We start from the raw sequence: 109783 nt of genomic DNA, 5'->3' as shown, positions 1-109783 counted from the left end.
GCGGGAAGAAGCCAGGGACAGTGCTCAGGCCCTGAGTCCAAGGCCCAGGACTGGCCAAAAAAAAAAAAAAAAAATTTAAAAACAAAATTAGAGCTAGGAACTGGAAGCTCATGTTTAAATCACTGGCTAGTGAGAAGGCTGAGCTCTGAGGATTGTGGTTCAAAGCCAGCCTAGAAAGAATGGTTTGAGAGAGTCTCAGCAAACAAAGCTAGAAGTAGAAGTGTGGTTCAGGTGGTATAATGGCATGAGCAAAAATGCTACAAAAACCTGAGCAAGAGTGCAAGGCTCTAAGTTAAAATGTTAAAAGTCCTGGTACAAATACAAACTAAAATGAAAAAAAAAAAGATAATTAAGTATTTTAAAACTTTTTGTCAGTGCTTGTTCAATGCCTATGAAGAGGGAGCTAGAGACAGTGAAATTATTTAAAGGTCAGTTTAGGATATACAATGACATAATTCAACACATTTGTCATGTCACAGGCATGAATTTAAAATTTTTTAAACTTTAAATTCTTGCTGCTTTTTCAGAAACAATATATTCATCTACAGTACTTTTGAGGCAGATCCATCTGACTTAGATAAAAATATGAGTAGTAGAATACTTTAAAGAAATGCAATTTTGTTTTATTCAATTGTTTTTTCAAGAAAGGTCCTAGTTAGGCTGGGAATATGGCCTAGTGGCAAGAGTGCTTGCCTCGCATACATGAAGCTCTGGGTTCGATTCCCAAGCACCATATATATATATATATATATATATATATATATATATATATATATATATATAATATAGCCAGAAGTGGTGCTGTGGCTCAAGTGGTTGAATGCTAGCCTTGAGCAAAAAGAAGCCAGGAACAGTGCTCAGGCCCTGAGTCCAAGGCCCAGGACTGGCAAGAAAAAAAAAAAAAAAAAAAGGTCCTAGTTAATTGTTAATGATTAGGCAAAAATTATTTAAACTAATATACTAAATTGTTGATGATTAAGATAATTCTTCCAGGGCTGGGAATATGGCCTAGTGGCAAGAGTGCTTGCCTCCTACACATGAAGCTCTCTGTTCCATTCCCCAGCACCACTTATATGGAAAACGGCCAGAAGGGGCGCTGTGGCTCAGGTGGCAGAGTGCTAGCCTAGAGCAAAAAGAAGCCAGGGACAGTGCTCACCTGAGTCCAAGGCCCGGGACTGGCCAAAAAAAACATAATAATAATAATTCTTCCAGACCTAGGATATGGTTCAGAGGTAGACTGTTTGCTTAGACTGTAGAGCTCTGGATCTGAGCCCCAGCATCACATAAACAAACAAGTACTTCTTCCAAAAGCGCTAAAAAACACACACAAAAAAACAACTGCATTTTTTTTCTTGCCAGTCATGGGGCTTGAACTCAGAGCCTGGGGACTGTCCTTGAGCCTTTCTTTTTCCTTTTTTTTTGTTCAAGGTTAGCGCTCGACCATTTGAGCCACAACAGCACTTCCGGCTTTTTTTTTGTATAGGTGATAGGGAGGAATCAAACCCAGGGCTTCATGCATGTTAGGCAAGTACTTTCCCACTAGGCCATGCTCCCAGCCAAAACTGCAAAATTTTTAAGCATATGTGTTTAGTGATTAATGAAGTTTATATTATGTAATTTGTTTTTGTAGTCCTGGGGCTTGAACTCAGGGCCTGGGTACTGTCCCTGATCATTTTTGTTCAAGGCTAGCACTGTACTACTTGAGAAACACATCTACTTCCAGCTTTTTGGAAGTTAATTGGAGATAAGAGTGAGATCCTCAGATCTGAGACTCCTGAGTAGCTAGGATTACAGGTGAGCTATCAATGCCCCCCCTCCTTTGTATTGCTTAGTTTTAAAACACTTATTAAGAGCTGGAGGCATTGCTTGGTGGTAGAAAGTGTTAGACCCTGAGTTCAAACCCCAGTATTGCCTAAAGTAAGTAAGTAACTAAGTAAATACTACCATTAAAAATAAAGCTGATGTGGGCTGGGGATATGGCCTAGTGGCAAGAGTGCTTGCCTCCTATACGTGAGGCCCTGGGTTCAATTCCCCAGCACCACATATACAGATAAATGGCCAGAGGGGGCGCTGTGGCTCAAGTGGCAGAATACTAGCTAATACTAGCTTTGAGCAAAAAGAAGCCAGGGACAGTGCTCAGGCCCTGAGTCCAAGGCCCAGGACTGGCAAAAAAAAAGAAAAAAGAAAAAAATAAAAAAGAAAGAAGGATATGTGGTAATAGTAGAAACTTGAAATGATAGATTTATTAAACATTTTTAGTCCATCATGTTACAAAAGGCTATAGGAGACTCAAAATGACAGAGTATAAAAAAAAAAAAAACAATGACAAACACAACAGGTTATCTCAGGAAGACCAGTTCTTATACAGTTATACCTACAGTAAATTTATAACTTAATTTCCAAGCTTTTCTCAGAAATGTGTAGTTATAAAGTGAAGAGGCAAGTTATATCTTCTAGTTAACATACTAAATACACAATGTTTGTGACACATTTATTTCTTCAGAATACAGAAGGTCAAATTAAGGGGATATTTCATCTTCTTGACTTGTAAAATGTAGAGATCCTCTAGATTTCTGGATAGGAGCAATAGCTAGCGATCCCACAGTGATTTTGACTATTTCTTGCCATTAGAATATATCCTTGATCACCAAAGTTGATGCCCCAACTTAGAAAAAGAAATAACACAAAATTAAAAACAAATACAATGAAATCATATACACTTTTTTTTTCCAGTCTTGGGCCTTGAATTCCAAGCCTGAGCACTGTCCTTCGCTTCTTTTTGCTTAAGGCTAGCACTCTGCCACTTGAGCCACAGCACCACTTCTGGCCGTTTTTTATGTATGTGGTGCTGAGAAATCAAACCCAGGGCTTCATGTATATGAGGCAAGCACTCTTGCCACTAGGCCATATTCCCAGCCCCTCATATCCACTTTTTTTTTTTTTGCCAGTCCTGGGCCTTGGACTCAGGGCCTGAGCACTGTCCCTGGCTTCTTCCCCCTCAAGGCTAGCACTCTGCCACTTGAGCCACAGCGCCGCTTCTGGCCGTTTTCTGTATATGTGGTGCTGGGGAATCGAACCTAGGGCCTCGTGTATCCGAGGCAGGCACTCTTGCCACTAGGCTATATCCCCAGCCCTCATATCCACTTTTTATCTTTGTTTTTCTCTTAGAGTGATTTCATATGAAACATCATAATGTTGAATAGACTTAAGTTCATCCAGTCAATGTCCCCTGCTTTGTAAATATGCCTTTTGTATGAATCAGTATTTATATGGCTCCATTTCTAAGTGTTTTTGCATAATAGGATCATGTATAATGATTTTGTAACAAACTTAAATTCCTCCAGGAACTTTTTTTGCTTTATTTTTGGCTGTCTGAATTTTTTTTATAATTCTGAGATTTTGTAATTATAATTATACAAACAATTATTTTATAAGGCAGAATTCATTAAGTGCTAAAACTATAATACAAGTAGAAGCATGAAACTGAGATACCTACTGTGTTTGGAATGCAGTAAAAATTAGTTGAAAGGAAAACTGGGTGTCTTTAATGAAGAATGAGAAAAGATTGAGCCAGGCACATGGTAGTGCATGCATATAATCTCAGCACTCGGGAGGCATAGGCAAGAGGATTATTATTAGTCTGAACTGAGGTCTTGATGTTGAAGTCAGCAAAAGGAATCTACTACAAAAGTTTGCAAAGGAAAATTGTATATTTGCATGTAGTGGAGAAACTTAAGTGACTGATTCTTTGCTAGAACTCAAGCCACGTAATTTAATGAAGCTATGTCTTAAATATTCTATGTATCAATCTCCAGTGGACATTTTTCAAGTCTTATTTTCATGTAACACTGTTATCTATCTACTTTCACCTCACTTCTTTCTTGGCTTTGAAACACTACTAGGTCCTTATTTTCTTGTCTTTTTTCGTAACTTCTCAACTTATTTCTTAGGCTCATATTTTAGCTTCCTTTCACTTACTTGCTACCTCCCTACTTAAAACCCTTTAATGGTTTTCCAGTAATCTTACACTAAAATGCAAACTCCATTGTCACCTCTTATCAATGGGTGTGTTGTTTTGTTTTCTATTGAATGTGAAGAGAAAGTATGTGTATGTTGTGAGGGATAATCAGTGGATGGGGAATTTAAGTCTAAAATTATATAACATTTTAAATAATTATATGCATGGAAAAAAATTATGCTGGGCACAGGTGGCTCATGCCTGTAATTCTAGCTACTCAAGAGGCTGAGATCTGAGGATCGCAGTTTGAAGCCAATCCATGCAGAAAAGTTCCCATAAGATCTTATCTCCAATTAGTCACTCAAAAACCAGAAGTGGCACTGTGGCTGAAATGGTAGAGCACTAGCCTTGAGCACAAAGAGTCTCAGGGACAGGACCTCAGGTCCTGAGTTCAAGCCCCACAACTGAAAAAAAAATTATGATATAGCATTTTCCAACCGTGCATCATGTAGGTATTCTGAAAGTTTCAGCTTTTGGAGCATTTCAGATACTCAGATTAAGGATGTTCACATATATTAAACAAGAGATAGAGGGAATGAAAAAGTCACATGGGCCAGCACAGTCTCTTTATCTGCTTACACAAAGGAGTCTGGGGGAAGAAAAGGAATATAAACTGGAGAAAGGGATTTGGATTTCTTTGAGCTGCTAAGTTGGAAGTTGACAGCAAAATCTGTTGCATAGGAAGGAGGTAATTTTTAGAGATTATAAATAAAAAATCATCTACATAATGGCAATGATTAGAACTGAAGGAAAAGTTCTGAGTTTGTTTTAGTGTGTAAACCAATGTAAGGGACAAGTGTAAGAAAATCTAAGAGGATTAAGATAATATAATGAAATGAGTCACGATAATGCTGTCATAGAGGTGCAGTGGAGGGCTGTGAATATGGCCTAGTGGTAAAGTGCTCGCCTCGTATACATGAAGCCCTGGGTTCAATTCCTCAGTACCACATATATAGAAAAAGCCGGAAGTGGCACTGTGGCTCAAGTGGTAGAGTGCTAGCCTTGAGCAAAGAAGCCAGGGACAGTGCTCAGGCCCTGAGTTCAAGCCCCAGGACTGCCAAAAAAAACCCAAAACAAAACAAAAATAAGAAGTGCAGTACAACAATTATAAAGCAGAGACATCTTTTATTTCTGTGCCATTGTATGTTTCCAACCTTGAAAACCCTAGGATTACAGACGTGTGCCACCGGCATTGGGAACTAATATCTTAGGAAAAGAGGAAATTAGACGCACAGTCATGCACACTGGGGAACCCCATGCAGGCAGCAATGGGTATGATGCTTCTACAGGCCAAAAATCCTAAGGTTGTCAACAAACCTTCAGAAGCTAGCAGAGAGGTGTTGAACATTTTTTAAATTAAAACTATTTAATTGACATTATTGTAGGTAGAGACTTTATAGAGACTTGAAAGCCATAAGCATGGCTTATAGCTAACGTTGTTGGAACGGACTATAAAAAGCATAGAATAAAAAGATAATGAGCAGAAGATGGGTGGGAGGGAGATACCAACATTTAGGAGCTAAGAAAAAGAATACTCGTTCATAAGAGGAAGTGAAAAGAAAGAAGTATTGAAGACGACAAATGATGACAACAAAGAGATGAAGGCCAGATAGTACGTGAACAAATGGAGGCCCTGAGCAATTTAAAATGTTACTTGGTAAGAAACTATAGAGGTTTACTATTGTTAATAATATCATCATAATCACAAGATCATATTTGTTGATGCTCCCTTAAGTACTTGATTTAATTAAATAGACAATAATTTACAAATATATTACCTGTTTTTAACAAGCCAATAGTCTTTCCCATTAAGATTACCATAGCCAACCACGAGCACACCATGATTGACGTTCTGAGTACACTCTGGGTCATCGTAGACACCTGAGAACAAAATTTAGTTGTGGGAAAAGAATGAATGCTATCTGATAATAAAAGATACTTGAAGATTCCGTTACATTTTCTTAGACTATTTTGGACATATAACAAAGTTAATGAAAATGTTAGTAACATACTTTTATCTATCAACTATTTTAGAGCTTATAATTCTTGGACATCATGCTATATCTGTCATTTTCTTGCCAAGTTTGGCATCAGTTTAGTCATTCCCTCAGATGTTCTCACAATTGTGCATTGCATAATGTTTTTGTCTTTTCAAACACATTTATTTGAAAACGTTAAAATTCCTTTCATAGAGTCTTTTGAACTATATACTACATTATCATTAGCTAGCTATAACCATCTTCTTTTTGTTATTGTTTGTTTTTATTGAGGTAAGCTCCTGAATGCTGGAATTGCCGGCATACATCACTATACTCATCTATAATAATCTTTCCAGTTGCTGGAGATTGAATCTAGGGCCTCAAATATGCTAGGCAAATGTTTCACAATTGAGCAATCTTGGAGTACTTATTGTCATCTTGGTTTTGTTTTGTTTTTTGCCACTCCTGGGCCTTGGACTTGTGGCCTGAGCACTGCCCTGGCTTCTTTTTGCTCAAGGCTAGCACTCTACCACTTGAGCCACAGTGCCACTTCTGGCTTTTTCTATATATGTGGTGCTGAGGAATCAAACCCAGTGCTTCATGCAAGCACTCTACCACTAAGCCACATTCCCAGCCCCATTATAGTCATCTTAATACATTAGTCATCTTACTACAGAAAACTTTTTACTCCTGTATAACTATAATTTAGTACCCATTGGTCAAGTTTTCCCTATCCCTCCTCTCCTCCTATTTTACTTCCTTAATGATGATTCTATTTTTTTATTTTTGTGCTGGTGCTAGGATTTGAACTCAGGGCCTGAGCACTGCCCCTGAGCTTTTTGTACTCAAGGCTAGTGCTCTACACAGCACTGCTTCCCACTTTTCTGGCAGCTAATTAAAGTCTCACAGACTTTCCTTCCCTCCCAGTCTGACTTTGAACCACAATCCTCAGATCTCAGTCTTCTGAGGAGCTAATATTATAGGTGTGAGCTACCAGACCAGCTATTCTGCTTTTAACTTACTGGTATTAACTGTTTACTTATTTATTTTATTGTGATATTGGGGACTGAACTCAGAGCCTCAAGCTTGCTAGGCAAAATGCTTTACCATGTGAGCCACATCCTCAGTCTGAAATAATTTTTAAAGTAATCTGATATGAGTAAGATCAGGTAGTACTTATCTTTCTGTGACTGGCTTATTTTACTTAGTATAATGATTCTGGGTTCTATCCACAATGTTACAAATGACAGGATTTTATTCTTTCATGGCTGAATAATATCCCATAGTCTCTGTATACTACATTTTCTTTATTCAATCATCAGTTTGTGGACATTTAGGTTGTTTCCATTTCTTGGCTACTGTAAATAATGTGCTGCAGTAAACATGGCAATACAGCTGTTTCACATACTGATTTTCCTCTGGATCTATCTATACACAGTAGTGGAATTGCTGTATCACAGTAGTAGTTCTTATTTTAATTTGAGGAAGAACTACCCTGTCACTTTTTTTTTTTTTTGCCAGTTCTGGGCCTTTAACTCAGGGCCTGAGCACTGTCCCTGGCTTCTTTTTGCTCAAGGCTAGCACTCTGCCACTTGAGCCACAGCGCCACTTCTGGCCATTTTCTATATATGTGGTGCTGGGGAATTGAACCTAGGGCTTCATGTATACAAGGCAAGCACTCTTGCCACTAGGCCATATTCCCAGCCCTCCCTACCACTTTTTATTATGGCTGTACTAATTTATACTCTCACCAACAGCTTAACCACATCCAGATTGTATGACTTTAGGTAAACTAACTTCTCTACTGAGATTTTTCATTTTCAAAATAGGGTTATTGTGGTGGTAAGTGAGATCTGACACATTAAGAAATTAGCATATTATCTGGCATGTAAGGTTAATAAACTTTAATAAGTATTACTTTCCTAATTAGAAGTGGCTATAAAATGTTAATATAAAATGGAAAATTCTGGTTAAGCTATCTGCTAGGTTAGCATATAACAAGAGAATAATAATCTGTTTTTACCACTTCTATAGAGGAAGAATGAAGGATGACTCGCATCTATGGCAACAGACACAGGTCCTTTATTGGCCACAGCTTCTTTCAGGGCATCTTCACTTCCAAAGGGAAGCTCTGTGTACTTTGAACATGTGGCAGCTCTATTTTTTGCATCATAATGGCATTTTTCGTCCTTTAAAAAAGTATAAACCAGATAAAGAAGCATACTTAAATTTCCTTTATAAACTACCAATATGCTAAGCCTATATTTCAAATATGCTTTCTTTCTGCACTTTATTAATTTTTGTTGGTTGTCAGGTTTGAAGTCAGAGCCTGGGTGCTATCCCTGAGCCTTTTTGTGCAAGGTTAGCACTCTACTACTTTGAGCTGCACTCCATTCCTGGGTTTCTGGTGGTTAATTGGAAATAAGAATCTCACTGACTTTCCTTTCCCGAGCTGGATTTGAACTGCGATCCTTATATTTTAGCCTCCTAAGTAGCTAGGCTTACAGGTGTGAGCCACTTGCACCTGGTTCATTATGCACTTTAGGTGAGAAATGGCACATAAAGACTTTAGCATAGTATCTGGCGTGTAATGTTAATAAACTTTAGTATTACTTAATTTTTTTTTGTATAACTGTAGTAAGGGCTTGAACTCAGGGCCTTTTGCTCTTGATTAGCTTTCTTGTTCATGGCTGGCACTCTACTATTTGAGCCATATTTCTGGTCCAGCATTTTGCTGTTTAACTGGAGATTGGATTTATCTGCCAAGCAAAAACAAATCCTACCTACTTAACCTCCTGAATAGGTAGGATTATAAATGTGAGCCAGCAGGCGCCTGGCAACCTCCTGAGTAGCCAGAATTATAGGCGTGAGTGACTTGTGCCACCTGATGATCTGAAAATCAGGCCAACTATGGAGACTGTACAATAACAATAACAAAAATATTAGCGAGATTATACAGAGAGAATTTTAAAGATGGTTTGGCTAAAGTATTTGTTTAATTATGAACATTCCTTCCTTATGTAAAAACATTTCACCACTGGCTATCCCCACACTCTGAGATTGAACCCAGGTCCTACACTATGCCAGGCAATCCCTGAGTCACCCTATCAGCCCTTTTGTCTTGTTTTTTTTTTTTTTTCTTTTAGTCAATTATGGGCTTGAACCCAGGGCCTGGGTGTTGTCCTGAGCCTCCTTGTGCTCAAGGCTAGCACTCTACCACTTGAGCCACAGTACCACTTCCAGTATTTGAGTGGTTAGTTGGAGATAAGATTCTCACAAGGACTTATCTGTATGTGCTGGCTTCAAACTGCGATCCTCAGATATCAGCCTAGGATTATAGGCGTGAGCCACTGGCACCCAGTCTTATACTTTATTTTGAGACAGGGTCTTCCATTACCTATGGCTGGCCTCAAATTCCTGAGGTGCTGGGAGTATAGCAACTGATATATTATATATACCACTGCCACTGATAAATTAAGAAGGCTATTGCATAAGAAAGAAAACTCAGGAATTTAAGAACTATTTATGTGAGTTCTCTCTCATACACCTCACACTGCTTCTCAAGCAATTGAGCAGGTGGTGATTCTGGTACAAAGAGTCAATGATTTGAACGAGGTCATGGGACAGCACACAAAGTTTGCCTGTGACACACCATGGCTTTGTAGGGATAGGACGCTTCTGAATCAATGCCATTGTTATCAATGATGTATTGGAAGGCCGCTGTCATGAAGCCACCTCCGCAGCCTTTATTCTGGTATTTTTCAGTTGAGCAATCCACCAGGTTCTGTGCACTGAGAGATACCAGCTTTCCTGTCTTCAGCTTTAGCTGTGCTTCTAGTGCTCCCACAGCACTGAAAGCCCAGCAAGCACCACACGAGCCCTAAAACACACAAAAGGTCACAAAGGAAATCACAGAAAATTGGTAAGGATGGCTTTCATCATACAAACAGGGCAACTTCTAGCTGTCATATCTGTCAGTAATTCTCAGGAAGCATTCTCCACTACAATTTTCCTCTCTTTTAGACAGTGGGAACAAAGACTAAATATTTTATTGTTCTCTAGGCAAGATTCAACCATGATGGATCTTTATAAATATCTGAGCTCAGAGAATAGTGAGCATAGTCAAATATATTACTAGTACTCACAGAACATGTGCCAAGTTCTACCTATCTTCATTATAGGAGAGATAAATGTCTACAGTAACATGATTTTGAGAGGCAATAGGTTGATTCCTTCCCTTAAAGTATCCTTAGATCAAACCTAGGAAGATCAGGTGTAACCAACGGATAAGATGAACACTAAGTCTCACAGAACGATGTACATAGTTAACAATTTTTGTGTACAGTGGAGTTCTCAGAACCACTGGTGTTCTAAGCACTGAGGGAATAATAAAGCGTAGTATGTGATCCTTATACCCAAAGGACCTTACAACTTAGTTGGGAAAACAATAACAAAAACAATTAGAAAGTAGGGCTGGGAATATGGCCTAGTGGCAGGAGTGCTTGCTTCGTATACATGAAGCTCTAGGTTCGATTCCCAAGCACCACATATGTAGAAAATGGCCAGAAGTGGCGCTTTGGCTCAAGTGGCAGAGTACTAGCTTTGAGCAAAAAGAAGCCAGGGACAGTGCTCAGGCCATGAGTCCAAGGCCCAGAACTGGCAAAAAAAAAAAAAAAAAAAAAAAACAATTAGAAAGTAACAAAAGACACCGAAATTCCTTTCCAAATATGTAGGTATACACAGGGAAGAGAGGCCTGCCTAGGATGCAGAGGCATGGAGTAGCAATACTCACCTGGTATTTCACTTCAGTAACACACCCTTTTTCTCTCCAGTCCACAGAATCAGGCAATTTCTGATTAGAGTTTGACTTATAAGTGACATTTCTTGGCCACTGGCTGGGAACTCTCAGGGAACTCATCAAAGATGCCACCTCTTCATTGGTCTATAGAACAAATACGCATCACTTTTCACATGTCTTTTTTTTTAAGTTGGTGATATTTTTAAGCGCAGCACTTAATAAAATTGTAAATATAAGAGGCTGGGAATGTGGCTTAGTGGTAGAGTGCTTGCCTCACACACAATGAAGCCCTGGGTTCAATTCCCCAGCACCACATAAATAGGAAAAGCCATAAGTGGCGCTGTGGCTCAAGTGGCAGAGTGCTAGCCTTGAGCAAAAAGAAGCCAGGGACAGTGCTCAGGCCCTGAGTCCAAGCCCCAGAACTGGAAAAAAATTAGAAATATAAATGAAGCAGTGTAAACTAAAAATTTTATAAATTCCTCATGTCTTTTTTTTTGGTGCTAGTTCTGGGGCTTGAACTTAGGGCCTGCATGCTATCCCTGCATTGTTGTTGGTTTTTTTTTTCTTTTTTTGCCAGTTTTGGAGCTTGAACTCAGGGCCTGAGCACTGTCCCTGGCTGCTTTTTGCTCAAGGTTGGCACTCTACCACATGAGCCACAGCGCCACTTCTGTATATGTGGTACTGCGGAATCAAACCCAGGGCTTCATTGTGTGTGAGGCAAGCATTCTACCACTAGGCTATATTCCCAGTCTTGTCCCTGAGTTTTTTGCTTATGACTAGCACTCTACCACTTGAGCCACAGCTCCATTTCTGGCATTTGGGGGGTGGTTAGATGGTGATCAGTGCCTCATAGTCTTTCAAGCCTAGGCAGGCTTTGAACTACAGTCCCGAGATTTCAGCCTCTTCAGCAGCTACCATTAGAGGCATGAGCCACCAGCACCCAGCTGCATGTTCTTTTTTTTTTTTTTTTGGCCAGTCCTGGGCCTTGGACTCAGGGCCTGAGCACCGTCCCTGGCTTCTTTTTTGCTCAAGGCTAGCACTCTGCCACCTGAGCCACAGCGCCCCTTCTGGCCGTTTTCCATATATGTGGTACTGGGGAATCGAACTGAGAGCTTCATGTGTAGGAGGCAAGCACTCTTGCCACTAGGCCATATTCCCAGCCCCGCATGTTTTTTTTTTTTTTTTTTTTTGGCCAGTACTGGGCCTTGGACTCAGGGCCTGAGCACTGTCCCTGGCTTCCTTTTGCTCAAGGCTAGCACTCTGCCACTTGAGCCACAGCGCCACTTCTGGCCATTTTCTGTATATGTGGTGCTGGGGAATTGAACCCAGGGCCTCATGTATACGAGGCAAGCTCTCTTGCCACTAGGCCATATCCCCAGCCCCTCGCATGTTCTTTTTAATATCCTAGTGTTTGCAAATATATTTTAAAACTAAGAAAAACTAATGTCTCTTGTGACCAACATAAGTATTAGTCTTACTAATAGACTAAAGAGAAATAGATAAGTAGATTGAGACTAAAGACTCTTTAGTCTTATACTTTGCATTAACATTCCAGTTTCCTAAGCAGAAGGGAAGACTAAAAGAAACAGTAAAACCAGGGGCTGGGGATATGGCCTAGAGGCAAGAGTGCTTGCCTCATATACATGAGGCCCTGGGTTCAATTGCCCAGCACCACATATACGGAAAATGGCCAGAAGGGGTGCTGTGGCTCAAGTGGCAGAGTGCTAGCCTTGAGCAAAAAGAAGCCAGGGACAGTGCTCAGGCCCTGAGTCCAAGCCCCAGGACTGGCCAAAAAGAAAGAAACAGTAAAACCAGAAGTTATAGGGAGTTAGATTTGTAGTTTAAAGCAAGGTAGCATTTTATAATCTATGATTTTTCCCCCCAGAATGTAGAGATGTTAACAGTACTGTGTATGTTTATTGTTATTATAAAGGTGATATACGGAGGGGTTACCATTTCATAAGTCAGGTAATAAGTACAATTTTTTTGCACAAGATCACCCCCTTCGTTCACTTTCCCTCAAGTATTTATTTATTTATTGGCACGATTAGGGTTTGAGTTCAGGGCAGGTGCTAGGCACATCCCAAGCCCATTTTGCTTTAGTTACTTTTTAGTAGGATTTCATGTTCTTGTTGGGGCCAGCCTGGACTGAGGTCCTCCTATTTATGCATCTTGAACAGCCGGGATGACAGGCATGAACCATCATACCCAGCTTATTGGTTGAATTGTAGTCTCTTTACCTTTTCTTCCTTTTTTTATTCCCCAGATTAGCCTCTATCTCCCAAGTAACTAAGATTATGAATGTGAGCCACCACCTTTGGCTGGAAGGTACTATGATTCTTAATTTTGGCTACAATGGTAATGTTTTGTAGAATAGAACAAAATCTAAAACTAATGAGAAAGCTGGAGATGTAGTTCAATTGTAGACCACTTGTTTACTATGCACAAAGACCTAGGGTTGATCTCCAGTATCACAAACAAGCAAAAGATAAAAGAAAAACACCCAAATAGCATATTACTTATATTACATTTTTCACATGTTGTGGGTGGCATGGCTCAAAGGGTAGAGTGCTTGCTTCTTAAGCATGAGATCCTAGGTTCAATCAATACACAAAAACAAAAAACCTGCAGCTCTACATGTTGCCACTAAGAAAGCAGGCAGATGACACTAAATAGATACTTTAGAAATATAAATCTGTTGCTGGATGCCAGTGGCTTACCTTTAATCATTGCTACTCAGGAGGCTGTGATCTGAGGATCATGGTTCAAAGCCAGCCCGGGCAGGAAAGTCCATGAGATTCTTACCCAATTAACCACCAGAAAACTTAAAGTGGTGCTGTGGCTCAATGGTAGAGTACTAGCCTTGAGCTGAAGGGCTCAGGGACAGCGCCTAGGACCAGAATTCAAGCCCCACAACCAACAACAACCACACACACACACACACACACACACACACACACGTTGACTTACAATAAAAGATTGGTAGTCTTCAGAAAGTGCTTTAGAATTCATTACAAAGTAAAAGTAATCTGCGAGTTTAAAATTTCTTCTAGGCTGGGAATATGGCCTAGTGGTAAAGTGCTCACCTCGTATACAGGAAGCCCTGGGTTCGATTCCTCAGCACCACATATATAGAAAAAGCCGGAAGAGGCACTGTGGCTCAAGAGATAGAGTGCTAGCCTTAAGCAAAAAGAAGCCAGGGACAAGTGCTCAGGCCCTGAGTCCACACCCTAGGACTGGCAACAAAAACAAAACAAATAAACAAAATAAAATTTCTTCTAAATAAGGGATTTGTTAAGGAAAATAGCAAAAGCAAGACAAAGTAGATTTCTGTACCAATTTTTATGTCCTTGAAAATACTGTTTTCTAATTTTGTAGGCTTAGGGCTATACTTGTCTTCCTTTTTTCTTTTCTTTTAATGGTTTTTATCTGGAGATTAAACCTAGGGCTTCACATATGACAGGCAACAGATTTACTATTGAGATATACCCCCTGCTCTGGCTATTTAGTCTCCTTCGTTTTGTTATCTTTTTTCTTCAGGTTGCTTTTGGGGAGACAGAAATGACAGGAAAATAGGATTATTTGTAGTTTACCTACCATGTCTCCTAGATGGTTCATGCCTAGATCATATGAATGCATCCCCATTGAATGTTCCAGATTGTGAAGCATCACAAATCTTAGGTTCTTTTCCCAGATGAGACGCCGTACTACTTCTTCATTCTAAAATATAAAGAAAAAGAACAAAATTTTACTGCATCCTTGGCAAGTTAAATGTTCAATAATACAAATAACATGAATCTATCCAATATATGTTTATATATTACAGAATTCCTAATTTACCTCATAATTTAATGTTCATTAGTGGGGATGTTTTTCCTTTATGGACATTTTTTTTCTGTTTGTTTTTGTTTTGTTTTGTTTTGGGTGCTGGTCCTGGGGCTTACTCAGAGCCTGAGCACCGTTCCTAAGCCTTAGGACTAGCATGGATGCAAACACATACCCTCCTCTGGGCTCAGTCCTTTGTATCACCAGAAAAACCAAAAAAGATAAGCCTAAAGACATAGCTCAGTGGTGGAGCTCTGGCCTAGTATGTCCATGGGCCAAGTGATAATAGTAGTAGTAACCTTGAGCAAAAAAGCTCAAGGACAGCACCCAGGCCATGAGCTCAAGGCCCAGGACAGGTGGGCACACACACTTGCATGCACATATGTGCACATATATATATATATATATATATATATATATATACACACAAAATTAAGAAAGAGGAATTGAGATTTGGGGAGCAGAAAAGGAAGAATTGTGGTTTGAGGCCAGCTAGAACAAAGTCACCAGGAGCCTATCTCCAAAACAAACTAGGTGAGGGGCATGGCTTAAATGGAAGACCACTTACCTAGCAAGTTCAAAGCTTTGAGTTCAAGTTGGGTTCCTGTGGTTCATATCTATAATCCTAGCTATTCAGGAGGCTGAGATCTGAGGATCATAGTTTGAAGCCAGCCCAGGCAGGAAAGTACATGAGACTTTTATTTCCAATTAAACACCAAAAAGCCAGAAGTGGAGTTGTGACCTAAGTAGTAGAGCTCTAGCCTTGAGCACAAAAGCCTAGGTGCTAAGTTAAAGCCCTAGGACTAGCAAGAATGCACACACACACTTTCCTCTAGGTTCAGTCCTTAGTATCACCACAAAAACAAAAACAAAAAAAGGTAAGACTAAAGTCATAGCTCAGTGGTAGAGCTCTGGCCTAGTATGTCCATGGCCCTGGGCTTGATGCCCTTCCTAGATCACTTCTAGATATATATCTGAAAGAAATGAAATCAGGACATCAAAATTATATCTACACCCCCTGGTTCACTGACAGTAGCTAAGGTATGGAGTCAACCTAGGAGTTCATCATACTTGAATGGATACAGGAAAGGTGGTATAAATAGACAGCTTTTATTTTTTTTTTACTATTATCATTGTTGCTATTATTTATATATGTGCTCTTTTTTCTTTTTTTCCTTTTTTTTTTTTTTTTTTTTTTTTTTTGGCCAGTCCTGGGGCTTGGACTCAGGGCCTGAGCACTGTCCCTGGCTTCTTCTTGCTCAAGGCTAGCACTCTGCCACTTGAGCCACAGCGCCACTTCTGGCCATTTTCTGTATATGTGGTGCTGGGGAATCGAACCCAGGGCCTCATGTATATGAGGCATGCACTCTTGCCACTAGGCCATATCCCCAGCCCCTCTTTTTTCTTTTTTTGAGATAGTTTTACTTTGAACCCAGGTTGGCCTTGAACTTGATTTTCCTGTGTCAGCCTCTAGATTGCTGTTTGTTTGTTTTTGCCAGTACTGGGGCTTGGACTCAGGGCCTGAGCACTGTCCCTGGCTTCTTTTTGCTCAAGGCTAGCACTCTACCACTTGAGCCATGGCACCACTCCTGGCCTTTTCTGTTTATGTGGTGCTGAGGAATCAAGCCCAGGGCTTCATGCATGCAAGGCAAGCACTCTACCACGAAGCCACATTCCCAGCCCAACACAGCTTTTAAAAAGGAGGAAATTGGGGCTAGGAATGTGGGTTAGTGGTGGAGTGCTTGCCTAGCATGCATGAAGCCCTGGGCTCAAATCCTTGGTACCACATAAACAAAAATATAAATAAAATTTAAAAATAAAAAGGAAATTGTTATTGTGATGACAACATGGATGAATAATTAGGCACAGAAAAACAAATACTACATGATCTCACTGACACATAAACTCACTCACTGGGGGTATAGCTCATTGGTAGACTGCTTAACTAGTACATTCAAGGCCTAAATTTCATCTGTAACACCAGAAATAAAACAAATAAAGGATAGTAAGGGGCCTGGGAAGGTGGCTTCGTGGTAGAGTGCTTGCCTAGCATGCATGAAGCCCTGGGTTCAATTCCTCAGCACCACATACAGAGAAAAAGCTGGAAGTGGGGCAGAGTGCTAAGCTTGAGCAAAAAGAAGCCAGGGACAATGCCCAGGCACTGAGTTCAAGCCCCAGGACTGGCAAAAGAAAGAAAAGAAGGAAGGGAGGGAGGGAAGGAAGGAAAAGAAAGAAAGGAAAGGGAGGAAGGAAGGAAGGTAGGTACAACTCATAAGTAGAAATTTAGTGAAGTAGTAGATACCAGAGGCTGGGGGAAGTGTGGACAGTGAAAGGTGAGACCATAGTCAGAGGACATGTTTCAGTTAAACAAGAATATGTTGTTAATTTATCACACAATGTGATAATTATAATCAATGATAAAACATTTTCTATTTGAAAATTGCCAAAAGAGCATATTTTAAACATTCTTGCCACAAAGGATAAGAGTGTCCGATGAAATTTTAATTCACTTAATTTAATCATTCTGCAACAAATATCATAACATCACATTATATCCCATGAAGGAGGTGCCAGTGGCTCATGTCTGTAATCCTGGCTACCGAGGAGGATTGATGTTTGAATTCAGCCTGGGCAGAAAAGTCTGAAGACTGTCTCCAAACAACCAACAAGAACCTGCTCTGGAAGTGTGGTCCAAGTGGTAGAGTGCCAGCCATGAGCAAGAAAGATAAATGAGAGAATGAGGCTCTAAGTTCAAGCCCTGGTATCATCATAAGAATAAACAAATGAAAATGAATAACTAAATAAATGAGAATGTAAGGTTTCTGTGACCTTTAAGTTTATGTAACCATTAAGTTATTTTATACAATATAATGTCAAAGAAACATTATAATTTATGTCACATAGTATAGGATGTAGATATTTCAAGCAGTAAGGTTAAAAACAGTCAACAAATATGCTTTGAAACAAAAAGTAGACAACAGTAAGTGCGAGTCAAGAATTAACATCTAGCAGTACTTCTACATGACAGGAACTAGAAAAAGGACTTTTTGTTGCTCCAATAGTCTCCTTGGGGTCTAAAACTAATTTTCCCATAGGCTAGGACTTTCACTCCACTATCTGTTTTGCTTTTACCTCTCTGTTAATTCTCTACTTCAATGTCACATTATTTGTGGGGCTTTCTTCACCAACTTATCCTATCAGATGGATTTCTCATTGCTACCACCTATGTCTTGCTTACTGTACTGTACTTATCATCATCTCACATGCTAATATTTTATTTATATTTTTGTTTATTTACTCCCTGTTTCTACCAGTGTGAAACAAATTCCATAGTAACAACAACCTTGTTTTGCTTCCTGTTATACAGTACCAACAACAACATCTGACAAGAAATAAGTGCGTAACATCTGTAAGAATGACTTTGGAAAGGAGAAAGCAGGGTACTTGTATAAAAGCATATTACTCTAGTGGCAATTGTAGCTACCTTTTCCTTGTACTGTTTGCCATAGGTTTTCTTCCAGAGATGCCAATGATGGTCCAGGGTGGGATCTTCATGGACATGGGCCCCTGCGAAGGACCACACCAGGGACACCCAAACCAGCCATTTCATTCTGTTATATGGAAGGTAATATAGGAAGTACAGCTGTTAGCTGCATATGTGGTGACTCTGTATTTCCAAAACAGTATAGCAGTGCAAAGTCCATTAAAGGAACACTTGCCTGTAAGTCAGAATTACATAGATAACTTCCGAGAATATATAGACACAAGAAATAAGTACGGAATTATGTCTGAAACATCACTTCCAATACTCAGGATTTAAAAAGTACTTTTTCATAGATTTCCGATTATACCTAAGGGGTTAAAAATAGGGACTTTCTAAGATTTGCCTACAAATCTAATCAAGGTAAATTTTATTTTCTCCTTTCTAAAAAAAAAAAGTATCCTTAAGAAGAGGACTGAAAAATCAGTTTGGTTTTTGAATTTTTGAATCTATGAGTATCAAACCCCAAGTGCATATACATATTGAAACATCTCATAGCATCTACTAATATGTATAGTTTGTGTGACATAATAAATAAATTTAATTTTAAAAATAATGGGCTGGGACTTAGTGGTTGAGTGCTTGCTTAGCATGCCTGAAGCCCTGGGTTTGATTCCTCAGTACCACATACACAAAAAAAGATGGAAGTGGCACTGTGGCTTAAATGGTTGAGTGCTAGCCTTAGCAAAAGAAGCTCAAGGACAGTGCCCAGGCCTGAGTTCAAGCCCCAGGACTCGCAAAAAAAAAAAAAAGCTAGGCACAGTGTATGTACCTATAGTCCCCACTGTTAGGAGGCTGAGATAGGAAGACTACCTTAGCCCAAGGTTCAATCCCTAGCACCACAAACAGAAATACGCAAATAAAAATAGGGATGAGTCTTAGTGGTAAAGCACTTGCCTAACATGCATGAGACACTAGGTCTGATACCCAGGACTTCACCAAAAAATAATTTTAGAAATAAAACTGTACAACTCATGGGGGGGAGAAGGAAATGGGGAGGGAAGAGGTGGAGGAAAAATGAGGGAGGAGGTAACAAGTTAAGAAATGTACTCACTGCTTTACATATGAAACTGTAACCCCTCTGTACTTCACTTTGACAATAAGTAAAATAAATACCAATAACTTTTTTAGAGATAGTTAAAAGACAGCTTCTATTAGTTAATCTCAGATCCTTAGGTTATTTTCCTTTTTCCTACAAATCAAATATCTGCTTTTAAAGGAAGTAATTATTCTCTAAAACACCATTTCTATATTTAATTCAAAGAGACTAGCAGAAACTCAGTGACTAACTGCCTAAAACTAGATTCTACTTTGTATTTCTTTTAAACTCAAAAACAGATAGGAATTTAACCATGTAAACTTCTAGAGTATACAGCAAAGAAGACTAGATTTAGTTTCCAGTACAGATTTTCAAGGAGACATTACTTTTTAAAAATAGTTTCTTTTTAATCAGAAAAATGAGGCAAATTGAACATGATTTTTTGTTTACTTCCTGAAATCAAATATTTAAAACAAACAATGCCAGAAATTTAAAAACAATGTCAGGAGAACAAACAAACAAACGTATAGTACATACTTGATAGAAAGAGCAGGAGATTCTGTAGTAAAAATCCGTAAATTGGCGTGCTCACTCCCAAGATTTCAAAGGTGGGAGAGAAGCATTAGTTGACTTGCTTTAAAAAGAAATCAAAACCTGTCACATGAGGTATCCACAATGAGGAAGTGAACTTTCATTTCAGTTTCATTTAAAGTTTTACAAGATCTGCTACCATTGGCTGTCTTCTTCTTGTCTTGAGCACAAAGTGAGTATAGTAAATCATCAAGATGAGCCCCCAGAACAAGCTCATGCTTGTGATTCCAGCTAATACTGTAGCCTGGGCAAAGGTAGCAAGATTTTGTCTCAAAAAAAAAAACAAACAAAAGCAAACAGGCTGGATGTACTGTGCTTAAGTGGTAAAGCACAGCTCAGGGTCCTGGGTTCAATCCCAAATTTGGGAGGGGGTAGGACTATAGGGGAGAGAAACAGCCCTCAATTGAGGAGATCAAGAGAATATCAGTAGAAGGTTATAAATTAATCCCACAGCCCACATATTTTGATACTTGTTTTTAAGACTACCAATTTTGAGATGGAAATAATTGTGGTCATGAGGAGATTAGGATTAATAGTTTCTTAAATCCTAACCTCATGATTGTCCAGGAAATTCTGTCTTATTCTTTCTTTTTTTAAAGCCAGTCCTGGGGCTTGAACTCAGGGCATGGGCACTGTCCTTGAGATAATTTTGCTCAAGGGTGGCACTCTACCACTTGGCTTTTTTGGCAGTTTAGTGGAGAGAAGAATCTCACAGAGGGACTGGGAATATGGCTTAGTGGTAGAATGTTTGCCTAGCATGCATAGGTTCTATTCCTCAGTACCACATACACAGAAAAAGTCAGAGGTGATACTGTGGCTCAAGTGGTAGAGTGCTAGTCTTGAGCAAAAGTTACTCAGGGACAGTACCCAGGCCCTGAGTTCAATCCCCAGGAATAGCAAACAAACAAAATCTCACAGAAGCTGGTACTTGTGGCTCATGCCTGTAATCCTAGCTACTCAGGAGGCTGAGATCTGAGAATCATAGTTCAAAGCCACCCTGGGAGAAAAGTCCCAGTGAGACTCGTATCTCCAATTAACCACTCAAAAACTGGAAGTGGAGCTGTGGAGCAAAGTGGTAGAACACTAACCTCGAGCAAAAGAACTCAGAGACAGTACCCAGGCCCTGAGTTCAAGACCCACAACTGACCAAAAATAAACAAATGAACAAGTAAATAAGTCTCACAGACTTTGCTGCCTAGGCTGGCTTTGAACCTTCATCCTCAGATTTTAGTCTCCCAAGTGGATAAAATTACAGGTGTGAGCCACTGTCAGCTTGTCATATTCCTTTTAAAAAATTTCATTGTCAAGGTGATGTACAAAGGGGTTACAGATACATATGTAACTTGTCATACTTGTTACCCACTACCTCATTTTTCTCCCACCTTCCCTCCCCCAAACTTTCCTATTTTATTCCTTTTAATACAACTCATCCATGGTCTGTTTTTGTCATAATTTTCACTTAGCTCTTTTTAATCAATTCAAAATATCTCAACATACACACTACTATATTATGCAAAAATAATATATTCATATTTCTATTACTGCTACTGTAGTTACCTGAATGTACAGGAACAAGATGTGCTATCATTTAAGAATTAGCATTTTCTTTATAACTAATGAGACTGGGCATCTGTCACATGTTTTTGGCCACTTGAATTTTCTTTAAATTGCCTTTTCATCCCTTTTGCTCATTTTTCTCTTGCATTTGTTGCTTTTTCTTAGTGATTTCTGGAGTTTTTTCATTTGTTGTGTTTTTGTTCATTTAAAATAATATATTTTTACTGCTCATCTCCCCGCTCCCATGGAAGGTGGGGGGAATACCATTGAATTGCCTTTTGTGAGAAAAAGAACAAGGGTCATTGTATTAACTTTACATTACAATCATGAAATACTTTATACAGCATATTACAAAATAGAGATTTATGATGGCACATAATTCCGGAGGTTCCATTCAGTGGCTTCCTTAGTTTGGGCCTCAAGTGAGGGGACATTATAGTGATTATGTGTTGGTTCGAAGTACTCAGAGCCAGGAAAAGGGGGATGGAAGAAATGCTCTATGCCATTTGTGTTAGCTTCGTTGTTGGTTTTTTTGTCACTATGATTCTGATTTTATGGCCTAGAACAAATAAAACTTAAGTATCTGTGTTTCAGTTTCCCTATGCATAAGTAGTCAAGACATAATACTGACTTCTAGGTTGCTAAACAGTGGAAGATGGTGGCAATAGAATGTAATCATAATCTTCTTCCAGGGGACTGGGAATATGGCCTAGTGGCAAGAGTGCTTGCCTCCTACACATGAAGCTCTTGGTTCAATTCCCCAGCACCACATATATGGAAAACGGCCAGAAAGGGCGCTGTGGCTCAGGTGGCAGAGTGCTAGCCTTGAGCAGGAAGAAGCCAGGGACAGTGCTCAGGCCCTGAGTCCAAGGCCCAGGACTGGCAAAAAAATAAAAAATAAAAAAAATAATCTTCCAGGAGGTGATAAGAGTTTATAGTTCCAATGTTATTCCTAGCTCTCTTCACAGAGTATAATTCTAATGAAATAGTTAGTGTTAAGATATATCTTTATGAGAAAGTGCTACTATGTGAGGTATTTATTTGAAATATGAACACTCATGGTTTGTATTTATCAACATGCCATTTAGCATCATTTTGTCTTTGTGAATGAGGAATCTAAACACTATCATCTAAACAAAAGCAACAAATATTGTCTTGAAGGAAACAAAATTCCATTTAAGAATTTTTGTCATTTGTGTATACTTCTTTTTGTCAGTACTGGATTTGCTAGGAAAGTGTTCCATTGGTGAGCCATGTCTCAAGTCCCTTTTTAAAAAAAAATTATTTATTTATTGTGAAAGTAATGCACAGAGGGGTTATAGTTACATACGTAAGGCATTATCAAACTTGCTACCTCCCCCTTCGTTTCTCTCCTACCTTCCCCCCCTCCCCGGTTCAATCCTCACCCTCCCTGAGATGTACAGTTGGTTTACAGCATATTGTCTTGTAAGTATTGTTGTTGCATTGGTTCACCTTTTACCCTTTGTCTCCATTTTGGTGTTCCCCTTCCCTAGTTTTGACAAACGTACATACAATACCCAGTGTACCAAAGTCAGTTATAGTGACATCAGGGGTAAAGCCATGGGGAAGAAAGACAAAAGAAAAAGGCATAATTTCATATGGTATGTTGAAAATAACAACAAAGATAAACCACTTATTTCCAAATCTTGTAGTTCATTTCACTTAGCATCATTTTATATCCTTTTTAACTAGTTATTTTGTCAAAAATAGGGTCTAGCTTCCTGCAGAGGTCTGTTCTTCCATCTATTTTAGGCTTCCTGTCATAGCTTGAGATGGACTCTCATGAAGTTCTCTGCCTGGGCTGGCCTGAAACCATGATCCTTCAAATCTCAGTCTCCCATGTAGCTGGGATGACAGGCACGAGCCACTGTGTCAGCTATTGATTGAGAAGGCATCTCATAGGTATGCCTTGGCTGCCCTCAAACCATAGTCCTCCTGACCTGTTCTCCCAATTGCCAGGCTTACAGGCATGGGCCACTGGTGCCTGGGTATTTATGTACTTTCTAAGCACAGTACGCATTCTAAGCAAAGCCTTAAGAGGAGGGGTTAATAACAGGTGGAATGGAAAGGAATTTTTGTGTCTCCTTGACTTATTTCCCACACTAACAGGATTATCCTCTTCTCTAATTATTTTTTAACTCTCTGTTGTTTGTTGAGACAAGGTCTTGATATACAGCCCAGGAACCAAATTCAGGATCCTCCTGCTTTAGCTTCCTGAGTGCTAGAATTATAACTGTGTGTGACTCCAATTATTCTAGTGTGTTGCTAGATAACACAAAGAATACAATTTGTAGGCTTAATAGGTTTGGTTTCAATTATACCAGTTCAAACAGCTCCTGAGACTTCCCCACCCCCTACAGTTTGGGATCTGAATATTATTTCCATGAATACAACAGAAGTAGCAAACTCTGATAAAGAAGACATTCTGGGGCTGGGAATATGGCCTAGTGGCAAGAGTGCTTGCCTCCTACACATGAAGCTCTTGGTTCGATTCCCCAGCACCACATATATGGAAAACGGCCAGAAGGGGCTCAGGTGGCAGAGTGCTAACCTTGAGTGGGAAGAAGCCAGGGACAGTGCTCAGGCCCTGAGTCCAAGGCCCAGGACTGGCCAAAAAAAAAAAAAAAAAGAAGAAGAAGACATTCTGGCCAGGCACTATTCTAAACATTCTATGCATAATAGCATTTAATTACCACAAAGTTCTGTGAGATAGTTATTTCTCCTATTTTTATAAAGTTCAAATTCACAGTACTCAGCTAGTAAATGCTAACAGTCTCACAAAAGTCCATGCTCCTAACCACTATAATTATGTCATCTCTTGATAAAAACAGAGTTCATTTTTTATCATATAAATCTTCAATTCAATAGTAAAGAGAGAAAAATAAATGATCCCTGAGCATGCTGATAAAGCAGAGGCTAATATAGAGGAAATTTTGTGCTGGTACTGGGGCTTGAACTCAGGCCCTGGCTGACAACAGTCCCTTCATTTTTCCACTGAAGGTTGGCTCTCTACTTTGAGCCACAGCTCCACTTCTGGCTTTTTGTGTGTGTGCTGGTACTAGGGTTTGAACTCCGGACCTGAGTGCTGACCCTGAGCCTTTGTGCTCAAGACTAGTGCTCTACTACTTGAGCTGCAGCTCCACTGTATTGGAGATAAGAGTCTCTTGGACTTTCCTGCCCACGCTGGCTTTGAACTATGGTCCTCAGCTCTCAACCTCTTGAATAGCTAGGATTCTAGGCATAAGCCCCTAGCTCTTGGCTCACTTCTGGCTTTTGGTGGCTAAGTGAAGAGTCCCATGGGCTTTCCTGCCTGGGCTGGCTTTGAACTGTGATTCTCATATCTCAGCCTCCTTAGTAGCTAGGACTATAGGCATAAGCCACTGGTGCCAGCTCAGATTGTGTGTGTGTGTGTGTGTGTGTGTGTGTGTGTGTTGGTCCTAGTTGAACTCAAGGTCTAGGCATTGTTCCTAAGCCTTTTTTTCTCAAGACTAGTATTCTACCACTTGAACTACAACTCCACCTCTGTGGGTTTTTGTTTTTATTTATTTGGCTTCTGGAGATAGAGTCTCATGGAGCTTTCGCCAGGCATCCTCATGAGAGTGACCTCGTCTTTAAACCCTACGTGGCAATCCCTGACGCACCGTCGTGATGCCTAGGGAAGACAGGGTGACCTGGAAGCCCAATTACTTCCTTAAGATCATCCAACTTTTGGATGATTATCCAAAATGCTTCATTGTTGGAGCAGACAATGTGGGGTCCAAGCAGATGCAGCAGATCCAGATGTCGCTCCGAGGGAAGGCTGTGGTGCTGATGGGCAAGAACACCATGATGCGCAAGGCCATCCGAGGGCACCTGGAAAACAACCCAGCTCTGGAGAAACTGCTGCCTCATATCCGGGGGAATGTGGGCTTTGTGTTCATCAAGGAGGACCTTACTGAGATCAGGGACTTGCTGCTGGCCAATAAGGTACCAGCTGCTGCCCGTGCTGGTGCCATTGCCCCATGTGAAGTCACTGTGCCAGCTCCGAACACTGGTCTGAGGCCTAAGAAGACTTACTTCTTCCAGGCTCTAGGCATCACTACTAAGATCTCCAGGGGCACCATTGAAATTCTGAGTGATGTGCAGCTGATAAAGACTGGAGATAATGTGGGAGCCAGTGAAGCCACACTGCTGAACATGCTCAACATTCCCCCCTTCTCCTTTGGGCTGATCATCCAGCAGGTGTTTGACAATGGCAGCATCTACAACCCGGAAGTGCTTGACATCACTGAGGATGCTCTGCATTCCCGCTTCCCAGTGTCTGCCTGCAGATCAGTTACCCAACTGTTGCCTCTGTGCCTCATTCTATCATCAATGGGTACAAGTGGGTCTTGGCTTTGTCTGTGGAGACTGACTACACTTTCCCACTTGCTGAAAAGGTCAAGGCCTTCTTGGCTGATCCATCTGCCTTTGTGGTTCCAGCTGCTCCTGCTGCTGCCGCTGCCGCTGCCCCAGCCAAGGCTGAAGCCAAGGAAGAGTCGGAGGAATCAGATGAAGATATGGGATTTGGTCTTTTTGCCTAATTTCCTAGAAGCAATCAACTTGTTTATTGGCAGAACAAGAAAATAAAGGCTTACTACTTTGTGGGGAAAAAAAAAAGTCTCATGGAGTTTTCTGCCCAGGCTGGGTTTGAATGGCTGAGGTATACGCCACCAGAAACTAGCTCAGATTTTTTTTTTCATTTTTCTTTTTAGTCTCACCTTCTTCTGTGTTCATCTATACTGTTCTCATGGGCCTCCTTCCTTGTCTAATCATTCTTGCCTTCTTTCTTTTTGGTCAGATTTTCTAAACTGTATTGTTTTTGTCTTTTCTTTTTTGGTAATGGGGATTGAACCCAGGACATTGCACTTGCTAGGCAAGTGCTTTGCCACTGAGCTACATCCCAGCCCTTATTCTTGCCTTCTTTTTTTTTTTTTTTTTTTTTTTGGCCAGTCCTGGGGCTTGGACTCAGGGCCTGAGCACTGTCCCTAGCTTCTTGTTCAAGGCTAGCACTCTGCCACTTGAGCCACAGCGCCACTTCTGGCCATTTTCTGTATATGTGGTGCTGGGGAATCGAACCCAGGGCCTCATGTATGCGAGGCAAGCACTCTTGCCACTAGGCCATATCCCCAGCCCCAATTCTTGCCTTCTTTCAAGAATGATTTTTCTCTTTTCCTTGACCTCTTTAACCTGCAAGATTCACTTCAAGAAATGCCCCATTGCAATCTTCTCTGACTTCCCTACTCATTTTTCCTCCATCTATACTTTCATGAGCCCTTAAAAGTTGTACCAAAATTTTGACTTTATTCTTTATCTGTATTATCTAAGACAGTTTTACCTTAACAGTTAACTTGAAAATATAGGATCTTAGCCAGACGTGGTGATACATGCCTGGAATCTAAGAACTCAGGTGGCAGAGATAGGAGGATTGAAAATGTGTGGCTAGCCTGGACTATATAGTAAGACCCTGTCTGAAAGGGAAGGAACAATACAAAGGCCTTTGTATTGTTCTACAGTTTAACACACGTTTAGGCAACAACTAATAAATATTTGTTGGGTTAATTTTTCTTTATTTAGTGACCTTTGGCATGGCTTCTGAAGATAGTCTCTGTGTAATATTAAATCTGTAATCAAATATTATATTTGAATATATTAGGGGAACATGACATTAGATAACTTACTCTGTGCTCATTTAATGTATTTTATAAGCTTAAAAAACATCCTGGCTGTGTGTAGTGATACATGCTTACAATTCCAGCACTAAGGAGGCTGAGGCAGGAGGATTGTGAGTTAAAAGTCTGCCTGAGTTACAGTGAGTCCCTGTCTGGAAAAAAGAAATCATTCTGTAACATTTTAAAGCTATAGATTGGACTTCTGTGCAGTAGGTTTCCCCTGGGAGGTAAGTTGTTATTCCAAATTTATTTAACTCAAATGATTAAAATAAAAACCAAGACAAGTGTCCAACAGCATAATACTAAATCTTCTCTGAAACATTGGCAACTTTCCATCATAGATGAAGGGGCATTTCCTGACTGATGTGAGAAAGGGGAAATGAAAGCAGAACAAGGAAACTTTCTGCCTGCATGTAGTAACATTGTGCTTTTTCTGTGTTTTGAAGTCACCCTCTCTTTAGCTTCAGATGTGCCAAAAATCAGCTGCTTTAAGTTTTTCTGAGGAAGTATCTTAATCTTTTTGTTTGTCTGTTTGGTTTTGCCAGGCGTGGGGCTGGATCTCAGGGCCTGAGCGCTCTTCCCTTGCTTCATTTGCTCAAGGTTAGCACCCTACCACTGGAGCCACAGCGCCACTTCTGGCTTTTTCTGTTTATGTGGTACTGAGGAATGGAAGCCAGGGCTTCCTGCATGCTAGGCAAGCACTCTACCACTAGGCCACATTTCCAGCCCCCTTACTTAATCTTAAAACCCTGACTTCCGTAGTGATACAGATGCTAGTCTTATTTCCTATTTATACAAGTATGCTAGTTGAAATAGCCATTACTTTAATAATAAAATAACTCATTTGTTATTCTTCTCCCAAGACAAACAGAAAGGTGAAATAGAATTAAGAGAATGGGAAGATTTAGGAAGGATAATTTAAACATAAAGCTAGTTGAAGGAGAAAAGAGCACCCTCAATAAACTTTGAAATTATGTAGTTAACACTTTTCTCTTAAGCTGAAAACATACCCTATTTTTTTATTTTTTATTTTTGCCAGTCCTGGGGCGTGGGCTCAGGTTCCTTGGCTTCTTTTTGCTCAAGGCTAGCACTCTAACACTTAAGCCATAGCACTACTTCTGGCCTTTTCTATATATGTGGCTGAGGAATCGAACCCAGGGCTTCATGGATACGAGGCAAGCACACACCCTATTTGTATGCTCTCTATGTAGGTGATTGGCTTGGTGCATTACTTGCTGGCAATATTGGGTCCCAGTAGACTTCATTATGGTGAGTACTAGTCTCTGTCACCTAACAATATGTGATGAAAGTAGGAGGCTAATTTTACCAAGAAATCAAAATAAAACACAACTAGGAAGTACTTGGAAAACTACAGGTAAGACCTTTGCGCCAAGTGACTGACAGTGTTTATGACACACTTGATATGTTACAATCAACTGTAAGGAAAGTCACAAGAAATTTGTTGCTAATAATAGAGTAGACAAAACTGCAAATGATATATTTAAAATTAATTAGGTTATCCCTGCAATAATAGTATGTTCATATATGTCCATTCTAATAGGCTTTCTAGGAAAGAAAAGTATGATAATTAAGAGGCTAGCATTATTTTGCAAGTATTTCAGAGAAATGCACCACAAATATAAACATGTCCTCTTTATAGTCATCAAAAAATAGGTGAGCTAAAATATGTCTGAAGTGTACTGTTGGGATTTTTTTGTGTGTTTTATCTTCCATTTCACCTTAAGGTAGTAAGACCCTGATTTTAACGTGGACATATACATACACTGGGTTTAAAATGAGTCAACCTCAGCCAGGATCAAGTGGCTCACCTGTAATCCCAGCAGATAGGAAGGCAGGGGAGGCAGAGGAAGCATAGATAAGGAAGACACAGTTTGAAGCAGCACAGAGGAAAGCTTAGCCAGGCATGGTGTAATGTGCCTATAATTCCAGCTCCAGGGAAAGCTTAGGAGGCTCATGGTCCAATGCCACACCCAGGAGAAAAGCAAACCCTTGTCTCTCTGTTTAGAACTGGTACAGAAAAAAAGAAATAACCAACCTTAGGGTTAGAGGCATGGCTCAGTTGGTATTATGCTAGCCAATGAGTGAAAGCCACCATAGATACTGAGTTTGAGTCCCAGGCTCAGAAAAATGGGGTGGGGGGGGGAATAAAACTGATACAGAATTCTTCTGCTGTTGTGGTGGGTAGAGCCCACACAAACTTTGTGGTGTCCCAGCCTTCTAGCTCTGCAGCTGGCATAGACCACTAGGGCTGACTACTTGCCAGCAGACAGTGCCTAATGGTGTTACAGTTCAGCAGTAGGTATCTTGCTTAAAGGCCACTGATCTTTATGTGTATTCTCTGTGTATACTCCCAGGTGACTGAATCTAAGAGTTTTTATACCCTATGCTGTTCTCTGATTGGTTGTCCCTGTTATAATTAGGTATGTTCGAAGGTAACTTTTGTTGGTTGGGTCCTGCAACATTCTGATTGTTAGTTCCTAATTGGTTCCCTTCTGCAAATCCTTTCCCCAGATTCATGGGAAGGTTGTCCAAACTAGAAGGGGCTAGAGATGGGTAGACATGGTGTTTCCATCTAGTTTCAACTGTTAGGCCAAGATGCTCTCCAGGGGTCCTGGTTCCTAACTAATCTACTCTCTCAGCCCCTTTCTACCATCCAAACTAGAAACTCTGCACCCATTAAACAGTAGCCTCCAAATTCTACCACTTTACCAACCACTGGTATCCTCTATTCTGCTACTTATCCTGTGAATTTAACTATATTAATTGCCTCCTGTTAAGTGGAAATACAATATTTTGTTCTGATTTGTTTCCCTTACCATGTTTTCAAGGAGGGCTGGGAATATGGCCTAGTGGCAAGAGCGCTGGCCTCGTATACATGAAGCCCTGGGTTCGATTCCCCAGCACCACATATATATAGAAAATGGCCAGAAGTGGCGCTGTGGCCCAAGTGGCAGAATGCTAGCCTTGAGCAAAAAGAAGCCAGGGACACTGCTCAGGCCCTGAGTCCAAGGCCCCAGGACTGGCAAAAAACAAAACAAACAAACAAATAACTCACCATGTTTTCAAGGTTTATCCATGCAATAGGATCTACCACAATCCCATTTCTTTTTGTGGATGAATAATAGTCCCTTGGATAGAATATAATATTTGTTTATTAGTTCATCTGTTGATAGGCCCTTGGGTTGTTTTTATCTTTTGGTTATTATGAACAATGTGGGCTGGGAATATGCTTGGTGGTAGAGTATTTGCTTTACATGCATGAAGCCCTGGGCTTGATTCCTCAGCACCACATAAACAGAAAAGACCAGAAGTGGCGCTGTGGCTCAAGAGGGAGAGTGTTAACCTTGAGCCAAAAAATAAATAAATAAAAGAATAATGTTGCGAAAAGCATTCAATTGAATATTTTCTCTTGAATTTGTATATCTAGTAGAATTGCTGGATCATATGAAAGTTCTATGTGTAACTTCCCATAGCTGCCATAGCACACTACATTCCCAATGACAGTGTTCAAGAGTTTCTAGTCTATTTTTTTTTGTTTTTGCAAGTACTAGAGTTTGTATTGAGGGCCTTTAGTTTTCTAGGCAGGTGCTCTACCACTTTAGCCACAACCCCAACCATTTTTTTTAAGTAGTGGGCACTGAACTCAGGGCCTGGGTGCTGTCTCTTAGCTTTTATCATTTGAGCCTCACCACTTCTGGCTTTTTTGATGGTTAATTGGAGGTAAGTGTCTCATGGACTTTCTTGCACAGGCTGGCTTCATACCAACCTCCATTCTCAAATCTCACCTGCTGAGTATAGCTAGGATTATAGGTGTGAGCCACTAGAGCATGGCTGCTTTCAGTTTGTTTGTTTTTTCTTGCCAGTCCTGGGTCTTGAACTCAGGGCCTGAGCACTCTCCCTGGCTTCTTTTTGCTCAAAGCTAGCACTTGGCCAACTTGAGCCACAGCGCCACTTGTGGCCTTTTTTCTATATATGTGGTGCTGAGGAATCAAACCTAGGACTTCACGTATACGAGGCAAACACTCTTGCCACTAGGCCATATTCCCAGCCCCTGCTTTCGTTATTTTATAATTGGGTCTCACATTTATACTCAGTCTGACATGGAATTTGATTCTCCCATTTATTTTCTCATATAGCTAGGATGGGAGATAGGCACCACCACACTCAGCTTTTTCATTTGTTGAAATGAGGTCTCATGAATTTTTTGCTGGAGTAGCCTCCCAAATAGCTTGCAAATAGGAATACAGCTGTGAGTCATTGTGTCCAGCTTCTTTAAAAAAAATCTTAATGAGTATAAAATGCCAACCCATTGTGGCTTTAGTTATATTTCTCTAATGGCTAGTGATAATGTCTGAAGAGTGAGACATACATCTTTTTGTATATTTATTGACATATATATTAATTTTATTTTTTTTGCCAGTTCTGGGCTTGAACTCAGGGCCTGGGTGCTGTCCCTGAGCCTCTTTGTGTTCAAGGCTAGCACTCTATGACCTGAGCCACAGCTCCACTTCCAGTGTTTTATTGGAGATAAGAGTCTCATGGTCCTTCCTGTCCAGGCTGGCTTGAAGCCAGCTGTGATGCTCAGATCTCAGCCTTCTGAGCAGCTAGGACCATGGGCCTGAGCCACCCATGCCCAGCAGGGACCATTTTTCACTCATCTTTTTGTCTTTAGCACCTAACATAGTACCCAATACACAATGAATGTATACTGAATGCTATTTATTAAAGACAAGAGATAAATACTTTATTTAAAACTTCAAAGAAGAAAAAGAAAATACATTTCTATATAATATAAACTTGTACCAAAAATTTAGAATAGATTTGTGAACTGGAGTGAAAAAACACCGAAATATCTACCTTGAGGATCTAGAAGAAGGGGACTTGGAAGTTGAGAAGTCAGGTCACTTCAGTCTTCTGGGGATAGTTAAAGCTAAATAAACCCAGTGAATGAGAATCTGGCCTAGTTGAAGATGTGAAGCATCTATCCACATAGCAACAGTCTCAGAACAACAAAGTCAAGTAGACTGTGGTCATATACCTTAGTAGCCTAAAAGGATATAACTTAGGAAAATTCCTGCTGTGGCCACAAAGAAAAAGAGTGGAGAGAATAGAAGGTAGTACCGGTGTCACTTGAAGCACCAATAACTAGAGAAATTAAACAATCTCAGTATCATCACATCTACCTAAAGAATAATACAATTCCCTTTCAAAGTATATCTATAGATTGCACCATCATAGAAGGAATTGAAGAGCCGGATGGGGTTGGCTGGATGCCGTCACATCTTGGGGAAGCTGGCCAAGTTTGCAATGCCACAGGCGTTGTTCTTATTCCGAGCCATGAGAATGTAGCCCTTGTTTCCCCAGTTTTCTCCCCAGCTGAAAGATCAACCAATAAAAATACTTAGTACCCTTGGTTTTAAGTAGTCTTTGAGACATTTACTGTATTGTGCTAAGGACCAATTGCATACAAAAATGAGTAAGAAAGTTTTATCTTTAAAGAGTTAAAGTCAAGAAGTGGACAGACAGCGTAATGCCCCAGGTCCCAAAGGTAGAAGAACCTGCTGCTGACCCGGAGGAAGAGTACTTGAGTGAGAGGTGGTATTTGAGGCTGAACCCAAAGTGTAATGGTGTAAAATCAATCATAGAGACAGGAAAGTAAGATGTGTTAGGATCATGTGGCTGAAAAATAGTGCCTAACAGGGTAAAGCAGCAGATAATATCTGGAAAGGTAGATTGAGATCAGACTGAATTACCATTACTGCAGGTCCAGAGTTTTTAGCTTTACTGAAAGTGAGGCTAAAGTCCGTGATCTTGGTTTGGGAGTAAGCCTTGTTGGCAAGAGGGATGATTCTACGAGAGTGGATGAGATTACTGAGGAAATGAGTTGGTTCTTAATGCTACTTTGGTCTTCTTTGTGTTAACTTCTGTCAAAGTCTATCTTAATGGGCACACATTTGCTTACTTGTTTTTGTATATCACTAAGCATCTTGCCGAGGGGGCAGCTGACTAACACATACTTTGCATGCTATTATCTGGCCATCATATGTCAGAATCTCTAAACTGAAAAGCTTGAGAGAATTCCCTATGATTTGGAAGAAAGAAAGGAAACTGGGAAACTGGAAGAGATGTTGAGTGTTATAAGGGTAAGTGAATAACAAAGGCAGTGTTGTTGTAATTACCTGTTTTTAATTATCCAGTGCTTGTTTCCCTTCTGGATCCCATATCCTACTGCTAACATTGCATGATTCACATTATCACTATTGCAGTTTTCATCGTAATATACACCTAGGAAACCAAGTATTAAGATGTGGTTTTAGGGGCTGGGGAGATAGCCTAGTGGCAAGAGTGCCTGCCTCGGATACACGAGGCCCTAGGTTCGATTCCCCAGCACCACATATACAGAAAAACGGCCAGAAGCGGCGCTGTGGCTCAAGTGGCGGAGTGCTAGCCTTGAGCGGGAAGAAGCCAGGGACAGTGCTCAGGCCCTGAGTCCAAGGCCCAGGACTGGCCAAAAAAAAAAAAAAAAAAGATGTGGTTTTAGCTGGGCTGTAGTGGCTCACTCCTGTTATCCTAGCTAAACAAGAAGCTGAGATCTGGGCTGGGAATATGGTCTAGTGGCAAGAGTGCTTGCCTCCTACACATGAAGCTCTTGGTTCAATTCCCCAGCACCACATATATAGAAAACGGCCAGAAGGGGCGCTGTGGCTCAGGTGGCAGAGTGCTAGCCTTGAGCAGGAAGAAGCCAGGGACAGTGCTCAGGCCCTGAGTCCAAGCCCAGGACTGGCAAAAAAAAAAAAAAAAAAAAGAAGAAGAAGCTGAGATCTGAGGATCACAGTTGGAATCCAGACCAGACAGGAAAGTCCCTGAGATTCTTATCTCCAGTTAAACACACACACACACACACACACACACACACACACACACACACACACACACACAAAGTTGGAAGAGGGGCTGGGAATGTGGCTTAGCGGTAGAGTGCTTGCCTCCCATGCATGAAGCCCTGAGTTCCATTCCTCAGCACCACATAAACAGAAAAAGCCCAAGTGGCACTGTGGCTCAAGTAGTAGAGGCTAGCCTTAAGCAAAAGAAGTTCAAGGACAGTGCCCATGCCCTGAGTTCAAGCCCCAGGACTGCGGGCGGAGGCAGGGAGGGGAGGAGGGGTGAACTAAGTACTGAAAATGCTCAGGGCCTTTTGAGAAACTCTAACACTTGCAACTTTTTTTTCTTAAAGAGAGATCTCTGGAAATAGTTCCATACCTTTGCTGTAAAACTGGAAAGAGGTCAAGCTTGCATCAATGGCTATAGAGACCGGTCCCACTCGAGCCACTGCTCTCTTTAGGGCTTTCTCATTCCCTATGGGAATCTCTCTGAATCCTCTACATTTAGCTGCTTTGCCTGTTGGGTTGTACATACAACTTTCATCCTGAAAACAACAAGGTTGCAATAAGATTGGGACAAAGCTATAATAGGCAATAAGTTGAACAAGAAATTCAACTTGTATTTTGAGTAAATGTTAGTGAATTGACATTTTAACCTAATTAGTCTCTACAGGGTCTGTTCCTCCTATCATTTTATTTTATTTAAATTTTTTGTTATTATAAAGGTGACAGGGTATTACAGTTATACAAGTCAGGTAAAGAATACATTTCTTTTTGGACAATGTCACCCCTTTCCTTCTATTATTTTATTTTTTGCCAATCCTGGGGCTTGAATTTAGGGCCTGGGCACTGTCCCTGAGCCTCTTTGTGCTCAAGGCTAGCACTCTACCACTTGAGCCACAGCACCACTTCTGGCTTTTTCTGAGTAGTTTACTGGAGATAAGAGTGCCAGGAAGCCAGATACCCATGACTCACACCTGTAATCCTAGCTACTCAGGAAGCTGAGATCTGAGGATCACAGTTCAAATCCAGCCCTGGAAGGAAACTCCCTGAGACTCTTATCTTCAAGTAACCACTAGAAAAACTGGAAGTGGAGCTGTGGCTTAAAGTGATAGAGTGCTAGCCTTGAGTGAAAAAGTTCAGGGATAGTGCCCAAGCCCGGAGTACAAGCCCCACAACCAACAAAAGATAAAAGAGAGAGAGAGCACGTCTCATGGACTTTTCTACCCCTGCTGGCTTCAAACTGTGATCCTTGGATCTCAGCCTCCTGAGTAGCTAAGATTACAGGCATGAGCCACTAGCACCCAGCTATCCGTCTATCATTGTAGAAAAAAACAAAATACTACATGAAAAGAAAACTCTTACCTTCAACCACACATGCAAAAATCAACTCCAGATGATTAAAAGACACAGAAGAGCCAGGCACCAGGAGGCTAAGATCTGAGGATTGAGGTTTGAAGCCAGCCACAGCAAAAAAGTCCATGAGACTTTTATCTCCAACAAACTACTCAGGAAAAGCCAGAAGTGGCTTTTTCTACCAATGTGGCTCCAGTGGTAGAGTATTAGCCTTGCACCCAAAGAGGCTCAGGGACATAGCCCAGGCCTTCACAACTGACCAAAACAAAAAGATGAAACTTTAAAAAGACTAAGTTGGTGACTGTGGTATACACCTATAATCCCAGCACTCAGGAAGCCTAGCCAGAAAGGCTGAGTGGAAGGCCAACTTGGGCTACAAGGCCCTTGATCTGATCTTCAGTGTTAATATCAGGTCTTGACAGAGGGTGCAGGGGATAGGGCAAGCAAACAAGATTTTTCTGTCTTTTTTTTTTTTTTTTTTTGTCTGCCATGGGGCTTGGGCATTGCCTTTGAGGTTTTTTGCTCAACACTCTACCACTTTGAGCTACAGAACCACTTTTGGTTTCCTGGTGGTTAATTGGAGGTAAGAGTCTCATGGACTTTCCTGCCCAGTCTAGCTTCCAACCTAGATCCTCAGATATCAGCCTTCTGAGTAGCTAGGATTACAGGCGTGAGCCACCGGTGCCAGGCAGAAAACAAGATTTCTCACAAGAAATGTACACACTGCCCTACTATGTAACTGTACACTTTTTGTACAACACCTTGTCAAAAATTTTTTGTTTAATTAATAAATAAATTAAAAAAAAGATTTCTGACATTACTGCCAGTAAAACTACCATAATGAGAGAGGAGGAGCCAGCACAGGGCTATGAAACTCTTAGGAGTAAGCATACCTGTCCCACATATGGATAAGCATCTTCAGAGTCAATGCCCCGGTTATTCTGCACATATTGGAAGGCATTGGTCATATAACCACCTCCACAGCCATCATTCTCAGATACACAGTCCACCAGGTTCTGTGGACTCAGATTTAAGAGTTTGCCAGTTTTCTTCTTGAGCTGTCCCTCCAGGGCACCCACAGAACTAAAAGCCCAGCAGGAACCACACTGACCCTGAAAAGCATACAGAGAAACTATCAGTGATTTCTGTTCACACAGGCTGTATCAGCCTGCTGAAGTTCTACACATTTTGTAAATTCCAGAACAAATGTTACCTTTATCATAGTCTTCCTTCCTTTAACATTTGTTACATTGTTATGTTGCTGTTGTTGCTACTGGTAAATGTTCTTATCATTAGATGTGGTAAAACAGAGTAGATTGCAGCTTGGGAGGTAGTACTCCTGGCCTTTCACCGACTAGCAATATGAGCTTGGCTAAATTACTAAATCTCTCTGTTTCAGTTTCCTTACCAGTAAAATGTGGGGCAATACTATATTAATGAGATTTTAATAAAGAATAATACATTTTGCATCTGGAGTTTAAGGTTTCTTACATATAATAGTCCCTCAAAAAGCGAGTTATTATTGCTCTACATTTTCCTTTCTTTCCTAGTCTTTGTGTGGGTGCCAGTCCTTAAGTTTGAACTCAGGGCCTGGGCTATTTTGCTCAAGGCTAGTACTCTTAAGCACTTAAGCCACAGCTCCTCTTGTGGTTAACTGGAGATGAGAATCTCATGGAAGTACAATGAATCCATGTCTTGATGTATTTCTCAAATTTTCTGTATGACCATTTGCTTTAGAGATGACAAATGCTACTGAACTACAAGAAAGTGTATAGTTCTATGTAATTGTATTTTAACATTAGTAACATTAATAAATTAGTTTTCAGAAAAAAAAATCTCATGGATTTCCCTTCCCAGGCTGGCTTTGAACTATAATTCTTATATCTCAGACCCCTAAGTATCTAGGATTACAGGTATGAGCCACCAGCACCTGACTTCTGGTTTATTGGTAAGATTGAGAATTGTGGGGGTTTTTGTTGTTGTTTTGGGTGGGTTTTTTTCTTCTTCAGTACTGGGGATTGAACTTGGAGCCTGTGCTTTCTAGGCTCATGCGATATCACTTAAGCCATATCCCCAGTTTAAGACTATTTCTTGAAGAGCTGTTTTAGCTATTTTGAATCTCTACTTCCTAGCACTATATACCTGGTCAGTTCTAGGCAAGAGAGAGGGATGTTAAATGAATTGTTCACCTCACAGACACAAATCTGTGCTGTTAAGTTTATGGGAAAACTAGCTTTCTTTTGCTAGTAAGAAGGTAAGATCTTAGGAAAGGATACTCTCAGACCTTGCAATTTGCTTTAGAATTTATTTTACATGAAGTATTTGTATAAACGTACAGAAATATATATATGAAGATACTTATTGCAACATTATTTGTAATAACCCAGAGAACCTGAGTTTGGTAATGAGCTCAGCATGGTGATACATGCTTTTGCTCTCAATGACACAATACAGCATAGATAAGGACAACCAAGACCAAGACCTTGCAGCAAAAAAAAAAAAAAAAAAAAAAGTAAATTAAATAATAGGATAGGCCATATTCTCTTAGCATAGGTATTGTGCCATAATTACTTGCTCTTTCTTTCTGGTGATCACTTATCTCAAGAACAAAAGAGCAGAAGAGGGGATTGGTCATGCCAAATTGCCTACCTACATCCCCAAAGAAAATAAAGTACCTGTTTCTGTTTTTTTTTTTTTTTTGGCCAGTCCTGGGGCTTGGATTCAGGGCCTGAGCACTGTCCCTTAGCTTCTTTTGCTTAAGGCTAGAATTCTATCTCTTGAGCCACAGTGCCACTTCCAGCTTTTCCTGTTTATGTGGTACTGAGGAATCAAACCCAGGGCTTTGTGCATGCTAGGCAAGCACTCTACTGCAAAGCCACATTCCCAGCCCCAAGTACCTGGTTTTTGACTGGAGTAACATATCCCTTCTTTCGATAGTCGAGAGAATCTGGGGTTCTGCCTTCCCACTCGGGGATATAGAGGGTGTCATTACTATGGGAACGTGAGGCAGGTACTTTGAGTCCGGTCATCTTCTGAACTACTTCTTCACTGGTCTGAGACAAAGAAGGAAACTAGGCATTAGCAGGAAACTAAGACAAACAGGAGATAGGTGGGCTAGAAACTGAGGTTCAACTTACCATGTCCCCCAAGTGATTCATAGCCAATTCATATGTATGGACACCAAGAGAGGCCTCAAGATTATGGATGGAAATATACTTCAGATTCTTTTCCCAAATTAAACGCCGAGAGAGTTCATCTTCCTACACAGAACATATTCAGTATATGCATTGACAGAGAAGTTACATGGGTAATAGGTATTTTATTTTTTAGGAGAAAAGATGTAACTTATAATCATAAAAATCATGTGCTCTAGTTGAGCAACTAACCACATTTACTAAGAGCACATAAAGTTATGTAAAAATTAGTGCAGGGCTGGGAATATGGCCTAGTGGTAAAGTCCTTGCCTCACATACATGAAGCCCTGGGTTCAATTCCTCAGCACCACATATATGGAAAAAGCCAGAAGTGGCACTATGGCTCAAGTGGCAGAGTGCTAGCCTTGAGCAAAAAGAAGCCAGGGACAGTGCTCAGGCCCTGAGTTCAAGTCCCAGGACTGGCAAAATAATAATAATGCAAACACTGGAGAAATCTATAGAATAATTTATAGATTAATAGTATTAATTTGAGAAATCTTCCCAAAGAAAAAGTCGCACCTCTCTTCTCTTTTCCTCCCCCACCCTCTCCCTGGTGTGCTCTCTCCCCTCCCAGCATATTCTCTCTCTCCTTCTCCCTCTCCCTTTCTTTCTCTTCCCTTCCTCTCTTATCTTCTCTCCTCCCCCTCCCTCCCTCTTTCTTGTGGGCCCAGTGCCTTGTATATGCTAGGCAAGCACTCTACAATTATGTAGAGCTTTACATCTCTTTCTATATAGCACAGAAGGATGGTGATTGAGGCACAAAAATGAAAAGCATATGTTAAGAGTTAGGGAACAGAGACAGGTTTGCTCGGTTGTAGATTTTACTGTATTGTGAAGAACAAAGCCTATATGCTAAGACTTGAGCTCTGAGGTCCCAGCCTTCCTGCCATGCTCCCTTCCAGGCCCCCAGGCACCTTGCCATTGTATTGCTTCATGTAGGTCTTCTTCCATAATTCCCATTGGGTATCCAGTATTTCTTCAGGGTACAGAGCAAAGCTCACCATGGGTAGCAGCAGAACCTTGAGCCCCCACATCCTGAAGGAATAATTAGGGAACACTTCCATTTGAAAGGGATTCACAGCTTGGCTTGGAATGAGGAAATAGCTGCAGCTGTATTTCCAGACAGGTAGCTCTTAATCTTTTTTAAGACTCTTTTAGGGAGCTAGTAAAGGTATAGTCTCTTTTACCAGAAAAATGCATGTGCATGCAATAATCCTAGGGAATTCATGAACACAAAGTTAAGAACTCCTTAACTGTGAGGCTGAAGAATACTTGGCTCTATAAAGAAGGTAAGAATTAAGGGTCGTTTGCATATGACAAAACAATGATAGAGGCTGGGTTTGGAAAAAGGTGTGCTCCTACGTCTGGTTTCAAGTATTTTGGCATAAGGTTGTTTAACCAACTGTCACATGCACATATTTGTTGGCAAGCAGAAATGGGATGGAAAGGGCTAAGTGGGATTGGCTCAGCACCTATCTTCTGCAGTGTACCTTCCAAGTTTGGAGATGGACAAAACAAGCACAAGCTGGGAATGGGGGCTGGAGAAAACACAAAGAATTCTAGCTACATTTTGCTTCCTGATCATTTCTACACGGCATTTTTTTTCTTCCTTGCCTAAATCCTAAATTATTTTTTCAGATCTTGCTGAAAAAGGGTAAGGCTGAAGTTGATCGTATCCTCTTTAACTATTTTTCAATCTCCTTATGCATTTATTCCCCCTTTCTCATGCCTCCTCCTTCCTTAGGCAGGAAACTGCCCTAATCTTAACCAGATGCTGAGGAGAAGCAGTTTTTTTCCCCCTCAATAATAAACAACTTTTGTAGCTGCCTCACAGGACAAACGCCTCAGAAGTAAGGTTAGAAGAATGTAGAATGAAAAGGCAATATTCTATAAGCTTTTCAGAAGTTTGCTCCAGTGTCACTAATTTTTTACATTGGCTTGCTTAAATATAAATCCTTCTGTTTAAAAGCAAGTCATATGACTTACTCAATGCTAGATTTAGAATCTATCTTTATGTCTAACGGGAGTATTCAGGGCTTTGAGATGTTTCAGAGCACAAATACTGAGCTACCGCCTACCAGTGGTAGTTGTTTTCCTTCTCTTCCTCCTCCTGTTTCTCCTCTCTCTTCCTCATACTCAATTATTCCTCATTGTTAACCCTTGTGGCCTAAGAAACTTAATAGAGATCATTTTTGAGAAATGGGTAATTATTTTCATTTACTAAAACTGCATAGGCATATGCACAACCATACAAGGAATCATAACAATTTCCAGACATTTTTTTTATTTGGCCAGGAAATTAACTAAGAAGGCCGTTTTTTCCATAAAGCTTATTTTGATCTCCAACTTACTAGACTCTTAATCCTCTTAAAAGAATGAAAAGGAATTTGAGGCTAGAAAGATCTAGAAGTTAAAAATGTTACCTGCTGCTGGGAATCTTGTCTGAGCTCCTCGGGTCAGAAAGTGTGTCTAATGTGGGCGGAGGACTTAGGGGTGCTGGATTTATTCCATCAAGATTGCGGAAGTCAGCTCCAGCAGTTGGCTGGAAAATTTGGATAAGGCAGGCGGGGACAGAAATGTTGAGAAAAGGGGGGTTAGATGGGGGAGATGGCATCAGATTTACAGTGTTTCTGTGTGTGTGCAGTTGTGTGCTGAGGTGGAGAATTGCTAGTTTCACATGACCGTCTTTGGAGACAGACAAAAACTTTAGTATACCTATTTTAGTCCGGGATTACTTTTGTTGGTGAGGAAATGGAAGGATATAGCCTAAGTCATCCTATCCTTCTTTAAAATCGTTTATTATATTAAGGGACTGAATCTTTTCCCATTGTGACTCACTTCCCTAACACTGAAACCTCAGTTTTCAAGTTTATGTTTGACCTTCTGAGTTGATGGAATAAACACAAAAATCCAAAAATGAGTAACCTAAGGGACTCTGGGGTTTGAACTCAGGGCCTTGTTTTTAAGGCAGGGTCTTTTAAAGAATTTGTTTTTGCTATTTTCCCTAAAAGAGGTCTCAGGTTTATACTAAGGCCACACAGGACCTTGATCATCCTATTTACACTTCCTGTGTAGCTAGTTGGGCAGACACAAGCCACTGGTGCCCAGCTTTGTACTGAGATGGAGACTCTGGAACCTTTTCTCCCAGGCTGGACTTGAACCACAATCTTATAATCACCTCCAGCTGAGTAGCTAGAATTACAGGCTTAGACTTCTGTGCCTGGACTTGTTGGCTAAAGGTTATCACTTTCCAGCAGTGGAATTGCTTTCCTATTCCCACTTCCCTGTGGTAATGAGGCTTAAGCCTCAGGGTTCTGTGCTTACTAGGAAGGCATTTGTAGTTCTTGGGTTTTGTTGTTGCCAGTCCTGAGCTTGGACTCAGGGTCTGAGCACTGTCCCTGGCTTTTTTGCTCAAGGCTAGCAGCACTCTACCTCTTGATCTTCATGTATACAAGGCGAGCACTTTACCACTAGGCCATATTCCCAGCCACTGTAGTTCTTGTTTTAATTGTATTTAGAATAGTTTCACTATTTCTGCCCAGTAGCCTTGACCGTGGTCCTAAATAGGACCTCCCAGTTGGGTGCTACCATGCTTGCTTATTGGTTGAGATGGGGTTATACTTTTTGCTCAGGTTAGTCTCAAACCTCAAGCCTTCCAATCACTTCCTCCAAGGAGTTGGGATTACAGACATAAGCCATAGATAGTACCCAGCCTCCAACATGGTTTTGTAGAGGAGGGTCTGTCCAGATGAAATTGGTTCTAAAAATAACTCCAATGTCACTCCTGGTTATTTACAACATCATATGAATCAACTGAGGGATTCACATATAACTTTATTGACAAAATTCTCAGATGGTGGGATGTCTGATGAGCATGTCTCAATTATTAAAATTCCCAATCTAGGTCCAGTCACGAGCTTCTTCAAATGCTTCCCCAAAATGTAGACATGTGATAGATCACAAGGTTCTAGTGCAGTCATGAAATCATCCCTGGCCCCAAACTCTATTTTCTTCGATAAAGAGATGTGAGGAATAGAAAGGATAAAACATGAGATCCCGTTTCTCGCTGGATTCTATACATAGACCCTGAGTAACAAAGGCCTTTGACTTTAAATGTACTTATGAACCACACAGGCCTAGAGAAGAAATCCAGGTCCAGATCTGAAAGTTTGTATTTCCTAATTCCTAATGCTCTTCAATCCAGAGAACATATATCCAGATGTGCTGCTCTACTGGTTTTAAGTACTAACACTACCATGTCCCATGGGCTTTGGCAACCCCCACCCCTTACAATGTAGCCAGATGTGTCTGCTGTCTTCTCAGAATGTGTCAGGATCAGGAGGGCAAGTGAGGAGGAAGGGTGTTGAGTCATCAGGGCACTGTGACTTCTGATTGTTGACATGAAAGGCTGTTTTATAATTGTGTGTTTTAAAGCTCAAAGTAGGGATTCTTCTCAGTTGTTCTTGTGGTGCTGGAGATAGATCTCAGGAACTTGTGCATGTTAAGCAAGTGTTCCCTCACTGAATTACATTTCAAGCCTGAGCTATGTATCCTTTTAGTGGTGGGTATCTGTATTTTATATGCTGGAAAGGAATAAAGCCGCAGCAATCAAGATCACACAACACAAGGAATTTTACAAAAGGAAAGAATGCTTTGTTTTAAAATCTTTGCTACATGTCATTATTTTTGCCACTGTATGGCTTAGCACAGATGCCAGCAATACAGAAAGGGCCACCAGGAAAAAAAATCAATCAAAAATAAAACCCTGAAGGAAAACAGAAGCAAACCCCCAGAGTATCTTCTCTCTGCCCTCCCCTTCCCCCAAACCCTATAATAACTGTACAATATTATAGTCCCAATCACATTTAAAAACAAGTTGATTATTAAAAAACAGGGTTTTCCATTGGAAACTCAACTTTTTGGTTTCGTAAATTGTGATATAAATATATATATATGTATACTGTATGTGTGCACATAGAATAGAAAAATAAATCATCTCCTTTTCCACTCTACTACCTGGCACCAGACTGGAGACAAAAGAGGGGTGGGGGAACCCAGTAAATGGACATTCCCTCAGCCTGTGCTCCTCAGTCCACTGTGAATACACTTAATATATTTTTTCCTTAATAATACAGTTTTGTATTTAAGATACTGGCAGGAATATTTTTTAAAAGGCTGATGACCATGACTTACCTGAGGAAGGTAAAGGGTGAGAGTAGAAACCTGGATCCACATTTATATGGCTACAATTATCAAGTGACCCTGTTGGAATGGGAGTCCAGGTCCTACCTAACACATGGAATTATATTGCTCCAAACAAAACCCAATCTTTAAATTGGAAAGGGAGCTAAGAAGAAAGAATTAGAGGCCCAGCGTGTTTCTTGCTAGATGGGTATTTTGAGGATGGGATGAAAAAGGCTACTTTGCAAAAGGACTGTCTATTTGGTTTATACTCCAACAGTGAGCATTTCCACTGGGACTGTTAATCCAAGAAGTTGAGTTTCCATGCAGAAATATCCTCTACAGAACACACATCATGTGATTCTGACAGAAAATGCAGCATTATCCTTATGGCCAAGTCTGAGACTTTGTAAAGTGTTTATCTGACCAGCCCATTTCAGTAATGTTACAGATCTTCCAAATAAGGCGAGAGCACCAAAAGCAGCAGTAATCCAGCTTGATCACTGAATATGTTAGAGATCAACCTCATCAATAGAAAACTTTATATATTTGCCTATAGCTGCATATGGCTGGGCATATATGTAAGTGCAGCAAAGACTTAAATACTTTGGCTGCAATACTAAATGGAAAATACTTGGAAGATTTAACAAGTTAGGACTCACTGAAGAGCATACAGAAAGACAAAGATAAAATCTGGGACAAATTTTGCATAAACTCCCTAATAGGGAGAAAGAAATACAGGACCATGCATGTACTCACACATGAGCGTACACACGCGCACACGCACACACACACACACTCACACATAAATTCTTGTTCTCTTTCTTACATGTTTCTTTCTGGGGGAATTGCTCACAGGTAGCAGAAAGAGCCTATATTCATTTCCTAAAGCCCCATGTATAAACACCATGTTTCATGGTTCTCAATTATGAGGATATTCCTCCTCTGTTCCACTCTATTCAGAATTTCTTCCCAAAAATAAGCCACAGTATCCAAGGCAAATAGTGGATGTCAGGTTCTTCTAACTGCCCCTTGACCCTAGCACAAACCAATTTTGTGCAACTTCTGGTCAGGAGACATAAAGAAAGGCATTCTAACTTCACCTATCCTCAACTTTTCCAAGGCTTCTATCTAGAAGCCTTAGGGATTGATTTAATTCCTTCTATAAATGTTACCTCAGAAAGGGAAGAAGAGGCAAGGGATAGGGGTACCATATTAGGGGGTGAGGAAAGGGAAGGGAGAGGAACTTTTATTTTGTTTACAAAAGATTTGTTTTTAAAAACTGTGATTTTTCTCCCCTATCCCTTATCCTCACCCCAATAGTTCTATTCTGAAAAGGAGGGAAACATAGTTAGGTCAGGAAATTCTTGATTGTTGTAGCTGTTGCTCTGGTCTCCCAACATGGACAACATCTCCTAATGAGAGAAAAAGATGACACTGTTAAATTTACTGAGTTCCCTCCCAACATTTCTCTACAATACAATCCATCCCTCAACCCAAAAAGTCTTCCTTGCACTGAGTTCTCTCAGCCTTCCTTACTTCCAGAACAGTGATTCCTTTACATCATAGCCATTTTTTTTCCTAGCCATTTTTTTCTAATCATATTTATTTTTTGCTAAATTTTTTTGTCAACTTTTTTTTTCTTGGTAGTACTGGAAACTGAACTCAGAGACTCGGATTTGTGAAGCAGGCATGCTACTACTTTGAGTTACATCTCCAGCCCTAAGTTTCCTCTTTTCAAAGGGAGAGAAATCTGCTTGCTACATTACACTTTCCATTTAACCCCTTCTAGATATGAGATTAAATATCTTATTTTTTATCTACTGAAACCCATCTTGCTTTCTGTGCTTTATACTAGCTCTTCTTTTGGCTTAAGACGACTCCATTCAATTTTGCAAGTCCCCTCAGAACTTTTTTAAATAGACCATTATAGCCTTAATCAGTGTATTTCATATACTTTTAAAATTTTCCCTATTTTAAATCCAAAGCTTCGTGAATGAGCTAAAATAATTTATCTGGCATCTTCACATGCTTCACTTTACAAATTTTGTCTAGTCTGGTTAAAAGATGTGTATCAAACCATTCATGATCTTTTCATTACTGACATTTATCTTTACATATCTACTGTCTTCTACACACTTCCAATCCACACTTTCACAGAGGTATGGTTCCTTCTATCTCTCTCCTCTCCTAACTTCTGACATTCTGAAGTCTTTAATGTCTTACCTGGAAGACCTCAGGCTGGCTAGACTGTTGTGCTGATGGCTGCTGAACATGTTGCTCACTAGAATTTGAGCGATGATGAGGCTGCTGACCCTGCCACTGTGGCCAGACACCCACACCCTCTGCTGTTCGTGTCTGGAATTGTCCTGCAGTCTGTCCAGTCTCAGGAGCTAGAAATATAAGAATAAATACCTTCAGCCTAGTAATACCAATGAAGATGAGAAACTAGCACACAGCTACATACATGTCAATAATTTTACCTAGGATACCTTCTGTCCTTTTCTCTGTTAACCAGTGCTCTTCTATTTCAAAGCAAAGTCCCAAGTTAACTTTTCTTTTTCTTTTTCCAAGTTAACTTTCCTAGTTTTCCCCAAAGAGTTATTTGGTCATTTAGATTAAATATGTGTACCATTAAATGGTAGGCATTTTGTAAGTTGTATAGTGAAATCATTGTAAATATTACAATATTATGTTACAATATTCTTTTTTTTTCTTTTTCTTTTTTGCCAGTCCTGGGCCTTGGACTCAGGGCCTGAGTACTGTCCCTGGCTCCTTTTTGCTCAAGGCTAGCACTTTGCCACTTGAGCCAGAGCGCCACTTCTGGCTGTTTTCTGTATATGTGGTGCTGGGGAACTGAACCCGGGGCTTCATGTATATGAGGCAAGCTCTCTTGCCACTAGGCCATATCCCCAGCCCACAATATTCTTTTTCTTGTATGTGCTAAAGCATTTTTCCTGAATGAAGGTTTTTAATGCTAAATATATTGCCACCTTGTACTTCCTCATAATTAGGTCAATGTACTCGGATACAAACCATTTTAATTACCAAATTATTTCTTCAGTAGCATCATTTTCCTATTACCCTGCTTCTGTACTTACCAAAATTGGATCCACGAGTGGTGAGAGTAGGGTAGGCAGCAGTTCCAGGTGCTGCAGCAGGAGCACCCGGGAGAGACATGGAATTGAAGGAAGATGGAGTCTGAAAGTTGCCCACACCAAATTGGGAAGAACGAGTCTTAGTTGTACCCTGTGTAGCCACCTGCTAAAGGGGACAGGGACCAACAAATAGCATTACTGTACAAACCATTTGTATTATATACTCTACTATATATTGTATACCATTTCTATAATTATTCTATTATATATTATTTCTATCAATCATTATTCTTTTAAATCGAAGCTAATCACATTCCCAACTATACACTTCTAATTAATTCCCAGTGTGTTAACACTTTTTTAGGTAGGTGAGAAAAAAGTACAAAAAAAAGTTGTGATAAGTGAAAGAATTTGATTAATGTAATTATAAAAGTAGAAGTATTGCTGGATGCTGATGGCTCACATCTATAATCTGTTCAAAGCCAGCCCAAGCAGGAAAATCTGTGAGACTCTTATCTCTAATTAATCACAAAAAGTGGGAAGGGGAGATGTGGGTAAAGCACTAGTGGTAGAGTGCTAGCCTTGAGTAAATGAAGTGCAGGAACAGCACCCAGGCTTGAGTTCAAACCTGAGTATTGGCCCCCAAAATAAACACATATTAATAACAATAGCATATCAGAGAGAAAATAATCAAAGCAAGGAATGGATGTGGGGTTTAAGTGGTAGAACACCTGCCTAGTTAAGTGCAAATCCTTCAATTCCAACTCCAGTACTGCCTAAATAAATTTTAACCAGAGCAAAAAGGACCAGAAGTGTAGTTCAAGTAGTAGAATGCCTACCTAACAAGTATGAGCCCTGACTTCAAACCCCAATACACAAACTACATATATTTGATATACATACACATCAGCACACACATACATAATATGTAGTATACATATAAACACACAATATAAATATATAGCAACGTACATCTAACGTATTTACTTTGCATTATATACTAGTTTTTCTCCCTAGTCTTACATTATATAGTCCTTAACAAAGAGAAAGTTTCTTAAAATTTACTCAAAAACAAATGTGAAAATCAAACCTACTCAAATTGTTTTGTGTGAGAAATTCTGAATTAAGGTGAATATGTAACAGACATGGAGTTTGGTTTATTTGTGGTGTTTTGTGTGTGTGTGCAAGTACTGACTGGGGCTTGAACTCAGGCCTGAGCATTGTCCCTGAGCCACTTTGCTCAAGGCCAGTGCTCTACCACTTGAACCACAGCTCTATTTCTAGCTTTTTATGGTTAACTGGAGATGAAAAGTCTCACATACTTTTCCTGCCTGACTCGGTTTTGAATTATGGTTCTCAAATCTCAGCCTCCTGAATAGCTAGGATTACAGGTATGAGCCACCGGCGCCACACTATTTGTAGTGCTTTAATTATCTAATTGCTCTCAACAAGGATGAAAAGTAGAAGGGAAAGGACAAAGGTTAAGGAGAGGATATGATAGAAAATAATAAATTTACATGTGGGGGAGGGCTGAGAGAAGCTCAAACAAGCAAAAAAATAGATGATCAGAGAGACTGGAAGCTTTACCTGGGCAGAGAAGCCTGGGCGGGTACTAGGGGTCCAAGCTGGGGCTGCTCCCTGGGTGGGATTGGAGTGGCGAGAAATCTGGTCCAACATCTGTCCTGCAGAAGATGATGGCTGGACAATGGTTACAGGAGGGGCCAGACTACTACTCCTAGGAGTGAACAAATAGGTAAAAGATCAAAAACGGTATCACTGAAGCTAGGAATCAATGGTAATATAATGCTATCTCCTTGACTTCCATGGAGTGAAGTAAACTGGGTAACAGTTGGGGGGAAAAAAAAAGACCGATAGCTACACACTGGCTAGGACACAGATGGAACCTAGAACATAGCAATAGGGCAGGTGCAAAGAAACAGAAGGAAGAAAACAGAAGCTTCTTTGCCTTAACTGAGGCCCTACAAACTACTATTTTGTATAAATAACCAGAGAAAGGGAAGAATAAAACTTGGATTCAGCAACTGAATCCTTCAGGGCCCTATAAAGCAGCACACACATACCAGGCTCACCTGAAATTCTCTGCCGACCGGGGGTTAGGAGGGAATGAGCTTCCCTGGGAGAATAGCTGTTGGGTGGCAGGGACAGTGCTGGAAGAGATGCCTTTACTCTGATCTGTGGACCAAAAGGAGTTGGGGGAGGGCTAGTCAAGGGGCTGTAGTATATAGATGAGTAAATTCCTACTTATTAATTATTATAATTAAGTGGAAATATGCTGGAAGATTACTGATCAGGCAGTGGTAGGCCCATCAACAGATGATCTAAATGAGAACTTGAAGGGAAACCAAGGAGGAAACCTACCTGTATTGATATTGGAATAGATTTCTGAAAATCTTGGATCTCTATCCTGGGTAAACAGACCATCTGACTTTTCAAGGGGCTTGCTGTGTTCTGGCCCCGTAGCTGTCACAGCTTGGACAGAAACCTATAGAATCAAATGATGAAAATAATCTTTAAAGCTTTAATTCAGAGCTGGGAATATGGCCTACTGGTAGAGTGCTTGCCTTTTATACATGAGGCCCTGGGTTCGATTCCTCAGCACCATATATATAGAAAAAGCCAGAAGTGGCGCTGTGGCTCAAGTGGTAGAGTGCTAGCCTTGAGCAAAAAGAAGCTCAGGGACAGTGCTCAGACCCTGAGTTCAAGGCCCAAAACTGGCAAAAAAAGAAAAAAGACTTAATACAACCATTCACCAATCCAGATGTTCACATAAAATACATAGGAGATTGTGTGTATATATATATATATATATATATAAATTTTTTTGTGGGGGATGTTGGGAGGGTAGTACTAGGGCCTTGCACCTGCCAAGCAGATGCTCTATCACTTGAACCACACCCCCAGCCCTTTTGTGCTTTTTCAGTTGGGGCCATATGTTTTTGCCTGCAGTCAAGTCTGTGGCTTCCTGTCTCACTCTATCACTTATAGCTGGGATGATACACACCACCAAGCCTGGCCTGGGTTGGCCTGCAACCATAATCTTCCTGAACAGTTAGGATTACAGGCATGAGCCACCATGCCCAGCCTAGGGGACAGTTTTTAAGGAAATGCTTAATAGTCTTCTTCACAGAATAAGATACATATTCACCTGGGAATGATTGTAACTGGCCAGTCCATCTCTTCCTGATACTATGTCCAGTTCTGTTTGCTGTTGCTGCTGCCTGTATGTTAAAGATCAGTGAGAGGTGGGAAACAAAGATTTTAACAAATCAGAAGGAAAGGGCTTAAAACAAAATAAACCACCTAGCTGGGGATATGGCCTAGTGGCAAGAGTGCTCGCCTCATATACATGAAGCCCTGGGTTCAATTCCCCAGCACCACATATACAGAAAATGGCCAGAAGTGGCGCTGTGGCTCAAGTGGCAGAGTGCTAGCCTTGAGCAAAAAGAAGCCAGGGACAGTGCTCAGACCCTGAGACCAAGCCCCAGGACTGGCAAAAAAAAACAACAAAAAAACAAATAAACCGCCTAACATAAAGATCATAGGAGTACAAATCACCCCCGCCTAGTGATTCCTCAATAGATAATTACTTCACAATTTCTTACCTGGGTGCCAGCTGCCCCGAGCCCATCTCTAGGGGTAAATTAGCTGTGGGACCTAGCTGTGGCCTCTGGATTGTGTTGGACAGTGCAGGCCGTGGCTCCTGGCTAGAGTTTCTATGAAAATAAAGTAAATAAAAACAGGTAGGGAGATGACTCTATACAGAAAGTGCCACAGATTTAAGATTTATCTGTAGGTGGAACAATCATTAGTAGTCCATACAATGGAGTATATTAAAATACTGATCCAGGCTACAATATGGATGATCCTTAAAAATTGTACTCAAGGGCTGGGGATATGGCCTAGTGGCAAGAGTGCCTGCCTCGTATACAGGAGGCCCTGGGTTCGATTCCCCAGCACCACATATACAGAAAACGGCCAGAAGTGGCGCTGTGGCTTAAGTGGCAGAGTGCTAGCCTTGAGCAAAAAGAAGCCAGGGACAGTGCTCAGGCCCTGAGTCCAAGCCCCAGGACTGGCAAAAAAAAAAAAATACTCAGGCTGGAATATGGCCTAGTGGTAAAGTGCGCACCTCAAATACATGAAGCCCTGGGTTTGATTCCTCAGCACCACATATATAGAAAAAGCCAGAAGTGGCACTGTGCCTCAAGTGGCAGAGTGCTAGCCTTGAGCAAAAAGAAGCCAGGGATAGTGCTCAAGCCCTGAATTCAAGTCCTAGGGCTTGGTCTAGGACTTGGCCAAAAAAAAAAAAAAATTATACCCAGTAAAGGAGGGTAGTCACAAAGAAACCACATATTCTGCAATTCCATTTATATGCAATTACTGAAATAGGCAAATAGATAGACAGTACATTTTAAAATGGATGACTTGTATGATATGTGAAAGGTATCTCAATAAAACTTGTTTTGGGGGGAGGGGAGGTCAGACATGGAGCTTTAACTCTGGGCCTGGGCACTGAGTGCCTCAGCGTTCAAGGCTAGTGCTCTATCACCTGAGCCACAGCACCACTTCTGGGTTTCTGCCCAGGCTGGCTTTGATCCTCAGATCTTAGCCTCCTAAATAGCTAGGATTGCAGGCCTGAGCCACCAGAGCCTGGTTTCAATAAAACTTTTCAGAGCCCAGCACCAGGGCTCACTCCTGTAATCCTAGCTATTCAGGAAGCTGAGATCTAAGGATCACAGTTTGAAGCCAGCCCAGGCTGCAAAGTTGCTGTGAGACTCTTCAATTAACCCCCAGAAAATCTGAAGTAGAGCTGTGGCTCAAAGTGGTAGAGCATGGGGCTGGGAATGAGGCTTAGCAATAGAGTGCTTGCCTAGCATTCATTAAAAGCCTTGGGGTTCAAAATTCCTTAGCACCACATACACAGAAAAAGCCAGAAGTGGCACTGTTGTTCAAGTGGTAGAGTGCTAGCCTTGAGCAAAAAGAAGCCAGGGACAATGCTCAGGCTCTGAGCTGAAGCTGGCAAAAAAAAAAAAAAAAAAAGTGGTAGGATGCTAGCCTTGAGCAAAAAAGCTCAAGGACAGTTTCCTGGACATGCATTCAAATCCCATGACCAACAAAAACTAACCAGCTCTAAAGCAAACAGTGGTTCATACACCAAATCCAGATCACTGTGTGCTTGCTTTTCTGTACATAATGGATTATTGGAACATAGCCATGATTTTTTTCTATGACTATTTTCATGCTAAAAGAGCAGAGTTATTACAATAAAGACCAAAGGGCCCACAAAACCTAAAATAGTTTTTTCAACCCTGTTCTAGCTGAAAATCCTACCAGAAAAGAGCAATAAATAGTATATACAACAAAAAATCTTTTCTAGAAAGGTTTACCATATAAAACTGAAATAAAATTCCTTTCATCTCAAGAGCAAGTTTCTGAACTATTAAAACAGTTGATCAACTACATCATATCCTATAATAAGAGTCAGAGGGCTGGGAATATGGCCTAGTGGTAGAGTGCTTGCCTCATATACATGAAGCCCTGGGTTTGATTCCTCAGCACCACATATATAGAAAAATGGCCAGAAGTGGCGCTGTGGCTCAAGTGGCAGAGTGCTAGCCTTGAGCAAAAAGAAGCCAAGGACAGTGCTCAGGCCCCAAGTTCAAGCCTCAGGGCTGGCCAAAAAAAAAAAAAAAAAAAAAAAAGTCAGAAAGAAAGAGAGAGAGAGATTCCAACAGTAGAAAAGGATGAAAAGATACCTACTTTACATTGGTATTTGTACAGATGATATACTCAATCTCATCTGAGTAAGGGTTCTGGAAAGTAAAGGAACTAGTTCTCATCCAGAGCCATTCTCGACTCTTAGACCGAAACCGGAACATGACAGATAACACCTGTCCTTTTAACTTTACCACCTGAAAAAGTTAACATAAAATAATTAAGAAAATTAAAATTCTAAACTCCCTTTTCTATAAGAGGAGTCTTTCTCAATGTTAAAACAACAAAGGGGAGCAGAAAACAAAGTGTAAATAAGGAGGAAGATTGTCACACGCCCCCCTCCCCCCAGAGTCCCAAGCTATCTGACATAAAAGTGAAAGGAAAATAGCAATTATTTCCAGGACAGAAGACCTGTCCCACTTTCCTTGAGAATTCCATCAAAAATGTTGCTGTGTAACTTTACAATTCTACACCAGAAAGCTAAGTTCAATGGCATGATTTTAGTTTATGTATAGATACTAGTGAGATTTAAGGACACTAATCAACTTGTGTATAAAGTATGAGCTGTTATCTAAAGGAGGTACTTTCAAAAGGTAGGGCTTGAAAAATTACAATTAAAGGCCACAATTAACTTTCACCTATCTATAAAATAAATCTGAAATATATTTTCCTACAACAATCTATAGATCAATGAAGCTGACAATTATTTTAAATACTTTAAAAACAATTCCTTGTGGAGCTGGGAATGTGACTCAGTGGTAGAGTGCTTGCTTTGCATGCATGAAGCCCTGGGCTCTAGTCCTCAGTACCATATAAACAGAAAAAGCCAGAAGCAGTGCTGTGGCTCAAGTGGTAGAGTGCAAGCATTGAGTGAAGGAAGCTCAATGACAGTGCCCAGGCCCTAAGTTCAAGCACCAGGACTGGCAAAAAAAAAAAAAAGCAATTGCTTGGATATACCTGGTTGGCTAGTTACATACAGTAACTAGCCAAAACTAATAAGCAAATATACCCTGGATATTACCTAATAGTTCCAAAGAATATATATATATATATATTTTTTTTTTGCCAGTCTTGGGGTTTAAGGCCAGCACTCTACCACTTGAGCCGCAGCACCTCTTCTGGCCTTTTCTCTATATGTGATGCTGAGAAATTGAACCCAGGGCTTCATGTATACGAGGTAAGCACTCTTGCCACTAGGTCATATTCCCAGCCCCCCCAAAAATATTCTTACTCCTTAAAAATACAGGCTAGCAAAATAAAGTAGTAATATAGGCTAAATACAAAGAAAATAGAACTGTCACAATGCTCAACTAATCAGTGAGCAAAAAGCATTTATAAACTGAATGTAACAAAGAGGTAAAAATATATATTCAGATAATCCAGAAATAAAAAGGTTAAAGGTATACCTGCTGGAAGCTGTCTCTCAGAAGCTGCTGGTCTTCTGGATGACAGAATTCTACAATATTCTTTCCTAGGAGTTCCTAGAATAAAGAAGATGAAGGTAAACATTTTTGTCGTCATCTAACCTTCCAAGTCCATTAGCTGGGGGTTTGGGTTTGATTTCTTCTGTCTTTATACTGAGATTACAAATATAAGTATGAAGGGAAACAAAACAAAACAAACTAAAGCAATTGTCTATTTAACAGCTGGCTTCTTGCATGTTTTTTTCAGAATCTTATATATTTAACTTTAACAGTATTAACTACAGGACTTAGGTATAATTCATAATCCACTCATTCAAAGGATGCAAGTTATATCCTACTAAGTTTATAAAGTAGTGCATATATTACAATTTAGTTTCAGAATATGTGCATTGCACCAAAAAGTTTCTTGGGCAACTGGCAGTAAACCTGTTCCCATCTCTCAACTCTACTACTGACCTTCTCTCTTCCTTTTTAATTTTTGCTTTTTCTAGAAATTTAATACAAATAGAATCATATAATTTGTATTCTTTAGTTCTGTAATATGTTACTTGTAATATTTAAGTTCTATGTTGTTGTATGTAACAATATTTTATTCCTTTTTATTGTTCAGATGATTCTAACATTTTGTGTGTTTATTCATAAAATATTAATGTACACTTACATCACTTCTACTTTTAGCTATTATTAATAATTCAGTTAAGGACATTCGTGTACAAATCTTTGTGAACATTTATTTACATGTCACTTAGACGTTTATGGGTGGAACTGCCAGGTTGCAGGATAAGTATATATTTCACATTTTAGGAAATTAAAACAACTACACCATTTTTCATGTCCACTAAAAAATGAGGGTTCCGGGTTCTCTACAGTCTTGATAACGCTTTCTGATATAGCTATTCAAGCTGGTATATAATAACATCTTATTTTGAGTTTCGTAATGACTAATGGTGTTGAACTCTTGCCAGCTCCGCTTTTTCAGTAAAATGTTAAAGTAAGATACAAGGTTTTTTTTTTTGTTTGTTTGTGTCTTGTTTTTGCCTGGGTGGGGCATATGGTTATCTAATTGTTCTATCACTCTGTTAAAAAGAAAAAAACTCGGGGCTGGGGATATGGCCTAGTGGCAAGAGTGCTTGCCTCGTATACATGAGGCCCGGGGTTCGATTCCTCAGCACCACATATACAGAAAATGGCCAGAAGTGGTGCTGTGGCTCAAGTGGCAGAGTGCTAGCCTTGAGCAAAAAAGAAGCCAGGGACAGTGCTCAGGCCCTGAGTTCACGGCCTAGGACTGGCCAAAAAAAGAAAAAAGAAAAAAACTCATTTCAGGCTGGATTGTGGTTTAGTGATAGAGTGCTTGACTAGCATGCATGAAGCTCTGGGTTCAATTCCTTTGTACCACATAAACAGAAAAAGCCATAAGTGGCACTGTGGCTCAAGTGGCAGAGTGCTAGCCTTGAGCAAAAGAAGCTCAGGGACAGTGCCCAGGTCCTGAGTTCAAGCCACAGGACTGGCAAAAAAAGAAAAGAAAAAACAACAACAACAAAAAAAACATTTGCTGAAAATTAGTTGACCATAATTATAATAATAGACTCAATTTTGTTCTATTGATCTATACATCTCTCCTTATACCAACACCACATTAATAGCTTAATAACAGCTTTATAGTAAGTACTGAACCTCCAACTTTTCATTTTCACTGATCATTTCACACAGTCATAACACAAAGTACCTACTGGCATTTACACTTTTACAAGTTCACATGTATCAACTTAAACATAGTTAACTGTTCTGCTGAATGACTAAATTACAATAGCATGCTGAACTTGTCTTTTTTGGGTTATTATTAGTTACATAAGGTGTATAAAGATAGTCTTATGAGTATAATCAACTAAAAGAAGCATTTTTAATCTATAACCTGTATTAATATCAGAACAAAAAATATACTTGTATTTATTTGTATGTTTTAAAAAATGTATCTATATGTGTGCTCTCACCTGCTTTTACATACCATATTTTTCTAGATGATAGCCCTGGTTAGAAGTTGAGAATAAACTGAGACTCTATTAGGATAGGATCACCTCTTTTTTCTGCGCTAGGACTACTGTGTTATAGCTATCTCTGGAATTACACAATTGTGTAACTTCAACACTGGCAAGGGAAAACAGAAGCCTAGGTATTCAAGATGTTAATAGCTCAAGCTTCTCACCTGTGGCTGGTAGCCAACAGTAGCTACACAACGATGATCCACAAAAGTGAATATTCCTTCAATGTTGTGTCGGGAGATGAATTCTGTTGGTTGACAAACACTACTCATGTCTGTACAGTTAGGAGAACTAGTTACCTAAAAGTGAAGAGATAAAAATGAGGCAAAATTATACTATTCTTTGCAGATTTATTTCTGGTCTTTTCATTGATATGTACCCTTCCCTCTCTCATACACTTCAACTTTTGCTAAATCTGAGAGTAGTGATGTTTGCACTGTTATAGGTCTCCTTATTTTTGGAGAGTAAAAGAAAATAAACACTAACTGGAGGTGTATTTCAAGTGGTACAATGCTTGCCTAGTAAATGCAAGACCCTGAGTTCAAATCTCAGTACAAGGAAGGTAAGGATGATGAAAGGAAGAAAGGGAGAGAGGAAGGAGGGAGGGAGAGAGGGGAGAATGGACAAATGAAAGGAGAATGGAGGGAGGAAGGAAGAGGGAGAGAGAAGATGAGAAAGAGGAGAAAGAGGGAGAAAAGGAATATAATCTCTAAAGAAGATTTACTCTAATTTATAAGGGATAAAATATGGAAAATTCACACTTGCCTGCAATCTGCCAATGGCCACTAGGCAAAACTTGCTCCCCTGGCCAGCCTCTGGGTCATCATCTGGGAGGGAAACACCTTCAGAAAAGTGAAAAGAAAAGGACTTATAGAGATCTTAAACTCCAGTGCCAGGTTAGTTGAGTAAGCAATAGAATAATAAATGAGAATCCCACTATTATGGACTATGTAAAAAAAATTCTATGTAAACAATTATATAGAATTTACCACATAGAAATGTTTGTGTTTGTGTGTACACTGATAAATATATATATATATATTTTTTTTTTTTTACCAATTTTATTTGTAATAAACTAGAGACTACAAGTCTCATCCAAAGAATCTAAAACACTATTCAGGCCAAACCAAACATATATGGAAGGTAGCCATTCTCTGACCATTTCATAGACTGAGAATAGTAATTTCTGAAGTAAACAACAACAACAAAAAATAAAAGTATACCAAAGCCAGGCGCCAGTGACTCATGTCTATAACCCTAGTCACTCTGGAGGCTGAAATTTGAGAGCCAAGCTTCAGAGCCAGGCTGAGCAGACAAAACAACCAGACTCTTAGTTCTAATTAGCCAGCAATAAAAGCTGAAGTGGAAACATGGCTCAAGTGATAAAGTGCCAGTCGTTTAAGAAAGCCAAGCAAGAGCTCAAGGCCCAGAGTTCAAGCCCAGTACTATTAACCAAAAGAAAAAAGAATGGAAGGAGCAACCTTTAGTTACTTATATCCTTTGGAAAAGAGAGAAACCAGCCAGGCACGGATGGCGCCTGCCTGTAATCCTAGCTACTCAGGAGACTGAGATCTGAGGGTCATAGTTCAAAGCCAGCCTGCGCAGGAAAAGTCCACAAGACTCTTATCTCCAATTAACCACCAGAAAACCGGAAGTAGTGCTGTGGTTCAAGTGGTAGAGCTCTAGACTTGAGCTGAAGTGCTTAGGGACAGCCCCAAGGCCTAGAGTTCAAGCCTTACTACTGACCAAAAAAAAAAGAGCGAGAGAAACCAATGTTTTATATGGAAAGAAGAATGCATTTTTCCTATAATTATTTGCATAGTTATCTTTTATCCAGAAAAATAGTATTTCACTGATAGCTACACAGAAGTAAAAAAAAAAAAATCACACATACCTTAAATGTATGATTTATATATTTTTTAAAGTTCAAATGTCATTACTTGTACTACTTAAAATTAAATTTTTCTTAGTCACTACTAGTTAATGAGAGCAGATACATGTTAGGCACTGAACTAGATACGTCCCTTATATTAAATCTAATCATCACAACAACATTATATAGGATGTATTATATCCAAATTAAAGGATAAGAATTTACCTTTGCATGTTTCACTAATAATTAATAAGGTAGAGTGCTTGCCTAGCACGCATGAAGCCCTGGGTTCGATTCCTCAGCACCACATACACAGAAAAAGCCAGAAGTGGCACTATGGCTCAAGTGGTAGAGTGCTAGCCTTGAGCACAAAGAATCTAGGGACAGTGCTCAGGCCCTGAGTTCAATCCCCAGGACTGGCAAAATAAATAAATAAATAAATTAATTAATTAATTAAAATAAATAATAAGGCCAGTAATCAACTCAGGTTTTTCCAAAACAAAGATTAATCTCTTCCCAAAATATATCTAGCACTGTCTCTCTTTTCTCTTAGTTTCTATCACCCTAAAGCCCCAAATCCCTAAACAGAAAGAAAGCAATATAGTTGTTAAGCTTTGGAAACTTGCCAAATCAATTTTAAAAGATGATCCTTAGATTTAGTGGCCCATGCCTATAGTCCTAGCTACTTGGGAGGCTCATATTGGGACGATCAAAGTTTGAAGCCAGAACAGGCATATATACAAGGACACTCCCACCCGACCCCCCTTTTCAACAATAGCTAGGTAGAATGGTATACACTTGTCATCCCAGCTACAGAGAAATCTGAGATTGGAGGACTGGCCTTTGAAGCCAACTCGAACATATTCTCAAGACTTCTTCTCAACCAAAAGCTGGGTGTGGTGGCAACCTAGTTATGATGAAAAGTGAAAAATAGAAGGATCAAGGTCTGGTAATCCAAGTAAATAGGATTGAAATCTTGCAGAATGGTAAAATAGAAGGATCCAAGACTTATGGATCTGTCTGTGCAGGCGGCCTCTGAACCTCAATCTTCAGATCTCAGCCCCCTGAGTAGCTAAGATTATAGGCAAAAGAGCCACTGGCACCTAGCTCTGTATCACATTTTTTTTTTTTGTTTGACTTCAACTTTAAAAGTGCTCAAGCTTGATTTAATGCCTTTGGAAAGAAATCTCCTTTTAAAGTTGTTACTATCAGTGCAGGGCACCAGTGGCTCACCTGTAATCTGAGCTACCCAGGAGGCTGAGATCTGAGTGTTCCAGTTCAAAGCCAGACTAGACATAAAAAAATTCCAGAGACTTATTTCCAAATAATCAGGAAAAAAAAATGGCAGAGGTGAAGGTGTGATCCAACTGGTAAAGCATTGGGGAAAAAAAGCTAAGCAAAAGTATAAGGGCCTGAGTACACCCCAGGAGTGGCACACACACACAAAAAAATTGTTATAATTAAACCATTTCCCCTTTGTCTCTCAATGTCTTATATTTCAGAGCTTTCTCAAATAATTTGAATTCAATGCCAATGTTTCTTTGCAACAACTGCTTAGAACACTGGTATTAAGTATACATTTTTATGATTTTAAACATTTAAAAGTTATATTCTTGACTTATTAGCATAGTGTCTGACTAGCAAGCACAGTCCTTGAGTTCAAACTCTAAGAGTAACCAGTCTTGAACAAAAAAGCTAAGGGACAGTGCCCAGGCCCTGAGTACAAGCTCCAAGACTGGCATAATCAATCAATCAATCAAAAAAGCTAGCAAACAACTACATTCTATGACATAGTCAATACAAGTCCTTTTTTTTGGAGAGGGGGATGTCAGTCCTGGACCTGAACTCAGGGCCTGGAACCTATTCTTGAGCTTTTTATGTTCAAAGCTAGCATTTTACTACTTGAGCCACAGCTACACTTCCAGCTTTTTGCTGGTTAGTTGGAGATAAGAGTCTCAGGAGCTTTCTTGCCTGAGCTGGCTTTGAACTGTTGTCCTCAAATCTTAGCCTTCTGAGTAAATAGGATTACAGGTGTGAGACACTGGCACCCAGCAATACTAAATCACTTTTAAATCTGAGTAATCCATCCCCTCAACTGAAATATGAACTCAAGAACAGACAGGAAAAAGCCTGATTTATCTATCCAACTTTCTTATTAAGGATATTTCATATACCAAGTATATAATAAACATTCTGTTAATTAAACTTGACAACTTTCTTGGACTCTCTTAGTAATTAAGTACATGAGTGGAGAAATTCAAATTTCCTACCTGCTGGAGGCCAGGCCTTAATGTAACCTGTGCAGTGGACCACCACAAAGTGAGGCTCTCCATCCTTCACAGAGCCAAGTCCATTCCTACAAACGTTACAGAAAACAGTAGGAACATTCTATAATATAAATCTTAAAAGGTAATATTGTCTTAGTACCTTTAGACTTTCACTGTTTAGAAAACAGGATAGTCAATGGTTGAACCTTTCCCACTCAGAAGTGACCATTATATTTTAGACACGGTCAAAATAAAACAAAAACATACTGAAGTGCAGGGCACCAGTAGTTCACACCTATAACCATCATTACTTAGAAGGCTGAGATTGAAATATTGAGGTTCAGAGCTATCCCAGGCAGATATATATATCCCAAGATTCTTATCTCCAATTAACCAGCAAAAATCCAGAAGTGGAGGTTTGGCTCAAGTGGTAGAGCACCAGGAGTGAGCAAGAAAGCCAAGCAAGAGCTCAAGGCCCTAAGTTTACCCAAAGAACAAACAAAAATTAAAAGCATACTTCAAGAGGGAAATAGGCAAAAAGTGTATAGCTTCCTTAAATATAATTAGGAAAACAAAGTTCCAGAAAATACTGCCAGAAAAAAAAAGTTAACTGTAAGCTGGGTGCTAGTGGCAATGTTTTGTACCTTACCTGCATCTGTTCCTCACAAAGCTCAGTCTGTTCATGGTGACTGGGTCCACAGTGCTATTGCCACATCTGTTTGAACAGAGATTAAAACTAGTAAGGCTGGCTGGGTGCCAGTGGCTCATGCCTGTAATCCTACTTACTCAGGAGGCTGAAATCTGAGGTCACGATTCAAAGCTAGCCCAAGCAGACAAGTCCATGAGATTCTCCAGTAAACTACTCAGAAAAAGCCAGAAGTGGTGCTGTGGCTCAAGTGGAAGAACATTAGCCTTGGCTCAGGGACAGCACCCAGGTGAGAATTTCAAGCAAAAACAACAACAAAAACCTAGCATAAGGTTGTTTGATGAATGAACCTTTCATAGCACAATAGCAGAACTTGGATACAATTAGACAGAAAACTGCTCATAAATAAAGAATGATAAAAGTCAGATTTAGTGTTTCTAAAACTTATAACTGCCTAGAATTTGAAGTTGAAAATCTTATACATGCTCTTCAAATTCAAAGATTCTCTATACCACAAGTTGGTAAACAGTAAAGGACCAGATATTTGCAGCTTGATGGGCCAGTTTTTGCAACTAGTCAGCCCTGACACTGTACCACAGACAATATGTAAGCAAAAAAGCATAACTATGTTCCAATAAAATTTTATTTAGGAGGCTGAGACTGCAGCCTAGTGGTAGAGTGGTAGAGTGCTTCAATTCCTCAGTACCACATAAGCAGAAAAAGCTGGAAGTGGCACTGTGGCTCAAGTGGCAAAGTACTAGCCTTGAGCACAGACAGGCTCAGGGACAGTGCCCGGGCCCTGAGTTCAAGCCCCAGGACTGGCCAAAAAAAAACAAAAAACAAAGCAAAACAAAAAAAACCAACTTTATTTACAAATAAAGAGCTACAGTCTGCTGATATTTTTCTGCTTTACCTTTGCTACATTTCATTACTAGTTATCTACTAGTTATCTTTCTCCTTCTTTAGCCATGTCCACATCTTAGGACATACCTCTAAATCCTACTTTCCCTCTTTTTCCTTTTTTTTTTTTTTTTTGGCCAATCCTGGGGCTTGGACTCAGGGCCTGAGCACTGTCCCTGGCTTCTTTTTGCTCAAGGCTACTAGCACTCTGCCACTTGAGCCACAGCGCCACTTCTGGCCGTTTTCTGTATATGTGGTGCTGGGGAATTGAACCCAGGGCCTCATGTATACGAGGCAAGCACTCTTGCCACTAGGCCATATCCCAAGCCCCCTCTTTTTCCTTTAAAATACAAAGACACCTATATCAATTTTAATATGGGACATGCTCTTTTCTAAGTATTTTTATAAACTGATTTTTAGCAACTTTTTGAGGTCAGTAATTAGTATTACCTCCCAATGTTAGATGATAAAACCAAAGCCCAAAGAAGTCTTATAATCTGTCCAAGGTTTCAGAAAACAAGTGTCAAAGCTAGAATTTAAATCCATGGAATGCTGTGGATTAAAACAAAACTCAGCCAGGTGTTGTGATATAACCTGTAGTCTAAAACTATTCAGGAGGCTGAAGTGAGAAGATCACTTGATTCCAGGAGTTCAAGACCAACCTGAATGACATGAAACCCTCTCACAAAACCAAAAAATCAGCAGTTAGAATTCACAAAAACCGGGCTGGGGATATAGCCTAGTGGCAAGAGTGCCTGCCTCGGATACACGAGGCCCTAGGTTCGATGCCCCAGCACCACATATACAGAAAACGGCCAGAAGCGGCGCTGTGGCTCAAGTGGCAGAGTGCTAGCCTTGAGCGGGAAGAAGCCAGGGACAGCGCTCAGGCCCTGAGTCCAAGGCCCAGGACTGGCCAAAAAAAAAAAAAAAGAATTCACAAAAACCACTAAGACATACAATATTCAATTTTATATCTTTAATAGTCTAACATCATTTCTACTATGGAACTTGTCAGAACAATGTTTCTATTATACAACTCATTTTGTAACATTAAGAAATGCCTTCTCTTAAACATAGCCTCTTCAACTACTACTGGTGCTGGGAAAACTGGGTAGCCACATGTAGAATACTCAAAGTGGACCCTAGCCTATCACCATGCACCAAGATCAACTCAAAATGGATTAAGGACCTCAACATCAGACCCGAAACCCTGAAACTACTGAAGGACAGAGTAGGAAAGACACTAGAACTTATAGGCACAGGTAGTAACTTTCTGAACAGAGTTCCAGGGGCACAACAGATAGGGGAGAGACTCGACAAATGGGACTACTACAAAATAAAAAGTTTCTGCACAGCTAAAGACATAGCCACTAAACTAGAAAGACAGCCAACCATATGGGAAAGGATATTCACCAGCACAGCAACAGACAAAGGCCTAATATCCGTCATCTACAGAGAACTCAAGAAACTAACCCCCTCCAAACCCAGTAGTAAACCAATTATTAAATATGCAAAGGAGCTAAAAAGAGACTTCACAGAAGAAATAAAAATGGCAAAGAAACATATGAGGAAATGTTCAACATCCTTGGCGGTAAAGGAAATGCAAATAAAAACAACCCTGAGATACCACTTTACTCCAGTTAGAATGGCCTATACTCTGAACTCAGGCAACAACAAATGCTGGAGGGGATGTGGAGAAAGTGGAACCCTTCTCCACTGTTGGTGGGAGTGTAAACTAGTACAACCACTCTGGAGAACAGTATGGAGGTTCCTCAAAAACACTGAGCATAGGGGCTGGGAATATGGTCTAGTGGCAAAGTGCTCATCTCGTATACATGAAGCCCTGGGTTCGATTCCTCAGCACCACATATATAGAGAAAAAAAAAGCCGCAAGTGGCACTGTGGCTCAAGTGGCAGAGTGCTGGCCTTGAGCAAAAAGAAGCCAGGGACAGTGCTCAGGCCCTGAGTTCAAGCCCCAGGACTGGTAACAACAACAACAAAAAAAAAAACTTAGCAAAGACATACCCTATGACCCAGCCACACCACTTCTAAGTATCTATCCTGAACAATAGGATCCAGGATACCATAAGGACACCTGCACAGCCATGTTTACCGCTGCACCATTCACAATAGCCAAACTATGGAAACAACCCAGATGCCCCACTACAGATGAATGGATCCAAAAAATGTGGAACATGTACACAATAGAATACTACATAGCAATTAGAAATGATAAAATAATGGCATTCGCAGAGAAATGGTCAGATCTTGAACAAATGTTGAGTGAGACAATCCTAGAGCACAAAGAACAAAGCTGCATGATCTCCCTGATATGTGGTTGTTGGGGGGGGACAACAGTAGAGATCATGTCTGTAAAACAACAAACTTCTTTTCAAATGGTATTTCCACATGTTTTGGTCAGCGACTTTACATTATGTCTCTAAAACCAATCAATTATTGAATAAGCATAAAAAGGTCTAAAATAGACCTATCAGAGGTTCACAAGAGCTCAACAGCTCTTATGACTATATAAGATGAGGCTAAGCAAAATTAATTCCAAGAGATGTAAACAGGAGGATTTTATCATTGTCGTTAGGTTTTATGTACTAGGTGAATTTCCTGTGGCATACCCCATGTGGTTACTGTATATGATTTTGGTACACTGGATATTGTATATATGCTTATCTGAATTAGGGATGGGAAAGAAAATTGAGGGAGTGTGTGACAAATATAAGAAATGTACTCACCACCTTATTATGTAACTGTACCCCCTCTGTACAACACCTTGTCAATAAAATTTAATTTAAAAAAGAATATTTGTGAGCTGCAGGTCTTTTGTAACAACTGGCTACCTGCAGACTGCTAATGCTCTAATAAAGACTCCAAGAATTGATCCTTCAAAAGAAATATTATCAAGTAGTTGTACAAAGAGGTTATTTCTAATTGCACTTGCCTTGAATTGTTAGTGGTTTAAGTTCTGCATTAAAGATGTGTGTGTGTGTGCGTATGCTCAAGGATTATACATTTTTTCTTAAAGTTATAAATGATCTAATCTATAGTTTTAAAGATCTTGAGAAAGAAGACATAAAAGTATTTTCCCCTTCTCAAAAAAAAAAAATGTCGGGCTGGGGATATGGCCTAGTGGCAAGAGTGCCTGCCTCATATACATGAGGCCCTGGGTTCGATTCCCCAGCACCACATATACAGAAAATGGCCAGAAGTGGCACTGTGGCTCAAGTGGCAGAGTGCTAGCCTTGAGCAAAAAAAAGAAGCCAGGGACAGTGCTCAGGCCCTGAGTCCAAGCCCCAGGACTGGCCAAAAATAAATAAATAAATAAAATAAAAATAAAATGTCTTTGCTTAAACCAAATGTGGTGACGCTCAAATGTAATTCCAGAATACAGGAGGCTGAGGCAATGCTGGGCACTGGTGGCTTATACCTATAATCCAAGCTACACAGGAGGCTGAGTTCTAAGGGTTGCAGTTTAAAGCTAGCTAGGGCAGGCAGAAAGTCCATGAGAATCTTATCATCAATTAACTATCAAAAGGAGCCCGAAGTAGAGGTATGTGTCAAGTGGTACAGAGCTAGCCTTGAGTGAAAAAGCTAAGGAAGAACACCAACGTCCTGAGTTCAAGTCCTGGTATATGTACATGGGTGCACACATGTGCACACACACACAAAGCTAAGAAAGAAAGATTCCAAGTTTGAGGCCAGCCTGGGCTACATAGTGAATTTGAGGCCAGCCTGAGCATCACCTAAACTCTATCCAAAAAAACAAAAACAGCAATCAACCCATTAAAAAACCCTAAATTAATGTCCAATTCTCCCTTTCTCCTTCCCATCTTCTTCTTTCCTTCCCTCCCCTCCCCCAATCCATACTCCAATCCTCTCACTTACCTCATTCGACAAATAAACGATCTTCTTGAGCCCATACACATCCTCATGGAAGACTGTTGACCTTCCTTTTTCACTGTTCCAGTCTTCAGATCCAGGATACGCCCTAAAGAATGGGAAAAGGGCTGGGAATAGGGCCTAGTAGCAAGAGTGCTTGCCTCGTATACATGAAGCCCTGGGTTCAATTCCCCAGTACCACATATACAGAAAACAGCCAGAAGTGGTGCTGTGGCTCAAGTTGACAGAGTGCTAGCCTTGAGCAAAAAGAAGCCAGGGACAGTGCTCAGGCCCTGAGTCCAAGCCCCAAGACTGGCAAAAAAAAAAAAAGGAAAAAATAGAAGACAAAGAAGGATGGGAAAAACAATCTGGAGTGCATTCTAATGAATAGGGAACAAGGGGAGAAACAATGGAGGAAAAGATAAGTGAGCATCCTATCAATGCCCTCCAACTTCCTTGCATACAGAATAAGCCAAGTGGGTGATGGTTTTTTTGAAGCCTAAATTATTTCAATTCTCATCTATGAATCTCACTGTAAATTCAAAGGCGACACTGAAAATAACCTCTTTTGTTTTTTTGGTTTTTTTTGCCAGTTTTGGGCCTTGGACTCAGGGCCTGAGCACTGTCCCTGACGTCTTTTTGCTCAAGGCTAGCACTCTCCCACTTGAGCCACAGCGCCACTTCTGGCCGTTTTCTATATATATGGTGCTGGGGAATCGAACCCAGGGCTTCATGTATACAAGGCAAGCACTCTTGCCACTAGGCCATATTCCCAGCCCGAAAATAACCTCTTTTAAGGGAAGCTAGTGGAAAGAGCCAAGAATACTTTCTTATGCCTGATTGGCTTTGTTGTCATTGTTTTGGGGGTTTTGCTGGTACAAGGGATTGAACTCCAGGGCCTCATACTCTATCTACTTTTTCATTCACAACTGGTTCTCTACTATTGAAACCTTATGCCTGGCTTTTTGGCTGGCTATTTAGAGATGGAGTGTCAAGGCTGGCTTTGAACCACTATCTTCTAGGTCTCAGCCTCCTAAGTATCTAGCTCCTGATTGTTTTTACATAGAGACACTTATACAGAGTTAATATATAATTTTATATGCTATAGAAACATACATCTGTCTGAAATCAAAGTTGTTGCTCTTATTTATATAGAAAACAAGGGTAACTTTTGAGGGAAAGGAAGAACTGTAAAAAACAAAATACAAGCACAAAAGAGGTCAGGAATGTCATGCGTTAGACTCAATTATCCCAAATGAATCACCAAAAAGCCAGATGTAGAACTATGTCTCAAGTGGTAGAGTGCCAGCTTTATACAAAAAGCTGGATGACAATGTCCCAACACCAAGCTTGAGCCCCAGTACAAGCACCAAAGAAGAAAAAAACATGTGTTTTGCTGCCCAAAACAAAGGATAAATAAACTTGGATTTATGATGCTAATTCCTCTGACAGAAAAAAAGCTATGCCAAATCATAATTGTAAACCTCACAGTGAATTTCAATTTAATGATTTTATAATGATTTAATGATAATAATAATATAATTTAATGATATAATTTAATAATAAGATATGTTATTATATGAACATAATCACTAATGAAAGTTTTTTATAAGAATGAGTCATAGAGTAGGGCTGGGAATGTGGCTTAACGATAAAGTATTTGCCTAGGCATGCACGAAGCCCTGGATTCAAATCCTCAGTACCACATAAATAGAAAGGGCCGGAAGTGGTGCTGTGGCTCAAGTGGTATAACACTAGTCTTAAGCAAAAAGAGCTCAGGGACAGTACTCAGACACTGAGTTTAAGCACCACAACTGGCAAAAAAAAAAAAAAAAAAAGAATGAGCCATAGAGTAGATAATCTGCATGTGAATAAAAATAATTGATTTGGCTGGGAATCTGGCCTAGTGGCAAGAATGCTTGCCTCATATACATGAAGCCCTGGGTTTGATTCCTCAGCACCACATATATAGAAAAGGCCAGAAGTGGCGCTGTGGCTCAAGTGGTAAAGTGCTAGCCTTGAGCAAAAAGAAGCATGGACAGTGCTCAGGCCCTGAGTTCAAGCTCCAGGACTGGCAAAAAGAAAAAGAAAAAGATTATATTCACTAAAGGAGAAAATTCTAAAGCTTTGCCAGATCCAACAAACCAATTTAAGAATATAAATGTTCTTATACATCAAAAAAATAAATAACTTCCCATTTACTTGCCACTCTCAGAGTTCTCACCTGTTAGGGCATTTTCTGAAGTGGAAAGCTGCTCCCGGAGTTTATCCACATCATCTGGGTGCACCTGATCATAGAGTGTGCTGCCAAACCATTCAGATTGTGGCTGGTTCAAAACAGGAGTCACTGAATCAGAGACATATACCACCTGACCTGTCTCACACGAGACAATAAACAGAAAGCCATCTGCTGCCTCCAAAATCAAATGTTTCAGTTCCTGGCAAAGGATAAGAAATGAAAATTAATAATGAACTCTGAAAAATAATTATTTCTATTCATGAAAAGCGAGATTCCCTTCAGGACATATATATCTAATCCTGATTCATACCTGATAGCCACCATTTTCTACCTTAAATATAATTACCTTCATTTTTTTGCCAGCCATTGGCACCTGTCCTCATTTTCTCTCCTTACCTTCAAACCTATAAACAAAATGTTTTCTCAATCTTTCCTCAATTTACTCAGAGTATTCAGTGCCAATTGTATACTAAGAATAGTGTCATAAACATAATTGGTCTAGCCAGCGCAGGTTGTTACATTTAAGAATCTCTTCCAGGAGGCAGATTTCCAGAGAAAATTCAGTAATAACTATCTTGTGTGGAAGGCAATGACTTCTTCGTGTCATCTTACAGCAAATAGCCCAAAACTCAAGAGACCACCTTGTTCTTGTTCTTATTAAAGTAATAACAATTCTCTGGAACTCTTCAAAGGACAAAGACTGAGCTAATGGTCAAGCAAGCCACATACCTGTGACCTAGGACTGTTTTAACTATGCCTAACTTTCTCACCTTCTGCCCTCAATTCTCCCTATCAAACCCGAGGCCAATAACTGTACCTTTGAAGACAGCTGAAGATTTACGGAAGTGTTGTCTTACAATGGCTGTCATATAATAAATCTTTTTCTGCCCTTAAAAAAATAACCAGCAGAAAATAGGGCTGGAGGTGTGGCTAAGTGTAGAATACTTACATACTAAACACAGAGACCAAAATTCAAACTCCAATACTACCAATAAAAACCTCTAGAAACAGTTTCTTCCATTCTCTCTAACTGTTAAAGCCAAGGATGAATCTACTCTGTCTGGGATGTCATTATTTTTCTACCTTTACAGGCTATATTTATGGATCACGTTGTAAAATACCCATTAATTTGCTAAATAGATTCCATAACTCTTTTCTTCTTACTGTTAATGCTTATTCAGCTAAGGGCTGAAACTCATTTTTCCATGGACTGTATTTTTCCTGAATAACTTAATTCTTGTCACAAAAAGAAATCAAAAGTTTCCATTGATTCACCCAGAATCTACTCTCTCACAGTTTTAAGTCCAAGACCTGATCAGTGAGGAAAGATGGCTTGTAGGATCCATCAGTGGATGTGTTGCCGGTTCCCCTCAAGGACTTCATGTGAGAAACCGCCATGCGTAAGATGGTTAACTTGTCTGGTTTTCGAGCCAAGGCACTACAAGTGGGTACCATGTCTGACAGTTCTGTGATGTAAGCTGTCATCTTATTCCGTCGCCGCCGTTCAATCTCACTGTGATTTTCCCTACATAAAAAGAAAAAGGAGAAGACCCATCCAGGTGGTCACATAGGATCATCTGGTTTCAGAGACAATGATATGGATACCAAGCGTGCTGCTGAAGAATGTAGAACTTAATGATGCTTAAATCTCATAAGTTAAAAGTGAAGTCTGTCAACTTCATGCAGAGCAGGCATGGAATAGAAACTAACAAGGTAAACAGACAAAGAGCAAGCAGACACCTCAATTCCCTCTCTCCCTGGCAACTTCACTTCCTATGTAAATTACATTGCCTCAGAACAAAAATTGTTGTAAGAAATGACAGTGTCTTTAAGTATTGAGGTCATTTACTTAAATTTTTAACTTTTTTCTGTCTTTTCTTTTTTGGTATTGGGGATCGAACCCAGGATGTTGCACTTGCTGGGCAAGTGCTTTGCCACTGAGCTACATCCCAGCCCTTTACTTAAGCTTTTAAGGAGACAAATAATCTTAGCTTGAATGACTACATGTTTACTAGTGAATTTGAAGACCAGACAATTAAATGACCAATTTTTGCCAACTCAAGTATGTTACTCAATAGCTAATATAAGAAATGATAGGTTCCTTTGGGCTATAAAATGTTGCTTTGTTATAATCATCTCTTAAAGACGTTGAAACGGAAATGTGAGATTTTCTTTGAGCCTTGTTTTATTCATCTGCCAGGCGCTGGTGGCTCATGTCTGTAATCCTAGATACTTGGGAGGCTGAGATCTGAAGACTGTAGTTCAAAGCCAGCCCAGGTAGAGCTTTAAGCAAAAGTGCTCAGAGGCAGCACCCAGGCCCTGAGTTCAAGCCCCAGAACTGGCAAAAGGAAAGAGAGAGGGAGGGAGGGATTCAGAAAGGAAGGGATGGGAGGGAGGGAGAGAGGGAGGAGTTTTATTTATCCTACTCATTCACAAAATCCTACCTCTTTTATCTGGGTGTGGTACCAGTACACTAAACTTAAAAGGGACTGTAAAATATCATATGGGCTGCCAATCTAAAACAGAGAGAACTGAGAACTTAGGGGTAGGATAGGGAGAAAGAGTATGCTTTAAAGGCTTGAAGAAGCTGGGGGGCTGGGGGGCTCATGCCTGTAATCCTAGCTACTCAGGAGGCTACAATCTGAGTATTGTAGTTCAAAGCCAGCCCCGGCAGGAAAGACCATGAGACTCCTATTTCCAATTAACCACTAGAAAACTGGAAGTGGCGCTGTGGCTCAGGTAAGAGTGCTAGCTAGCCTTGAGCTGAAGAGTTCAGAGAGAGTGCCCAGGCCCCAGAGTTCAAGCCCCATGACTGAAGGTGGGGGGGAAGGCCTGGAGAAATACAATTTAGATATCACCAGGTTAAGTAGAACACTTCTCTAATAATAACTTGCTCAAAACTGAGATAGGATACCACTGTATGTATGTATGTATTTATTTTGGTGGTCCTGGGGCTTGAATTTAAGGGCTGGGTGCTCTGACCTTTTTTTGCCCTAGGCTGCTTCTACTTGAGTTACAGCTCCATTTCTGGCTTTTGGGTGGTTAATTGGAGGTACATGTCATACATAGACTTTCCTTGAGGCTAGCTTTAAACCATGATCCTCAGATCACAGTCTCCTGAATAGATAGAATTACAGGTGTGAGCCACTAGTGCTTAGCTTCATATTACTATTTTAAGTGGAATAATTCAGTTTTCAAACTGAATTCTGAAAAGCCTAGGCTGCTCAGTATCCTCCTTAAGGATGCCTTAAGGAGAGAAACAAACAACATGCTGCATTTCTGCTTCTACTTGAACACCTTTATTAGCTTCTATTACCACTTAATGATGCTTTCTGAACAAAAGTTATTTAAGAAAAAAACTCCTAATCTATACTCTAATCCAAATTTACTTTTAATGAGTAATGATCAGATTGAGGCCCAGTAGTTAAGTGACTTTCCTCAGGGTTCCTTTCATGCACAATGTTGATATTTCTTCACATCATGCAGAAAAACCTTTCTGAAGTGTAAAAACAATACCAGCAGGTATGCGTTGAAGTGCACCAAGCTGAGTTTGTGGCCTGGCTTGAAGGGGTAAATGATAAACATTGGGGGGGGGGGGGAGATAGTAAAAACAATACCAACACTGTATTTCCTACTAAGGTATCACAAACCAGACAGATCAGACAGAAAGGTTTGAGGAGATACAACTATTCCCATGTTATGGACAATAGTTCCCAAAGTTCTTTTTTTCTTTTTTTTTTTTACTCAAAGCTAACACTCTACCGGCTCTTAATGGAGATAAGATTCTTATAGGCTTTCCTGCCCAGGCTAGCTTCAAACCACAATCCTCAGATCTCAGCCTCCTGAGCAACTAGTATTTCAGGTGTAAGCCATTGGCACCCAGCTCCAAAGAGATTCTTAAATCTTTGTTCCAGATGGCAAAGTCTCAATATTTACTTTGCTGAAAACATGGAAAATTCCCAAATTTTATGCACTCCTCTTCCTAGTATCTGACAGATTTTTGACAGTGAAGTAAAGAAACCTGATCCTTTTTCTTTCTTTTAGTGCCAGTCCAGTCCTGGGGCCTGAACATAGTGCCTGGACATTATCCATCCATGATCTTTTGTGCTCAAGTCTACCATTTAAGTTACAGCTCTACTTTCAGCTTTTTGGTTGTTAGCTGGAGAGAAGAGTATCACTCACTTTCCTGCCCAGACTGACTTCGAACCACAATCCTCAGATCTCAGCCTCCTGAGTAGCTAGGATTTCAGGCGTGGTTCACCAGTGACCAGCTGAAACCTGATCTTTTGATTAGCCTTGCAAAGACAGCTAAAACTTTCCTGGGAAATCACAAATAAGGACTCAGTCACCAAAGCAACAGTATTTCTACTGTGGCATAATAGTCTGAGCTACGAGTCTTCTAGGAAAATAAAAATGAGTCTTCTAGAGGTGTATGGTATAAATACAGAAGTCCAAATTCTGGGAACAACAGCAAATACAGGTATATTTCTATTAGTTTTCTAATAAAATATATTTTCCTGTTAAAACACTGACACAGCTGTATTCTTTCTAAATCCTCTGGTTCTATGAAACTTGCTGAAAGAGGGAAAAAAGAAAGTTAAAATAGCCAATTCTTAAATTCCTAAGTGACGTTCCCTCAACTCACCCACTTTCTGATGGGAGGAAGCCAAAGTTCCTGTTACACCCAAACTTCTAAAAACTCTTGTCCTCTCTTGCCATAGATAAGGAAGAATACAAAGAGAAAGGGGAAAAGATAGAGTAAGAAAAAGGATACAAAAGCAGCAGCATGGGTTTCATCATGCTAAATAACACTGTTCTCCTACCTGGCAAGTCTCTCTTTATCCGCAGAGCTCTGTTCATCATCCGACCTAAAAACAGAATTAATGAACTAAGCTAAAATGTAAATAAAAAGAAGGAAATGGAAATAGAAAAAGGGAAAAGGGAAGAGGAGAGAGAAGAAGTAATAGGGGAGAAAAGAAAAAAATGAAATGCAGAGAAGAGGGAGGGAAATGGTAATATGGATCAGGATCTTGCCTGTCATTTATAAAGGCATCTGTTAGGATAAAGAAAATTAACTTACAAGACAAAGGTCAACATAAAAGTAAGGCCAATTATACATTAATGAGATCTCAACACAAAGCATTCTGTAAATCAATCTTTGCAGGGACCAAACATACACACTTTGAACAAGAAACATCAAGGGAATTAAAAATACCATTCTTATATACTGCTGTCAATCTGAAAAAAATAATATACACATATACTATTCTATAATAAAAAAGTTAAAGAGAAAATAAAGATAGTATTAAATGATCACAATTACAATCCTCACCTCCCCACACACACAAACACAAAGACAAGACAAAATAACAAACTAGAGTTCAGTGGAGGAATTAAGTAAAACTAAGATGCAGGGTGCTAGTGGCTCACCTGTAATTTTTTTTTTTTTTTTTTTTTTTTTTTTTTTGCCAGTCCTGGGGCTTGGACTCAGGGCCTGAGCACTGTCCCTGGCTTCTCTTTGCTCAAGGCTAGCACTCTGCCACTTGAGTCACAGTGCCACTTCTGGCCATCTTCTGTATATGTGGTGCTGGGGAATCGAACCCAGGGCTTCAAGTATACGAGGCAAGCACTCTTGCCACTAGGCCATATCCCCAGCCCCTCACACCTGTAATATTAACTATTCAGGAGGTTGAGTGAGATCTGAGGCTCACAGTTCAAAGCCAGCCCAGGCAGGAAAGTCTATGAGACTCTTTTCTCCAATAAACCATTCAGAAAAAGCAAGAAGTGAGGATGCTCTGGCTCAAGTGATAGAGTGCTAGCCTTGAGCAAAAGCAGCTCAGGGACAGTATCTAGACCCTGATTTCAAGTCCCAGGACTCACATACTCACACACACACACACTCACACACACACACACACACACACACACACCCTAAGAACTAAGTTTAAATTCTTAATTTTGATCCTACTACTTTACAATGTCCCACAGTATAACCAAGGCACATGTAAATCAACTCCTCCTCCTCTGGAGAAAGATAAACAATCATCATTCCATTTTTTTCCAGAAACTGAAATACTTTAAGAGTGATGTCAAGGCTAGGAATATGGCCTAGTGGTAGAGTGCTTGCCTTGTATACAACCATATATATAGAAAAAGCCAGAAGTGGCGCTGTGGCTCAAGTGGTAGAGTGCTAGCCTTGAGCACAAAGAAGCCAAAGACAGTGCTCAGGCCCTGAGTGCAAGCCCCAGTCCTGGCAAAAAAAAAAAAAAAAGAGTGGATGTCAATTAAAAAATAAGGTGGCTGGGTTCCAGTGGCTCATGCTTGTAATCCTAACCACACAGGAGGCTAAGATATGAGGACTGCAGTCCAAAGCCAGCCCGCACAGGAAAGTCCATGAGACTTTTATCTCCAATTAACCAACAGAAAACTGGAAGTGGTGCTGTGGCTCAAAATGGTGAAGCGCTAGCCTTGAGCTGAAGAGTTAAGGGACAGCACCCTAGAGTTTAAGTCCCACCAACAACAAAACAAACAAACAAACAAAAACAACAATAAGGTGTCAGAGGGTCAGTGTATCCATACTCAATTTTATTTTAGATTGGCAAATAAGTCTCAAATAAATTGTCTAAGTATAACAGTCTGGAAAGTTTAATTATAAAAAGTGACCATGACAAAAGCAGGCACAATGGCTCACATGGTTAACACTAGTACTTGGGAAACTGAGACAGGAGGATCATGAGCTAGCCTTGGCAATATAATGCGACCCTGTCTCAAAAAAAAAAAGCTAAACAAAAAAGCAATGATTTTAGCAGTATATGTAAAGTTTTCAATAAAATGGTCCATAGGGAAAAAAAGATACACAAACATTGACAGTGAAAACCATGTAAAACTTTATGTATATACTTCGATGAAAACAGAGAAAGACAACTGAATGATATTAAGCAGTGTAAAATTTCATGTTCCTTGGGGGCTGGGGATATAGCCTAGTGGCAAGAGTGCCTGCCTCGGATACACGAGGCCCTAGGTTCGATTCCCCAGCACCACATATACAGAAAACGGCCAGAAGCGGCGCTGTGGCTCAAGTGGCAGAGTGCTAGCCTTGGGCTGGAAGAAGCCAGGGACAGTGCTCAGGCCCTGAGTCCAAGGCCCAGGACTGGCCAAAAAAAAAAAAAAAATTTCATGTTCCTTGAGTTACTCTAGATAGTCTACTAAGAAACTACAAAACAGTTTTTTTTCAAAATTTGAGAAAATTCAGGGGCAGGGAATATGGCTTAGTGGTAGAGTGTTTGCTTAGCATGCATGAAGCCCTGGGCTGGATTCCTCAGCACCACATAAACAGAAAAAAACGAAAGAGACACTGTGTTTCAAGTGGTAGAAAGCTATGAGCAAAAAGCAGCTCAGGGACAGTGTTCAGACCAAGTTCAAGCCTCAGTACTGGCCCCAAAAAATGGAGAAAATTCATCATTTTAAGCTTTTGATGGCCGTCTATTAAACTCTCTAAAGAATGTGAGGTGAACTTTCTTAGCAAGTCATAAATTAAAGGACTGAGTTCCACTGTTTGAAAGAAAAATTCCTGGCCAGAGGCATGGCTCAAGTGATAGGGTGCTTGCCTTGCAAGAAGGACAAGGCCCTGAATTTAAAAATCAGTCCAAAAAAAAAATTTTGCCTTTTACTACAAGTCCACAATACCTTCTATAATCTAAAATTTCTAAATAAAATATATAATGTATAAATATGCACATTAAGCAGGACAAATGAAAACTAAAATAGCTCAGGTCAGATCACATTTTCATGGTGTTTTGGAATTTCAATCAAGAGACTGTGGACTGTGCCACCCATACTAATTGAGACTGGTCCTGGGGCTTGAACTCAGGGCCTGAGTACTATTCCTCAGTTTTTTGCTCAAGGCTAGGCACACTGCCACTTGAGCTACAGCTCTATTTCCAGCTTTTCTGGTGGTTAATTGGAGAAAAGACTCTCACAAAATTTCCTGTTGAGGTTGGCTTTCAATTACAGGTCTCCACCTCCTATGTAGCTCGAATTACAGGCATGAGCCACCAGCACTTTGGTTGATATCTTAACTTTTTAATTCAGCTTGAAAAACTACTTGAAAAACTATCTCCCAAAACTATGGCCAACTCATTTTAGAGATTCTTCACATCTAGTTTTGATAAACCTCTTTTATTCCTTTTTCTTATTTAATTTCCACCACTCTGATACTCATGATTTCATATTATTTCAACAGGTTCTTTCTACCTCCCTGACTAAAGTCCTCTTTGTTATCAATCCTATATATAAACTGCCATCATGAAACCATCAATATCAATTTTTTTTCTTTTTTCTTTTTTTTGTTTTTCTTCAGTCGTGGGGCTTGAGCTCTGGGCCTGGGCACTGACCCTGAGCTCTTCAGCTCAAGGCTAGCACTCTACCACTTGAACCACAGCACCACTTATGGTTTTCTGGTGGTTAATCAGAGATAAGAGTCTCATGACTTTCCTGCTCCTGAGGAGCTAGGATTACAGGTGTGAGCCACCAGCACCTGGCTCAATATCAAATATTTAATATATATAAAATGCTCTAATTCAAAGCCTAAGGTAGTAGCATCTTACTGTTTCAGAGTATTTAAAGCTACTCTACCCAGTATTTCTTGGTTTTGTAGATCAGTGGTTCTCCAAGTGGCAAGAATCAGCAATGAATAAAGTACTATAGTAGGCTGGGCACCAATGGCTCATGCCCTTATAGTCCTATCTGCTCATAAGGCTGGCACCTAGAGAATTAATATTCAAAGTTAGACAAAATGTATGAGACTCTATCTTCAACTAGCTAAAATGCCACTGGATGCCTGGCTCAAGTGGTAGAATACCAACCCTAAGTGAAAAAAGCAAGAGAGAGTATAAGGCACTGAGTTCAATCAAGTCCCAGTACCAAACAAAAATAAATATTATAGGAAAGTATTATATTTGTAAGAAAGATTATTAATTTTCTGAGGTTGTTACAAATTTATTTTTCTGGCAGTACTATGATTCAAACTTATGACCTTATTTATGCTTGCTAGGCAGGCACTCTCTCATTAGTGCCATGCCCAGAAAACTACAAACTTAATCTGTAAAAAAAAATTACTGCTAAGCACCAATAGCCCACACCTATGATCCTAGCTACTTGGGAGCTGAGATCTAAGAAGTGTGGTTCAAGGACAGCCCAGGCAACAAATTCTATGACATTCTTATCTCCAATTAACCACCAAATAATCACTAAGAAAGGTATGTGGCAAGTGGTAGAGTGCCAGCTTTAGGTAAAAGAGCTAAGAGACAGCCCCAGGCTTTGATTTCAAGCCCCAGTACCAGAAAAAAAGGGAGGGAGTATATTTTATCATTCTGACAGTAATTACAACAAATTTATGTTTACTCAAAACTCCAGTTTCCAGGATGTCATTTCTGAGTGAATAAAATCATTTGCTATAAAGTTTCTTCCATTACCTGTACTAATTTCATACCAAATACAATTTTTTAAAAATCCACTGTGTTTCTAAAGATACCTAGCAAAGGGCTGTGAATATGGCCTAGTGGCAAGAGAGCTTGCCTCATATACATAAAGCCCTGGGTTCGATTCCCCAGCATCACATATACAGAAAACGGCCAGAAGTGGCGCTGTGGTTCCAGTGGCAGAGTGCTAGCCTTGAGCAAAAGGAATCCAGGGACAATGTTCAGGCCCTGAGTTCAAGGCCAAGGACTGGCAAAAAAAAAAAAATGATACCTAGAGCAAGCAAACTCATATAGGTGCCACATACATAGAAAGGCACTATATAAAATATTAATACTAGGGGCTGGGGATATGGCCTAGTGGCAAGAGTGCTGCCTCATATACATGAGGCCCTGGGTTCGATTCCCCAGCACCACATATACAGAAAATGGCCAGAAGTGGTGCTGTGGCTCAAGTGGCAGAGTGCTAGCCTTGAGCAAAAAGAAGCCAGGGACAGTGCTCAGGCCCTGAGTCCAAGCCCCAGGACTGGCCAAAAAAAAAAAAAAATATATATATATATATAAATACTAATTTGAGAGCTATATGAGAGCTATAATACTGTTTCATCACTTTTCAGAAAAGAAAAAAGACTAGAGAAATTCACTCTCACTAAGCTAAAATTAAAATTTAGTATGATTATATTGTCTGGTCCTATAACAAGGGCCAAAATGCTCTTTTGTATTACCTGGCAAACCGTTCCTTATCATTACACATCTGATCATCGTCACACCTGAAGGAGAAAAAAATGATTAATTTAATTCAAAGCATCACATTTGTTATACCTATTACACCCTGATATAAAAACTAGAAAGGAGTAAAAAATGGTCAAAAAGAAAAAAGCCCATAGAAAAGCATAATAAAGCACTAAAACAATAGCAGCATAGCATCCTACAGAACTATTATTTGCTAGGTTTCTGATATTCTTCATTACCTTACCAGACATTAAAAAAATAAAAAAGATTTCATGAGGACAGAGCTAACTGCCCTGATATAGTAACACTATATAATTAGGGAATAAGCCAGGTGCCAGGGGCTTATACCTATAATCCTAGCTACAGAGGAGGCTGAGATCTAAGGATCATGCTTGGAAGCCAGTCTGAGCAGGAAAAATCAATGAGACTCTTATTTCCAATAAACTACTCAGGGAAAAAGAAAAAAAGGACAGAAGTGGCACTGTGGTTCAAATGGCAGAACGAAAGCCTTGAACAAAAGAAGCTCAGGGATAGCAGGTCCTGAGTTCAAGGGCCTGGACCAGCAAAAAAAAAAAAAAAAAAAAACAAATAAAATTAGGGATATACTTATTTCCCTTTTTAAAAGTTGCAGTTTAAAAAAAAATACTATCTGGGGGCTGGGGATATGGCCTAGTGGCAAGAGTGCCTGCCTTGGATACACGAGGCCCTAGGTTCGATTCCCCAGCACCACATATACAGAAAACGGCCAGAAGCGGCGCTGTGGCTCAAGTGGCAGAGTGCTAGCCTTGAGCAGGAAGAAGCCAGGGACAGTGCTCAGGCCCTGAGTCCAAGGCCCAGGACTGGCCAAAAAAAAAAATACTATCTGGCACTGGTGACTCTATGCCTGTAACCCTAGCTATTCAGAAGGCTGAGATCTGAGGATCCCCGTTCAAAGCTAGCCTGGGCAATAAAGTCTGTGAGACATTTATTTTTTATTAACCAGTTAAAAGCTGGAAATGAAGGTATGGCCTGAGTGAAAAAGCCAAGTGAGATTGTTAGGCCCTAAGTTCAAGCCCCAGTACCAGTACACATGCATGTATATACACACAAACACAAATTACCTTTTTAAAAAAATAGGACTGGGAATATGGCCTAGTGGCAAGAGTGCTTGCCTCATATACATGAAGCCCTGGGTCCGATTCCCCAGCACCACATACATAGAAAAAAAACGGCCAGAAGTGGCGCTGTGGCTCAAGTGGCAGAGTGCTAGCCTTGAGCAAAAGGAAGCTAGGGACAGTGCTCAGGCTCTGAGTTCAAGGCCCAGGACTGGCCAAAATAAATAAATAAATAAATAAATAACTTGCTAGACAAGCTCTCTACCACCTAGACATGCCTCCCAACTCAATTTATTAGTCAATTCACATTGTGGTAGAAAGATAATCTAAAACTGTTCCACCCTGAAAAACTCAAACTATACTCACTGGACACAGTTTTCCCCTACCTTCACCCCTGCCAACTACCATTCTATTTTCTGTGTCTATGAGTTTGAGTATTCACATAATACCTCACATAGCTGAATCATGTAGTACTTTTTATTTCCAGTCTTGAAGCTTGAACTCAGGGCCTGGTCACTTCTCGGAGTTTATTTGCTAAAGGCTAGTGTTCTACTACGTTAAACCACAGCCCCACTTCCAGATTTTTGGTGATTAATTGGGTAAGAGTCTCATGGGCTTTCCTGCCAGGGCTGGCATTGAACCTCAATTCTTTTCTTTTCTTTTCTTTTTTTTTTTTTTTGGCCAGTCCTGGGGCTTGGACTCAGGGCCTGAGCACTGTCCCTGGCTTCTTCTTGCTCAAGGCTAGCACTCTGCCACTTGAGCCACAGCGCCACTTCTGGCCATTTTCTGTATATGTGGTGCTGGGGAATCGAACTTAGGGCCTCATGTATACGAGGCAAGCACTCTAGCCACTAGGCCATATCCCCAGCCCCGAACCTCAATTCTTAAATATCAACCTCCTGGGTAGGTGGGCATGAGCCACCGGTACCCAGTAATATTTGTCTTTTCGTGACTGGCTTATTTTAGTATAAAATCCTCAAGGTTCCTACACTTTATATCATGTAGTAGAATTTCTACCTGCCTATTCTACCCAAACCAGTCATCCCATTTCAGCTACTTAACAACATTTCAGTCTCAGATGGAACATGTACTTACTCCCTAGAGGCCTCTCTGATCCTCAATCTAAAGCTGTCTCTATATCAGCCCTCATTATGTAGTAATCTGTATCTCTGTCATTTTCACTGTCCTACAAAAATTAATCTTGGGGCTAGGAATGTGGCTTAGTGGTAGAGTGCTTGCCTAGAATGCATGAAGCCCTGGGTTTGATTCCTTAGCACCACATAAACAGAAAAAGCCAGAAGTGGCGCTGTGGCTCAAGTGGCAGAGTGCTAGCCTTGAGCAAAAAGAGGCCAAGGGCAGTGCTCAGACCGAGTCCCAAGCCCCAGGACTGGCAAAAAAAAAAAAAAAAAAAAAAATTTAATCTCATTTATTTACCTGTTTATTTATGCCAATCAAAGTGGCAGCTCATAAGGGCAGAGACCTATCTTAGAAGAGTTAGAAAATGTCATTCCAAACTCTGGTCTATATTAATTACACTGAAATGAAGGTAAGTGAAAAACAAAATCTGTTCTTCCAAGTTATCTGCTCAGGACAGAAACATCCATATATTCCTAGGAGCCTCATCAGCACAATACCACCCATTACACTAAAGCCTAATTCATCTTTTCTCCAAATCATCTACTTTGCTCTGACTTACTTATATCTCCCTCTCTCTTTCTCTCTATGAGGACACATTAGTTCTAAACTCTCCACTGGATGTTTATATACTCACTCTGATTTCCTATGCCTCCTTTGGTAACCACATAACCAAATAATATTTTATTTTTTTTTTTGGCCAGTCCTGGGCCTTGGACTCAGGGCCTGAGCACTGTCCCTGGCTTCTTCCCGCTCAAGGCTAGCACTCTGCCACTTGAGCCACAGCGCCGCTTCTGGCCGTTTTCTGTATATGTGGTGCTGGGGAATCGAACCTAGGGCCTCGTGTATCCGAGGCAGGCACTCTTGCCACTAGGCTATATCCCCAGCCCCCAAATAATATTTTTAAATAGGGCTCTTTTATTTACTTATCAAGCATCTATTTAGCAATATTTAGACTACATGTATAATATTTTCAACTCAGAAAGAAAAAAAAGGAAGATTGAAGTCAAGGTTATTGTCCTTTCTTTGAATTTTATGCTTTTTCACATAAAATATTTGGTATTCAACAAGACTATCCAACCTCTCTGAAAGAACTCCTTTAAAAGTAATATATATATATTCCCCAGCCCCACCCCCACCCCCAGTCCTGGGCTTGGACTCAGGGCCTGAGCACTGTCCGTGGCTTCTTTTTGCTCAAGGTTAGCACTCTGCCACTTGAGCCACAGCGCCACTCCTGGCTGTTTTCTATATATGTGGTGCTGGGGATCGCTCTTGCCACTAGGCCATATTCCCATCCCCAAAAAGTATATTTTAAAATCCAGTTTCAATGCTCCAGAAGATTCCTTACTCAAGCATACAAAGTAGCAGATACAACAGTTCACAATTGTAATCTCAGCTACTTGGGAGACATAGATCAGGAAGATTATGGTTTGAGACCAGATATGGTAAAAGGTAGCAAGGCCTCATCTCAACAAAAAAGTCTGTGCCTGTGATCTCCAGCTATGAAGAAGCTGTTAGTAGGAAGACTGCAATCCAGGCTGACCCAGGCAATAATCTCAAGGCTCTACTTGAAAAATAGCAGAAAGCAAAAACAGCTAGGGGCACTGTTAAGCAGAAGAACAACTACCTAGCAAGTATGACCCCGAGTTCAAACCCCAGTACCACCAAAGAAAAAAACGTATATACTTTTGGAATCTATATATGTAGAATTTGGGCTGGGAATATGGCCTAGTGGCAAGAGCGCTTGCCTCGTATACATGAAGCCCTGGGTTCGATTCCCCAGCACCACATATATAGAAAACGGCCAGAAGTGGCGCTGTGGCTCAAGTAGCAGAGTGCTAGCCTTGAGCAAAAGGAAGCCAGGGATAGTGCTCAGGCCCTGAGTTCAAAGCCCAGGACTGGCCACAAAAAAAAAATATATATATATATATATACACACACACATATATATATACACACACACACATATATATATATGTAGAATTTGGGACATATATATGGAAGGAATCAACAAAGGAATCAAGTATGACCCCGAGTTCAAACCCCAGTACCACCAAAGAAAAAAAACGTATATATTTTTGGAATATATATATATGTAGAATTTGGGACATATATATGGAAGGAATCAACAAAGGATATCAGAAGGTATGACTCAATTATACCTTAACGAATTATACCTTCCAGTATCCACTTCCTTTCATAGCCCTCTCCAACACTGACCCAAGACATGAACACTTGACTTTGTTTGGCCAATGGGACATTAGCAAATGTCATAGAAGTAGAAATCTGTTAAGCACAATGGGACTTGCCAGTGTGTTTTACTTGTATTATAGTCATCATCATATGAAGAAACTCAGACTTGCCTTAAAGACAAGACTACAAACAGATACACAACCATTCCAGCTGAGTTCAGCTCAGCTGACCACTAGGCAAGTCTAGGCAAGATCAGAATAACCAGGCAGTCAACCCACAGAACTGTGAGAAATAATTAACTACTTTATTCTTCTTAAGCCATGCATCAACAGATAACTAATATCCAGAGGTTCTTGTAAACTCTCTGCCCTCTCTTCATTGAGGTCTTATCTTTGAAATTATTCATAGAATGCCTGGAAGTGTTCAGAGACATATGAAAATATACAGTTTTAGAATGAAACACTTCTTAGGCTTAAGAACAGAAATACTGGGGCTGGGGATATGGCCTAGTGGCAAGAGTGCTTGTCAAAACTATGAAGATCAATAGTCAATTCTCTTTCTTTCTTTCTTTCTTTCTTTCTTTCTTTCTTTCTTTCTTTCTTTCTTTCTTTCTTCTTTTACAAGTCAAAACTATGAAGATCAATAGTCAATTTTCTTTCTCTCTCTCTCTCTCTCTCTCTCTCTCTCTCTCTCTCTCTCTCTCTCTCTCTCTCTTTCTTCTTTTGCCAGTCCTGGGCCTTGGACTCATGGCCTGAGCACTGTCCCTGGCTTCTTTTTGCTCAAGGCTAGCACTCTGCCACTTGAGCCACAGTGCCACTTCTGGCCTTTTCTATATATGTGGTGTTGGGGAATTGAACCCAGGGCTTCATGTATAGAAGGCAAGCAGCACTCTTGCCACTAGGCCATATTCCCAGCCCAATAGTTAATTTTCAACATCAGAAGTCTCAAGAAAAATGTTCTAACTCTTACCTCAAAAATTTACTGTTCCCTTCTCCATCATCATCAAAATCCAGCCTGGGGAAACCAACAAAAAATAACCGTAAGCCTACTGAAAATGCAGAACACTGAGAAATTAAAATTTCTTAACACAAGCTTCCTGACACCCAAATAAAAGGAAAAGAGGAAGTGGGCAGAAGTTAGTCAAATCTTTATTACCTCTTCCCTATAATGTCAAAAAGGAAAGAAGTTGGGCAATAAGAAGTTGGGCCAGGCATGATGGCCCATTCTTAGACTATCAGCAGTTGGGAGACTGACCAGAAGAATTGTGAGCGTGAGGTCAGCCAGAGCTACATCATAAGACCTTGTAGCACACAAGACAGGACAGGACAGGACTGGACAGCACAGCACAGCACGCACAGACCAGACTAGACCTCAGAGGACCACACAGGGCAGGACCGGAGTGGACTGGACCAGACAGGATTGGACCAGAAAGGAGCGGACCAGACCAGACAGTATTGGACCAGACTGGACAGTACTGGGGCAGGACTAGCCCAGACCCAACCAGACCTGATCAGAGGAAATCGAACCAGACCAGGCAGGACTGGACAGGACCAAGCAGGACCAGACTAGACATGACCGGACCAGAGAAGATCCATCCCTGATTGTTATACTCAAGGCTAACACTCTACCACTTGAGCCAAATCTCCTCTTCAGCTTTTTGATGGCTAATTTGAGATAAGAGTCTCATGGACTTTCCTGCCCAGGCTAGCTTTGAACCTTGTTCCTTAGATCTCAGCCTCCTGCACAGACAGACTTATAGGCATAAGCACATAGGTACCCAGCTTGACATCTTTTAAAGCAGTAACATGAGAGTAACTTTTTTAGTTTAAATGAATGTACTGTATATAACTATATAAACTTCAGTACATTCAAGACACTATGTTAGATGAGAGGAAAAAGTACTTGTTCTCAATGAGGTTTCTGCTTAAGAAAAAAAAAAGTGAGAATAGGAAAATGTCATGTGAGGGACATAGCATGCTACAGATATTCAATGAAAAAAGAGATGACTTTCACTTCAGGGGGTTAGTGAAGATTATAGGTAAAAGGGGAGGCCAATCTCCTATTATGTCTGTACTCACCTTAATCCAGTAATCACTTTTAGCATCTCTACTAGTGGGATAATTTGGTAGGATAAGTCTAAATGGGTTACAGATGAAATATGTGCTATCAGTCCTAAAAATGTTCATTCCTCTTCTTCCTTCCTGAAATCCTTGATCATTTATCAAAATCCTAATCTACCTTATAACTCTATTAATAAGAATCCTAAAGAAACGATTTGAGATAGGGAAGAAAGTGTTTATATATAAAGAAGTTCACTGCAGCAATATAGATAAAAGTAAAACCTTCAAAACAACTTAAGTGTTCTGAAACAGGAGTTAAGTACATACTTCTCTGTAAATATTTAAAACTGTTACATAGAATATGAAGCAATATAAAAAGGCTGTTTGATGTAGTAAGATGTAAATATTTGTTAACTATTCAAAAAGATTAAGGTTTAAGCAATAGGAAATACACTACAAAGGTTAATGATAATGCTGGATACCAGTAACTCATACCTGAAATCCTAATTGCTCAGGAAGCTGAAATCTGAGGATCAAGGTTCAAAGCCAGCATGGGTAGCAAAGTCCATAAGACTCTTATCTCCAATTAACCACCAAAAAATCAAAAAATGGAGATATGGCTCAAGCAGTAGAGTGCCAGTCTTAAACAAAATAGCTAAGGGCTAGCACCTAAGCCTTGAGCTGAAGCCTCAATACTGGCATGCACACATACATATACACACACAATTTGATGGTCATTTTGATTGTTCTAAGTTTCTATATTGTGCTCGCTTCGGCAGTACATATATTAAGTTTCTATATCTTCCAATCTTACTCTAGAAGAAACATGTAGACTTCTACTGGGCTTGGAATGCGACCTAGTGGTAGAGTGCCTGCCTAGCATGCATGAAGCCCTGGGTTCAATCCCTCAGCAGCACATATACAGACATATATAAAAGCCAGAAGTGGCACTGTGGCTCAAGAGGTAGAGGGCTAGCTTTAAGCAAAAAGGAAACCAGAGACAGCACTTAGGCCCTGAGTCCCAAGCCCCAGGACTGGCCAAAAAAAAAAAAAAGACTTCTCTTTTTCTACCAGGCAAAGGCCTGTAATCCGAACACTTGGGAGACTGAGGCAGGACCACCACAAGTTTGAAGCCAACCTCAATTATATGGAAAGATCCCATCTTAAGAAACAAATATGGGGCTGGGAATATGGCCTAGTGGCAAAAGTGCTTGCCTCGTATACATGAAGCCCTAGGTTCGATTCCTCAGCACCACATATATAGAAAATGCCCAGAAGTGGTGCTGTGGCTCAAGTGACGGAGTGCTAGCCTTGAGCAAGAAGAAGCCAGGGACAGTGCTCAGGCCCTAAGTCCAAGCCCCAGGACTGGCAAAAAGAAAAAAAAAAAGGAAGAAAGAAAATAAAGCCTCACCTGGGAGGTGAAAGCAGGAGGACAGTGGTTTCAGTCCAGTCTAGATACACAAAGAGACCCTGTCTCAAATAAAAAGAAAAATAAATCCAGGTGCTGGTGGCTAACTCCTGTAATCTTAGCTTCCCTGGAGGCTCAGATAAGGATTATGGCTCAAAGCCAACCTGGACAGGAAGGAGACTTTTTTTTTTTTTGCACACACAGCAAAACAACAAAAAACAACAACAAAAAAAAACCAACAAGAAACACAAGACAAAAAAAACAAAAAGAAATCCATAGCTGGGCACTGGTAGCTCATGCCTATACTCCTGGCTACTCAGGAGGCTAAAACCTGAAGAGCAGAAAAGTCCCTGAGACTCTTATCTCCAATTAAATCACAAAAAGAGATGGAAGTGTGGTGCTCAAGTGATAGAGTGCTAGCCCTAAGCAAAAGGAACTCAGGAACAGTACCCAGGCCCTGAGTTCAAGCTCCAGGACTCCCTGCCTCCCCCCCATAAAAGAAAACTGTCAGTGTGACATGAGGAAAAATCCAAGGACTGAAGAGAGCAACTATATGACAAGCAAAAGGAGTAATCAGATGAAGTAAGCCAGAAATGGTCATGCAGATTCAACAACTAAATCCGACAGCTTATAAGAGAAATTCAAGACACTATATTCCAGCTGGGGATATGGCTTAGCAGTACAGTGCTTGCCTTGCATGCATGAAGCCCCTGGCTTCAATTCCTCAGCACCACATATATAGAAAAAGCCAGAAGTGGTGCTGTGACTCAAGTGGTAGAGTGTTGGCCCTGAGCAAAAAGAAGCCAGGGACAGAGTTCAGGCCCTGAGTCCAAACCCCAGGACTGGCAAAAAAAAAAAAAAAAAAGATACTATGTTCAAACTTACCCTTGTCGCCTTTTAATAGCCCTCTGGACAATGTTTCCTCCACCTTGAATCCCTGGCCCAGGGTTTCCAGAGGCAATAGTGGGTCCCAGTGATGGTACATCTGATGCCATTTCTTTCAGAATAGGAATAAAGAGAGAAAGAGACAATTTATCACCAATATCAAGTTGCTTAAAGAAAGGTTCAATGTATGGGGGAAAAAAATCTCAATTTATTAGAAGACTCAAATATTCAGATACAGATTACTCTTCTTTAATGCTTACATACTTCAGCTTTTCTAACTTCATATGAATACTATATTCTGTAGCCTTCTTTGTTTTGGAAACAGGGTCTTTTATGTAACCCAGGCTGGCCTTGAACATGCGATCCTTCTGAGACAGCCTCCAGAGTACTGAGATTATAGGCATGTGCCAACATACCAAACTAGCATTCACTTTTAAGCTTATAACAGTAACATAACAGAAATTGAAACTAAACACATTTACAAGTTGGTTAAATATTTCATGCAAGAAATGAATATTTGTACCTTTTAAGAATTAAACAGAAGTAAAAACACCTAAATTCCAATACTTAAAGTTCCAATACTTAAAGGGAATAAAACAAAAAGGCCCTTATTATGTCTCTTTCCTGCCCTCTTAACATTTTTCCCTTCTTCCCACTCAGTTTCACCCCCTAGGAGTAAACAGTGCTAACACCTGAGTACATCTGTATCTCTAGTGCTTTCTTTAGTTTATATTCATCTCATTTGAGCTTGTAATTAAAAACAGCACATGTTTTCTCAGCAAAAATAGAACCTTGATCTGCAACATTTAAATATACATCATGGATATCTTTGTTGTTGTTGTTGCTGGTCATGGGGCTTGAACTTAGGGTCTGGGCTCTCTGTGCCCCAGCCTCTTTGTGCTTCAAGGCCAGCACTCTACCACTTAAGCCATTGCACCATTTCTGGATCTTTGAGTTATTAGAGGTAAGAGTCTCACTGACTTTTCTGCCTGGGCTGTCTTCAAACCATTATCTTCTGGTCTCAGCCTCCTGAGTAGCTAGGATTATAGGCATGAGCCACCAGCACCTGGCATGGATATCTATTTACACACACTTGAAATCACACTTTTTTTTCTGGGATAGAGCACACCTTTCCTGAATGTGCCACAATACCAGGATACCAGGTCCACGTGTGAAAAGAAGTTACTATTTGGGGCTGGGGATATGGCCTAGTGGCAAGAGTGCTTGCCTTGTATACATGAGGCCCTGGGTTCAATTCCCCAGCACCACATATACAGAAAACAGCCAGAAGTGGCGCTGTGGCTCAAGTGCCAGAGTGCTAGCCTTGAGCAAAAAGAAGCAAGGGACAGTGCTCAGGCCCTGAGTCCAAGCCCCAGGACTGGCCAAAAAAAAAAAAAAAAAAGAAGTTACTATTCTATCTCTCTGCTCCATATTATCCACATTATCCTTAGAGGATGAATCAAATCGTAAATTGATAATAACAGATACTACACTTGATCTTAGCCAAAGGCTGAGAAGTGATCATATATACTTTATTTGTATGACTTCACATTACATACATGTACCATGCATATGTATTTTCCAAATTAAAACATTTACATTGCAGTGTGTTCTCAGGAATCAAAAGCAAAACACAAAACAAACAAACAAACAAAAAAAACAGCAGAAAGGGGCAAATTCCTCTTCTTCATGAGTGCTCCAGAAGGGAAGGAAGCACAAAGAGGATCCCTTGAAGACTCAGGGCAGAGGAAATGCCATCAGTACTACCTGTGAGCAAGACAAGAAGCATGAGTGTGACTGACTCCAGACAAAGGAGTGGACACAAAGCCACAAAACCACTTGGGTTCCTTCTTATCTGCCTTTTTCTATTTCTGCTATGTGATCTTTCTGTGCCTCTTCTTGTAGAGAGTAGCAGAATGCTCACTATCTTAGTGTTTGCTCTTAACAGAGTCTCTTAACAGTCACCTTGCTTTTTCACACTTGGTCAAGCAGGCTGACACTACTGCTAGGAGTCATGGTTCTGGCAGCAGTTCCAGCCTGCTTCCACTGTGTTCTCTGTTCCAACAATACAGGCCCTCATGGGTACCATATTTTATTCAACCAACCAGCCTTCAACTGAATGACATTTAGGCTGTTCCCAAGACTTTACTATTATAAATAATTCTCTAAGAATGTTTGCATAGGACTAGGAATATGGCCTAGTGGCAAGAGTGCTTGCCTCGTATACATGAAGTTTGTATACATGGGTTCGATTCCCCAGCACCACATATATAGAAAATGGCCAGAAGTGGCGCTGTGGCTCAAGTGGCAGAGTGCTAGCCTTGAGCAAAAAGAAGCCAGGGACAGTGCTCAGGCCCTGAGTTCAATGCCCAGGACTGGCAAACAACAACAAATAAAAAAAAAAACTAGAAAAAAAAGAATGTTTACATATATAGCTTTTAGTCCTCATTATTTACAATGGATTCATGGGCATAGAATTGACCGTTCTCAAGGATATAAAGACTTCATTTTTTTCCCCACTGCATTCCTGGGGATTAAACCAAAGAACTTTAAATGCATGCTATCATAGAGTTACATTCCCAGCCAACATTTTTTTTGGGGGGGGGCAGTCGTAGAGCTTGAACTCTGGGCCTGTTACTGTTCCTGACAGTACTATCCCTCAAGGCTAGTGCTCTGCCACTTGAGCCACAGTGCCACTTACAGTTTTCTGGTGGTTAATGAAAGATAAGAGTCACATGGATTTTTTTCCTGCCCAGGCTTGCTTTGAACTGCAACCCTCAGATCTCAGCCTCCTGAGTAGCTAGGATTGCAGGAGGCTGAGACCAGACCAGCAATGAAATTTTTGGTGGAGCTGGAACTGTGGCTCAGTGGTAAAGTATCTGCCTATCAAGTGTGAGGACAAACTCTAACTCCAGTATGGAAAGCAGGGAGAAATCCCTAAATTTTTGATGGACAGTACAAAATTACATTGCCAAAGTGCGGCTGATATACACTTCCACTAATAGTACATAACAGAATTTGTTTCCCTTACTAGCACTGGATAAAGGCTGAGCACCTCTAATCTGAAAATACAAAATCTGAACTGCTCCAAAATCTAAAACGTTTTTTTTTGTTTTTTTTTTTGGCCAGTCCTAGGGCTTGGACTAAGGGCCTGAACACTGTCCCTGGCTTCTCTTTGCTCAAGGCTAGCACTCTGCCACTTGAGCCACAGCGCCACTTCTGGCCGTTTTCTGTATATGTGGTGCTGGGGAATTGAACCCAGGTCCTCATGTATACGAGGCAAGCTCTCTTGCCACTAGGCCATATCCCCAGCCCGGTTTTGGTTTTTTTTTAATGGTGCTAGTTCGAAGTCAGGATATTGTGCATGCTAGGCAAATGTTCTTCCACTTGATTAGGCCTCCAGTGTGTTTTACTTTACTTATTTTTCAAAGAGGGTTTCTCAACTTTTGACCAGGGCTAACTTCAGAGCAGGGTCATCCTATCTATTCCTCCTGTATTTTCATTTATGAATTCGTTGACTAAGTATTTCATTATGGTAACATAAAAATATAATGGGTTTTTTCAATTTTTTTTGGGGGGGGGGGCAGTCCTGGGCCTTGGTCTCATGGCCTGAGCACTGTGTCTGGCTTCTTTTTGCTCAAGGCTAGCACTCTGCCACTTGACCCACAGCGCCACTTCTGGCCGTTTTCTATATACATGGTGCTGGGGAATCTAACCCAGGGCTTCATGTATATGAGGCAACACTCTTGCCACTAGGCCATATTTCCAGTCATCTAGTAAATTTGTAAAACTCTGTCAGTGTGTAAAAGATACTAAACCATTTGGATGCTATAACTTTAACTGTATACATTTTTCCTTCTCATATTTTATACTTACTGAAGTTTTCCTAAGTAGTTCCTAGGCTTATGACTTCCTTAGGAAAGCTCCCTTATCTCTTGGTTATTTATACAGGTGTGTGTGCACGCACACATGAGCCCATCCTGGGGCTTGAACCACAGCTCCACTTCCAGTTTTTTGGTAGTTAATTGGAAATAAAAAGTCTGACAGACTTTCACTGCCCAAGCTGGCTTTGAACAGAGATCCTCATCTCTCTGCCTGCTGAGTAGCTAGGATTATAGGCATGAGCCACCAGCACAAGGTTAAGATGTAGATCTTTAATCTGGACTTTATTTTTGAACATAGTATAAAGTAAGATGTATGTTAAAATGGCCAAGTCCACAACAGATTACATATAAAATGGCAGTCCATAAAATTACATTGTCTAACAACACCCTAGCCATCTTAATTTCTGTAAATATATTCTATAATGATCACACAATGACAAAACCAGCTGGCACATTTCTCAAAAATTATCCCATCACTAAACAACCTGTAACTATAGATAACTATACCAATTGCTTGCTGTGTAGTATATCTTTTCTTCATTTATCTGAAAGTATCACCTTAATTATAGCTTAAATATCTAAAGATATTTTATCTCTCTATGCTTATTCCACATTAATACATTTTTCTATTCCTGTATTAGTCCTAAACACTTTGATTACATCTTTATATTTTAATCACCTAATAGGAAAAGTTCAACGTTCCCATCAATTTATTTTTTTTAAGGATTTTTGAGGCAAACACTCATTATGGAGCACAGGCTGGCCTGAAACTTCCTATCCTCTTACCTTTGCCTCTGGAGTGTCAGGACATTAGGTATGTGCCACCACATTCAGATTCAAAATTTTATAAAATGTCATACGGTAACTTTTTGCTTTCCTGGACAAAGAAGTAGATGTAGTATTTACTATTCTTACTAAACTCAAACACTATATAAAGCAAATACAAGAATACTCTTTCAGCCATGTGCCAGTGGCCCATGCCTATAATCCTAATAACTCAAGAGACTAAGATCTGAAAGATCAGTTTAAGGCCAGTCTGGGAAGAAAAGTTTATTAGACTCCATCTCCAAAATAAATAGGGCTATAGGAATAAACATAAACAGTCTCAACCATCTACATTTTGACAAAGGAAAGCCTCTTCAACAAATGGTGTTGGCAAAACTGGTTATCCAATTTTTCTCTCTCTGTACAAATATCACTCCAAATGGATCAAAGAACTCAAAGTAAACCTAAAGCTTTAAATCTATTACAGTGGAACACAGGGAAAACCCTAAAAGTTGTAGACACTGGAAATGATTTTCTGACTAGTACTTCAATTGCCCAGAAAACAAAACCAAGAATTGAGCTACAGGCTCATGCCAGTAATTTTAGCTATTCAGAAGGTTGAGATCTGAGGACCATGGCTCAAAGCCAACCTGGACTGGAAAGTCCCTAAGACTCTTATCTTCAATTAATCAGCAAAAAGCCAGAAATAAAAATTTGGCTCAAGTGGTAGAGCGCTAGTCATGAGCAAAGAAAAAAAAAATTGAGGCCAGAGCCCAGGCCCTGACTTCAAGCCTCAGTACTGGCACCGAGAGAGAGACAGACAGACAGACAGACAGACAGACAGACAGACTGACTGATGGGACTACATCAAATTTAAAAGTTTCTGCAAAAAAAAAATCAAAAAACCCAACAATAATCAGGACCAAGAGACAATCCACAGAATGGGAAAAAATCTTCACCAGCTATTCAACTGATAACGCATTCATATCTAGAATATGTAAAAAGCTCGAAAAGCTGGCTAGAGATGTGGCTTAGTGGTAGAGTACCTGCCTAGCATAGATGAAGCCCTTAGTTCAATTCCTCAATACCACATAAACAGAAAAAGCCAAAGTGGCACTGTGACTCAAGTGGTAGAGTACTGGCCTTAAGCAAAAAGAAGCTCAGGGACAGTTCCTCATGGATTTATCTACCTGTGTTGGCTTTGAACCACCATTCCCATATCTCAGCTTCCTGAGTGGCTAGGATTACAAACCAGAACCTAGCAAAATAATTATATTTACTTTTGAGCATGAAGTCCTAGTTGAATTTTTTAAAATAAACTGTAGGACTGTATTAAAAATAAGTTCTTGTTGCTGGGAATGTGGCTTAGTGGTAGACTGCTTGCCTAGCATGCATGAAGCCCTGGGTTTGATTTCTTAGCACCACATAAACAGAAAAAGCTGAAAGTGGCATTGTGGCTCAGGTGGTAGAGTGCTCGCCTTGAGCAAAAAGAAGCCAGGAAAGTGCTCAAGCCTTGAGTCCGAAGTCCCAGGACTGACAAAAATAATAATAAGTTCTTGTTTCTTGAAATTATGCAATTTAGCTTTGCAGATTCTTTTTGGTTTTTTTTTTTTTTTGTTTTTTTTGGCCAGTCCTAGGCCTTGGACTCAGGGCCTGAGCACTGTCCCTGGCTTCCTTTTGCTCAAGGCTAGCACTCTGCCACTTGAGCCACAGCGCCACTTCTGGCCGTTTTCTGTATATGTGGTGCTGGGGAATCGAACCCAGGGCCTCATGTATACGAGGCAAGCTCTCTTGCCACTAGGCCATATCCCCAGCCCTAGCTTTGCAGATTCTATCAGAAATTTCTATTGTCACAGCCTCAGAAGAAAATCACCTATAGTAGAATACAAAAAAAATTCACAAAGTATCCATAAAACAATTTTATCTCTTAGTGAACTATCTGAATAGGAGGGAAGCCAAAAATTCCAAAAACAATGCTGACAATTATTTCAAAATGGCAAGAAAACTAGAGCTCCAAGAATGCAAAATGATCTACTTAATTTCTCAGAAAATAGAGACAATTTAGAAGATTGATGCCACACTACCACAAAAAAGGACTCAGACTGAGGTTTCTTCGTAAAATATGAATTGTATTTCAACTAAAGTAGTAAAGTAGTGAAATGTATTTTATTACTTTTCCCCCCAGTCCTAAGGATTGAATTCCAGGCTTGAGCACTGTACCTGGCTTCCTTTTGCTCAAGGCCAGCACGCTATAAGTTGTGCCACAGCGCCACTTTCAGCTTTTTCTGTTTATGTGGTGTAGAAGAATTGAACCCAGGGCTTCATGCATGCTAGGCAAGCACTCTACCGCTAAACCACATTCTCAGCCCCTAGTCTTTTCAGTAAGATATAATTTTTTTTAAGGGCTAGAGGCATGGCTTAGCCATGAGCACAAAGACCAAGAGACAAACTAGGTCTTCCTTCAAAGTGCTGGCACAAGAACATTTTCTCAAATTTTAAGATATAATAAAGTCAACCATAACAAAACAAAAAAGAAGTCCATGGGGGCTGGGAATATGGCTTAGCAGTAGAGTGCTTGCCTTGCATGCATGAAGTCCTGGATTCAATTCCTCAGCACCACATAAACAGAAAAAGCCAGAAGTGGCACTGTGGCTCAAGTAGTAGAGTGCTAGCCTTCAGTAAAAAAGAAGCTCAGGGACAGTACTCAGACCCTGAGTCCAAGCCCCAGGATTGGCGAGGGGGAAAAAAAGGGGGGGAAAAAAAGGCCAAAGTGGGGGGGGGGGAGTGAGAACTGGAGACCCTAAGTTCAAGCCCCATTCAAGCCCCAATACCATTACAAAAACAAAACAAAACAAAAAACAAGTGAGGCCAGGGATAGTAGATCACATCTGTAAATCTCATCTACTCAGGAGGTAGAGATCAGGAGGATGACATTTGGAGGTCAGCACAGGCAACGTGGTAACAAGTTTCCTTCCTCAACAAACAAGGAGTGACAAACACATTTTTAAACTGAAACTACTCAGGAGGTCTTAAGCAAGAGGATCATGACCTAAGGCTAGTCTTGGGCAAAAGAAGGGATTCCATACAGAAAAAAAGCTGACAGGTCCTAGTGTTTCACACGAGCAATGATAGCTACTCATGAGGCTGAGGCCTGGATGACCAAGGGGCAGAAAAATCTTTGAGACTCTATCTCCAACTAGCCAGTAAAGAGCTAAACTAGATGTATAACTCAAGTGGTATAATACAAGCTGTGAGACAGAAAGCTGAGAGTGAGAGGCTCTCGTACCAGCACTAAATAATAAATGCATACAGGGCTGGGGATATGGCCTAGTGGCAAGAGTGCTTGCCTCGTATACATGAGGCCCTGGGTTCGATTCCCCAGCACCACATATATACAGAAAACGGCCAGAAGTGGCGCTGTGGCTCAAGTGGCAGAGTGCTAGCCTTGAGCAAAAAGAAGCCAGGGACAGTGCTCAGGCACTGAGTCCAAGCCCCAGGACTGGCCAAAAATAAAATAAAATAAAATAAAATAAAAATAATAATAATAAATGCATACAAATATTCATGAATAAACAAAAAAAACACATGACTGCAAGGCACATCTCAAATAGAAAAGTATAAGGTGCTGAGTTAAATCCCAGCATCACAAAGAAAAAAAAACAACATTTTGACAATTTGTCACAATGCCTAAATTTCTACTTTCTCATATCTAAAGGTAATGGGTAAGAATTTTGTTAATTGGAGCTGGGAATGTAGCTTAGTGACAGAGTGCTTGCCTACCATGCATGAAGCCCAGGGTTAGATTCCTTTGTACCACATACACTGAAAAAGCCAGAAGTGGCGCTATGGCTCAAGTGGTGCTAGCCTTGAGCAAAAGAAACTCAAAGACAGTTCCTAGGCATTGAGTTCAAACCCCAGGACTGGCATAAATAAACAAATAAAAATAAAAACAAAAAATAAATTGTTAATTATGATTTAAAGCTATAATTTATATAATTGATAATTACATTTAAGAAGGTTTGGGGGGATATCAGCTTTAATCTAAATATCAGAAATCTAGTGTTCCTTCACCTTCTACATTTTTCATATATACTATATTGTTGTCATAACACACAGGAAGAGTTATCTGCTAATAAGAATACAAGAAGTAAGGACATGGTCTGGGAATATGGCCTAGTGGCAACAGAGCTTGCCTCGTATACATGAAGCCCTGGGTTCAATTCCCCAGTACCACATATATGGAAAAAGGCCAGAAGTGGTGCTGTGGCTCAGTGGCAGAGTGCTAGCCTTGAGCAAAAGGAAGCCAGGGACAGTGCTCAAGCCCTGAGTCCAAGGCCCAGGACTGGCAAAATAAATAAATAAATAAATAAATTGTTAATTATGATTTAAAGCTATAATTTATATAATTGATAATTACATTAAGAAGGTTTTGGGGAATATCAGCTTTAATCTAAATATCAGAATCTAGTGTTCCATCCTTCACCTTCTACATTTTTCATATATAATATATTGTTGTCATAACACACAGGAAGAGTTATCTGCTAATAAGAATACAAGAACTAAGGACATGGGGGGGCTGGAGATATGGCCTAGTGGCTTGCCTTGTATACATGAGGCCCTGGGTTCGATTCCCCAGCACCACATATACAGAAAACGGCCAGAAGTGGCGCTGTGGCTTGCTTAAGTGGCAGAGTGCTAGCCTTGAGCAAGAAGAAGCCAGGGACAGTGCTCAGGCCCTGAGTCCAAGGCCCAGGACTGGCCAAAAAGAAAAAAAAAAGAACTAAGGACATGGGCTGGGAATGTGGCTTAGTGGTAGAATGCTTGCCTTGCATGCATGAATCCCTGGGTTCCATTCCTCAGCACCACATAAGCAGAAAAAGCTGAAGTGGTGGTGTGGCACATGTGGTAGAGTGTTAGACTTGAACAAAAAGAAGCCAGGGAGAGTGCTCAGATCCTGTGTCCAAGCCCCAGGAAGGGGGGAAAAAAAGGAAGTAAAGGACAAAAACCTTTTTTTTTTCTTGTCCATCCTAGGGCTTGAACTCAGGGCCTGAGCACTGTCCCTGGCTTCTTTTTGCTTAATGTTAGCACTCTACCACTTGAGCCACAGCGCCACCTCTGGGTTTTTCTATATATGTGGTGCTGAGGAATCGAACCCAGGATTTCATGTATACAAGGCAAACACTCTACCACTAGGCCATATTCTCAGCCCAGGACAAAAAATTTATACTCACTACAAGCTAGTTTACATCTCAGGTTTGATTACTGAACTGTAAATCAAATCAAAACTTAATCATTTCCCAACTAATACCTAAGTCCCAAATATAAAAAGTGTTCCTCAAAACTGTTACTAAGGGCTGGGAATATGGCCTAATGGCAAGAGTGCTTGCCTCGTATACATGAAGCCCTGGGTTCGATTCCTCAGCACCATGTATATAGAAAATGGCCAGAAGTGGTGCTGTGGCTCAAGTGGCAGAGTGCTAGCCTTGAGCAAAAAGAAGCCAGGGACAATGCTCAAGCCCTGTGTTCATGGCCCAGGACAGGCAAAAAAAAAACCAAAACCTGTTACTAAAACAGACCACAAAATGAACATTATGTAACTAAAACCAAACAACTACTCAACATATAAAGGTCAAAAATAGACCTCTCAGTGGATCACAATAGCTCAAAAGGTATGTATGTATGATCATAAAAGACAAGGATAAGCAAACTCTATTGTTGACGTTATATTTAAAGTCTAGGTGAATGTCCTTTGGCGTATGCCATGTGGTTACTGTGTATGTTTTTGGTACACTGTGTATTGTATATATGTCTACCTGATCTAGGGAAGGGGAAGAAAAACAGGGTGTAAGATATCACAGGAAATGTACACACTGCCCTATTATGTAACTGTACCCCTTTTGCACAACACCTTGTCAAAAAAATTTAATTAAAAACAAAAAAAGAAAGTGAATGTGACACTATTAAGAATGTTAGGGGGGGGGGGGGCTGGGGATATAGCCTAATGGCAAGAGTGCCTGCCTCGGATACACGAGGCCCTAGGTTCGATTCCCCAGCACCACATATACAGAAAACGGCCAGAAGCGGCGCTGTGGCTCAAGTGGCAGAGTGCTAGCCTTGAGCGGGAAGAAGCCAGGGACAGTGCTCAGGCCCTGAGTCCAAGGCCCAGGACTGGCCCAAAAAAAAAAAGAATGTTAGGGGGTTGGGAATATGGCATAGTGGTAAAGTACTCGACTCGTATACTTGAAGCCCTGGGTTCGATACCTCAGCACCACATAAACAGAAAAGGCCAGAAGTGGCACCATGGCTCAAATGGTAGAGTGCTAGACTTGAGCAAAAAGAAGCCAGGGACAGTGCTCAGGCCCTGAGTCCAAGGCCCAGGACTGGCAAAAAAAAACCCAAAACAAACTATCACTTCAACACAACTTTCTCAATCCTTAGATCCCAGCCTCCTGATCAGTGCCCAGATCAACACACTGTTTAAGAGTAGAAACTAGGGGCTGGGGATATGGCCTAGTGGAAAGAGAGCTTGCATCCATACATGAAGCCCTAGGTTCGATTCCCCAGCACCGCATATACGGAAAACGGCCAGAAGGGGCGCTGTGGCTCAGGTGGCAGAGTGCTAGCCTTGAGCAAAAGGAAGCCAGGGACAGTGCTCAGTCCCTGAGTCCAAGGCCCAGGACTGGCCAAAAAAAAAAAAAAAAAGAGTAGAAACTAAAGCTGTGGCTCAAGTGGTAGAGCGCTACCCTTGAACACAAAAGGTAGACAGCACCCAGGCCTGAGTTCAAGCCCAGCACCTGTAATCCTAGCTACTCAGGAGGCTGAGATCTAAGGATCACGGTCCAAAACCAGCCCAGGCAGAAAAGTCCCTCACACTCTTCTCTCCAATTAACCACCAAAAAACCAGAAGTAGAACTGTGGCTCAAAGTGGCAGAGCCTTGGGCAAAAAGAGCTCAGGGAGGGGCTGGGGATATAGCCTAGTGGCAAGAGTGCCTGCCTGGGATACACGAGGCCCTAGGTTCGATTCCCCAGCACCACATATACAGAAAAGAGCCAGAAGCGGCGCTGTGGCTCAAGTGGCAGAGTGCTAGCCTTGAGCGGGAAGAAGTCAGGGACAGTGCTCAGGCCCTGAGTCCAAGGCCCAGGACTGGCAAAAAAAAAAAAAAAAAAGAGCTCAGGGACAGCACCCAGGCCCAGAGTTCATGCCTCACAATTGCCCAAAAACAAAACAAAACAAAAAATCAAATTTTTCAAATTGTTCTAACTTGCATTTCTGCTAGTATCCATTATATCCCTTAATTATAACATCTTTCTGCCTTTCTTTGGAAATTCAATGTATATTCTTAAGAAGAAATTATTTAATATACTTTTAAGAATTACTTTCAATAGGGCTGGGGATATAGCCTAGTGGCAAGAGTGCCTGCCTCGGATACACGAGGCCCTAGGTTCGATTCCCCAGCACCACATATACAGAAAACGGCCAGAAGCGGCGCTGTGGCTCAAGTGGCGGAGTGCTAGCCTTGAGCGGGAAGAAGCCAGGGACAGTGCTCAGGCCCTGAGTCCAAGGCCCAGGACTGGCCAAAAAAAAAAAAAAAGAATTACTTTCAATAATAAAGAAAACATACCTTATATGGTAATATTCCGTTTATACCCATAAAGAATCACATATATATAAACAGAGACCACAAACTGTAACTTTTTTTTATGCATCACTAAGATATAATGAAAATGCAAAAGACAATAAATGTCCACTAGTAGCCTTTACTCTTTAAATCAGGAAAAATACAATTAATATACTCAAGTATTGTTACTAATCCTAAATATTAACTTTTTTTTGCCTGCCCTTGAACTCTGGGCTGGGCACTGTCCTTCAGTTTTTGTGCACTTAACACATGAGCCACAGGTCAACTTCTAGGTTGTTTTGTTTGTTTGTTTGTTTTGTCCCTGGCTTCTTTTTGCTCAGGGCTAGCACTCTGCCACTTGTGCCAGTGCCACTTCTGGTCATTTTCTGTGTATGTGGTGCTGGGGAATCAAACCCAGGGCTTCATCTATATGAGGCAAGCACTCTTGCCACTAGGCCATATCCCCAGCCACAACTTCTAGGTTTTTGTGGTTAATTGGAGATCAGAGTCTCACAGACTTTCCTGACTAGGCTGGCTTCAAACCATGATCTTCAGATCTTAGTCTCCTGAGCAGTAGGATTACAGGTGTGAGACACTAGCAACTGGCCTGACAACCAGCAACAAAAAGATTTTTTAAATTACATAGTCCTCCTCATCCTTCTTTTTCTCTCCATATATGTATGTGTGTAATAGTGTGTTACATTTTACATGTGCACATGTATATGTGCATTATATATTACATACATGCATATATGTGAATATATAATACATGTATATTATATAATGTATGTATGTATATAGTTTTGTCTTTTGGCAGTTTTGGTTTTTTAATTTCACTTTTTTTTGTTGTTGTTTTGTTTTTTGCCAGTCCTGGGCCTTGGACTCAGGGCCTGAGCACTCCTTGGCTTCTTTTTGCTCAAGGCTAGCACTCTGCCACTTGAGTCACAGCGCATCTGGCCATTTTCTGTATATGTGGTGCTGGGGAATAGAACCCAGGGCTTCATGTATACGAGGCAAGCACTCTTGCCACTAGGCCATATCCCCAGCCCTTGACTTGATTTTGTGCCAGTCTTGGGACTTAAATACATGAATGCAGGCCCTGAGTTCTGTCTCAGATTTTTTTGCTCAAGGCTACTATTCTACAACTTAAACCATATTCTACCTCCAGCTCTTAGGTGGTTAATTGGAGAGAAGAGTCTCATGACTTTCCTGCCGAGGCTGCTGTCGAACTTTGATCCTCAGATTTCAGCCTGTAATAGGATTACAGGCATGAACCACTGGTGCCAGACAGAACTGTACATCTGAACTCAGGGTCCTGAGATTGCTAAGCAGGCATTCTACCACTTGAACCACACCACCAGCCTGCTCAAGATATTTTATGATCCTTCTGAATACCAGAAAGATGATGTAGAAAATAATTCTTGTGAAAAAAACATAAATTCAACAACCCCTTAGGTTTCATGTTTCCTTTTTCTACTTAAATAAAATTAAATTTAGTAACAAGTATAATTCTGTTCATAATAGTATTTTTTTCTGTTTTGTTTTAAATCTATTATGCATCAACCTATTGTGACCTTGTATATGACCATCTGTACTCAGAAAAAATGTCTGAATAATGCATGACCATTAACTATTATTATTTATACATGGAATTTGGTATGGTTTTACTGTGTTCCTTGATATTTTGTTCTTTTTCAATAAATGTGTGTCACTTATAACAAAAATAACTTAGAAAAGTGAAATGCATTTTTAAAAATTCTTTTGTAGATGTGGAAACAGAAATAGCAAACACAGTAGGAAAACTTAAGCTCAAAGAAATAGGTCTAGGGCTGGGAAATTGGCTTCAAGGTAGAGTGCTAGCCTTGCATGCATGAAGCCCTGGTTCAATTCCTCAGCACCACATAAACAGAAAAAACTGGTAGTGGTACTGTGGCTCAAGTGGTTAGAGTGCTAGCCTTGAGCAAAAGGAAGCCAAGGACACTGCTCAGGCCCTGAGTCCAAGCCCCAGAAATGGCAAAAAAAAAAAAAAAGAAAGAAAGAAATAGGTCTCTAGGGGCTGGGAATATGGCCGAGTGTAAAGTGCTTGTCACGCATACATGAAGCTCTAGGTTTGATTCCTCAGCACCACATATATAGAAAAAGCCAGAAGTGGGGCTGTGGCTCAAGTGGTAGAGTGCTAGCCTTGGGCAAAAAAAAGCCAAGGATAGTACTCAGGCCCTGAGTTCAAGCCTGAGATCTGAGGATAGCCATTCAAAGCCACCCCAAGCAGAAAAGTCTACAAGACTCTTATCTCCAATAAACCACCAGAAAACCAGAAGTGGTGCTATGGCTCAAGTTGTAGAGCACTAGCCTGGAGCTGAATTTCTCAGGGACAGTGCCCAGGCCCTGAGTTCAAGCCCGAAGACAGCAAAAGAAAAAAGCAACACACTACAAAAAAAAAAAAAAAATACACAAAACTGAGTGCCACTGGCTCACACCTGTAATCCTAGCTACTCAGAAGGCTGAGATCTAAGGACCTAAGTTCAAAGCCAGCACAGCAGAGAAGCCTCCAGGGTTTTCTGGAATTGAAGACTCTTATCTCCAATTAGCCACTGGAAGAGCCCAGGGGTTCAAAGAGCACTAGCCTTGAGCAAAAAGAGCTCAGCAACAAGGACCAGGCCAAAGAGTTCAAGCCTGGGACTAATAACAACAACAAACTGTCCACAAGACCGTTTTTGATACAAAAGGGCACAGGGAAAATTGAAGACAAAAAATTGTGATATGACCATGTAGTAAACATATTAGATCAATGAGATAGACTAGCAGGAAAAATGTTTTGACATTAAAAAAAAAAAAGAAAGAAATCTTATCCAGCAATGATGGCTCACACTTGTGTAATCCAAGCTACTCAAAAAGATGAGACCTAAGGATCACAGTTCCAAGCCAACCTGGGTGGGGGAAAAAAAAAAAAAAATCAAGGAGACTTTTTTTTTTTTTTGCCAGTCCTGGGGCTTGAACTCAGGGCCTGAGCACTGTCCCTGGCTTCTTTTTGCTCAAGGATAGCACTCTGCCACTTGAGCCACAATGCCACTTCTGGCTTTTTCTATATATATGGTGCTGAGGAATCAAACCCAGGGCTTCATGTATACGAGACGAGCACTTTACCACTAGGCCATATTCCCAGCCCGTCAAGGAGACTTTTATCTCCAATTAACCAATAAAAAGGTGGAAGTAGAGATGTGGCTCAAGAGGTAAAGCCTCACCCTTGAGCAAAAAAAGCCCAGTGAGGGTGTAAAGCCCTGAGTTCAAGCCCAGTACTAGAACGAGAGAGAGAGAGAGAGATCTTGCTATATGCATGGTAGTGCACATCTGTAATCCCAGCACTCAGGAAGCTGAGTGCTGAGTAGGATTGAGAATTCCAGGGGAGACTACATGGTGAAATCCTGTCTTTAAAAAAAGGGGCTGCAGGGCTGAGAATATTACCTAGTGGCAAGAGTGCTTGACTCATATACATGAAGCGCTGGGTTCAATTCCCCAGCACCACATATATAGAAAAAGCCCGAAGTGGCGCTGTGGCTCAAGTGGCAGAGTGCTAGCCTTGAGCAAAGAGAAGCCAGGGACAGTGCTCATGCCCTGAGTCCAAGGCCCAGGACTGGCCAAAAAAAAAAAAAAAAGGGGGGGGGGGTGCGGGGCTGGGAATATGGCCTAGTGGTAAAGTGTCACCTCGTATACATAAAGTCCTGGGTTCAATTCCTCAGCACCACATATATAGAAAAAGCCGGAAGTGGCACTGTGGCTCAAGTGGCAGAGTGCTAGCTAGCCTTGAGCAAAAAGAAGACAGGGACAGTACTCAGGTCCTGAGTCCACGCCCCAGGACTGGCAACAAAAACAAAACAAATAAACAAAAATTTTTAAAGGGGCTGGAAGAACTCAGTGGCAAAACCCTTGCCTAGCAAGTGCAATGTCCTGGGTTTGATCCCCAGTACCAAAAAGAAAAAAAGGAAGAAAATTAAAAAATATATAGTTTAAAAAAAAAAGAGGGTGGGAATATGGCTTAGCAGTAGAGTGCTTGCCTTGGATACTAGAAGCCCTGAGTTCAATTCCTGAGCACCACATACAGAAAAAGCTGGAAGTGGCACTCTGGCTCAAAAGGTAGAGTGCTAGCCTTGAGCAAAAAGAAGCCAGGGACAGTGCTCAGGCCCTGAGTCCAAGCCCCAAGACTGGCAAAAATAAATAAATAAATAAAATCTCATATCTAGAAAAAAAATGAAAGAAATATACAAATTGGGGAAGCAAGCAAGTAGCAAAGGGATAGAAAACAAAAGCAACTGTTTGATTATTGACAAAGATTCTGCACCTTATAAAAATATTTTCTGCTTTGAGATTTAAGTTAATAATGACTAGGTAATAAAAATATACTCAAAGAGAATGTCATTCTGTAATTGCAGTTTAAAAACAAAGCAACCCCACCCACACAGCTGGAAAAAAGCTTCTGACAAACCAACTAAAACTTGTTTACCCAGGCCACTTCTTAATAAGAGAAATGCTTTGCAATTTCACTAGGGTTATATAAGGATTTTGCAATGTGTGATCAGTTTAAATTTATTCTCAGATCGGTTATTTTACTACAAGGTCAGGTTTATCCTAACAGCACTTCTCCAGTTGTCTAGTTTTATTCCATCATTCAGTGCTTCTTCCAAGGAATTTTTAGTCATTAAATTCATATCTATTTCCCTTAAGAGAAATAACAATTAACAGATTGTTTTAAACAATTAAAAAAAAAACTTACATTGACATGACAAATTAACCACTTCTTAAAATAGGTGTTCCCAGAAACAAATAGAAAAACAATAAATTTCACAGTGATTCAGCTCCACTACCAATACCTGTACATTATAATATTGCCTTTCACAAATAAGAAAATCAAATATAGGGCTGGGACTATGGCCTAGTGGTAGTGCTTGCCTCCTACTATACATGAAGCCCTGGATTTGATTCCTCAGCACCACATATACAGAAAAAGACATATACAGAAAAAGGCAGAAGTGGTGCTGTGGCTCAAGTGATAGAGTGCTAGCCTTGAGCAAAAAGAAGCCAGGGACAGTGCTCAGGCCCTGAATTCAAGCCCCAGGACTGGCAAAAAAGAATCAATATAAATTCCAACATGAGAAAAGCAGGGAGTCTCAGTCTCTGTCTCTGTCTCTCTGTCTCGGTCTCTCTCTCTCTCTCTCTCTCTCTCTCTCATACATACACACACCACATCTCTCCACCTCTCCCTTTATACAAAGATAATGGATTTCTGATAAAAAATGGAGTATACTTTGTAAGAAAATAGCCAGGGTTGGCAAGGTAAACTAGTTCTAAAATGAAATGATTCCTAGAGAGAAATTATTATAGAGAAAACTAGAACTAGGTTTTTGAAGATATGCTATCTGGACCAGCATTATAACCTACTTCATCTCAGAGACATGGCGAGAGAGAGAGAGAGAGAGAGAGAGAGAGAGAGAGAGAGAGAGAGAGAGAGAGAGAGAGAGAGAGAGAGAGGAGAGAGAGGAGAGAGGAGAGAGGGAGAGAGAGAGAGAGAGAGAGAGTTTTAAATATCCACTGAAAAATGTGTGTGTGTTAAATATCCACTGAGAAATGTCCCGGAACTAAACTCTTCGGAAAGAAGGGGAATTGCCTCGACCTATGTCTAACTATTTTAAACCTGGAGTTCTGGAGAAACCACAAGCGTCCTCCAAACCTCGCTCGGCCTTCAGCGGCTAAAGTCACTTAACTCGGAGGCCTCCCACAAAGTGTAGCCCGAGGGGGCGGGGTGGGGTGGGAGGTTCTGCCCGAGGAATCACAGTCCATTTGCCCAGCGTCCCAAAAGTTAAATGAAAACCTGAGCTTGCAAATGTTCAGAAACAGGACCCCAGCACAACGGCAACGTGACCCGACGACGCCCACGAATCCAAACCTACCCTCAAAGTAAACCGAGCCCCTCCATCCACAGGGAGCGAACTCAACATCGCACAATCTCAGCCGGCCAAAGGTTACGAGACCGCCACGCTGCAGACCCGAACCCTGCCCAGAGAGGGAGACGCGGGCCGCCCCGGCCCTCCACTTCGGGGTCAGAAACCCTCAGGTCCCACTCGCCGGTTCTCCGCTGGCCACCGGGGTCCCCACCACTTCCCAGGGTGGCGCCCTTCCCCCCCCCCTCCAGTCCCCTCCCCCACGGCCCCAGGCCTCCCCCACCGCCCCAGGCCTCCCCCGCCCGACCCAGCGCGGCAGCCGACGCTCAGCCCCCCGAGTCTCCACGGTTGTCAGTCCCTCCAGCCCCTCCCCCTTTAAAGGCCCTCCGGCCCTCCGTCTCCTCACCCGGGTTTGCAGTAGTCGCCGCCATGGCCTGGATGCCGCCGCCACCTCGCCACCTCCTCCCCCCAGTGGGAGGAGCCGCCGCCACCGAGCCGTGGAGGGGGGGAGGGGAGGGAGGGGGAAGAGCCACTCCTCAGCAGCGGCACCCCACAGTAACCACCGCTACCGCGGAACCCAAGATGGCGGACGCGCCACCCCCAACCCGTACACACTCCAGCCGGGCCCCAAGGGCTGAGAAGCCACGCCCGAGTGATGGGCGGAGTCAACTCATAGCCCGCCTCCTTGGGAAAGATTGACCAATGGAAACCAGAGGGCCGAGCTGCCGTGGGGCGCCGGCGAGTCCCCAGGAAAGCAGGGAGAAAAGTCCAGCTGTCTCCCTAATCCCGCCTTCTTTGCGTCAGAGGTCAGTGATCGAGTGACGTCAGTGAAAAGCAATGAAAATGGGTGTTTCCAATAAAGTTTCACTTAGAGTAAGGCCCGAGTTCTATTTCCAAATGGTTTATTTTGTAAATCCTCTTTTAGGTGTTCTAATACTTCAACTTTACATAGTGATTTATAATCTGTGGTTTTTTTTAATTCTCCCTTTAAAGGACTTTTGTTCAGTAATTTTTTTTATTTTTTATTTTTTGGCCTCTCAGGGCCTGAGCACTGTCTCTGGCTTCTTTCTGCTCAAGGCTAGTAGTATTCTACCACTTGAGCCACAGCACCACTTCTGGGGTTTTCTAACGCTACCACTAGGCCATGTTCCCAGCCCCAGTAACTAATTTTTTGAATGTTTACTGTGGACTTGGTAGAGTAGGCACTAGGGAACTTCCTGCCTGTGGGCTATGTCAAGTCTGTGACAACATCATTTTGGTACTTGACCAGACATTGACTTATAATGCTCCTCGGCTGCCCATGGTCCTGCCTGTATTGATGATTTTGTATGGCCCATACTGATGTATATTTAAATGAACCTTGACAGAAAAAGGATTCCCCACCCCTGAAAGGGAAATACACACTGCTAACACTGACAGAAAAGTATGAAGAGACTTTAAGAATGGAATGCTCTCCTTTGATAAATGATAAGGACAAAGTGATAGGGTTTGAGGTTTTTTGCCACTCCTGGGCCTTGGACTCAGGGCCTGAGCACTGTTCCTGGCTTCCTTTGCTCAAGGCTAGTCAGCCCTTTGCCACTTGAGCCACAGCGCCACTTCTGGCCATGTTATATATGTGGTGCTGGGGAATCAAGTCCAGGGCTTCATGTACACCAAGCAAGCACTCTTGCCACTAGGCCATATTCCCAGCCCAAGTGATAGGTTTTTAGTAAAGAAGTGATAATATGATGGCACATTTATTTCCTAATAATCCCAAGTACTGAGTATTTACAGCTGCACACGTACATTTACTCATTTAATGGTCACAACAACGTTCTGAGATAGATTCTACTTTGTAACCGTTTTGCAGATATGGAAACACAAGAAAAGAGGTTAAGCAAGGAACATCAAGCCAGTAAGTACAGTTGTGGTATGGGAAGCAAACTGAAAGAGTCTGATGCAGAAAACCTGTTCCACCTATTCCTTAGTTGTAGCTCCATGCTTTTATCAAAAGATAACATTACCTTTTCACAAATTATTTAATATAAATCTAATTAGAAACAATAAAAACACTGTTAATATGCTGTCAAGCATCTTTGCATTCTTTTTTTTTTTTTTTTTTTTTGCCAGTCCTGGGCTTGGACTCAGGGCCTGAGCACTGTCCCTGGCTTCTTTTTGCTCAAGGCTAGCACTCTGCCACTTGAGCCACAGCGCCACTTCTGGCCACTTTCTGTATATGTGGTGCTGGGGAATTGAACCCAGGGCCTCATGTAGTGGTAAGCACTCTTGCCACTAGGCCATATCCCCAGCCCCGCATCTTTGCATTCTTAGAAGCTGTATTTGTACTACAAAGACATTGATCCATTTATCTTATTTAGTTCAAAGCTGAAGCATTTTAGTATAATTTTCATATTATTTATCATATTTGTTAAATTTTACTTTTTTATTTTCCTTCTCAAGGTAGTATTCTGCAACTTGAGCCACAGCTCCACTAATGACTTTTTTCTGGTTAGTTGGAAATAAGTCTGACACACTTTCCTGCCCAGGCTGGCTTCAAACAGTACTCTTCAGATCTCAGCTTCCTGAGTAATAGGATTACAGGTGTGAGTCACCAGTGCCCCACAATTTTTTTTTTTTTTTGCCAGTCCTAGGCCTTGGACTCAGGGCCTGAGCACTATCCCTGGCTTCTTTTTGGCTCAAGGCTAGCACTCTGCCACCTGAATCACAGCGCCACTTCTAGCCTTTTCTGTATATGTGGTGCTGGGGAATTGAACCCAGGGCTTCATGTATATGAGGCAAGCACTTTTACCACTAGGCCATATTCCCAGCCCCCCACAAAATTTTTTATTTACCACTTTCTTGTGTTCTATTTCTAATACACGAACAAGTCATCCATTTGAAATAGTAATTCAAATGGTAGATATCATATCTGTCTTTTTGAACCACTTTTTTTTTTAAGTTAAAGAATGTTTTTTAGCCAGACACAGGTGTCTCACACCTATAATCCTGATTATTATGGTTTGAAGCCAGCTCAGGCAGATCAGGCAGAAAAGTTTATTGAAATTCTTATTTTAAATTAACTACTAAAAACCCAGATGTAGGGATGTGGCTCAAGTGAGAGTTCAAAGCCCTGAGTATAAGCCTGTACGCCCCTCCCCAAAAAAGGTTTAAAAAATACATTAAAGAATAAAAACAGGGCTGGGAATATGGCCTAGTGGCAAGAGAGCTTGCCTCGTATACGAAGCCCTGGGTTCAATTCCCCAGTACCACATATATGGAAAACGGCCAGAAGTGGCGCTGTGGCTCAAGTGGCAGAGTGCTAGCCTTGAGCAAAAGGAAGCCAGGGACAGTGCTCAGGCCCTGAGTCCAAGGCCCAGGACTGGCAAAAAAAAAAAAAAAAAAAAAAAAGAATAAAAACAGTAGTGATGACAAAAGTAACAAGCCAGTGCACCAGTGGCTCACGCCTGTAATCCTAACTACTCAAGAGGCTGAGATCTAAGGATTGTGGTTAAAAGCCAGCCCAGGCAGGAAAGTCCATGAAACTCTTTTTTTTTTTTTTTTGCCAGTCCTGGGCCTTGAACTCAGGGCCTGAGCACTGTCCCTGGCTTCTTTTTTGCTCAAGGCTAGCACTCTGCCACTTGAGCCACAGCGCCACTTCTGGCCGTTTTCTATATATGTGGTGCTGGGGAATCTAACCCTGGCTTCATGTATACAAGGCAAGCATTCTTGCCACTAGGCCAGATTCTCAGCCCCATGAAACTCTTATCTCCAATTAACCACCAGAAAACCGGAAGTGGTGCTGTGGCTCAAGTGGCAGAGTGCTAGCTTTGAGGTGAAGAGCTCAGGGACAGCGCCCAGGCCCAGAATTCAAGCCCCAAGACTGACAGAAGAAAAAAAAGTAACAAGTACTCTAATTCAGAAGCATACAGTAAAAAAATCTAAGAAGATACACATACAGATACAGAATGTGAATGTTACTTTAAATGTGGCATGCAAGCAGCTGAAAAATCAAATGTTTTTTTATTTTTGTTTTTTTGCCAGTCCTGGGGCTTGGGTCTCAGGGCCTGAGTACTGTCCCTGGCTTCTTTTTCTCAAGGCTAGCACTCTACCACTTGAGCCATAGTGCCACTTCTGACCATTTTCTATATATGTGGTGCTGGGGAATCAAACCCAGGGCTTCACGTATGTGAGGCAAGCACTCTACCAATAGGCTATATTCCCAGCCCTGAAAAATCAAATGTAAATAAAAAGTTCAACAATGATTATCCAAAAATAAAATTTTATTGGACAGTATGCCATTTGTCCTTTTCCCACTGCACTTTCAGTATTATGAAATTTTGTCAGTGTCTTGGAATCATTGAAACTTGGGGGGAAAATGCAATATCTGAGCGCTGGTGGGTCATGCCAATAATCCTAGCTACTCAGGAGGCTGAGATCTGAAGATCACAGTTCAAAGTTAGCCTGGGCAGGACTGTCAGTGAGACCCTCTTCTCCAATTAGCCACCAGAAAACTGGAAGTGGAGCTGTGGCTCAAAGTAGTAGAGTACTATCCGTGAACAGAAAAGTTCAGAGACAGTACTCAGGCCCTACAACCAACCAAAAGGTAATAAATAAATGCAGTAATATCGCTACCAAGGAAAAGAAATGCAAAATAGCGTTTTATAGTACATCATGACTGAATGTTGTACACAAAGGAGATCAAGTAAGAAAAAAGTCCCACTGAGTCATTTTGTACAGAGATATTTGTACACATAGTCAACAGCATCAATGCTTAGTTTGGAGAAAGTATGACAAGCTGTTGGCAACATTTTTATCAAAC

At 40.8% G+C, this 109783-nt stretch overlaps 3 protein-coding genes, 2 long non-coding RNA genes and 2 pseudogenes across 10 annotated transcripts; 2 read left to right on the top strand and 5 right to left on the bottom strand.

Annotated features, from left to right (window-relative positions):
- Positions 1-904: 904 nt before the first annotated feature.
- On the bottom strand, positions 905-1351 carry LOC125359977. The gene is made up of 2 exons (XR_007212631.1): positions 1215-1351; positions 905-995 (listed from the first exon to the last, which is right to left on the bottom strand). It is a non-coding gene; the product is annotated as an uncharacterized LOC125359977 (long non-coding RNA).
- Positions 1352-2217: 866 nt separating this feature from the next.
- On the bottom strand, positions 2218-20042 carry Ctss (cathepsin S). The gene is made up of 8 exons (XM_048358029.1): positions 19738-20042; positions 18105-18231; positions 14393-14515; positions 10790-10939; positions 9650-9877; positions 8021-8186; positions 5797-5899; positions 2218-2665 (listed from the first exon to the last, which is right to left on the bottom strand). Exons 2-8 carry the CDS (start codon positions 18228-18230, stop codon positions 2566-2568), a joined length of 996 nt encoding a protein of 331 aa, XP_048213986.1. The 5' UTR covers position 18231; positions 19738-20042; the 3' UTR covers positions 2218-2565.
- Positions 20043-24972: 4930 nt separating this feature from the next.
- Positions 24973-25993, top strand: LOC125360058 (annotated as a pseudogene).
- Positions 25994-31872: 5879 nt separating this feature from the next.
- Positions 31873-41231, bottom strand: Ctsk (cathepsin K). 2 transcript variants are annotated; one of them, XM_048358027.1, is made up of 8 exons: positions 40935-41231; positions 39426-39546; positions 38455-38577; positions 38215-38370; positions 36211-36429; positions 34341-34506; positions 33260-33365; positions 31873-32456 (listed from the first exon to the last, which is right to left on the bottom strand). In XM_048358027.1, exons 1-8 carry the CDS (start codon positions 41123-41125, stop codon positions 32357-32359), a joined length of 1182 nt encoding a protein of 393 aa, XP_048213984.1. In that variant the 5' UTR covers positions 41126-41231; the 3' UTR covers positions 31873-32356. The 2 variants fall into 2 exon arrangements, with proteins under 2 accessions (XP_048213984.1, XP_048213985.1); XM_048358028.1 differs by having other exon boundaries at positions 38455-38574; positions 39423-39546; positions 40935-41229.
- Positions 41232-42325: 1094 nt separating this feature from the next.
- Positions 42326-105590, bottom strand: Arnt (aryl hydrocarbon receptor nuclear translocator). Of its 5 annotated transcripts, none has more exons than XM_048358021.1 (22): positions 105392-105589; positions 86785-86896; positions 83401-83445; positions 78004-78048; positions 72626-72670; positions 69114-69327; positions 67788-68001; positions 65570-65672; positions 60776-60841; positions 60130-60215; positions 56752-56828; positions 56151-56285; positions 53930-54004; positions 52569-52720; positions 50414-50524; positions 49957-50029; positions 49170-49293; positions 48881-48983; positions 48378-48525; positions 46794-46956; positions 45919-46085; positions 42326-45107 (listed from the first exon to the last, which is right to left on the bottom strand). In XM_048358021.1, exons 1-22 carry the CDS (start codon positions 105414-105416, stop codon positions 45018-45020), a joined length of 2373 nt encoding a protein of 790 aa, XP_048213978.1. In that variant the 5' UTR covers positions 105417-105589; the 3' UTR covers positions 42326-45017. The 5 variants fall into 5 exon arrangements, with proteins under 5 accessions (XP_048213978.1, XP_048213980.1, XP_048213982.1 ...); XM_048358023.1 differs by having other exon boundaries at positions 46794-46953; XM_048358025.1 differs by lacking the exon at positions 72626-72670 and having other exon boundaries at positions 46794-46953; positions 105392-105590.
- Positions 88128-88306, bottom strand: LOC125360307 (annotated as a pseudogene).
- Positions 99440-104827, top strand: LOC125360059. Its single transcript, XR_007212643.1, has 3 exons — positions 99440-99449; positions 104621-104644; positions 104703-104827. It is a non-coding gene; the product is annotated as an uncharacterized LOC125360059 (long non-coding RNA).
- Positions 105591-109783: the final 4193 nt, after the last annotated feature.

Source organism: Perognathus longimembris, chromosome 11 (assembly GCF_023159225.1).
Source record: "Perognathus longimembris pacificus isolate PPM17 chromosome 11, ASM2315922v1, whole genome shotgun sequence".
In the NCBI taxonomy this organism is placed as follows: domain Eukaryota; kingdom Metazoa; phylum Chordata; class Mammalia; order Rodentia; family Heteromyidae; genus Perognathus; species Perognathus longimembris.
This window is presented reverse-complemented; position numbering and strand designations above follow the sequence as displayed.

What these genes read in the sequence shown, in the direction of transcription:
- Ctsk (XM_048358027.1), bottom strand. Translation starts at nt 41,125, where the DNA reads ATGCCATCTCCCCCATCTAACCCCCCTTTTCTCAACATTTCTGTCCCC. An exon ending in TGAAGCAATACAATGGCAAG is followed by an intron (nt 38,578 to 39,425) that starts GTGCCTGGGGGC and finishes TGTTCTGTGTAG; the next exon opens with GAAGATGAACTCTCTCGGCG. An exon ending in CACTGGATAATTAAAAACAG is followed by an intron (nt 32,457 to 33,259) that starts GTAATTACAACA and finishes TTGATCTTTCAG; the next exon opens with CTGGGGAGAAAACTGGGGAA.
- Arnt (XM_048358021.1), bottom strand. Translation starts at nt 105,416, where the DNA reads ATGGCGGCGACTACTGCAAACCCGG. An exon ending in CATCTTTCCTCACTGATCAG is followed by an intron (nt 68,002 to 69,113) that starts GTCTTGGACTTA and finishes ATCCTTTGCCAG; the next exon opens with GAACTGAAACATTTGATTTT. An exon ending in TGGCCATTGGCAGATTGCAG is followed by an intron (nt 56,286 to 56,751) that starts GCAAGTGTGAAT and finishes CTTCACTTTTAG; the next exon opens with GTAACTAGTTCTCCTAACTG.
- Ctss (XM_048358029.1), bottom strand. Translation starts at nt 18,230, where the DNA reads ATGAAATGGCTGGTTTGGGTGTCCCTGGTGTGGTCCTTCGCAGGGGCC. An exon ending in TTACTGAAGTGAAATACCAG is followed by an intron (nt 9,878 to 10,789) that starts GTGAGTATTGCT and finishes TGTGTGTTTTAG; the next exon opens with GGCTCGTGTGGTGCTTGCTG. An exon ending in ATTCTTCCTCTATAGAAGTG is followed by an intron (nt 5,900 to 8,020) that starts GTAAAAACAGAT and finishes TTTTGTTCTCAG; the next exon opens with GTGTCTACGATGACCCAGAG.